Source organism: Hypomesus transpacificus, unplaced genomic scaffold (genome assembly GCF_021917145.1).
Source record: "Hypomesus transpacificus isolate Combined female unplaced genomic scaffold, fHypTra1 scaffold_30, whole genome shotgun sequence".
NCBI lineage: Eukaryota > Metazoa > Chordata > Actinopteri > Osmeriformes > Osmeridae > Hypomesus > Hypomesus transpacificus.
The window spans coordinates 824,502-968,680 of NW_025813826.1; the positions used below are offsets into that span (position 1 = coordinate 824,502).

At 42.4% G+C, this 144,179-nt stretch overlaps 3 protein-coding genes across 11 annotated transcripts in view; 1 reads left to right on the plus strand and 2 right to left on the minus strand.

The window, feature by feature from the left end:
- The first annotated feature begins 5,917 nt into the window (after positions 1-5,917).
- Positions 5,918-33,187, plus strand: LOC124463562 (izumo sperm-egg fusion protein 1). The gene is made up of 9 exons (XM_047015311.1): positions 5,918-6,137; positions 21,598-21,672; positions 21,807-21,890; positions 22,003-22,023; positions 22,215-22,304; positions 22,478-22,605; positions 22,741-22,891; positions 32,905-33,071; positions 33,176-33,187. Exons 1-9 carry the CDS (start codon positions 5,918-5,920, stop codon positions 33,185-33,187), a joined length of 948 nt encoding a protein of 315 aa, XP_046871267.1.
- A 3,154-nt stretch (positions 33,188-36,341) lies between these two features.
- Positions 36,342-95,122, minus strand: rassf2a (Ras association domain family member 2a). Of its 5 annotated transcripts, XR_006955582.1 has the most exons (11): positions 94,778-95,120; positions 71,470-71,543; positions 71,205-71,280; positions 49,855-50,006; positions 49,243-49,370; positions 48,884-49,026; positions 48,549-48,702; positions 46,851-46,972; positions 46,548-46,645; positions 37,922-38,949; positions 36,342-36,933 (listed from the first exon to the last, which is right to left on the minus strand). XR_006955582.1 is itself a non-coding variant. In XM_047015393.1 (10 exons), exons 2-10 carry the CDS (start codon positions 71,520-71,522, stop codon positions 38,880-38,882), a joined length of 996 nt encoding a protein of 331 aa, XP_046871349.1. In that variant the 5' UTR covers positions 71,523-71,543; positions 94,778-95,122; the 3' UTR covers positions 37,174-38,879. The 5 variants fall into 5 exon arrangements, 4 of the variants coding, with proteins under 4 accessions (XP_046871350.1, XP_046871349.1, XP_046871348.1 ...); XM_047015393.1 differs by lacking the exon at positions 36,342-36,933 and having other exon boundaries at positions 37,174-38,949; positions 94,778-95,122; XM_047015394.1 differs by lacking the exons at positions 36,342-36,933; positions 71,470-71,543; positions 94,778-95,120 and adding an exon at positions 58,832-60,808 and having other exon boundaries at positions 37,172-38,949; positions 71,205-71,286.
- Positions 95,123-98,758: 3,636 nt separating this feature from the next.
- slc23a2 (solute carrier family 23 member 2) overlaps positions 98,759-144,179 on the minus strand; it is a 68,963-nt gene continuing 23,542 nt past the window's right edge. For all 5 annotated transcript variants that reach the window (XM_047015380.1, XM_047015378.1, XM_047015376.1 and 2 more), the window contains 11 exons: positions 144,023-144,179; positions 126,182-126,270; positions 125,904-125,971; positions 124,790-124,971; positions 123,995-124,115; positions 117,004-117,160; positions 115,817-115,964; positions 102,757-102,862; positions 102,385-102,652; positions 101,956-102,051; positions 98,759-101,653 (listed from right to left, as the gene is read on the minus strand). The exon at positions 144,023-144,179 is cut by the window's right edge and continues 1 nt beyond it. In XM_047015380.1, the coding sequence (XP_046871336.1) occupies positions 101,367-101,653; positions 101,956-102,051; positions 102,385-102,652; positions 102,757-102,862; positions 115,817-115,964; positions 117,004-117,160; positions 123,995-124,115; positions 124,790-124,971; positions 125,904-125,971; positions 126,182-126,270; positions 144,023-144,179 (1,679 nt within the window). In that variant the 3' untranslated portion in view covers positions 98,759-101,366. The remainder of the gene's footprint in view (positions 101,654-101,955; positions 102,052-102,384; positions 102,653-102,756; positions 102,863-115,816; positions 115,965-117,003; positions 117,161-123,994; positions 124,116-124,789; positions 124,972-125,903; positions 125,972-126,181; positions 126,271-144,022) is intronic.

Genomic DNA, 144,179 nt, shown 5'->3' on the forward strand with positions numbered 1-144,179 from the left:
ATCTCAAAGCCAGCTGGTAAAAAATCTGGGAGTCACAATGGACCCAGACCTTTCGTTTGAGTACCATATTAAGCAAATCACCAGAACAGCATTTTTCATCTACGTAATATTGCCAAAATACGAAAATTCCTCTCAAAGGATGATGCTGAAAAACTAATACATGCTTTTGTTACGTCCCGATTGGACTACTGCAATGTGTTGTTCTCTGGCCTCCCAATTACCTACCTAAAAAACTTACAGCGGGTGCAAAATGCTGCTGCTAGACTATTGACTAAAACTAGAAAGTTTGATCATATAACATCGACTCTTATCTCTTTACACTGGCTCCCTATCCAAGCCAGAGCTGATTTCAAAGTTCTACTACTAACTTACAAATCTCTGCATGGATTGGCACCACTGTACCTCTCCGGTCTCCTTGCACCCTATTGCCCTGCAAGAACTCTAAGATCTCAAAATGCCGGCTATCTGGTAATACCCAAAGTTAAGAAAAAAACTGCTGGAGGTAGGGCGTTCTCATATAGAGCACCTCTTCTTTGGAACAAATTACCCATCTCAATTAAGGAAGCTGATACTGTCTCGACATTTAAAACTAGATTAAAAACGTTCTTGTTTAGTCAATTCTATGATTGTTAAAGGGAAGTATGTGTGTACTTTCTATGTAAACCTGGGGTGTGTGCTTGCCTATGTGTGTATCACATGTAACTTTTAAATTTTAATTATAGCTTATGTTCACATTGCCCAGCTAGATGTTACAAATAAAGTAAACCTGTTACTGTATATTGTTAGTATTATTATTATTATAGTTCCGTTGCTGTATATTGTTACTGTTATAGTTGTTATTACTAGTTGGAGACAACGGGGGACTGGTTGTTTTCATCCTTATTCGTATAAGTATAACCTACTTTAGAGTTCTTTCCCCTGGAACAGATTTCATGTTCCAACTGAGGGGGGCTGTCGTTGTTTTGGTGTGTGGGGCTGCATCAAATACCCTTTTTGCTCTGTTAAATTGCTGCACTAGTCCACACTTGACCGGTGGGGATCTCATTCTATTATGACTGTAACTGTTAGCTGCTCCTGGCATTCTCTAATCCCTGCTCTCCTCTCTGTCCCCCCCCACACATTCCCTGTGGTGTGGGGGGTTTGAGCTGTCAGGACCTGCTTGGTCGTCGGTCTGCCAACGCTGAACCAGGTCGTCACCTGGAATCCAGTCTCCAAGACGGCCAACAGCGAGTTTCCCGGTCCCATCCAACGTCTATAAAGCCGAACAATGGATTTTGGTGTTTCAAAACCCATTGACACTGTATGACTATGTTTAGCTTGTGTTCTGCTCCTCTCTCTTACCAACCGTCTCTGGAGGAGGGGATTCCTCTCTGAATTGCTCCTCCCAAGGTTTCTTCCATTTTTTCTCCCGGTGGGAGTTTTTCTGGGAGTTTTTCCTTGTCTTCCTTGAGGGTTTAGGTTGGTTGAGGGGCAGTTCTATGGGCGCATGTGAAGCCCTCTGTGACATGCTTGCGTGTAAAAAGGGCTATACAAATACATTTGATTTGATTTGATTTGAAGGAAATTAGGGAGGAATGGGAGGGTGACATGTTTTACAATAATGGGGCAATCAACGCAAGGGGTGACGATTTTAATTTAAAAGGATGGAGTGGAAGAGGCCAGGGAGGTGTACAGGGATGGGACAGGGCGGATTTTGGTCATAGAGTTCAGATATAGGGATGTAAAATTTAGATTCATAAATGTCTATGTGCCAAGCATGGAGGTAGATAAGAGGTCTACTATGGGAGTTAGAGGGGTTGGTGACTGAGAGGTGCATTATAGTGGGGGATTTCAATATTGAATGTAGTAGATTAGACGTAGGGAAGGGGGTCGAATTTAGATGGGAAATGTCAGGGGGATTTTGCTTAATATGATAAGGGACAAAGGATTGATTGATGTGTGGAGAAATGAGCATCCAGACATGAGGGGGTTCACGAGGAGGCAGATGGCGTTTTGAAACTAAGTTGTTCCTCAGACCCGTTACTGAACTGGTCCTTCTTGTTACACCTGAAGACTATAAAAGCAAGTAGTAGTTTTCAAGTTTCTAAGTAATGGTATTTATTTATACCAGGGGCCTGTTCCATAAAGGCCACTCACTTAAAGTCCCAAACCAGACTTGAATTAGCTTAACATGTCAAGCGGGGCTAAAGCGGTTCCATAAAGGCCAATTTCTGCTCACGCGGTCCTACTAATTCAAGTCAGATTTAAGTAGTCAAGCTAATTGCGCATGCACCCTATTCTTAAGCAGCCCGAGAGGTAAAACATGGATCATACGATCCACTACGCAGGGGCGGTTTTAGGCACGGGCAGACCGGGCAGCCGCCCGGGGGGGAATTTTTTCATGTCACGTGGGGGGTGCACGAGCATTAAAAAAATGAAATATCTGCGCGGTTTTCTCTTATCGATCATTACAGTTAGTGGGGAAATGGCATATTTGCGCCCAATTCAGGCAGCTGCAGGCATCCTGCTTGCCGTGGAGGAGTTTCGTTTTCGTCGGGGGGGGGGGGGGGGGGGGGGGGGGTGCAACTGATAAACTCGCCCTGGGCGCACAATGTGCCAGAACCGCCAGTGCCACTACGGCAAAAGCAATGCACACGGCCACGTGACTTCCTCCAGAAAGAACGTTCCCTTTAAGCCTTGTACTATGACAGCTCCCTCACCCACTGCTTCATCAAAATGAAACGACACGCCATGATTGACGTGAACGATAGGCTACGTAGGTCGAGGTCCTTTTTTAGACCTTTAGTTACTTTGTTGACTAAAAAACAGACACCCTCTAAACCCCTTTCAAATTTACTTTTTTGACATTGTTTTAAATAAATAGCCTACTATTAATCAATACATAACCTAGTAGTCTAACTTTTTAACATGGTTGTGTCGGGGAAAATGGAGGATGTAGCCTATGGATTTAGGTTTGTTTTGCAATTGTAGACTACTGTTAACAACTATATAGCTATGATAATTATAATTGGATAATTTAGATTGAGATAGGCCTATGCCTGATGCCTAATGCCTAAACATTTAAAATCACAAACTAGGCTACGTAACGTTATCAAATCATGGTTCATCATCGTTTAATGCATTAGGCTAGATGTTGTAGCCTATGTAGGCTATTTAAGTTGATTTTCTATCAATGCTGAACATGAAAATGAGAATATCAGTGGTAAATCATCGTTTTCCTGTTGGGTCAGTGTTACAGGAAGGTCTGGTTAAGCACTAAGTCACGCTAAGCCTGAGAGTTAGCCTGCCCCGGACCAGACTAGTTTTGCGGCCTAAGTAGCCAAAGTAACCGAGTTCGACCTACGTTGAGCTAGCTTTATGGAACCGAATGAACTAGAAATGAGTCTGACTAACTGACATAAGTCTGGCTTATTCGGTAAACTCGCTTTATGGAACAGGCCTCAGGCGGGGAGTGTTGTGTTTTGGGTTTCCATTGGTTTGCTGCTGACGGTCTTTGTGTGGGTGGCGTGGTGACGTCATTGCCCGCATGTGTTCCACATCTTGTTACATTAGGTGCGTTCGACATGGACCTACTTCATGCAGCGCTGCAGCCGGCTGGAGGCGGCTGACTTGAAACAGTGAATTCTGGTTAGACTTTTTGTCCGACTTGAGATGGCACCGAGGATACGTCACTGTGACGTCGCCATCAAAGTACCGTGAGATCGATTCGAGAACGGCCGGCTGTGTAGCCGAGTGCATTTTCTCAAGAGCAAGTGCACGGGTTCTAGTGACGACACAACTATTTCATGATTGGCCAGACTCACAAACGACAACTTTGACGCGTTGTAATTATTCTGACACCTTCAGTTTCGCCAAAGCTCAAATCCGGACCAAACTGTTTAATTGAATTAACAAATTATTGAAGAAAGGGTTTTACTCCGCCTCTTCACTAACGGAAAGACTACATTTAACTATAAATAAAGTAAAGTAAGCAAACAGCTCTTAATCGGCCGTGACTGACGTCAACGCAGCAAACCACGAGAAGCTGAAATGTCCGACTTCACAGAGCCGTTTTTAACTCCTCCCCGACTGCAAGCGGCTACTATCGCCGGTCGTTTCATGCAGCCGCAGTCCATGTCGAACGCACCTAATAGAGTAGCTGCTTTCCGTTAGTGAAGAGGCGGACTAAAACCCTTCAACACATTTTTTATTCAATTAAACTCTTTGGTCTGGATTTGACCATTGGCGAAACTAAAGGTGTCAGAATAATTACAAAACATGACTCAAAGTGAGTCTGGCCAATCATGAAATAGCTGTGTCGTTATTAGAACCCGTGCAGTTGCTCTTGAGAAAATGCGCTCGCTACACAGCCGGCAGTTCTCGAATCGATCTCACGGTACTTTGATGGCTACGTCACAGTGACCTAGCCTCGGCACCGTCTCAAGACGGACAAAAAGTCCAACCAAAATTCACTGTTTCAAGTCAGCCGCCTGCAGCCAGCTGCAGCGCAGCATGAAGTCAGTCTATGTCGAATGTACCTACTGTTTCATGTTTCAGTTGACGCAGCTTCAAGATTACAACCTGCCTACGTAGCTTGTGGTTCATCAATTGTTTTTGGCCCCTTTGATAGCATCTTTGGTAAGATATTGTGGTTTTGAAATGTTTAGGTTTCACGCAAGACAAATATCTGAACAAAAAATGGTGCTTGTGTGTGTTAGCGAAGCTCCCTGTGTCCGTTTTGACCCGGTTGCCAGTTACCAGGTAAATGTTATTTCTTTAGGCAAAACAGAGCTTTATCATGTTTTTAAATGTACAAATTTACTTAAATTCATAATTAGAAAATGTATACAGTATGCTGTCTGTAATATCTTCATTTTGTTCAGAAACAATGCTTGATTTTACTTAGTATCGCTTGGATCACCTAGACTAGTTAGTATGTATCTTAATATCAACATTCTACTCCGTACTGGATAGCCCAGCTCGTAGTTTCATAATGTCTTTGTTTTATGAGCCAATCTGTACATTAACATGCTTCTGTATTTATTTTGGAACATGTCATTGATACATTGTTATGTATTCTCTCCAGTTTTACCTTCTCACACTTTCAATAAACCAATGATGTTGGAGGAACATGTCTCCGGTGGATTGTTTGTTGGAAGAGTTTAGCTGCCTGACAAACTATACTCGGCACAGTATAGGAAGGACAGAACAGAATAATTTATTCTGCTGCTTCTTTTTCAATTGTAAGTTAAATGTAAAGCCTAGGGAAGTAAAATGTTTGTGCTTTTGCACATTATAAAAAAATTTTTTAGAATGTGTAATTTCAATTGAGTGCAGCCTGCCCTGCAATGGTCCAGGTTTGGGCATTGTATCCAGTACATATAAGGGAGTATGGGTTGCTTTTTAGCATGGACACTCATCTCTAGCTTGCCCCCATGTCTTTCTCAATAAAACAAGACCAAATGTTTCTTTATTAACTAGACAATGAAACCTGAAGGAAATTAGGCCTATATATTTAGCCTAATGTTAACTGGAATACAGGATGCAGTTTATTGTAATTATTTAATGGTAAACAATCAAAATAATATACATATGTTTATGAAGGAACTCACTTAGAGGAGTGGAGCTAGACTTGGCCAAGCTCCACATATTGGCTATGCTGTGAGCAGCGTCATCAAATTGTATGTTCATTGTGACATCATTGTGACATCATGAAATGTATTCCATTTCTATGGCGAGCACAGTTACAGAACTCTGTGAATGCTTTTGTGATTGTGAGTATCACAGACAGGAAACCAAGGACACCATAAACCTGCATCCTCAAACACACAGAGGCCATAACCTGGCCTGATGTAGCTGTACTGTGACATAAGGAGTCCAGGTACCAAAGACTAAGTGTCTCACTTAGACTCAGGGGTCTCTGAGTCTAGTGGTAGCTATGGGCAAAATTGTTTCTCTATGGCTGGTGCTGCTCCTGATGTGCTGCCTGCCTTCAGGGAGACCTTGTTTGCATTGTGACAACAGGATCCATCGACTGCACAAGGACTTCCTATTGTCTGTGTCTGCAAGTGTTGAGGAGCAGATAGAGTTAAAAAATATCATGGACAATGGTTATGCCTCCTACAAGGAGACCAGTGAAAAACTAAGGGGAGTCATAGGTAAGGTACTCTCTACTGTTACATTTTCTGTGAGTCAGTAGTTGTTGGAAGACAATCCCGGAACCACTTGTTACGGGAGTACACCAGCACTTAAGAAATATTAGTTGGATCAGATGTTAGCTTACTTCCTCCAGGAACACAATGACAAATATAGCTGCAAGCAACGATGCGGGTTCCTCCGCAAAATGTCAAAATATTATAAACATGTACACAGTAGAAGATTGAGAGTTGGACAACAAGAGAGCAAAACTACTTCATGTTTGGCCAACAACAGGCTGAATGGAAATTTGAACTCATGAGCATAAAGTTACAAGTTAGTCTCTCTCTATCCTCTCTGCTACACATCAATTAAGATTGTATGAATAGCAAGGGCAGAGTATTAGCTTTGGGACAAAGATTAAGAAACGGTTGACATTTCAAAAATAAATTGCATGAAATTGTGCATGGTATAATATCATCCTGTTTAACTAAACAGATAATTAAAATTACGACAGGCCAAAAGATAATGGCTGGATTCCAACCTACTACCTTATACTTTACAGGTCACCATTCCAGCCCATTGAGCTATTCTCAGTGTCAAATATTGTCAGCAACACACACAATAAAAATTACAATAGGAAATCCAAAGCCAACAATGCCATCGGACCTCTGAGCAATTACACACATTTAGTCAATGTTCTTAAACTCAACCGATTGTCATTTTACTATACTGTTCATTTTTAACAGACATCAGTGTGTTTATTTGGAAAGATAACTGTATATTTCCACTTTTGATTTGCATTTCCATTGTAAGTTTGGTCTTAAATTTCATTTAGAAGTGGTATTAAAAGGTCTTAAAAAGTCTTAAATTTAACTTAAATGTGTCTACTATACCTGTAAACACCCTGCAGAATGATGTCATCCTGTTTAACTAAATAGATAATCAAAATTATGTCAGGCCAAAATATTACGGCTGGATCCGAACCTACGACCTTACACTTAACAGGTCACCATTCCAGCCCATTGAGCTATTCTCAGTGTCGAATATTGTCAGGTTCAATTATAAGGAGCTAGAAAGCTGACAAAATAATCTGAATTTGAATATGAAAGATCTGAAATATTTGTGTGTCGAATTTCATAAAACCGAAATATTTTGCTGTTGAATATATCATATCTGAATTATTTGTGTGCACAATTTAATAAAACTGAATAATTTTGATCAAAAAATACACATTTCTAAAATTCAAATTGCAGGAATTCAGATTCTTGAAATTCAGATTGCGGATATTCAGATTTTGTCTGAACTAGGCAAAGGGGAAACAGCTTGCTTTCACAGGATAAAGTAGACGATTTCAGAACGACCAAACTTTACCTCAGAACAAACTGAATTGCTAGTTGGAGGAAGACTCAGATCACACATACGTATCTGGGATAGCACACATATGTCCCGATGTGTAGAAGATACGTCGGCAAGATCTAGTATGGAGATCGTTGGCATTTGATCGAAACTGACTTCCAGACGATGTGTGGACGATGAATCAAATCACACCTGGCCGCACTACAGATATATCCTGTTAACCATAGATAACTCCTTATATCTATGCTGTTAAAAGCCAGAAATGCTGCGCCCCCCTCCCTCAGTGAGAACGCAATTATTTCAAAAAATATGTTTTTTAGACTGCTACACATATGATACCTCGTTGGAAAGCTACGATTCTTGTGCTTCCATTGAAATAAACCAATTCAAGCTCAACTCGCAACAGAAAGTACCGTCAACGTCTGTGTCTTTTTCTAACTGGCTTCGACTGGCTCTGAAATGAGCTAGTTATCCTTGTAGCTTAGCGCTAGCTGTAAATGGCGATACCCCATATGCCAGGTTTTGTGGAGCCTTCAAAATAAAAGTCGATTGCGCAATATGTCAGTGTTCTTTGTGTGCCAATCCTGGGAATCAGATAAAGCACTCCAATGTGTTCATGCTTCAGTTTTTGTGTTTCAGTAATACTAATGAGGGATTTAGCTGTTATATATGATAGTTCTAAGTACCACCTTTCATTAGAGATAACAATTATACCTTTTTATCCTAAGAATTTGACCTTGGTGAAAAGGGTCATTCAGTCTCCAAAAGGCCCTTTTAGAAAACGCCTGGATGTACTCTTATAAAAATATATGTGTCAAATATGAATATATTGTGGTATTATGTTTGACTTTTGATCTGAATTGGGTAAGGCTTCAACCTGTGGTCCAATTCTGTCTTCCAGCTAATACTTACCACCTCTAGGCCTCTTCAGGCCTCTGTTTTCAAAACAAAATCTAGGCGGATATAGAAACTTTCACTTTCCTTGTGTTCAAGCTTCTATTTCTCAACACCAGTAGGACTGACAGGGGTCCTGACAACAAGGAACATAACTTCAGAGTGTCAGCTTTCAAAATAGTCAATTTACATGCATCTACTCCAAATGGTTCAAGAACAGCAGTCAATTTACTTTGGGTATGCTGTTTAGGTGTTTTTAGGCACATTTAACAGGTTTTTAAATACTATGTCCGATTTCTCAGACAGCAAATATTTCACTATTCATAATCGATCTGAAATGTCACTTGGCAAATGAACATTGACTTTGATAGGAATAAGGAGACAATGAAAAATATGCTTGACCATCCAAAATTGGCTATTAGCAATACAGTAGCTAGCTAGCGTGACTTGATTCAACCTGGATTTTCTGTGTGGGGATTATAATTAAGAGACACAATTGAAGTTCATGATTTTATATCAGGCTAGATGTTGATGCCATCAAGCTCTTAAAATAACTCCAACACAGAAAAGAGAACAACGGAACATAAATATATAGGCTATAGCTTTGACAGTTGTTCCGCGTCTTCCATCGGTCTCCGCCGCCCTCCGACTCTGTCTCGACTCACTTGGTAACAGTAACTGCCGATTTGGCAGAGGAGAAGACACAAGTTTTTACAAGTTTCATAAGCACTTGCTCCATACTCTTCCTCCAACGAGCAACTCTTAGCTTTTGTTTTGAGGTAAAATTCGGTCAGAGAATGTCTAGATTCGGTCGTTCTGAAATCGTCTACTTTTCCTGTGAAAGCAAGCTGTTTCACCTTTGGCCTAGTTCAGACAAAATCCGAATTTCCGCAATCTGAATTTCAGCAATCTGAATTTCAAGAATCTGATTTCACGCAATCTGAATTTTTTTTTTCTGGATCAAATAATTCAGTTTTGTTAAATTCGGCGTACAAATAATTCAGATATTATATCTTCGACAGTAAAATATTTCAGTTTTATGAAATTCGACATACAAATATTTCAGATCTTTCACATTCAAATTCAGATACTTTTGTCAGCTTTTTAGCTCCATACAGTTACTGTATAAAAAAAGGAAGCTGTTTCTCCTTTGGTAAGCGTTGTTAGCCAAAGTTGAAACTGCTTGTATATTTCCTATAAAAACGGGACAATGGGATGACTGGATTTCGTCTGTAAAGCATAACTTTCTCATAGTTTTTTTAAAAGGTTGTTTGGAGTGCCATAACTTGTCATGGAAGGGAATTTTAAATCATGCCTAGCATCAGTGGGGATGTGTCATGGCTTAGGTTACTGAAATGAATTAGTGCAACAAGCAAGGGATCCACCTGAACAATCAATTTACTTCATTAGAGATAAACATTAGAGTTATCTCTACCATGCGTAGACTACAAGTAGCTAGCTACTGTGGTGAACCTGGCTTGTTTTGCAGTGGTTTACACAGTCTCGCAAAACAGATGATCGAAGTGTTGTGATGGGCTCAAATAAACACGCATTCCTATGTTTTACAACTGGAGGATTGATCGGAAAATTGAAAACTTTTTGTCAGAATAAAAAAATTAAAACTATGCCTCTGACTGGTTTTGAACCTACAACCCTTTGCTTTTTGAACCTACAACCCTTTGCTTACCAGCACAACATCTCAGCCAAATGAGCCATTCTTAGGCATAGATTACACGAAATTTAGTAACTGCATAATAAAAAAGCTGTTTCTCCAATGGCGAGCATTGTCAGATTTGGTCCAAGCTCAAACAGCTGTAATTGGGTGTGCTTTGCCTTCGGCAAGGGCACAAACCATTGTTATCGCACATATATATTATTATTAATATTATTATTTTTTGCCCCCTAAAACTTTGTTAATATTTGGACTACATAGACAACCTAGGTGTCAAACATTTCGTCTTGGTAGCCATTGAGTTGCTTGTATTGGGATTTACGTTCCGTAGCACAGTTTAAGTAGAAATTACGTTTTTCTGGCGAAAAGTGAAGCTAACGGTGGCTTTGCCAGCCACAGTCACTGACGCCACTAACGTCACTAACGTCACGAAAACTCGCGTGACTATCTCTAGCAGAACATTAGTTTAGCAGCTCGTTAACTTTTGGGAGATGGCTAGGCTAACTGCTTTACTGCAAGGCAGCTGCAGAAACGCCACAAGCAAAGAGGCCTGGGTGATAACTATTTGCTCATTTTACTTTGTGATATGACACACACAGGGCTCTCAAGTGTCACGCATTGAGAGTGACAGTCACTCATTTCGGTCTTTAGTCACACCCTCCCGCCACACATTGTATTTCTCACGCCGAAAAAAAATTACTTATAATATATTTAATATGCCGCAGCACCCACCAAAATTCCTCTGGCCGCCCCACTCTCACTATGGAACCGGCAGTCAAGCGCGTCTCCCCTGGAGTTCTTAGGCCCCATCCACACTAGCCCGGGTAAATACTAATACGCGTATTCGAATTGAAAACGATCTCCGACCACACTAGCTTTTTCACATCGTTTTCCAAATGTTTACCGTCCACACTAACACGGATACATGACAATCGTTGTCATGGTTATGCCACTTCTGTCCCTCCTTCCCGCCACGCTGCTCTGTTTACATGCACGCAATCAGCTGAGACTGACACTTGTTTTGAGGTTTGTCATACAAAAAACAGTTACACTAACTTATAAATAAGTTATAAAGACGGAGCAGCATATTTCTTTCACTTTCCATCTTGATGTTATAACCTCTAGAGTGCAAGCTACCCCAGTGCCATGGCAACTGAGCGTCATCGTATCTGAAAAGCTCCGGGGACCCCGTCCACACTACTACGCGTACCCGGCGTTTAAAAGCTCCGTTTTCAGTATCCGAACACGCCGTATTAGTGTTGACGGGAGGTGCAAACACAGACATATGTATGCGTTTCTAAATTTACCCGGGCTAGTGTGGACGGGGCCTTAGTCGAGCCTGCCACTTATCAGCCAATCAAAAAAAAGAAAGGGTCTATACAATAGCCAATCGGAAAATAGCACCATTCTATCTGGGTAAGATTTAATGCAACAACCAATGGAAAAAAAGCACATCCTGTCATTTTTCGGGATTCTGCTACGTCTTCCGAAAGTTTTGTTCACCTACAAAGCAAACCGCTGGAGCTCGAGCATCACTTTGAGCACAGTCATGATCTCCTGTTTTAATGTTACAACAAATTCACAACTTGTTTGACACAAACAATGACAACTTGACTGCTGTTAAAAAATGTTTCCCAGATAATTAGCATCAGTTTTTCACGAGTCTCTTAACCAACAGTTTTACAGCCTGTTCACCTGTTCTGCTCAGAACAAGTAGTTTATATATGTAGCTGGTGTGTATCGGTGAAACTCACTCGTCAGGTAAGTCACAGACCACCCGCAGTAACGGTTATCTAGCTTTCTGTTGGCGTAGTTGGTAGTGGCGGCGGGAGGTAAATAGGCCCGATTCGTTTGACTTTTAAAATAATGTCATATTTTATTATTATATCCTGGCCATGGATGCATTAATCATTGCTGCCTTTCAAAGATATCAGGTAAAAAGCAATAAATTAAATTTGACCCCCTGATGGGGGGGGGGGGGGGGATGTCACTCTTGCCTGTCTTCAAAACTAGAGAGCCCTGCACACAATTGTAATGTGTATTGTACAATATAAGCTAATATCATTAAGGAAGTACATCTACTTTCGGAAACAGTAGTCTACTATTTCACTGAAGCATTAGCATCATGACATTAGCCTCTGTTGCCCGGGCAACACATACTACAGCAGTCTATGATGCATCTGTTTTCAATCGTTAAAATAAACATTCCTCACAAATACATTTTCGTTGTAGGATTTATTATGACATTAGATTACAAGTAAACAATTTGTGGGTGAAATGATCATTACCTGTGGTTTTAAACCAGTGTAGCTCACTGCATTGCTGTAACCTAGTCTAGTAGCTAACAAAAACATCTCAGCTGTTTACAGTACTAGTAGGAAGGCACTACCCTTACTTAAATAAAAAGTATTTCAATAGGTGAAACTATCTGTTCATGAAAATAATTCAACCTACGCAATCGCTACCAAGACAGTCTAGTAGTAGTAGTAGCCAGCAATTTACCGGGGCAGCTTCTCCACACAGCAGGGCTATATCGCATTTTGCCTTGTTACTGACAATGATCGCTACCACTGACATTTTGATGAATGAGTGATTTCCCCCCCAAAAAATGTCAAGCTTATTTACGTTTTTGGGGGCATATTCTCAGTTAGCCTATGGTATTATTTAAATCGCAATTCCATCTGAGATAGCTACTGCTGGTAACGTCGTTGTTAAAATAAACTTCAAAGGGGGTTCTTTATTCATGAATGAATGCAATATGAGTAAGCTGAATGCCTGAAAATATCACGAGAAGGGAAAGACTTACAATGACGTTTAAGTCATAGAGATTAGGTCAATTTCTACACCGGTCTGCCCAATGTATTCGTTTTGATTCAACTATGAAGTTGCTGATCAACATTCCCCCTTGCAGGGGAAATGAGAAGACAACTATTTCATTCTACTCTTCACTCTTAGTATTTTGAGTTGTAAATGAGCAGAAAAAAATATGCTTTTAAATATATGTAATCTTTGTAAATGAGTAGGCTATGCATTTTTATATAAAATATACAGAAATATCATTTGTAAAATGTAATTTAAATACCCCTGCAACCAACGCAAGCAAGCACACCCTACAATTTCCCCAGAAATTGTACCCTCTCTAGTTCAGTCATATTTTCACATATCATGGTGAAACCTTGCAGGGTATTTCAGGGGGGTGTCACCTTAAAGCCTATAAGGTTTGAAAATTATAATAATTCAAAAATATATTTGATTTAGTGACACAAACATATTGAGGCAATGTAGAGATTTAAATAAATACACCCCTTTCAACCATTTTGTATTTGATTCAATTGTTTTAAGTAACGTTTTTAAATACATCAATGATACATATCTGTACAAAATCTCAAGTCAATTGGACCTTTGGTTCAAGAGAAGAGGAATTTTGAAGGTTTTCCCTAATTATCAATGTAAAGGAAAATCCATCATGGCTGACCTTATCGGTCCTTGAGGCTTTTTTTTCGATGTGGGTTCCTCCGCAAAATGGCAAAATATTATAAACATGTACACTGTAAAAGATCGAGACTTGGACAACAAGAGAGCAAAACGACTTCATGTTTGGCTATCAACAATACGCTGAACGGGGATTTGAACTCATGAGCATAAGGTAACAAGTCAGTCCCTCTAGCCTCTCTGCTATACACCAACTGCTGAGACTGTATAATTAGGAAGGGCTGAGTATTAACTTTTTAAAGGATATTGAAACTCTTCTTGAGTTGATCTCTTTCCAGACTCTCTCAGTCAATGCACAACTAATAATAGTCATATGGGCAACTGGGCTAGGGCAGCGCTCATGTTCAGCTCCTTGCAAGAATAGTCTGTGACTGTATAGCAGCCAATTTTCTGGTCCGATTAAACTACACAACATACTCAATCAGGGTGACCAACAAGATTATTATAACTAACCAACAATAACATTACAAACATCCAACTGAACGAACACAACAACTGAAATCCCTCGCACGGCTTTTGTAACCAAACTATTTTCCACAAGTCTTTGCTTTTTTGACATGCCGCACTTGCATGCTGGGTACCCAAGGGTGCTGACGCCGATTATCTAGCTGTGCTCCGACTGCGTGGTATCAGTATTAGTTTTTTGTTAGCTTTGGGACAAAGGTTAAGAAACGGTTGACATTTCAAAGTGAAATTGCATGACATTGCGCATTGTATTTCAGGACGATGTCTGCCTGTTTAACTAAACAAGTAATCAAAATTATGACAGGCCAAAAGACTGTGCTTGGATTCGAACCTGTGACCTTGCACTTTGCAGGATAACGTTTCAACCCATTGAGCTACCCGCAAGACTGAGAAATGTTGATCAGTTTCTGTCATCAACAAAAAAAGCCGTATCTCCTGTAGCATGGCTTGTTCGATTCGGCCAAAGTTTAAACAGCTGTAATTCAATGATCTTTTGACATATCAAGGTGAAATTACGCATGGTACTTCAGAACAATGTCATCCCGTTTAACTAAACATATATTCAAATTTAAGACAGACTCAGTGTGGCTGGATTCAAACCTACGACCTTATACTTTGCAGGTCACCGTTCCAGCTCGATGAGCTATTCTCAGTGTTGAGTATTGTCATGTTCAGTTACTGTACAAAAAAGTAAGCTGTTTCTCCTGTGGTAAGCGTTGTTAGATTCAGCCAAGGTTGAAACAGCTCTAATTCAAACATATTAACATACCAAGGTGAAATTGTTTATGGTACTTCAGAGAGATGTCATCTTGTACAATATTACGTTTGAAAAACTATCAGTCAAAATGATATTTGATTTATTGACACAAAGAAATTGAGGCAATGTGTACATTTACATAAATACACCTCTTTCAGCCATTTTGTATTTGATTCAATTGCCAATTGAACCATTCCCAGGCATGGAATACACAAAGTTCAGTAACTGGATAAGAAAAAAAGCTGTTTCTCCAATGGCGAGCATTGTCAGATTTGGTCCAAGTTCAAACAGCTGTAATTCAGTCATATTTTGACATATCAAGGTGAAATTGTTTATGGTACTTCAGGGGCGTGTCACCTTAAAGCTTATTAGGTTGAAAACCCATAATTCAAAATGACATTTGATTTAGTGAAACAAACAAATTGAGGCAATGTGTACATTTACATAAATACACCCCTTTCAGCCATTTTGTATTTTATTCAATTGCTATAAGTAACATTTTTCAATGATACATGTCTGTACAAAATTTCAAGTTAGACCTTTGGTTCAAGAGCAGAGGAATTTTGAATGTTTTCCAAAATTATCACTGTACAGGAAAATCCATCATGGCGGACCCAATGGGTCCTTGAGGCTTTTTTGTTCCTCGTGAAAAATGAAGCTTGCACACCAAGTTTCAGAAGAATTGGAACAATGGGGTGGAAATGCCATCATTTTGAAAATTTGACTTTTGGGCGTGTCCTGTGGCGCCCCCTATGGTCCGATGTGGCCCATATTTGGTGTGGGGGTACCCACTTGGATGTGATATCAATGTGTCAAATTAGAAGATTAATTTTTTTCCTACCGGAGGAAACCTAATAATACCAACAATGGCCGCGTTTCCCAGATTTGTTAAGAAGCTCTTAAGCGCTAAGACCTTCTTAGAAGCGCTCTTAAGAGCGCTGTGAAAGAAGGACGTGTTTTCCCAGAGTCGTTCTTAGCTTAAGAAGATCTTTCACTAAGAAGGAAATGTAAGATCAGCCTGACCCACTCTTAAGAGCCTTCTTAGCGACCAACCGCTCACTGCAGCCGCGTCATGGAAAGTTATATCTGACACAAAGGAATACTAAAACCATGTGTGACGATAAATGTGCGCCCACAGCTGCAGAACACTGACGCAAGAAAAATAATAGCATAAAAATAACGAGATAAAAATAAATAATTGCCCATGTGTTCCTGTAGCTACATAAATAAAACGAATCATTACTATCACTCATTACGTTTTCACAAACATTCGGCATCATGAGTTTACATTAGATATAAAAACATCAACAACCCTGTGGTATTTCACAGATATCAGGGAAACTGACAGGTGTAATTGAACTCGGCTGGAACCTCATCAAGAGATCGAGGCTCCACCTCAGTCTATGGCTGTGTCTACTACCGCGCACTTTGTGAAGTACACTGCAATACAGTGCCCTGCAAAACAGTGCACTTACATATTCAGTGCACTCCGTCGCTGATAAGTGCTGTCTCAAATGGAACACTTACGTTAAACACTTGGTGGAAGTGACGGACGCAAATCTGCTCGCCACACCCGCAAAACCTGCCAAAATGAACGCGCTTCTTCCCTCGAGTGGAAAAAGCTGCCGAAAGGGCTCATCCTTTTCCAGTACGTAGCCAAGATGGCGCCCGTTTAGGGTGAGTAGTGTCCATCGTTGTACACTGCTTTTATGGACCGTTTGCAGTGCGCCATCCGGGTACTTTCAGTGCACTGAATTCTTTTGGTTTCGTGAGTGAAGTGCCCTAAGCACTGAAAGTCAGTGCTCGAAGTGCTCGAAGTGCACAAGTGCGCGGTAGTAGACACAGCTTGTATGTAAATGCGTTGCGGAAGTCCACGCGAGTGAGACACCATGGCTGCAATTCTCACTGCTAATCAACAGCATCGCCGTGCGCGAAGCCAGATAGTTTATATAAATGCCTATGTATGTCTGCACTTCTCCCCACTGAATGTGCTGTCGGACCGGGCTGTCCAGTTCAAGTACCGGCTTCCCTGTATGGAGATCCAACGCCTCGTCACGCTAGTGTCACCACACATCCGGGGGGCAACCCGCTGCAATTCTGCCCTCATCCCGGAGGTGCAGCTCCTGGCCTTGCTGTGTTTATACGCAGTGGGGAGCTTCCTGGATGTGGTGGGGGACGGCACCACCCTCAACAAGGGACCGGTTTCACGGGGTGTGGCAGCCGTGACACCGATCCTCCTGTGCCATGCCCCGACACAACCAAATGCCCACAACACAGGACAAGGTCCGGCAAGTCCACAGTGGATTTCATGCCATGGCTGGGATCCCCCGGGTAATCGGTGTCGTGGATGGCACACTGATCCCAATCCACAATCCCTCCCTGGTGGATCCGTGCTGGATTGGGAGGAAACATTATGCTGCCATCAACACCCAGGTGGCAGTGGACCACGATGGCCTCATCACGGACATCGTTGCCAGGTGGCCAGGAAGCACACACGACAGCTTCATGTGGGCCAAATCAGCTGTGGCTGAGGCTGGCAGAGGAGAGTTCGGCAAGAGCATCTTCCTCAGGGACAGTGGCAACCCTCTCCGGAGTTACCTCGTGACACCGATGATCAACACAGGAGGAGAGGTTCAATGAGGCCCACACCCACACCAGGACCCACATTGAACGTGTATTTGGCAGGTGGAAGGGTCATTTCCGATGTATCCATCGTTTGTCGGGGGGGCTGCGCTTGTCACCTGTAAAATGTTGCCGCATGATTGTTGTCACAGCCATGCTGCACAACAAAGCAGTGCGCGTTGGAGCAGATGAGCCGCCTCCTAAGGATGAAGATGGGGAATCATCGGAAGATGAAGCCCACAACCTCGCCCCCCGCGAATCCCGAGCAGCACTCCACCAAGCTGGTGTCCAGACCAGAGAGGAGCTTGTCAATCTCTTTTGATGTCTATCAGCCCCTTCGCCGTCACCACCAGTCACCACGGATATCAGCACCACCCTACTCCCAACAATAAACCCACTACCACTACCATCACACAACCCATATCAACTATCATGTATAGGGCTCAAGGCCGTAGCCATGGAGTCAACATTGGGGGGTACGAATTAAATTTGTTATGATAATTTCGGACAGCGTGCGTGGTTGCCTGTTGTAGCGTAGCACATTTATATTTTTATATCAATATATTGGGGGGGACATTTTGACCAGATTTGAATATTGGGGGGGATGTGTATTATGATTACGGCCTTGGGACCACACGGTGTTGTGTGTGATTCGTGCGCTGATAAAGTGGTGGGTGATCGATTTTCCTGGCATCGATTGATTTAGTTTCAACACCACGGCGGTGGACAGCTCCCACTAAGAGCTTCTTAAGAAGCTTCTTTGGCGGGATCTTAAGAAGGCAGTTAAGAAGGCGTCTGGGAAACACCCCTATCTTAGCACTCCTTCTTAGCCGAACCCTTCTTAGAGCCTTCTTAAGTCCTTAAGAACGATCGAATCTGGGAAACGTGGCCAATTACAATAGGGTCCTCCCGACGGAGGAACCCTAAATATGACTACAAGCAGCGTTGCGGGTTCCTCCGCAAAATGGCAAAATATTATTAACATGTACACTGTAGAAGATCGAGACTTGGACAACAAGAGAGCAAAACTACTTCATGTTTGGCCAACAACAACAGGCTGAACAGGGATTTGAACCCATGAGCATAAGGTTACAAGTCAGTCTCTCCAGCCTCTCTGCTACACACCAACTGCTGAGACTTTATGATTATTAACTTTTCATGGGATATTGAAACTTTGTTTGATCTCTTTCCAGACTTTCAGTCAATGCACAACCAACAATAGTCATGTATATGAATTTTCATATTAGATCATACACCTTAACTGTTTATACCATATTGAAGAGGAGAAGTAGAGGATTTTTATGATGTGAATAAATATATGATTACTTCGGGCAAATCATATTTTATCAAGGTGGTTTCAGGCAGCCATTTTTTACTAAAACTTCTCCATCCACCATACCTCATCAGACAACTTAATTTTTAACCACTTTAATTAGGAGATGGAGAAAAACTTTGAGTAGGGGGAATATCCCCAAATCTGTGGGCAATGTAGAACAGAAGACTGATTAGTAATATCATATTTTGATTAAAAGTTATGACCATTCTAGTGACTAGTGGAGACACTAGTGGAGGAATTATTCTCCCCCAAAAGTAGCTAGCGCTATGGCTGGATACTCCTCGATATCTAAAAAACTTTCGAGATCTTTTACAATCGACCGAATTGGCCAAACAAGGCATGTACATTTAGCTTACAGTGTACATAATCTAGCTAGTTAATGTTGTTTTTTTATTATTAGGTTTTGGAAACCTAATAATAATAAAACTAACCAAAACCATAGGTTTCGTTAGATGTTTTATTGCTCAACAAATAGGCTAGGCCTATTAGGCTATAGGCTAGGCCTATTTGTTTTTGTATTTTCTTATTTTCACAATTACTCATCTGTGTTGTATGCAGGGATGCCAACTCTCACGCATTTCAACCAGTTCACACGCTCTCACGCCACACATTGTATTTCTCACGCTGAGAATCCAATGCCAACCAAGTAGTCCTGCTAGCTAACTTCTATACTTTTGCTGTGTGGGAATAGAGGAGCTAACCAGTCTAAGGGCATACTAAAATACAGGAGCACACCCCACAATTTTCCCAGATATTGTACCCTCTCTAGTTGTTGCTTGCTTTCATCCAGGTACACTCTAACACATTCAAGGATCATGTTGTTTAATTGGGTGTCCTTTGCCTTTGGCAGGGGCACAACCATTGTTATCTCACATATATATTTATTATTATTATTTGAATTTTTTCCCCCCTAAGGCTCAGTCAATATTTGGACTACATAGACAACAGCTGTGTCAGAATGTTTGTCTTGGTCTCGATTGAGTTACTTGTTTTGGGACTTACGTTCCGTTGCACAGTTTAGGAGGTTACAACGTTTTTGTGGCGAAAAGTGCCTTTAGTCGACGGGTACTCTGTGCTAGCTACATCACAACATCAACACACGTTAGTAACGACGCATGGATACAACGTGATAGAGACGTTCTAGCATGCAAGTTGGAGCTTGGATTATGAGTGAAAAATACCACCCCAAACATTTTTTACTTTGTTGAGAAAGCGATTTCGAGTGGAACTGCAATCTCAGGTTTTTGATTTAGGTCGTGAAAGTCTTTGTAATTTGAGTGAGTGCGGGTCGCCCGTGAGACCGTCTAGTCTTTTAGGCGGCAGCCATGCTAGAAAGCGTTATAGTTGTATTTTCGAAATGTTATAGTTAAATTTTACACAAAAAAACAGAAAGAGGGATATGTTATGACGATATGACTATTGTGAAGACAGCCAGGTGGTGAGATTTGAATGTATGTTGCTGTAAAAACTAAGATTTGTTTGCTACGTTAGAGCCCCGTCCGCCTCCATTGACGATTGCGGCAGCAACAACAGTGTTGACACTCGTCGACAACAGTGTTGTCGATCTGCGTCTGATGAGTATTTTCTTAATTTCGTACCAGGTTCAATTCTACATTCAAATGGAGAGCAGTTTTTTAAAGATATGGCGATTGCGAAGACAGCCAGCATATTTTTGTGATTTGTGTAAAACTTGGAATTTGAGGCCGCGCCTTGTTTTGACGTTAGCCGTCAGACTCGGCTCGCCCACTTGTAGTGTGTAGTAGTAGTAGGCTACTGTACTGCCTTCAATGCCACAGCTATGGCTAAACTTTATTATGTCAAAAGAAACATTCTCATTTCCGGCGCTTTCAAACAATCGGTAAAGTGTGGCTAGCAACAGAAGCCAGATTGCCTCTAGCAAACTTCTTTTGAATTAGCCATGTCCCCCTAAATTAATGTCAAACATATTTACGTTTTGGGGGGCATATTTTCAGTTAACAAGGCTCAAGGCTCAAGACGCACTTGTTCCGGGAGTACAACAGTACTTAGGAATGGTTTGCTTGACCCGATAGTTTCCTCAAGGATCACAATGACTCTTGCTTCGAGACTTGTTGCTCTTGTTACTCCTTAGTGGTAACTGAGTAAAATTCGCTGCGATATATTGTTTTTATTGTTGCTTGGTACACTTGCACTTATAGCGGTCCATGTTGTTTAATTGTAACTTGTTTAACTACATGTTCTTATGGTTCTTCCCTTTGGCACTTATTTTGGTTGTTCACAAAATGTGCTTCATGTTTTGGCTAATCGCAATATTTTTGGGGCTATCTTGTTGTTATTATCAGTGACCTATGCTCTTTGTAAAGCTCTCTCTTGGAAGTCGCTTTGGATAAAAGCATCTGCTAATTGAATAAATGTAAATGTTAACAGACGGTACTGTTTGAATCGCAATTCCATCTGAAATACTGCCAGTGACAACGTTGTTACAGTAGCTTGTTCCAAAGGGGGTTCGCTTGTTTCAAAGGCGGTTCGTTTTTGTTAAAGGGTGTTCTTAATGAATTATGCAATATGAGTAGGCTAAATGCTTGAAAACAGACCCACCTGCAACCGACGCAAGCAAGCACACCCTACAATTTCCCCAGAAATTGTACCCTCTCTAGTTGTAATTTGTTTAACTACATGCTGTTCTGGTTTTACCCATTGGCACTTATTTGCTTTTTCACAATGTATGCTTCATGTTTTGGCTACCCACAACGTTGTGGCTATTTCGTTGTTTAACATCATTGACCTATGCACTTTTTGTAAAGCTCTCTCTTGGAAGTTGCTTTGGATAAAACCGTCTGCTAAATGAATACATGTAAGTGTAAATAGTACACTCAAACGACCCCTACCGCCTTTTCTCTGCTTCAGACCCCACCACCCTCTACAGAGCCAGCACAGAGTTTCAGAGTGAATTTAATCATTTCCAGAACTCTCAGCACAAAGGTGTGTTTGTGAGTGTGTATGAGAAAGAAGTGTGTATATGTGTAATGTGTGCATGTGAGATGTGAATGTGATTTTCATGTCTCACCATCTGTGTGTGTAATGTAAATGTGTTTTTTACATTCTCTCTTTTGTAGATACTCTGAGGTTTGAGACCATCCAGATTATGGAGAAAGGCAGGAAAATTCTGGAGAAACACTTGAAGACATTTGTACGGGATGGTGAGTTCTGAGAGACACAAAGCATGGTGGTCTGTCTAACTAGGGTTAGAGAGGTTTGTGTAACTGAGGTTTGGAAGGTGTCTAATGATTCTTCACCTGTCTGACCCCCCAGGCCTCTGCCCTAACAAGTGTGGTAAGATCAAATCGGCTCTTTCTCCCCATATTGTTGTTAATCACCTCTCTCTACACTGTATATTTACATTAAATGTACTCATTTGTACTCACTTATCCAGAGCGTTTTCTTCTTTCTCTGCACCATGATTGTGCTAATGTGTGTGAGAATGTGTGTGTGCGTGCGTGCGTACTTCTGTATGTTTTCTACAGGGTTGTTGTATCAGAGATTGATGGATTGCAGCTCTTGCCAATACAAGCTTCAAACCTGCCTTTCTCCCACATTCCAGAAAGACTGTGGGGGTGAGAGAGAGTGTATGTTTGAGATTCTGAAAGAGAAACTCTGATACAAAAAGAGATACACCGTTACGATATATCCAGGCTTGAGAGTGAATGTTCAAAATGAGCCCTTCATTTGAGTGTTTTCAAGGAAGTGGGACAAAGTGAATAGACCCATCTCTCTCACTCCACCCCAGTGTTCCTTGTGCAGGCTGAACAGGGGGGCCAGGCAGTTCTGGACTGTTTCCTGCCCTGGCATAGTCTGACTGTGGGGAGGGCAGAGTACCACTACTCCTGGAACCCCCAGATATCAGCTGATGACAATGTACCAGCATACCTACACAGAGAGACTACAAGAAGACATACACACTAACACTCACTAAACAAAACAAACACACGTACGCAAATACACACACAATGTTCTGTTGGCTCACACACCCATGGCTTGTTTCCTCTGCAGATGGCAGAAGGAGACCTCCAGACTCTAGTGGTGACGGAGGACTCTTCTGTGGTTCTGAATCAACTGCACCTCAGTGAGCGGGGGATGTACCACTGCCTCCTGCTGGACAGGAATGGAACTGTCCTCTCTAAAACACGCTTCCTGCTTTCAGGTGCACAGATCTGGTCGCCTCCTCCACAACTTTCCTTCATGTCTCCCTCTTTCCTCACTCCTCTATGCCTCCTTCCTCCATGCCTGCCTCCTCCATGCTTCTTTCCTACTCTTTCCTCACTTCTCCATGCTTCCTTCCTCCATGCTTGTCTCCTCCATGCCTCCGTCCTCCATGCCTCCCTCCTTCTCCTCAATTATCCATGCTTCCTTCCTCCATGCCTGTCTCCTCCATCCCTCCTCTTCTTTCCTCACTCCTCCATGCCTACCTCCTGCATGCCTTCGTCCTCCATGTCTCCCTCACCCCTTCCTCCCACTTCCTTTCTCCATGCTGCCTCCTCCTTCTTCCTTCCTCCATGCCTCCTTCCTCCATGTGTCCTGCGTTCCTGTCACTTCCATGCCTCCTCCCTCCACTCCTCCTTCATCCCTGATCTGCCATGACCACACTAGTAGAAACAGCTATCACGACCTGATCGGTCAGGGGAACTGCAGGGGAAGAGGGGGTGATGGGATGTGTAGTTCAGACCAGGATACTCACTGCTTCACTTTCAATTAGACCTGTACAGTATGCACTGCCAAACATTGTATTTATTAGTTAATTTTGTAAATTTTGATTTCTTTCAGTCACCCCTTCCATGACCTCTACTCAGAGACTGCCTATTACATTGCCCTCCCTCCCCTTTCGCAAATGCTCCCCCCTTTCTCAACCCCCCACCTACTTGCTCCTATCAGTCATCTCCTTGGTTACCACCCTAAGCCTCACAGCAAGCCTAAGCCTTGCAGTCAACTTCGGGTAAGAGAAGAGAGAAGTGTGTGTGAGAGAGAAAGACAAAGAGATGGTGTGCTGATTGTGTCATACTTTTCTATTAAGACTGAACCTGAAGAGGGAGAGTAGAGGAGGAGAACCAAGAAAAACAGAGAGTCGAGAGTCCGACGAGAGTGTGTAATGGTAGGAAGAAATACAAATAAAGGAAAAAACAAAACAGCCATTCTCTTCAATTAGATACTACAAGGAAAGAGGAGGAGGAGAGATGAGAATGAGAGTGACAATAAAGAGGAGAGAGAGAGGTTAAAGGTTTGAAGAGAACACTGTGGTGGAATTTTCTATGATTGAATGTCTGAAGTCAGAAGAATTTGTCTTTATCTGTTTATTCTTGAAATCAAGGAGGAGCAATTCCAAAACAGTATCATAAATGATGTCTGCAGTAGAAGGGCTCTCTAAAGGTGTTATGATCTGAACACTCTTTTATACAGTAATTCCAGACAGTTACATCATTAGTTCAATAGTTCATGTCTATCAAAAGAGGAATCTTCAATAACAGAAAGTTAAAAAGGGAAATAGGTTGCAGAACTGGATACAGATGCTCAATATTAAAAAACAGAGCTTGAGACGACAGAAGCAGAACTTGTCAGCAAAACACCCCTGGAGTATGGGCAAAACAACCAGGGTCAAACAGTCAAATTGTTAGACGTTTGTCAGCAAACGGAAACTTAAGCAATACTGTCTTAGGCTAAAAGGTTATGCCATTTTTACAGAAGTTAAAACCTTAGCAATAATTGTTCTAGGCCAAAGAATATTATAGACATCTTAAAGAATAGTAATTTTCTATTACAATTCCCCCCTTTTGATCAAACGCGTGATCAACATAAAAATCAAATAAAACAAAGAAAATACAACTACATTTTACATATTGTAGGAGACAAGGGAAAATCAGAGCTATCAGGAGACAAAGAAATGTAAGTGTCATCAGAGGATACAGTATGTAATGTAATATCAACATTTTCAAGGGCCAAAATGCAAATATCGTAATTCAGAAGGGTAAAAAGAGCTTGGTTATGTCGGCTGTGTCGTCGTAGTTCATCCAAGCGGGCTTCCTCATAACAGACACAGGAGAGTTTGACGGCAGCAGCGATCTCTGGTAACAGTCCATTCAGAAAAGCAGAACAGATGGGTTTCCCAGGGTGTCATCTGGTCGGTGTTGTTGGGTCGAGCAATGCCGCTGTGGGTGGTGAAAACTTCTGTGAGGCGGTGCAGGTAGTCGTCTGTACCTTCATCAGGTCTCTGTTTACATGCTGCTATTGCTGACATGTTCAGTCGAGTTGGAAAAGCTGTCTTTATGACAGTAGCGATGTCAGTGACTTTTCTCGCATACTCTGCTTTGTCCGCATGTCCATATTCAATGTGAGCAACCTGATGTCATCACCCACACGGATGTTGGAGATCTTTGCAAAGTCTGTTGCCTTAATTTTTGTCCCTAACAGGCGCCTGAGTTCAGTTAAAGTGGGTCTGAACTCCCTACAGAATACAATCAATGCCTCAGCAAAGGCTTCTCCCGAGGTAGTAACGTCTGGGAGGTGTGAACTAGCTTCCCTAACGTCTGACACAGTCCACGGGCGAAAAACCATGGAGGGGCCGTCATGTCCCGGGACCTCCACCATGGGGTAGTTCTGTACTGGAAAGGCACTTAGTTCATCGTCTGAGTCCGGAGGCAGTGGTGTGTTTTCTGCGCGGCGGTTGACAGGCGTGGTGGAGTCGGCTGCCTGGACAGAAGTTTACTTCCCCTGTTCATACATCTGGCCCAATCGGGTGCGGTTAGTTGGAGAAGAGAGTTCCTCTTTCTGTGGCTGAAGAAGGGCCTCTCTCAGCGGTGGGGGTTGTCATTGGTTTTCTGGTCGTGGAGCTGAAGGAGGGCAGGAGGGCAGGAAATCCAGGTCCGAGCGCAGCCTCGTGGCACTCAACTGTGGGTACAAAGCAGAAGACATGTGCGAGTGCGTGTGCGCCGGCATGTATGGTGGACATCTCTTCATCCTGACATTTTTCTAGTTCACTTTTCAATACCTTCTGAAGTCTGGATCTCTCCCTACGGTCAGACTCTTTGTTCCACAACTCAAAACATTTCTTGTGTTTTTCAACCATTTCTAAATCTTTCATATTCACTTTCTTTTTTCCTCTTAAATCACTTTCTTGTTCCATCAATTTCATTCTTAATTGACTCAGCTGGTTTGTACTAAAGGATCCGTTTACAGGAAAACCAAACTTTTCTGACCAGACATGCAAACAGTCCAGGCTCTCTTTACCATATCTCTTCCTCATCTGGTCCACTATAGGACCCTCAACAGGTCCAACCTGTTTACTTTTCTTTCCCATCCTTACTTTGATGGTTAGTGCACTGATCTTTCAATACAGACGTCTCTGTAAGGTCTGGTTCGTTCTTTCCACAACAAGAATAAAGGAATTCTTCCCCGGGAAGAGTCTGGTTCTAATTTTTTCCACAACCAGTAAAGGAAGTGAGGAAAACGCCTACGGTGTCAGGCCTGACTGGTCTGTACCAAATTCCAAATTAAAAAAGTTATGAACAAATCTCACAGTTTAACTTTTGATGATTTTGAAGATGTCATAACAGGTCAAAATTCCAGCGGAGACAATCGGGGGCGCAATGGCCGGTCCTCCCCTCTCTTTGAAAATTTTGAGGTTTTGGAGACCAAACACCTTTGTTTGGGATGATCAGTCCCCGTCCGCGTCGCTCCCGACGATCACTCGTGGAATCTTGTTCGTGACGTCAGGTTTGTGGTGGAATTTTCTATGATTGAATGTCTGAAGTCAGAAGAATTTTTCTTTATCTGTTTATTCTTGAAATCAAGGAGGAGCAATTCCAAAACAGTATCATAAATGATGTCTGCAGTAGAAGGGCTCTCTAAAGGTGTCATGATCTGAACACTCTTTTATACAGTAATTCCAGACAGTTACATCATTAGTTCAATAGTTCATGTCTATCAAAAGAGGAATCTTCAATAACAGAAAGTTAAAAAGGGAAATAGGTTGCAGAACTGGATACAGATGCTCAATATTAAAAAACAGAGCTTGAGACGACAGAAGCAGAACTTGTCAGCAAAACACCCCTGGAGTATGGGCAAAACAACCAGGGTCAAACAGTCAAATTGTTAGACGTTTGTCAGCAAACGGAAACTTAAGCAATACTGTCTTAGGCTAAAAGGTTATGCCATTTTTACAGAAGTTAAAACCTCAGCAATAATTGTTCTAGGCCAAAGAATATTATAGACATCTTAAATAATAGTAATTTTCTATTACAGCACAAGGACATGTTGGAGCTTACGTTGGCTATTTGTTTAAAGCAATAAAAAACGGTCTCAACTGAATCTAATGCCTAAATATTGTCAGTGGAATGTGGATAGGATGAAATACAGCTAATTAGAGTCAGTGTGGAATGTTTAAGGCTGAAATCGAAGCACTGTTATGTAATGTGAACTAGAACAATGAACATGATATTACTCACTAGGAACACACAATATATATACCAAAACACCTTTACCATGTACAAACCACCAAGAGAAACATGTTATCGAGGCCTGCCTCACAGACATCTCTGCCTGGATGACAAAGCACCACCTCCAGCTGAACCTCGCCAAAACAGAACTCCTTATCATCCTGGCCAAACCCTCCATCTCCCACAATCTCTCAATCACCCTGGGTTTGGAGATGATGACCCCTTCATCCTCTGCCAGGAACCTTGGGGATGGTATGGATGACGAGCTCTCCCTCACAGCCCACATTGCTGCGGTCTCCCAGTCGTGTAGATTCACCCTCTACAACATCCGGAAAATCAGGAGATACCTGTCTGAGCACTCCACCCAGCGGCTAGTCCAAGCACTTGTCCTCTCCAAGTTGGACTACTGCAACTCGCTGCTCGCCGGTCTCCCAGCATGCGCAACCCACCCTTTTCAGAGGATTCAGAACGCAGCGGCCCACCTGGTCTACAATCTACCCAGACGCTCCCATATTACCCCGCTCCTGATCTCCCTTCACTGGCTACCCATCACGGCCCGCATCAGATTCAAGACCCTGGTACTGACCTTCCGAGCAGTGAACGGGACTGCACCCGACAACATCAAGTCTCTCCTACAGCCCTACACCCCCAACCGCCACCTACAGTCTTCTTCAGACAACCGCCTGGTGGTCCCACCGCTCAAGACCGCCCGGTCCCAACACATGCTCTTCTCCTGTCTGGCCCCCCAGTTGTGGAATCAACTTCCCATCTCCATCAGAGACACTGACTGTCTCCCCACCTTCAAGAAAAGGCTCAAGACGCACTTGTTCCGGGAGTACAATGGTACTTAGGAATGGTTTGCTGGTCCCAATGTTAGTTTCATCAAGGATCACAATGACTCTTGCTTAAAGACTTGTTGCTCTTGTTGGTTAGTGGTAACTGATTTAAATTGTTGTACTCGCTGTGAAATATTTTTTACTGTTGCTTGCTTTTCCACGGGTACACTTGCACTCATAGCGATTCATGTTGTTTAATTGTAACTTGTTTAACTACATGCTCTTATGGTTCTTCCCTTTGGCACTTATTTTGGTTGTTCACATTATGTGATTCATGTTTTGGCTACCTGCAATGTTTTTGGGGCTAACTTGTTGTTATTATCAGTAACCTATGCACTTTGTAAAGCTCTCTCTTGGAAGTCGCTTTGGATAAAAGTGTCTGCTGAATGAATACATTTAAATGTAATGTAGTATGTAGTGTGGAAGAAATTGGGATTTCCTGTGTGCTTGCATTATTCACTGATCAATAGACCTATTCATTGGATACTAGTTAGTTTGCTCTCATGCAAGCTTGCTACTAATAAGAGTACATTGTGTCTATATGTCAGGGTTAATAGATGTTCGGGATCAGGAGAAAGTACTGGCTAAACGTTCCTTGTCATGATTACAAGGAGAGCTCCACCAATGAACTCTCTAGTCTGAGAGTTGTCATGTGTTGGGAGCAGTGAATCTCTTTCTCTGAGACTGTTGTAACGTCATTACTGCCTGACTGTCACTATCTATGTTTACATTCTTGTACCCAGGCTTGGGGAGTAACGGATTACATGTAACGGCAGTACATAATCAGGATACAAAAAAAAGGTAAATGTATTCCGGTACAGTAAATAAAAAAAAATCGTAATCAGATTACAGATACTTTTAGGAAAAATTGGGATTACATTTACATTTATTCATTTAGCAGACGCTTTTATCCAAAGCGACTTCCAAGAGAGAGCTTACAAAAGAGCATAGGTCACTGATCATAACAACGAGATAGTCCCAAACATTGCAAGTAGCCAAAACATGAAGCATACATTGTGAAAAGCTAAACAAGTGCCAAAGGGAAGACCCATAAGAGCATGCAGTTATACAAGTTACAAATCAAACAACATGAACCACAAAAGTGCAGGCCTGTACCTGTAGAAGAACAATCAACAGTAAAATATTTCACAGCGAGTACAAGTCTTAACTTCGTTATATCTAACCTAAAAGAGCAACAAGTCACTCAATAAGAGTCATTGTGATCCTGGAGGAAACTAACTAACAAGTCCAGCCAAGCATTCTTAAGTGCCGTTGTACTCCCGGAACAAGTGCGTCTTGAGCCTTTTCTTGAAGGTGGGGAAACAGTCAGTGTCCCTGATGGAGGTGGGGAGCTGGTTCCACCATTGGGGGGCCAGGCAGGAGAAGAGCTTGTGTTGGGACTGGGCAGTCTTGAGCGGTGGGACCACCAGGCTGTTGTCTGAAGAAGACCGTAAGTGACGGGTGGGGGTGTAAGGTTGCAGGAGAGACTTGATGTAGACGGGTGCAGTCCCGTTCACTGCTCGGAAGGTCAGTACCAGGGTCTTGAATCTGATGCGGGCGTTGATGGGTAGCCAGTGGAGAGAGATGAGGAGCGGGGTAACGTGGGAGCGTCTGGGTATATTGTAGACCAGGCGGGCCGCTGCGTTCTGTATCCTCTGAAGAGGGCGGGTTGCACATGCTGGGAGACCAGCGAGCAGCGAGTTGCAGTAGTCCAACTTGGAGAGGACCAGTGCTTGGACTAGCAGCTGGGTGGAGTGCTCAGACAGGTATCTCCTGATCTTCCGGATGTTGTAGAGGGTGAATCTACAAGACCGGGAGACTGCGGCGATGTGGGCCGTGAGGGAAAGCTTGTCATCCATGGTAACCCCAAGGTTCCTGGCAGAGGATGAGGGGGTCACCGTCGCAGATCCCAGGGTGATTGAGAGGTCGTGGGAGATGGAGGGTTTGGCTGGGATGATGAGAAGTTCTGTTTTGGCAAGGTTCAGCTGGAGGTGGTGCTCGGTCATCCAGGCAGAGATGTCTGCGAGGCAGGCCTCAAATCTAGCTGAGATCCCCGGATCGGTCGGGGGGAACGACAGGTACAGCTGCGTGTCGTCAGCGTAGCAGTGGTAGGAGAAGCCATGGGAGGCGATGATTGGTCCAAGTGAGGTGGTGTACAGAGAGAAGAGGAGGGGTCCAAAGACGGAGCCCTGTGGGACACCAGTGGAGAGCTGGCGAGGGTCTGACAGTTTGCCTCCCCAGGAGACCTGGTAGGATCTTCCCGACCGGTAGGATGAGATCCACTGGAGTGTTCAAGTTCCACTGGAGTGTTCAAGTTCAAGTATTTTATTTGTCAGGTACACAGAACAACACAAGGTTAGACTGGGCACTGAAATTTTTAAGACAAGACAATGCAAGCACCTGGCATAACATAACATATAAGTATACGGAACATCATTTACATCTATGCTGAGCTTAAATAAGTGAAATTTCCTAAATATACAGATAGTAATAAATAATCAACTCTGCTAACCCTAATACTAAAACTTCCTAAATTACAGATAACAATAAATAGTACACTATACTAACCCTAATACACAAAAAAAACCTGTTACAACCCTATAACCTAATCTAACCTAAGTGGAGTACAGTGCAGTAGTGCAAATTTGCAGATCAGTGACTATGTCAATGACCAAACAGGAGCCTGGTGGCGAGGTACAGTGAGGTACAGTAGTGCAATGTTACTGAAAGAGCAACCAGTAGCTGAAAGTGACAGTGTATAAGTGACTAGTGTGCAGTAAAAATGTCCATATCAGTGTCCATTGAGAAGCCTGATGACCCTTGGGTAGAAACTGTTGTCCAGTCTGCGTGTGCGCGACCAGATGCTGCGGTAACGCCTGCCAGAAGGCAACGGGGTAAAGAGACTGAAGGATGGGTGGGAACAGTCTCTTAGAATCCTGCTGGCTTTCCTTAGGCAACGTGTTTGGTAGGTGTCCTGTAGGGCTGGGAGCTTCCTGCCGATGATGAACTCAGCAGAACGGACCACACTTCGTAGGGCCTTGCGGTCCCTGTCTGTGCAACTCCCATACCACACTGTAATACAACCAGTCAGAATGCTCTCTATAGTGCATCTGTAAATGTTAGTAAGGATGACTGAGTCCATACCAAACTTCTTCAGTCTCCTCAGGAAGAAGAGGCGCTTACGGGCTGCTTTGACCACCTTGTCCGAGTGAACAGACCAGGTGAGGTCATTGCTGATGTTCACCCCGAGGAACTTGAAGCAGCTGACCTTCTTCACTTTCGATCCATTGATGAATAGGGGTGCATGCTCCTCCTCCTGCCGCCTCCTATAGTCCACAATCATCTCCTTGGTCTTGCTGATGTTAAGAGAGAGGTTGTTGTCCTGACACCATGATGTCAGGGTGTCAACCTCCTCTCTGTAGGCTGACTCGTCACTGTCAGAGATGAGGCCCACGATGGTTGTGTCGTCAGCAAACTTAACAAGGAGATTGGAGCTGTGTGTTGCCGCACAGTCGTGAGTGAACAAGGAGAACAGGAGAGGGCTGAGCACACAGCCCTGGGGGGTGCCTGTGTTGGTGATCAGTACGGATGAGGTGCGGTCACCGATTCTCACCACCTGTGGCCTCCCTGTCAGGAAGTGGAAGATCCACTTGCAGAGGGAGGTGCTTAGTCCCAGGTCCACAAGCTTGGAGACCAGTCTGGAGGGGATGATGGTGTTGAATGCAGAGCTGTAGTCAATGAACAGCATCCTCACATATGTATTCCCCTTGTCCAGGTGGGAGAGAGCGGTGTGCATAGTCAGAGCGATGGCATCGTCTGTAGACCTGTTGGACCGGTATACAAACTGCATAGGGTCCAGTGTGGGGGGCAGCGAGGACCAGATGAATGATTTGACTAGCCGCTCGAAGCACTTCATGATGACAGAGGTCAGTGCTATCGGGCGATAGTCGTTCAGACATGTGACCTTGGTGTTCTTGGGCACAGGGATAATGGTGGTCCTCTTGAAGCAGGTGGGGAGTACAGACAGGTTAAGGGAGAGGTTGAAGATGTCACTGAAGACCCCTGCCAGCTGGTCAGCGCAACCCCTGAGGGCCCTACCTGATAAGCCGTCTGGGCCAGGTGCCTTGTGAGGGTTGATCTTCTTAAAGCACAGCCTCACCTTGTTAAAGCTTTCTGTGAATTTGAATCAACTGAGGAGGCAGCAGCAGCAGATGAATTGGATGATGGAATAAGGTTCCTAGATATGGATACAATTCTGGAGATGGAGGGAGATGAGGAGCTTCATTTTTCTCTTCCACCTCATCATAGATGTGCAGCGTACACACTCAACCTGATTGCCACCAATGGGGTGAATAAAGCAGCATCAACAGGGTCATCCCGGAAAATGTACCGAAGCGCAATGGGAAAGTGTGCTTCCATCTGGAATAAGGCACATTGGTCATCAGCAGTTGCAGAAGCAGTGCAAGATATTGCCAATAAGAGGGTTTCTGTTCCATGTGTCACAAGATGGAGCTCTGAATATTTGGCCATTTCTAAACTGATTAGACTTACAGAGGATCAGCTGTGCGACATCTGCGGAAGGCTTGGAGTGCCCAGGTTACACATTCATGAGATTACTTTTCTCAGGGAATATGTATCTGTGTTACAGCCACTTGCTCAAGCGATTGATCTTCTACAGGGGGAGGAAAAGTGCTATCTTGGGTTCCTCATTCCAACCATCTTAAGCCTCAAGTCCAAGCTCTCTGAAAAAATGCCCCATGTTACCTACACAGGAAACATCCCCACTGCAGTCATTGAGGCTCTCGATAATCGCTTTGGTGCCATACCGAGTAGCCATGATGCAAAAATGGCAACAACCACCATGCCAAAATTTCATTTGTGTTGGCTCTCTCCAGAGAATAAAGAGGATATGTGCAAAATAGTGATCCAGGAAGCAGCATCTTTGGAATCCAGAGGACCTCCTGCAGCTGAAATGAACACCATCACTAATAGTGATGAATCAGAAGAGGAGTTCTTTGTGTTTGGGAATAGTATCAGAGATAAAGGGACAGCGGAGGAAGAGGTTCGGCGGTTCCTCGATGATACAGTGAAGACCATGGATTCCCTGTATGCATTTCCCTTGGTTAAGCAGCTGTTCTTAAAATATAACACTACTCTGCCTTCCAGTGCCCCAGTTGAACGTCTGCTCAGTTACGGAGGAAATGTGCTTACCTCATCTCGTAGCAGAATGTCAGATGAACACATGGAGCAAGTCCTCCTCCTTCGTTACAACAGAATGTTTTGCCCAAAGCTACAATTTGATTGACTTTAAGCCTTCAGTATGGAGGCACATGCATCCATACCTCATCTCGTAGCAGAATGTCAGATGAACACATGGAGTAAGTCCTCCTTATTCGTTACAACAGAATGTTTTACCCAAAGCTACAATTTGATTGACTTTATGCCTTCAGTATGGAGGCACATGCCTTTGGCCCTTTTGAGTAAAAAAAAATACAGTGGATGTTCTACATTTTCTTTCATGTAAAATACGCTTGAAAAAAAACACACAAAAACACTGAGCAGAGGGCACGTTTTGATTCTTAAAACTTGGTTTACTCGTCTTTCTTTTCTAAGATTACATTGTGCTGTTGATTTACAGAATACACGTAAATTAAAGCCATTTTATTGATGTCTCTTTTCTGTGTTTTTCATTTTCACCTGTGGCATTGAAGTAATCCAAGTAATCAGATTACATTACTTTAATATTGTGATACTTGGATTAGGTTACTGATTACAATTTTTTACAGGTAATCTGTAATTGTATCGGATTAAATTTTTTACGTAATCCTCCCAACCCTGCTTGTACCCTATAAAAGATGGTCCTCCCGCCTTCAGAGGGGAGAGACATGATTGAGACCTAAGCCTGGTGTTGTGTTGTCATTTTATTGTCAGAGATCTGGTTTTCTCTTCCAATCTGCAGATTGATAAATACTTATATAAATCCAGAACTCAACTGAATTTAGTCACTCCGTTTATGAAGAGACGGACAAAACATTTTCTTCAAACACTACCCTTTTCCCATGTATAAAACTCCAAGATGAACATGATAGAATAGTCAGTGATGGGAAACCATTCACCAAGACGTTTTATACAAAACATGATTCTGAAGCCAAAATCTTGTCATTAGTATGTGGTTTGGAAGAAATACAGTTGATTTGAGTCAGTTTTACCTGTTTTAAACAGAAAAATAAGCACTGTCATGTAATATGTGGCACTGAAGTAAACACTCTCAAGTCACCCAGACTTCACGTCTCCTAGTTTGGTGTCATAAAACTGCAGATGGCATCTCTGCCAAATGGAGTTGAATCAACATTCATTGTATCAAGCTTGACCAAAATCCTTTCTGCCAACCGTAAACTTATTTTAAAACGCATTCATTGTACATAAGCCCAACATTTATATCAGAGGGTCACAATGACCCAGAGACAGCACGAGGGTGGCGGTGTCATAATAGACACTGCTGTGGGTCACAACGGCCCGAAGACTGCATGAGGGTGGCTGTGCAATGTCAATGCAGACAATGTAGACACGGCGGTGGGTCACAACGACCCAAAGACTGCGCGAAGGTGGTGGTACAATGTCAATGCAGACAATGTAGACATGGTGGTGGGTCACGACGACCCGAAGACAGCGCGAAGGTTCCTCCTAGTGGTAACTAGTGATATAACCTGATTCTAAAAACAAATCCCACAGGTGTGTGCGATGTGTTTCGAGAAGGTACCAGGGTTATAGCCAGCGTAAATTGTGAATATTGGATTTAAACCACCCCCTCCTCCCCCCTTCACATTCCCTCCCCTACGCATCGTCGTTTTTGTATTTTGCACCGACACGGCGGGGGGTCACAATGACCCCGAGACATTGCAAGGGTGGCGTAATGCACAACGCAGACACGGGGGGTTAAAGTTGTACCCCCCTCTTAATTTGTTTGTATATGTGAGCAGCCACAGAATTGTTTAGACAACGTACTTGTTTATAGTTAACAGGCTTGGCTTTGCTATCGGTATTACCCTTTATTCCTTCAATCGTTGCATTTGAAAGTAATTGAGTGGCACCACTGGCGAGAAAAATCTCACCTTCACTTTTCAACAATATCAAACGGATTAACAGTTCTATTGGCAGTAATGTATTTGGGTGATTGTATAGGCCAAAAGGCTTCTGAGTAAACTGTGAATGTGAAACTTTGTGCTTGAGGCAGAATTTATTGTAATATAATGTAAACGTCTTTATTCATTTAGATTCATGGTGTGTATAACAAATTCATTTTTATTCAAATTAACATACTGCATAAAGTATATATTATTACTTAAAATAAATGTTTTTTGACTGACATGACCATTTCATGAATGTTTAAACAATGATTTATAAAAGAGTGATTTGAAATATGTTACACACCCACCCGTGTGTAACATATTTGGTGTTACCAAATATATTTATAGATGTTTAAAGCCCACACATTATTCTAATTATTCACACACCACAGTAAATTCCATATTAATATATTGATAGACGTTTAAAGCTCAAACTAATCAATTAAAACTTCCTAAACGGCATAAATATATACAGACATTTTTGAACCCAACTCACAAGACTATACACACTAAATTGTATACAGAAACATTTGTATATAGAGCAACATTTTCAAGAACGTATTTAATATAAATTTAAAACCACACTAAAATCAATATATACATACTAAATGCCATGGCAATATATACATTTATGTTTAATCCCCAATCAAAGAGTAATTTAGTGTATATCGTTTTTTATGTGTTCTAACTGTATATGAATACCTCACATTTTTTGAGAAAGAATACAATTCATAGACCCCACAATTTAAACCCCACTCAAATCAATATACACACAATTGCATAATATGCAATTGCATAATTTATGCAATTGTGTTGTAATACAAGATAATTAAACCCCATTACAATCTTAGAGGTTTATAGCCCACACAAACACACACTAAATTACATCTATTTACAGGCATGTTTAGGCATGTCTTCAAAAAGTCTTCGGACCCCGTCACATTTTACTATGTTGTAATTGTAAATTGATTTAATTGCAATTGTTTCCCATTAATCTATACTCAATCACCCATAATGACAAAAACATGTTTTTATAAAGGTTTTCCAAATTCATGAAAAATCAAAAGCTGAAATCTTAGTGTTAGTGTTACAGTAGCGGCAAACACTAATATAAATTATACATAGACGTATGTGTTCAATGTTACCTTGTAAACATTCAGTTCTTTGAAAAAGTATCTGCATCTCCCCTCTTCTCCTCCATCCCTAAATCACCATCATCCAGTAGCCCATGACGAGGGCCATCAGAGAGCCGATGATGACAATGATGCTGTTATAGATGGGTCCACTGGATGCCCCTGCATAGTACTCTACATCTCCAGAGCCCTCTGGCCCCTCATAGCCAGGCCTGGGGCCATATCCACCCCCATAACGGGGATACCCCCCATAGCCATAACCCCCATACCCCATGCCTCCGTAACCCATGCCCCCATAGCCCATTCCTCCATACCCTGGTCGGCTGAGGGCTGAGCCAAGTACCGCTCCTCCCAGGGCCCCTGCTGCTGCTGCTCCGGCCACCTTCCCCGCACTGGCACCTCCACTCTGGGATGGGGCCATGGGGCGGTATGCCTGCCCCCCCTGGGGGTAACTGCCCCCTCGAGGGTAACTGCTACCTTGGGGGTAACTCCCCCCTCGAGGATAACTAGAGACACCAAAGCCCCGCCCACCACGACCAAAGCCCCCACCCCCATGCCCAAAGCTTCCTCCCCTTCTTGCCTCAGATATAGGGCTGAGGGTTGCCAGGAACAACAGGCAGGCTAAGGCAGTAAGGAGTTTGCGTTGGCGAGTCATAACTGTATCCTGGAATGAGAAAACATGAAATTAGTAATGGATTTCCCTGAGCCAAGCACTGCTCCCCCTTAATGCAATGTTGACATATTATGTAGATTAGATAACTACTTCCCGATGTTCTTATTCAGTTTTTTGAGTGTCTCATCATGGTTTGGGTTAGGATTAGACAGTATGATTCACAGTTTGAATTATCACTAATGCTTGACACTAATTTAAATGATTAGAAATTCTTCTCTACTGTGTTACAGAAAAACTTTTCACTCTATATCAGTTCATTATGAAGTAGTTTATTAAAACAAAACAGGTGCTGGACTGCAACCGTGGATAATAACAATACTTTCTTGTATTCTAAAAACCAACCCTCATAGTCAACAAAAAACTCAGAAGATTTTTGATTTTACTATTGATGACAATGGCAGGACTGAAGCTATAAGAAATTTTAACTGGTGAAGACAATTATAATGATGGTACTGCTAATCAATCAGTATTTTTTCTCACAGTCTATTCTCGTCCACATTAAGACAGCCTGTAATTAACCTCTGGGTCAAGACGCAGGTTTGGAGATAATCCCACTAGAGTGTTCCCAGATTGGAGGTTGTGGTTATGTGCAATGCAGCTCACACTCAATCACTGCAAAAGCCGGAGTTTTAGTATGTATATCTGAGTTAGGGCTGACATTAGGTGACTTTAACGGAATAGCCACATTTATAAAGGTATACAAATCTTGACACTTAAAGATTATTCAAACATGATGTATTATATATACACCTTAACAAATCTTGACACCTAAAGATTATTCAAACATTATGTATTACATGTACACTACTAAACAAATCTTGACACCTAAAGATTATTCAAACATTAAGTATTATATATACACTACTAAACTAATCTTGACATCTAAAGATTATTCAAACATGATGTATTATATATACACTACTAAACACAACATGTATTGAGGTTATTAAAAGCAACAAACACGGTAGAGCTGGCTCACCTGTTGAGTGGCTGAAGAAAGTTCAAATGATCAAGTGATTCAAATGCTGTTTCTCACTTTCCCTTGGTTCTTGTTTTGCTGTGAGGCAGGAGGCAAGTACAAAAGTGTGTGTGTATAGGCGTGTGATTGTTGGTCATGTCAATAACTGTCTGATAGTGTGCGTCAGCCAGTTATATAAATCTCCAGAGTCCAGTCTTGTTCAGACAGGTGGAGGGCATCTCTCTGTCCTTCCTCCACATTGGCTACATAGAGTCAACAGTGTTCCTTGATCCTCGTAACAGTATAAGCCTCATCCGAACAAGACATTAGTGTGTGTTTCTGTTCTATATAAGTCTGAGAATACCATAAGCCCTCCATAACAAGACTTAGAATACCTTTGAGTTACATAAATTTGCTCTGAGTGATTGCAAACTGTGATGTGTATGAAAGTGCAATACATAAAACACATAAAACAATGATTATAACACAATAAAATTAAATATTTTTATCAAGGGCATACTTCTCCTTCAATAACTTGAGATGAATAGATTCAATATTTATTTTAAACATAACATATCTTTTATTAAAAATGTTTTAAACTAATGGCATCGCAGGAGGGATTTTCAGTCAGGTAGTCTCAATGTAACATTACCAAAACATTACAAAATCAGGAAATACACAAAGGTCTTGAAAAAGAACCCTCCCCGACTTCATAAAATACATACAATACACAAAGGTCTTGAAAAAGAACCCTCCCCCGACTTCATAAAATACATACAGACCTTTCACAGCATTAATTGAGACCGTGTTTTTGTGCTTGTGTTTTGGATTGAATTTAAACAGTAAAATGTAACTTCCATCCAGACATTTTAGCATTCCATGACAACGTGACGTATCTGGTTTCAGTGTGGTTGGGTAGGTGGGTGGTAGTGGAGACCCTCGGTTTCTGGAGAAGTTGGACATCTGGTCCTTGGGAAACTCACATGCATGTGGTCCCCTCTGGGGTACAGCACAGCTGTTTCTCAATAACACAACGTAAATAGGTGTACCTAGAGAGGAAGAAGGGATAGAATGAGGTAGAAAGAAAGGGAGTATCAAGATAGAACAGTGGTTCCCAAACTGGGGTGCGCGCACCCTTAGTGGTGCACAGACTGACCACCGGGGGTGCGCGAGAGAATGTTTGTAATGGCGGGGGAAAGAAAATGGTCTCTATTTTTTTTACGTATTTAACAGAAGTAAACTTCACATGCCAAAGTTGTATTGAGAAATACAATTTCACGTTACAAGATGTAAATTACTCATGATTTAACTTCATTTTACAAGCATGTCTGTGTCACAATAGCCCCGCCTTGTTCATTATAGGCGCCAAGACGGCTAAGTGATAATTCATTCATTTATTCTTTGCTTACTACGTTCATCAAAATGGAGACCTGGTTAAAAACAGGCACTTTGAAGAAATCAAGGCACAGTAGGAGTGAGCCATCTACGTCCTCGGCATTTTCTGTGAAGATGTGCACCGACCACGGCGCTGAATATATGGAGAAACCCGACCAAACAGACTCAGGGGATCATGGACGGGGTGAGGAGGCGGGAACAGAGAAACCTAACAGATGTGCTGAACAGAGAAACCTACCAGATGTTCTGGTCAATAAAAATAGGCCTACATTCAAGAGTGAGAAAATGTCAAGTAAGAAACGCAAATACAGTGACAGTTACATTGGTTTCAGGTTTACATCAATTGGTGATGCAGAAAGTCCAAACCCGCAATGTGTTGTCTGTGGTTAAGTTTTAGCTAATAGCAGTCTCAAGCCCTCATATATGGTCCGGCACATACAAACAAGACATAGTCAATTACAAGACATGCCTGCAAGTTTTGGTAACACTTTAGATGAACTCACCAAATTCATAATTTATGAACCAATTTGTTACTTATTAGTTAATGGTTTGTTCACCATTAGTTATTTGTTGTTCATACAAAATGTATCATTAGTAAAGCATTAGTAAAGCTAAACCCTAACCAAAACTTAAACCCTAAACCTAAACCCTAGCCCTAAACCTAACCCTAACTGTGTGAACAAATGCTTTACTAATGATACATTTTGTATAAAAAATAAATAACTAATGGTGAACAAACCGTTAACTAATAGGTAACAAATTGGTTAATAAATTATGAATTTGGTGAGCTCATCTAAAGTGTTACCCAAGTTCTTTGTTACTCCAAATTGGAGGAACTGCCGAAGAAGAAAAAAAGTATCCACTCCCATTCAGGCTTAGGGACTTCAAAAAATGCACAGAAAGCTTCATATCTGGTGAGCTACCGCATAGCTAAAAAAGGTATACCCCACACAATTGGAGAAAATCTGTGCTTACCCGTTGCCAAACACATGGTAAACTGTGTGCTCGGGGAGAAAACAGCAAAGACGTTGGACAAAATCCCTCTCTCTGACAATACTGTGGCTCATTGCATTGATTCGATATCTACTGACATCCTCAGCCAGCTAATAAGCAGAATAAAAAACTGTGAATTCTTCTCACTGCAAGTCGATGAGTCTACTTACATAGCGAACCTATCTAATCTTCTGGTGTATGTCTGTATTTATTTGAGAACACAGTTCATGAAGATGTGTTGTTTTGCTGTCCCCTTGTCACACATTCAACAGGGGAAAATATTTTTTTATTTTATGGATAGCTTTTTCAGAGCACACGTAATTGACTGGATGCGCTGCGTTGGAGTTTGTACAGACGGGGAGACACAGAGGCCCATTCATCCACAAGGCCCTAGCAACAAAAAACATGCCAGGTGAACTTTTGTCTGTACTTCATGACGTTGTGAAATCGTCAACTTCATCAAGGCTCGTCCATTAAATTCACGGATTTTTCGCACTATATGCAACAAAATGGGCACACAGCCAATTTACAGATTGTAAATTATGGCTACTTATATATATTTTTATTTTTTTTATTCCCCTTAGTATTAGCTAGACCCCCCTTAGTGTAAGCTAGACTTTGCTCCTTTTGTATAGTTAGTCCACATATTTAAATTTCAATATTCCTATATGTTTAATGTATATACCTCCCTGCCAAAGTAAATTCCTTTTTGTGCAAACACTCATGGCGAATAAAATCCCTTCTGATTCAATTTCAAGTCTTTTATTTGTCAGGTGCACAGAGCAACACAAGGTTAGACTGGGCACTGAAATTCTTAAGACAAGACAACGCAAGCACCTGGCATAACATAACATATACAGTGCCCTCCAAAAGTATTGGAACAGTGAGGCCAATTCCTTTATTTTTGCTGTAGACTGAAAACATTTGGGCTTGACATCAAATAATGAACGTGAGACCAGAGATCAACGTTTCAGCTTTTATTTCCAGGTATTTACATCAGGATCTGATGCACAACTAAGAAAATATCACATTTTGTTTGAATCCACCCATTTGTCATGTGAGCAAAAGTATTGGAACAGATATACTTAAAACATATTTAAGTGAATAAGACTTAATATTTAGTTGCAAATCCTTTGCTTTCAATAACTGCAGCAAGTCTGTGACCCATTGACGTCACCAAACTTTTGCATTCTTCCTTTTTGATGCTTTCCCAGGCTTTCACTGCAGCCTCTTTCAGTTGTTGTTTGTTTTGTGGGGTTCCTCCCTTCAGTCTCCTCTTAAGCAGGTAAAATGCATGCTCTATAGGGTTTAAGTCTGGAGATTGACTTGGCCAGTCTAATACCTTCCATTTCTTGCCCCTGATAAACTCCTTTGTTGTTTTGGCAGTGTGTTTTGGGTCGTTATCTTGCTGCATGATGAAGGCACTGCCAATCAGTTTGGTTGCATCTTTCCTTAAATTGGCAGACAAAATGTTTCTTTAGACTTCCGAGTTCATTTTGCTGCTGCCATCATGTGTTACATCCTCAATGAAGATTAATGAGCCCGTCCTAGAAGAAGCCATGCAAGCCCAAGCCATGACATTACCTCCACCGTGTTTCACAGATGAGCTTGTGTGTTTGGGATCATGAGCAGTTCCTTTCTTTCTCCAAACTTTAGCCTTTCCATCACTTTGGTAAAAGTTAATCTTTGTCTCATCAGTCCATAAAACTTTGTCCCAGAATTGTTGAGGTTCATCTCTGTACTTTTTGGCAAATTCCAGCCTGGCCTTCCTATTCTTCTTGCTAATGAGTGGTTTGCATCTTCTGGTGTAGCCCTTGTACTTTTGTTCATGAAGTCTTCTGCGAACAGTAGATAGTGATACCTTCACTCCTGCCATCTGGAGGTTGTTGCTGATCTCACTAACAGTTGTTTTAGGGTCTTTCTTTACAGCTCTCACAATGTTTCTGTCATCAACTGCTGATGTTTTCCTTGGTCTACCTGTTCGACGTCTGTTACTTAGTACACCAGTAGTTTTCTTCTTCTTCAGGACATTCCAAATGGTTGTACTGGCTATGGCCAATGTTTCTGCAATGGCTCTGATTGATTTTCCATCTTCTCTAAGACTCACAATTGCTTGTTTTTCACCCAAAGACAGCGCTCCGGTTTTCATGTTGTTTTCACCTCTGAATACAGTCTGCATAGACAAAACCTATCTTACCCAATCTGAACCTGAGTGTAGACATTCAGTGGTATTTATTGATTGAATAATGTATGTAATAGGACACACCTGGGCAACAAAACACACCTGTCAGTCATATGTTCCAATACTTTTGCTCACGTGACAAATGGGTGGGTTCGAACAAAAAGGTGATATTTTCTAATTTGTGCATCAGATCCTGATGTAAATACCTGGAAATAAAAGCTGAAACGTTGATCTCTGGTTTCACATTCATCGTTTGATGTCAAGCCCAAATGTTTTCAGTGTACAGCAAAAATAAAGGAATTGGCCTCACTGTTCCAATACTTTTGGAGGGCACTGTAAGTACACAGAACAAATTTACATCTATGCTGAGCTTAGATAAGTGAACTTCCTAAATATACAGATAGCAATAAATAAACGACTATACTAACCCTAACACTAAAACCCTAATACACAAAAAAAACCTGTTACAACCCTATAACCTAATCTAACCTAAGTGGAGTACAGTGCAGTAGTGCAAATTTGCAGATCAGTGACTATGTCAATGACCAAACAGGAGCCTGGTGGCGAGGTACAGTGAGGTACAGTAGTGCAATGTTACTGAAAGAGCAACCAGTAGCTGAAAGTGACAGTGTATAAGTGACTAGTGTGCAGTAAAAATGTCCATATCAGTGTCCATTGAGAAGCCTGATGACCCTTGGGTAGAAACTGTTGTCCAGTCTGCGTGTGCGCGACCGGATGCTGCGGTAACGCCTGCCAGAAGGCAACGGGGTAAAGAGACTGAAGGATGGGTGGGAACAGTCTCTTAGAATCCTGCTGGCTTTCCTTAGGCAACGTGTGTGGTAGGTGTCCTGTAGGGCTGGGAGCTTCCTGCCGATGATGAACTCAGCAGAACGGACCACACTTCGTAGGGCCTTGCGGTCCCGGTCTGTGCAGCTCCCATACCACACTGTGATACAACCAGTCAGAATGCTCTCTATAATGCATCTGTAAAAGTTAGTAAGGATGACTGAGTCCATACCAAACTTCTTCAGTCTCCTCAGGAAGAAGAGGCGCTTACGGGCCGCTTTGACCACCTTGTCCGTGTGAACAGACCAGGTGAGGTCATTGCTGATGTTCACCCCGAGGAACTTGAAGCAGCTGACCTTCTCCACTTCCGATCCATTGATGAATAGGGGTGCATGCTCCTCCTCCTGCCGCCTCCTAAAGTCCACAATCATCTCCTTGGTCTTGCTGATGTTAAGAGAGAGGTTGTTGTCCTGACACCATGATGTCAGGGTGTCAACCTCCTCTCTGTAGGCTGACTCGTCACTGTCAGAGATGAGGCCCACGATGGTTGTGTCGTCAGCAAACTTAACAAGGAGATTGGAGCTGTGTGTTGCCGCACAGTCGTGAGTGAACAAGGAGAACAGGAGAGGGCTGAGCACACAGCCCTGGGGGGTGCCTGTGTTGGTGATCAGTACGGATGAGGTGCGGTCACCGATTCTCACCACCTGTGGCCTCCCTGTCAGGAAGTGGAAGATCCACTTGCAGAGGGAGGTGCTTAGTCCCAGGTCCACAAGCTTGGAGACCAGTCTGGAGGGGATGATGGTGTTGAATGCAGAGCTGTAGTCAATGAACAGCATCCTCACATATGTATTCCCCTTGTCCAGGTGGGAGAGAGCGGTGTGCATAGTCAGAGCGATGGCATCGTCTGTAGACCTATTGGACCGGTATGCAAACTGCATAGGGTCCAGTGTGGGGGGCAGCGAGGAGCAGATGAATGATTTGACTAGCCGCTCGAAGCACTTCATGATGATAGAGGTCAGTGCTATTGGGCGATAGTCGTTCAGACATGTGACCTTGGTGTTCTTGGGCACAGGGATGATGGTGGTCCTCTTGAAGCAGGTGGGGAGTACAGACAGGTTAAGGGAGAGGTTGAAGATGTCACTGAAGACCCCTGCCAGCTGGTCAGTGCAGCCCCTAAGGGCCCTACCTGATATGCCGTCTGGGCCAGGTGCCTTGCGAGGGTTGATCTTCTTAAAGCATAGCCTCACCTCGGCTACAGTTAGTGTAGGCACACCACTGGCTTGGCCTTCAGGTAGCTCCACTGCAGGGGGGTCACTGTCCCTCTCAAAGCTAGCGTAGAAGGAGTTCAGCTCGTCTGGCAGTAGGACAGAGGACTGGGTCTCATTGTAGCCTCTCCCTTTGTAGTCTGTAATGGCTTTAAGTCCACTCCACATGCGCCTGGGGTCAGAGCCATGGTAGCTGGACTCCACCTTGGTCCTGTAGGCCCTTTTCGCTGCTTTGATGGCCTTCAGAAGGTCGTATCTGGCCTTCCTGTACTCTTCAGGGTCCCCAGAATTAAAGGCGACAGTACGGGCTCTCAGCTTGGCCCAGACCGCGGCATCAACCCAGGGCTTCTGATTTGGGAAAGACCGGATAACCTTCTTGGGGACAACGTCATCAATGCAGTGCTGGATGTAGCTGGAGACAGTGTCTGAGTATTCGTTAATGTCCCCATCTGCTGCGTCCCTGAACATCAGCCAGTCAGTGGTGTCAAAGCAGTCCTGGAGGGTCGCCACACACTCGTCACTCCATAGGTGAACTGACCTCTCAACCGGTCTGACCTGTTTGAGCTTTTGTTCATATGCGGGGAGGAGAAGAATGGAGGTGTGATCAGCCTTCCCTAAGGCAGGGCGGGGGAGGGGTTTGTAACTGCCCTTGAATGTTGTATAACAATGGTCAAGGATCTGGTCTCCACGTGTGAAGAAGTCAATGTGCTGATAGTATTTGGGCAGGACTTTCTTCATGTTAGCTCTGTTGAAATCACCAACAACAATGAAGGCTGCCTCTGGGTGCACATTTTCCAGACCATTGATAATCCCATACAGTTCATCCAAAGCAGCGGCCTTGTCTACCTGGGGGGGGATGTAGACTGCACTCATGACGACCGCAGTGAATTCCCGAGGTAGATAGAAGGGTCTGATTTTTACAGTTAGCAGCTCAAGGACCGGAGAGCAGTGAGATGCTAATACCGCTACATCCGTAGCCCAGAGAGAGTTAACCATAACACAGACCCCTCCGCCCCTGCACTTCCCTGAGTCAGCTGTTCTGTCCTGGCGGTATATGGTGAATCCCAACGGGGTAACCGCTGCGTCGGAGATCTCCAAAGACAGCCAGGTCTCAACGAACGCCAGTACACAGCAGTTCCTGATGTCCCGTTGGAATTTGACACGAGCGTTAAGTTCATCCATTTTGTTGTCGATGGACTGAACGTTAGCTAGTAAGATGGTTGGAAGAGCAGGTTTGAAGCACCGTTGCCGAGTTCGAACAAGGACTCCAGCACGCCGGCCACGTTTCTTCTTTCTCCGTCTAGCGGGTAAACAGAACGGCGAAACAGCAAAGGGCCAGCTGCAGTCCGAGCTCGCACTCCGATAAGTGGAATTAAAGTTCGTAAAATGATCCTTGCCAAGTGACAACTTAATGTTCAGAAGTGTCTGCCGGTCGTACTGAATAAACGACAATATAACATTGACAAAACAAGTAACGAACACTAAAAAGACAAACAAAAAGCTGGGTTTTTGCGGAGCTCTTGTTGACGCAGCCATCTCGTAGGCGCGCCGGAACCCTGGTCCTGATTCTGATTACCCCGAATTTTGATGATCTGTGTGCTAAACATGCAGGCCCATCCATCTCACAAAAAAAACGTAATGGTAATTTTTTGTATTTATAGCTGAGTTTTCTAATCTACAGTGAATATATTATATTATATAAACAGTATTTAGTTATTGCAATAACAAATTTTGAAGTTTAACCAGAGTAAGGTGTTGGGGGGTGCTTGACAGCACTAGAAAAGGGGTGCGTGCAGCAAAAGGTTTTGGAACCACTGACATAGAACAACTTGAGCAAGTTGAGAGAATAATTTATATATCAGTCAAGGGTATGAAGGTGGATGTTTAATTAATGAATAGATGCAAGTAATATAATATAGAATTCTGAAATTACAGATACAGTATAACATTGCAGATATAAAAATATATATAAATGTGTTTGTAGATATAGAAATATATATAAATGTTATAGCATATGCTAGTGTACCTTCTTCTGAGCTTCTGCACTTCTCTGTCTTCCTCTTCCTTCAGCTTGGTGATAAAACTCTGCAGTACCGGCATCTCAAACTTGATATACTGCGCCACCTTGTGGTAGAAGAGGAGAATGCAGTCAGCAAACTAACTTTCTATACCTCATTCTCACTAAATCACACATTGATGTTTACCTGAGGGGGGAACCATGGGTTTACACTATTATCCTAAAATTACAGAAAACAGAAGGTTGTGACAGATATGGTGGGGTTACACAGTAGAGAAGGACCCCATCCAATTGGCTGTTGCAGTGTCTTACGTCATAAGTGACCTCCTCTCCTAGGTCCTGCTCCATCAGGAAAATCCTGCAAACCTGCTCACATGGACCATGCAGTACTCTGACAACCAGGGGGTAGTCACAACGCTGCAGCTTCATTCGCTCTACAACAAACAGACAATTTGGTTTGAGACACAAAACTTTTCTCATACCCCTTTTCCACCAGCATGAACCAGGTGCTTGTTCAGAGCTGGTGCTAGTGCCGGTTCGGAGTTGGTTCAACTGGCAAGCCTTCCAAAAAACAGTTTGATTTTCCATGGGCTAGAGAGCCTCCACAGAGCCAGGTCACACATTACTGAATTTGTCTCTCATCTTTCCCAGCGCCAGGCACAAGATTAACAATTATTGATAAGAGTATATTTTGTCTATTTGTCAGGTTGAACAGATGTTCAGGGTCAGGAGAAAGTACTAGGTTAAACTTCCCTTGTGATGACTACGGGGAGAGCTTCACCTATGATCTCTCTCTGCCCTGAGAGTGGTCATGGGCTAGGAGCTGTGAATCTTTCTCTGTGACTGTTACTGTCTGACTGTCACTATCTATGTTTACTTTCTTGTGCCCTATAAAAGATAGTCCCCTGGCCTTAAGAGCTGAGAGAGACATGACGCAGACCTAAGCCTGGTGTTGTGTCATTTATTGTCAGAGGTCTGGTTTTCTCTCCCAATCTGCAAATTGATGACACTTATAAAAATCCGGAACTCAAATGACCTCTGTCACTCCATTAATGAAGAGACGGACAAAACACTTTCTTCATCACTGGTTACATAGAATCTGCGTATGTATTAAATGTCTGTGGTTTGTATATCTCGAAAACAGTTCATCCAATAAACTTCAAACTTGGCAGGTGGGTCAAGCAGTGGCGATTTTAGACTCTTTTTAGCGGTGCTCAATCACCCCTAAATTTAATCTCAGCACCCCAAACAAAAACAAAAAACAAAAAAAGATTATTGTTTATTATCATTTGATGCTGGTAGTTTATGAAGAAAGGGACATCCTTAGTTTTTTCATTCATTCATTCAATATTTTACATAATAATAAATAAATGAATTAATTGTTATCCAGTGAACTTAGGGATTTATTAGCAAGGGGGTTTAGCACTTTTGCAAGGCACTGTACTGTATTCATGTCACATTCTCATTGGGGGCTGAGCACCCCTAAAAGACTGATCCTAGAACCCCCCCTGGTGTCAAGTGAGAAGTTTGGATGAAACGAAATGAATTGAATTTAGAATGAGAATGAAATTGAAATGAAATTTCATTACCTAACATCGCCGAAAATGTCGGAACACATTTTACATGAGAATCTATCTTGTTTATTCAACCACCTATTTAAAGTTTCAACAACCAATTTGTTGATAAAAACATCTTAAAACAACATCCCGTGACACAATAGCAGAAGTATTTTTACATGATAACTGGCTACAGTTGAGAGTTTTCTCCTAAGCATTGGACTTGCTGGTTACGATAACGGTACCTGTCCCCCGCCTCTGATATAAGTGGTTCTAGAGTGGTACCAGAAACTATTTGGGGCCAAGTTGGAACCATTTTCCTGGTTCAGAGCCAGTTGAAACACAAAGATGTGGTTCAAGATTGGGCACTGGCTCCGAACCAGAACTCAAACTGCCTTTGTGGAAAAGGGGTATGAGGGACTGTTTCTGTGCAGATGCAGTCTCACATAGTCACCTCCACTGGTGTGTACGAGGTAGAGCGCGAAGTCGTCTGGGCTGTTCTCAATTTTGAACTTGTTGAGGAGAACTCTGAGCACCTGAGGTGTGGTCATACAGCTGTTGATACGGACATTGGTCACTGACCCGTATGCAGGGGTGAAAACTGCAGTCTGAGAAAGAAAAACCAAGGGCAAGAGGTGTAAAAGTGGGGGAGAGAGGGAGAAAAGGAAGAGCGAGAGGAAGAGTAGGATGAGAAGGGAAGCGAAAAGGAAGAGAGAGGAAAAATATAGGGGCAATGAGGTTTATTCAAATACAACCTGGTAGTTGAAATTTACAGTGTGTAAAGCCTGCCTTGTGGTTGTAGAAGTGCCCATTGATGGAAAAGCGGTGTCGTCGTATCCTTCTCTGGTCGCTAGATGACCGTCTCTGGCCTCCCCTCAAAACCCCAGCATCACTCTTTGTCCTCAAAAGCTGAGTGGAGCTCTCGTACTCTTCTGTTCAATCACAACAGAGGGAACAGAAGATCAGAGCATGCTCTGAAATGTATTCTGACTTCACATGCTGCAAGAAAGCCAATATGTGTAACATATTAATCATCAATATAACCTTACTGATGCACCATCAATAGAACTGTACTGACTGCTCAATAAGTTTAACCCTGTACTGACTGCTCCATCAATATATCCCTGTACTGACTGTTTAGGCCCCACCTTCCCCCTGGTCCTCCTGCACATCGTTGTCTTCTGGTTGGCTCTCTGGGGCTGTCACCTCCACAGTGGGCAGGGCCTGCTGTGTTGCCTCCACAATGGGCGGAACTTGCTGTGAAGTCTCTGTGTTGCTAGGTATAAAGTGTGTTTTTTTAACTTGTTGTTTAGAAAAGAGTAAAGTTTTCAGGAAAGAAGTGTTATGGTTACAAAAGACAGAAAAACAGAGAGGCTAAAACACAAAAACACAGCGACTAAATAGACTAAAGTAACAAGCTGACAAACATGTCACACATTCAATAACCACTCCCTTCCTCTCCATCACACTCATATTCCATAATGGGTTCGGGCTAAACATCCTCTCATAGTGGTTTAGGGTTATCCATCTTTATAAAGGGTTTAAAGGAACTCCACTGAACGTCTGATGAATTACTCACAATGGTGTGCATCTGGATAACAACAGAGATGGACAAGCAGACAACACAGTGGCAACAGAGATGGACAAGCAGACTAGACAGAGACAACAGAACAAAAATACCAAACTGAGATAGAGAGGAGAGCACACAGCCCAAGGTTATAAAGACTGCGAACGCGAGAAAGAGGGCAAGAGACACATACCTCTGGGTGTCCAAGGCACAGCCAGAGTGCCAGGATGTTGAGGAGGGAGGAGGTCTGATTCTCTCGTGGTCATCCTGCATCTGAAGTCTGATTGGTCGACGTAAACCCCAGGCGATATTGAGCAACCCCTCAACGATGAGCTCACCCTCTTCCTGTTAACAGAGAAGCAAAGATCACACACACAGCTACGGTTGCAACAAACGTTTATTTTGATAATTGACTATTTGATAAACGATTATTAGAACGATTAATGGACTAATCGTCGAGAGACATTGTCATTCACCATTTAATTAACAAGTAACTGACTGACAGATGCACCATTCTGCCTAGTATGTACTTTTGTATGTCATTTGAATGTGGAACAAAAAAAGTTTTATTTTGGGATCAACTATAGTTAGTTACGTTATTGCAGGCAATTAAAATAGGTCTTGTCAGATCAAATGACTTGTCGACAACAGAAATATTTGTTGACAATTGAAAAAATAAAATAATAATAATTCAGCCCTACACACAGAAATGATAGGAGCTGACTAATTATTACAACTGATTTTCAGCCTTTATTTTCAATATATATTTACCGTATTTTCCGGACCATAAGTCACACTTTTTTTCATAGTTTGGCTGGTCCTGCAACTTATAGTCAGGTGCGACTTATGTAGCAAAAAATATATATAATTTACATTTACATTTATTCATTTAGCAGACGCTTTTATCCAAAGCGACTTCCAAGAGAGAGCTTTACAAAATGCATAGGTCACTGATAATAACAACAAGATAGCCCCAAAGCTATACATTGTGAACAACCAAAAAATAAGTGCCAAAGGGAAAATACAGAGAGCATACAGTTAAGCAAGTTACAATTCAAACAACATGAATCTGTAAGTGCAAGTGTACCTGTAGAAAAACAAGCAACTGAAAAATAAAATATAAGATTATAAGATTATAATATAAGATTAAAAAATATAAGATTGACAAAAATAGAATACAACAGTTTAAATCAGCTACCACTAACCAACAAGAGGAAGAAGACCATAGGTGGCGGGTGGAGGTGTAAGGCTCCAACCTCCTCGTTAAGTTTGCTGACGACACAACCATCGTGGGCCTCATCTCTGACAGTGACGAGTCAGCCTACAGAGAGGAGGTTGACACCCTGACATCATGGTGTCAGGACAACAACCTCTCTCTTAACATCAGCAAGACCAAGGAGATGATTGTGGACTTTAGGAGGCGGCAGGAGGAGGAGCATGCACCCCTATTCATCAATGGATCGGAAGTGGAGAAGGTCAGCTGCTTCAAGTTCCTCGGGGTGAACATCAGCAATGACCTCACCTGGTCTGTTCACACGGACAAGGTGGTCAAAACGGCCCGTAAGCGCCTCTTCTTCCTGAGGAGACTGAAGAAGTTTGGTATGGACTCAGTCATCCTTACTAACTTTTACAGATGCACTATAGAAAGCATTCTGACTGGTTGTATCACAGTGTGGTATGGGAGCTGCACAGACCGGGACCGCAAGGCCCTACGAAGTGTGGTCCGTTCTGCTGAGTTCATCATCGGCAGGAAGCTCCCAGCCCTACAGGACACCTACCACACACGTTGCCTTAGGAAAGCCAGCAGGATTCTAAGAGACTGTTCCCACCCATCCTTCAGTCTCTTTACCCCGTTGCCTTCTGGCAGGCGTTACCGCAGCATCCGGTCGCGCACACGCAGACTGGACAAAGTTTCTACCCAAGGGTCATCAGGCTTCTCAATGGACACTGATATGGACATTTTTACTGCACACTAGTCACTTATACACTGTCACTTTCAGCTACTGGTTGCTCTTTCAGTAACATTGCACTACTGTACCTCGCCACCAGGCTCCTGTTTGGTCATTGACAAAGTCACTGATCTGTAAATTTGCACTACTGCACTGTACTCCATTTAGGTTAGATTAGTTTATAGGGTTGTAACAGGTTTTTTTTTTTTTTTTTTTTTTGTGTATTAGGGTTAGTATAGCGTACTATTTATTGTTATCTGTAATTTAGGAAGTTTTAGTGTTAGGGTTAGTATAGTCGTTTATTTATTGCTATCTGTATATTTAGGAAGTTCACTTATCTAAGCTCAGCATAGATGTAAATTTGTTCTGTGTACTTATATGTTATGTTATGCCAAGTGCTTGCGTTGTCTTGTCTTAAGAATTTCAGTGCCCAGTCTAACCTTGTGTTGCTCTGTGCACCTGACAAATAAAAGACTTGAACTTGAAGGCTGCAGGAGAGACTTGATGTAGTTTGGTGCAGTCCCGTTCACTGCTCGGAAGGTCAGTACCAGGGTCTTGAATCTGATGCGGGCCGTGATGGGTCGCCAGTGGAGGAAGATGAGGAGCGGGGTAACGTGGGAGCGTCTGGGTAGATTGTAGACCCGGCGGGCCGCTGCCTTCTGAATCCTCTGAAAAGGGCGGGTTGCGCATGCTGGGAGACCGGCGAGCAGTGACTTGCAGTAGTCCAACTTGGAGAGGACAAGTGCTTGGACAAGTCGCTGGGTGGAGTGCTCAGACAGATATTTCCTGATCTTCCGGATGTTGTAGAGGGTGAATCTACACGACCGGGAGACTGAAATTTAACATGTTTTTAAATGTTAATTCATACTGACTGACATGAACCAACGAGTTCAACGGATTCAGTGATGTGGAATGAGATCGGGAGCTTGGTGAACTAGCTTACTTGGATTTTATGAAATACATTTCTAAATAAATGTGTCTTATAGTGCAGTGCGACTTATATATGTTTTTTTCCTCACATGACAAATTTTTTGACTGATGCGACTTATACTCCGAAGCGACTTATAGTCCGAAAAATATGGTAGAGTAAAAATATGTTTTTTGTCTTTTTACGGCTTTATTTATTCACAGGACAACAGCTTTGGTGAGCGAGAGAGCTATGTTTCGAAGGTAACTGCACACACAGCAGTTGCTGTGTTAGCTGTTGCTTGCAGCCAGCTTGTGAACATTGCTAACGTAGTTTAGAGGAAGTACGCATTTAGCAGACGCTTTTATCAAAAGCAACTTCCAAAAGTGCATAGGTCACTGATCATAACAACGAGATAGCCCCAAACATTGCGGGTAGCCAAAACAATAAACATACATTAAATGTGTTAGTTAAGGTGTTAGGGTTTGCTGTGGGGGGGGGGAGTCTAGTCTAATGTGTTCTGTGGGGGGGGGGGGGGGCGTTTATACGATAGACTAATGCATTTTGCAGAGAAGGGACAGTTTGGAATGAAAGGGAGCAAACAGCAGTATTTTCTCTAGGATTTTTTTTTGCAGTGGGGGCAGGTCTGTTCGAAACCCCTTGATCTGTCACATCAAAATTTGTATTTGGGACAGCCTTGAAATTTGAGTGAGAATGTCGCCCAGTAAACTGCATAGTATTAGGCGGCAGCAATGTCTTCACGTCATGTCACAAACTTAATCATTTTTACAGTTTTACAGTTCAAATCTACAGCCAAAAAATATGATATGGGAATTCTGCTTTTTGCACCTAAAATACAAACGTGAGCAAAGGCAGCAATCGTTATCGATTCAACAGACGTGCAATTTACTGTAGCTAGCAGGGGAAGAATACAAACAACAAAAATCACCAGTTAACTTAATTTAAATTAGCAAGAACAATAGACTAATACAATAACAGGCTTAAATGAACTGACAACATAAGTTATAAGATTTACGCTACAGTTCTCAAGGACGCATGCACTCTAACAATCACTGCTGATAGACGGCCTAAAATGTTGTACAGCCCTATTTCTGATACCGTCCGTCCGTCATCTGCCGCTTGTCCGGGGATCGGGCAATCTGCCGCTTGTCGCGGGGGCAGCGACCTAAGCAGGGAGGCCCAGACTTCCCTCCCCCCGGCCACTTCCGCCAGCTCTTCCTGGGGGACCCCGAGGCGTTCCCAGGCCAGCCGAGAGACATAGTCCCTCCAGCGTGTCCTGGGTCTTCCCCGGGGCCTCTTCCCAGTGGGACGTGCCCGGAACACCTCACCAGGGAGGCGTCCAGGAGGCATCCTAATCAGATGCCCGAGCCACCTCAGCTGGCTCCTCTCGACGCGGAGGAGCAGCGGTTCTACTCCGAGCCCCTCCCGGATGTCCGAGTTTCTCACCCTATCTCCAAGGGAGAGCCCGGACACCCTGCGGAGAAAGCTCATTTCGGCCGCTTGTATTTGCGATCTCGTTCTTTCGGTCACTACCCATAGTTCGTGACCATAGGTGAGGGTAGGAACGTAGATCGACTGGTAAATAGAGAGCTTCGCCTTTCGACTCAGCTCCTTCTTCACCACGACGGACCGATGCAGAGCCCGCATCACTGCGGACGCCGCACCGATCCGCCTGTCGACCTCGCGCTCCATTCTTCCCTCACTCGTGAACAAGACCCCGAGATACTTGAACTCCTCCGCTTGGTTCAGGATCTCCTCCCCGACCCGGAGATGGCACTCCACCCTTTTCCGGTCGATAACCATGGCCTCAGATTTGGAGGTGCTGATTCGCATCCCAGCCGCTTCACATTCGGTTGCGAACCGCTCCAGTGAGAGCTAAAGGTCACGGCCCGATGAAGCCAACAGGACCACATCATCCGCAAAAAGCAGCGACCCGATCCTGAGGTCACCAAACCGGACCCCCTCAACACCCTGGCTGCGCCTAGAAATTCTGTCCATATAGGTAATGAACAGAATCGGTGACATAGGGCAGCCCTGGCGGAGTCCAACCCTCACCGGAAACAAGTTTGACTTACTACCGGCAATGCGGACCAAACTCTGGCACCGGTCGTACAGGGACCGGACAGCCCCGATCAGGAAATCCGGTACCCCGTACTCTCGGAGCACCCCCCACATGAGCCCCCGAGGGACACGGTCGAACGCCTTTTCCAAATCCACAAAACATGTGTAGACTGGTTGGGCGAACTCCCATGTACCCTCCAGGACTCCGCGGAGGGTATAAAGCTGGTCTACTGTTCCACGGCCAGGACGAAAACCACATTGCTCCTCCTGAATCCGAGGTTCGACAATCCGACGGACCCTCCTCTCCAGGACCCCTGAATAGACTTTCCCAGGGAGGCTGAGGAGTGTGATCCCCCTAAAGTTGGAGCACACCCTCCGGTCCCCCTTTTTAAAGAGGGGAACCACCACCCCGGTCTGCCAGTCCAGAGGCACTGTCCCCGATGTCCACGCGATGTTGCAGAGTCGTGTCAACCAAGACAGCCCTACAACATCCAGAGCCTTAAGGAACTCCGGGCGGACCTCATCCACCCCAGGGGCCTTGCCACCGCGGAGCTTTTCAACCACCTCGGCGACCTCAGCCCCAGAAATAGAAGGGCCCCCCCCGATGTCCCCAGACTCTGCCTCCACGTCGGAAAGCGTGTTGGTGGAATTAAGGAGGTCTTCGAAGTATTCCTTCCACCGATCCAGGACGTCCCCCGTCGAGGTCAGCAGCGCACCATCCCCACCGTATACAGTGTTGACAGAGCACTGCTTCCCCCTCCTGAGCCGCCGGATGGTGGTCCAGAACCTTTTTGAAGCCGTTCGGAAGTCATTCTCCATGGCCTCGCCGAACTCCTCCCATGCCCGGGTTTTTGCCTCCGCGACCGCCAAAGCCGCGTTCCGCTTGGCCTGCCAGTACACATCAGCTGCCTCTGGAGTCCTACCAGCCAATAAAGTCCGATAGGCCTCCTTCTTCAGCTTGACGGCATCCCTCACCTCCGGAGTCCACCACCGGGTCCGAGGGTTACTGCCGCGACATGCACCGACCGCCCTGCGGCCGCAGCTCCGGTCAGCCGCTTCAACAATGGAGGCCCGGAACATGGCCCATTCGGACTCAATGTCCCTGGCCCCCCCCGAGACATGATCGAAGCTCTCCCGGAGGTGGAAGTTGAAGCTCCTTCTGACAAAGGGTTCCGCCAGACGTTCCCAGCAGACCCTCACATTACGTTTGGGCTTGCCAGGCCTGACCGGCGTCCTCCCCCACCATCGAAGCCAACTCACCACCAGGTGGTGATCAGTTGACAGCTCCGCCCCTCTCCTCACCCGAGTGTCCAAGACATGCGGCCCCAAGTCCGATGACACGACTACAAAGTCGATCATCGAACTGAGACCTCGGGTGTCCTGGTGCCAGGTGCACATATGGACACCCTTATGCTTGAACATGGTGTTCCTTATGGACAAACTGTGTCTAGCACAGAAGTCCAACAACAAAACACCACTCGGGTTCAGATCGGGGGGGCCGTTCCTCCCAATCACGCCCCTCCAGGTCTCACTGTCATTGCCCACATGAGCATTGAAGTCCCCCAGGAGGACGAGGGAATCCCCGGGAAGAGCGCTTTCCAGCACCCCCCCCAGAGACTCCAAAAAGGGTGGGTACTCTGAGCTGCCGTTTGGTGCATAAGCACAAACGACAGTGAGGACCCGTCCCCCCACCCGAAGGCGGAGGGAGGCTACCCTCTCGTCCACCGGGGTGAACCCCAATGTACAGGCGCCGAACCGAGGGGAAACCAGTATTCCCACCCCAGCTCGACGCCTCTCACCGAGGGCAACTCCAGAGTGGAAGAGAGTCCAGCCCCTCTCAAGGAGACTGGTTCCGGAGCCTATGCTGTGCGTCGAGGCGAGGCCGACTATATCTAGCCGGAAACTCTCTACCTCGCGCACCAGCTCAGGCTCCTTTCCCGCCAGCGATGTGACGTTCCACGTCCCTAAAGCTAGCTTTTGCAGCCGAGGATCGGACCGCCAAGAACCCCGCCTTCGGCCGCCGCCCGACTCACACTGCACCCGACCCCCACGTTGTCTCTTCGGGCTGTGCCCGACCAGGCCCCATGGGAAAAGGCCCGGCCACCAGGCGCTCGCCATCGAGCCCCACCCCCGGGCCTGGCTCCAGGGGGGGGCCCCGGTGACCCGCCTCCGGGCAGGGGCAACTGAGAGCCATTGTTGTGTTTCTTCATGGTTGGTTTTTTGAGCCACGGTTTGTCTGGTCTTTCACCTGGAACCTGTTTGCCTTGGGTGACCCTACCAGGGGCATGAAGCCCCCGACAACATAGCTTCCAGGATCACTAGGACACGCAAACCCCTCCACCGCGGTAAGGTCGTGACTCAAGGAGGGATTTCTGATACCGTGGCAGCAGAAATTCAACATAGAGGAAACACTGAACAGGACAGAGTAACATGGCATTAATAAAAAAAAAAAATGGACAACGTAGTTAAGGCAGCAGGCGTGTGTTGCTCAGGCGGCCGCCTTAACTGGAAAGTGCTGCCGGAAACCCTGATGAAAACTAAGTCCCAAAGAGAAGACCCATAACAGGCATTTAGTTGAACAAGTTACAATTAAACAATTTAACAACATGAACCTCAAAAAGTGCAAGGGTGTACCTGTGGAAAAAAGCAAGCAACAAAAATGTATTACACAGCAAGTACATTAGTTTTAAGTCAGTTACAATTAACCAACAAGAGCAACAAGTCTCTCAATAAGTCATTGTGATCCTGGAGGAAACATCAGGTCCAGCCAATCATTCGTAAGTACCGTTGTACTCCTAGAGGTGATGATACACGGGGCAACTTTTTGAGCAATGTTGCCGGGCGATGTTGCCGGGCGATGTTGCTTGGGCACTTTCGCATTGAGAATGGGCAACATATTTTTATCAGGATACTTTAGATCGGTCGTGGGCAACTTTTTGAGATCCTCCAATCAGAATGCTAGCCGCCGATCACGTGACCGGCTTGGAGATTTCAGAAAATTTTCTAACAAGATGGCGGCCTCTCAGCGGCAGTGGAGCGAAGAAAAGGAGCGTCAACTAATATATTTTTATGCTGGTAAGATGTCATGTGTAAACCCATCACAGAAAATGTGCTTAATTTAATGCTTAAAATAGCAATAGACGTCAAATTTAATGTGTCCAGGCTGTAATTCATACATTGAATATATAACGTTAGTTTTGATAACTGCCGTTAGCCACCGCTCCATAGACCTTCTATGGGATATATTTAATGAATTGAGAAAAGGCTCAAGACGCACTTGTTCCGGGAGTACAACGGCACTTAAGAATGCTTGGCTGGACTTGTTAGTTTCCTCCAGGATCACAATGACTCTTATTGAGTGACTTGTTGGTCTTTTAGGTTAGATACAACGAAGTTAAGTCTTGTACTCGCTGTGAAATATTTTACTGTTGATTGTTCTTCTACAGGTACAGTCCTGCACTTTTGTGGTTCATGTTGTTTAATTTGTAACTTGTATAACTGCATGCTCTTATGGGTCTTCCCTTTGGCACTTGTTTAGCTTTTCACAATGTATGCTTCATGTTTTGGCTACTTGCAATGTTTGGGACTATCTCGTTGTTATGATCAGTGACCTATGCTCTTTTGTAAGCTCTCTCTTGGAAGTCGCTTTGGATAAAAGCATCTGCTAAATGAATAAATGTAAATGTAAATATAGCTAGCTAGCTAACTTGAGGTGAATTTGCTACATAACATAGTTAGCCTACCTGAAAGTTAATTACAGTAGCTAGATACCCTGACTTGTGTTTCGGCAAGTCACTTTTAACAGTGGTTCTCAAATTGAGGCGACGGAGAAGGTACGCGAACAAAATTGGCCGTTTATTTAATTCTACCCCATACTATACATTTTTAGCAGGTTAAATGCCGTAAATACATGACATCCAATTAAAACTTAGTCAAAAGCAAACGAAAATTGCACACATTATATTACTGCTGTTCTTGACAATGTACATTTGTAAAAGTGGAGATTTAGCACTTACTAGCATGAAGAACAAGTATAAACACAGACCGTGCAGTGTATGAGAGGGGGTATGCAGAATGATGTTAAATGCCTCGGGGGTACGCCACTCTAAAACGTTTGAGAACCACTGACTTGTAATAAATGAAGGGCCGCTCATCGATAGTTTTTTTGTTTTGTTTTTAAGTTGGAGCAGTGTTTGTCTAACATCACCGTCTCTTATTGTATCCTTGTATACCTTCGCACTGTGTTTTCGCGGGAGCATGGCCTGGTTCTGAAGAGCAGTAAATCGGGGGCCGGCGCTGAAGAGGTTTACCTCCCCAAGTGGAAGTATTATTACATCCTGTCTTTTCTCCGTGATCCCTGCACCCCTGAAGAAAGTTGTGACAATTTGTCAACAGTTTTGGCTGCTCCCTCAGCATCCCAGTTCAAACAGTTCAGTTCAGCCCAAAAAGAAAAAAATGGATAAAGCTACAGAGGCCATGCAGTATGGGTGTTCTGAAAAGAAAGGCCTCCTCACATCACACTGGCTTTTTACAGTACTTAGAAAGTTGCCTAGAAAGTCTGCCAGACAACAAGGCGAAGAAGCTGAAAAGACAGATAATCGAGTTGGCTCACTCTGTCCAAGATGAGGAGTAGTATGTATAGTGATTTGATTCAACAGTAATTTAACTTATTTGCTTATTTTATATTTTGCATTTGCCAGGGTAGCTGAATTGAAAATGAAAAACAAAACATGTATTTGATTGTAAATTTGTATTTATTATCTTTTTGTATTCTGAATTTTAAACAAATGGAGCATGTATATTAGTATGTATAGTAATCTGTAATTTAACTTATTTAATAGTAATTTAACTTCTTTAATTGTGTATTTTATATTTTGCATTTGCCAGGGTGGCTGAACTGAAAATAAAAACAAACAAAATGTATTTGTTGCATTTCATTCATTATCGTCTTTTTGTATCCTGCATACTGCATTAATGAAACAGATGGGTAGAGGTTATGGAAGTGTGGAGGAAGAATAAGTATTCAAGACAAAGCGTTCTCTTGCCAGCTTACTGCTCCGTTTGTGTTGAAGTAGCTGCAGTACTGCTCTCTCACTTGTTTTGCCTGCAAAGATGAATTTCTGTCTGAGGAAGCTGCAATAGGGCGCATACATTCTGGTTCTTCCCTCCAAGCTCCTTGAATAAGTCGACCTGTTTCTGTGTCCTCCTGATCCACCAGACTGGAAGGTGTGTAGGTGTAACGGGTGAGGGATTCTGTTCTTAGGTAATTGTGAAGAACACATGCTGCCTTTGTTATTATTACAGCCTTGGAAGGCTCCAGTGCATTTGCTTGGCGAAAAACTCTGAATCTGTTTGCCAAGATTCCAAAAACATTCTCAACACAACGACGTGCACGAGAGAGCCTGTAGTTAAAGTTTCGCTTGTTGTTATCCAGTTGTGTCCTTGGGTATGGTCTCATCATCCATGGCTTCAAACCAAAAGCCTCATCCGCCACGACAACATAAGGGATAGGGGTTTGACGGCCAGGCAGGTCTTCTGGTGGTGGTATGTTCAGTGTGTTGTCTTCAAATGCCCAGCTCAGCCCACACTTGGCCCAAACTCCCCTGTCGCTAACTCTGCCATTTGTCCCTACATCAATATAAATAAATTTCAGGTCTGCATCTACTAGAGCCATGAGAACTATTGAATTAAAACCTTTGTAGTTATTGTAATGAGACCCTGAATTAGGTGGCGGAAGGATGTTGACATGCTTGCCATCTAAGGCCCCAATGCAATGCCGAAAGTTCCACCTCTCCTCAAATCTGGTAGAAATATGTTTCCACTCCTCTTCTGTGGATGGCACTTTGAGGTAATCCTGTTGTAATGCCTTGTAAAGAGTCTCACAGGTCTCGACTACTATCCTGGAAATGCTGTGCCTACTAACCCGGAATGTGTATTCCAGAGAGGAGAAGGTCTGCCCTGTGGCCAAGTACCTCAATGTTATTGCCAGTCTCTCCCCAACAGGTATTGCTTCCCTCATCACTGTGTCTTTCCTTCTTAATGATGGTTCCACCAGGCTCACCAGACTATTAAATGTGTTTGGCGCCATTCTTAACCAGTTTCTGTAACCAGGAGCATCTTCGTCAGTCAGCTCCCTCAGTAGTTGGCTGTAACACCCCCTCTTCCTCCTGAGCAGCCATCTTCTGGTCCATGTCCTTTTTTCTGTTTTGCTGAGAGGAATTAAATTGAAAGGTTACCCGATATATGCTATATATACACACACACGACATTTAAGCAAAAGAAAAGAAGAAAAGATGGTATGTATGTATTTGTAATATGAATTAATTTATGTAATAAAATGGCAAAAGTTTTGTGTTATAAGTGATGCTTACTTAAGTAAAATTATTGTTGAAGAAGCCAAGACAACAGTGACAGCTGCAAAAGTTTCAGCATCCATCTTTGTGGTGTGTCTCCATGGCAATAGATTTGCTCCTCTGATTGGCTGCTGCCAACTGTCAGTTGCCCTAATGAGTTGCCCTGTGTCTCATCTGGTTGCCCGTTGACGGCAACATTGCGCGGCAACATTGCTCAAAAAGTTCCCCCGTGTATAATCACCTTAAATGTCCGAAGTCCAAACGCGGTTGCATTGCAATGAGTATGTAGTATTGGAATATCTTGGTGAATAGTCCTGATAACGCTTGTACTCCTTTCTGTTGTTTGAGGAAACTGAGGTTAGCAGTGTCTTCTTGTTGCCGGTGATCACCGGCTGGTATTCATCTTCCTTTTGTTTTCCCTCGTTTTTTTCCCTAGTTTTTCCAGAGTCAGTAGAATTGTCTCTTTAGTGTCCTAAGTTTGTATAACTGACCTTAACTGCCTACTGTCTGTAACCTGTTTGTGTGTTTTTGACCATTACACAGGTGCATGTTCATTAACTGTTTATGGTTTACAAACAGAGGTCTCAACCTCCAATTGATCAACCTTTATCAAAAGTAGCTATGGCTAACACTCTTTTCTCCCCGTAACATTGGCATGAAATTTGTATATGATTTGTAGGAAATAATCATAAACTGAATTTAGATTCCTGACAAGAATGAATTCTGTTATCTCAACCCAAGCCTATTTCTGCGTCTCTTTAAGTTGGACATTTACATTTAGTCGCTCTAATCCAGAGCGATTTACAGTAAGTACAGGGACATTCTCCCCGAGGCAAGTAGGGTGAAGTGCCTTGCCCAAGGACACAACTTCCTTTGGCACGGCCGGGAATCAAACCAACAACCTTCTGATTAATAGCCCGACTCCCTAACCGCTCAGCCATCTAACCCACTCCAAATTTCATTATGTTCATTGAAACCAAACCATCTCATTAGGGCTGTCCCCACTTAGTGGACTAGTCGTGCTGCCGGTGTTATCTTTTTCCCCTTTGTTAATCTGCGTATTGTTAAGTTTTTTGCACACGACACATGAGCACAATTGTAGCTGTTAGCCTAAACTTTACCATACTTTGTCTACAATTGGTGTTATTAGGTAGCCTGGCTGCCAGCCCAACTTCTCCCCGCCCACAAAAAAATTACAGAACTACAGAAAACCAGAATCGGGACGGACCAATGAAATTGCCAGGGCGGGCTTTATATGATGATGGACAGATGATCAACAGTAACGTAATCAACAACGTCACAAAAGAGCGCTTGGGTTGAATTCGTTTTCAACAAACAACATATTACGTTGCTCTGATTGGTTGTAGGTCTATCCAATTGAGCGAAGAGGCATTTGTTTTACGAGTTCGGTTGAAACACGCCCCGTAGTCACAGCCCAACGGAGAGTTTTCAGACTCATATTCTGACTAGAATTATGAGTATGACAATGTCAGGCTAGTTATTAGGAAAAATGGCAAAGAAATCTGTGGTATGGAAGCATTTTATCAAAGTACCAGGTGACTCAAAACATATTGAATGCACACTCGGCCCAACGGTTTATATTCCATAGTTCGATGTCAAATAGCCTACCACGTGAAAAATGTAAATTGGCCATCGGATCATTATTTAACAGTGTGTAGCATATAGGCTAGGCATAGGATTTTTATGTTTTGAAAACAAAAGGCTATGTCTGCTTATGCTGTGCTACTGTAGGTTTAACCATCTGCATTTTATTTTGAACAGCCTAGTTTTCGATTTGAGGGACCGCATGCTTTAAACAATTATGTCGGCTTTGGATGTGCCAAGTTGTTAGATTCTTGCTACTAATCAAATAGCTAATTCTGTATATACGTGTGTATAATCAAAGACATGAAGCAAGATTGCAGGTTTATTTCCTAAATTGACGTTTACAATTTGAATAATCTAGGTTAAAGATATCGCATCCAAATCAAATGACTTTTTCTTCTCCAACAAAAAAATATTTATCTGTTGCACCGTTCCCCACCCGTCTTCTACGTAAATTTGCATGCTGCATTTTCTGGCAGTGATCAGTGCGCTCTGATGATTTGCATGTTAAACAAACCATTTTTTTTATATGTAGTACATTGTAAGAGATAATAAATAATAACCAATCAGGCATTTTTTATTTTATTGGCATTCGGTAACAACAGGACTGGTGACACAAGGCTTATTATTAGTAGCCTAACAGCAAATTTGATAGCAGCTGAATCTGGAATGTCCAGCAGCTACTCCCTTCTTACGTATGTATTTCTTTCAGATTATCTTTTAAAACAGTGAGGTAAAACATCACAAAAAATGGTTAGATGAAAAACATTGTGACATTTATAGAAAAAATCGATTAATTGATTTCTCCCCGCCCACAAAAAGTGTTTAGTCGAGTCTTGGTCGACCAAAGAAAATCTTAGTCGGGGACAACTCATATGAAATTCATAATTAAACTGGTTCATACTATTCTAGGATGACCAGAAATCCTCTTTTACCCGGACATGTTCTCTTTTCGAGACCTAAAAAATGCGTCCGTCAGGGATTCCAAAATTGTCCGGGATTTTGCCTTGTCGGATATTTGTGTTTCTCTGGGTCTTTCACAAACAATTACGCCTTTACAAGTTTTGGAAAGGGTATCTCCCTTACGTTCTACCTTCTTGCTAGAGCTCTTACTGTAGAGAGAACTGTCATTTTGCTCAGATAGTGCGGCATGCAATACACAACCAGCACCCCCCCCCCCGCCCCCCTTACTTCACTTTGTGGCAAAGAAAGAAAGTGCTGCCACTGGCCAACCAGCACCATGATTGTGGCACAGCCGCTTAAAAGGACTAGTCGTTGCTTTTGTTGTGTTTGTAGTAGACATTGGGCCTCATTCTCGAACGCAGTTAAGAAGAATTTAAGAAGGAATTTCTTCTAAATTGGATTTAGGAAAAAATTTGGCATTCATGAAAGTTCTCTCATCTGGGATTTGATCTGAACTTCAGAAGACTTTCCGAACTCGAAATAGCAGTCGTAAATCGGCCAGAGATGTCTCAAATGCGATTCCTTAAAAAAAACACAGGGATCAAAGGAATCGCATTTAAGAAAACTCTCTGTGTTTGAAGTGTTAATTAAGTTATGAAAAATCGTTGGTGATTGCGTTCACATCAACTCTACAGAATATGGCAAACTGTTTTATCATTTAACCAATGAATTCTTGATATCAAGAATTGCATTTTGGATATCAAAAATTCGAATTTTGGATATAAAGAATTACATTCTGGATATCAACAATTCGAATTCTAGATATCAAGAATTCGAATTCTAGATATCAACAATTAATTGGTTAAATTATAACACGGCTTGTTATACTTATAAAAAAGCTTAGAATTGTATTTTTGATATTAATAATTCGAATTTTGGATATCAATAATTCATTGGTTAAATGATAAAACGGCTTGCCATAACAGACGTCCTCGGATTTAAATAATTATAATAATTAACCTTCCTTAGTGTGCATACTGTTGGATCCAGTGGAGAACAATTCCACTGCTCATCTTCTTACTGGTATGTTGCACCGATGCACCTGTGCACTGGTTGCTTTTCGCTTGGACATAACTTGCGTTCCTGTTGCTGTCCTAATTGTGTCGATTCTGACTGCACACGTCACTGCTGTTGCGTGCCGTTATAAGGAGCTGTCGGGGAGTGTATGTATGCAAATTCAGGAGCACGAGGACGCGCTTTCAACTTAAGACAACTCTTCCCGGGGAGCACAGCTCAGAAAACTTCTGCTGCGTAGGAACACATTTTCAAGCGTTCGTGAATTTGGCGGATGTCTTTCTCTTACGTTGTTTTTACGGAGCCCGTAAGAAACAATTCAAAGAAACTTAAGAAAATGTTCAAGAATGAGGCATTTGAGGCATGAAGACATTTTTGGGGGGAGCGCCACATAAAAGACATTCAGCATCAGCACAAAATATGCACATTTCTTTTCCAATTAACAATGTTAATTGTGTTCAACAATAAATCTGATTGTGTGAAGTCACTTAGTATAGTCTTTTCATTAAATTCTTTATTACTCTTACTCAAGTAATTATTTGGATGACTACTTTTACTCCTACTTGAGTCATTATTATTTTAAAGTAACAATACTTTTACTTGAGTACAGTTTTTGGCTACTCTGCCCACATCAGGAGTTTGTATACCTACCTTATGGCTAATGGAGAACAAAAACGTCTCAAGAACCCATAATGTCTGCATGAAAATACATAAAATAACCTAAAATCTGCCATTCATCCAATTACTTTTAAATGTTGCATACATTTTTCTATCATGTCAATGTTCAAATGGTCCGCATACTTGAGGAATAATCCACCATTTCTGCTTGCTGCAATTTTTATTAATACTATGCATCTTCTGCCATTGGAGTCTATGGCCTCCCTTAGAACCATATGGTAATATTGGCCGTGAGACACACGCATTTCAAACAATTCACACGCTCTCACGCCAAACCTTGTATTTCTCAGGCAAAGCCAAACCAAGTAGTCCAGCTAACGTTGTTAACAGTAATGGACGAGGCGCAGGCACACGGAGTGAAGCAACATAGACGCGCGAACACCCATGAAAGCTTGTCTCGGGGCTATTTATCTTATTTTAGATACAGTATAAGTTTAGCTTGCAAATACTGATAGCGATGATAGCTAACATTAGTTTGCTAGCTGTACACCATTTCACTGGGTCTTGCAGCGCTGCTTGATTTACTAAAATTATTATGAAATGTTATGTTCTACTAGCCATTTGCCTACTTGAGCAAGTCACAGTATTTCAAAGCCTTGATAGTGTAACTAAAACGACACAGTAAATAATTCTTTTTTCAAGTAATAAGCCCCCGTTCAAGTGTTGAGCATTAAATTAGCTGCAAGGTCTGTAGAGATCTTGGAACGAAGACACTTTTGTGTTTTGCTAATGCAGAATTCTGCCAAATATAATCGGTAAAATATAAGTGTGAAATAACATGGCATTTTATTTTGTTTGAGTTTTAACTTGTCCAGTGGGGCACGTACATTTCTCTTCCACTTGCCCAACAAATAAATCCACTTGTCCCGGACAAGCAGACAAGCCTTAATGTTGAGCCCTGTGTACCCTTTTAACCATATGCCTGATTTTCAAAATTGAGGTACCATTGGATTCCCTGGATTCCCAAGTTCAATGAACTTCATGTTGTTGATTTCTGGTTATATAGCCAAAATTGGCACAGATCATCAAGCTGAACAAAAGTTGATTGAAATAATTTCGATTTGCACAACCATTTGTCCGTTACAGCCAATAAAATACGGTGGCGAAGCCATCAAACAGACAGTGAGGTAATTTCTCAGCAAATCTTTGAGAGATTAACACCAACCTTGGTATTTCGACTTGTAACCTTGTTCTTTTCCTTCAAAACAAACCAAACAACTACGGGCATGTTGGCTCAACAGATCAATCCGTTTATTTTCTTTTGTTTTTATCAGGGTAACCACATGGTTTTATATATAGTGAATATTGTACGTAGGCCTTCAAAGTAATATTACAAAAATAACTAGAGAGGGTACAATTTCTGGGGAAATTGTAGGGTGTGCTTGCTTGCTTCAGTTGCAGGTGGGTCCATTTTCCCTTCTAGTGATATTTCAACCATTTAGCCTACTCATATTGCATAATTCATTGAGAACACCCTTTGAAACAAGGAACCCCCTTTGAAACAAGGTACTGTAACGGTGCATTCACACTGCAGCGGGGCGGGCAGAGCGGGGCGTCGTCTTCCAATTCATTTTCAATGAAACCAGGCGTTGACGCTCGCGAATGGCATTGTGGGAAGGCGAGCGGGGCGTTGACGCTCGCGTAGGGCATTGTGGGAAGGCGAGCGGGGCGTCGAAAGTTGGATTTTCTCAACTTTATGTAAAAGAGGAGCATGAAAACGCTGGCGTTGGCCAATCGGGTTGGTTTCTTGTTTCTTGTAACGTAGCAACTGTTGGTAATGGTAAACATTTCTAGGTTTAACAATTTCAAGATGGAAGAGCAACTTATCGTATGTGTCTTCATACCCAGTATTGTATGATACGTCTATGTTCGATTACAGAGACTTAAACAAAACAAAAAATGATGCCTGGCGCAGGGTTGCTGAGGTTGTCGGCGTCAATGTTGTGTATTTTGTACTTTAATTCAGTTTTGTCGCATTACGTAACTTTCTTCTGTGCTAGCTGCATAGTCTAGCTAGCTCACCAGGCACACGATTGACATCCAACGTTGAAATGCTGGCTGGCAGCCACTCGCTATCCATGCAGTGAATGTGTAGTGGCAAGTCATAATCTAGCGATTGATTTGCAGAGATTTCGAGTAATATAATAAAAGGGTACACATGTCAACGTTTATGTCTGATGTATCTTTTTTGTAGATAAGATCATGTCAGATCTAGGAAGCGTATCGGATTTTTGCTTAATGTGTTTAAAAGTTGTATTTTGTCTGCACATTTGCCATGACATTATACGAACTACAACAGTGATTTAAGAGAACTACAGCTCTAAATTAATCTGTCTGACACGCCCCCGAGCGTGGTGCACTGTGGGAAGGCCAGCGGTGCAGAGCGGTAAAAAACGCTGCAGTCTGAACGCACCGTTACAACGTTGTCACTGGCAGTATTTCAGATGGAATTGTGATTCAAAGAGTACCGTCTGCTAACAAAAAAAAAAGTCCCCCAAAACGTAAATAAGTTCAATATAAATTTAGGGGCACATGGCTAATTCTAAAAGCAGTTTGCTAGAGGCAAGCTAGCTGCCGTTGCCATCCACACTCCACTGATTGTTTGAAAGCGCAGGAAATTAGAACATTTCTTTGTTAAGGGATAATTAACCAATAAGCCCCAAGAGGCCGTGGTTTGCGCTGATTTTAGAACAGGTAAAGGGAGTTGTTTGGCACGACACGAAGCGGAGTTTTCGCCAGTTTTGTTTCGCCATGAAGGGGCTTATTTCCCCGATAATGACCGGCGTTCTATACATTATCCCGCTTATTACACGGCTACTTGCCAACAAAAATAACTTAACACAGTGTGTCTTTTTACAATGTATTTGTTACCATTCGTAATGTTGATCAGCAGAGAAATAGTTCGCCAAAGAGTTGAACTTCATAGACTTTGAGCATTTTTAGGCTTCAAATCAGCTGACGTCGCTAAGCAACAGAGTACGCTGGGGTTGAAAAGTTACCAGACTACTTGCGGAGTGCTACGAAAGACGTGAATCCGAGGCAAAAAGGCCACTTCCCTTGACAGCGGTCAAATATGCATAGCAACAGTCAAATATGAGAAAATTGTTCACCGCAGACCGTTGGGAAGCCCCATTCAAGTGAATGGAGCATTCTACAGCATTAAAGAACAGCCGTGTAATTAGACATAATAAAGTTTAGCCATAGCTGTGGCATTGGAGACAGTACTGTAGCCATGGGCGTCAGCAGCATTTTGAGAGTGGGGGGGACACATTATGCGGGGGGTCTGGGGGTTTCTCCCCTAGAATTTTTTTAAAGATGTAGATGCAATTTCCCGCATTCTGGTGCATTTACCACAACTATTTACCATAGTTGTTATACATATACTGAGGGGCTGGACATAAAAATATTTTGAAAACTAAACTTCACAATAAGCAATGGGACATCTTCAACTACCTGTCACCTTTCAGCACTCACCTCAGCAACAGAGCTGTCTCCACTGCCCCTGCATGCTGCCCCTGCCTCTGACTCACTCTCAATGTCTACCACCTATATCAGGAGACATGGAGATGCATTGAGCATTCTTTCATATTGATAATAATAAGCTTAATGTAGATTTTTCATATGAAGATTTCTGAGATGTAAATCGTATTATCAGCATATAAAATTCAGAATTGGTATAGGTTTAGTAGCCTAATAATTATGTAGGCTACATTTTAAAAAACATCTCCCTAAAGCATGACTGGACAGTTCAGAAATGATCAAATTTGTGTTCAGACCTGTAGTCTTTTCCACAGATCACATCCTGAGGATGTAAGCTTTCAGAAAATGCATGGTATAGGTGGTTGAATCAGTTTCCCTAAATGGCACAGCCCAAAAAAGTATCAGCCATATAGCCTACTCCATTTACCAATACCAAATTTATTATGCATGGGCAGCATACTAATATGGAGAGATGGACGTGTCTCTTGTCTCATTAGATAACATCCTGAGGGTATAAGCTTTCAGAGGATATATGGTTTTAATGGTTGAATCAGTTTTGCCTTACAGACTAACATGTAGCAATACAATTCTGCGAATTGCCAAAATTACAAGTTGAGCAACCTTATTTAAATTGGAAGACAATGTTAGACAAACTAGACAAACTAGCATGTTAGCTAAGGTTAACTCCAGATTAGCTCAGAGTTGTTATGGCAATAAAAAAAACACCAGCAATTTCTTTTGTAGCTACTTGGAAAAAACATCCTTGTCATCTCTTTCTGCCTGAAACAGACGCCTAAATCTGAACACGGCCAAAAGCACAACATATTTCAGACCCAGATTAAGAAATCAACAAATGCTGTTCCACTTGTAAAGGGTAAATAAAGTATGGTATTGCCTAGTGCTAGATGTAGGTAAAAAGCTTGCTTATCTAGCTAGCTATAATCATAATGTTTGCAAAGGGATCTTTGTGACTTAACTAATGCTATTATAGTCAGAGAATGTCTTATAAGGGTGCTTTGGCCACTGAAGGGAAAACTGGGCAACTTTGACTTACTTTCCTCTTCCTCAAAACAACCCTCCTTATGTCCATCTCGTCTGTGGAACAGTCATGTCTTAAGTGCTACTAGCTACAAGCGCAATGCGTCGATCAAAGTGTGTGGGAGTTGAATCTTGATGCTTTTTTTCTAGAAAACGTGGAGTGGAATTATATTGCTATGAGTATTCTCCCTACTTATAAAGTGGAACGGATTTGATTGTGAAGCAATGGAAAGATCGCTGGACTAGAAGACCAGTCATGCACTAATATTTTGATTGCAAATGTGGGGGGATCCAGACAACAAGTTACATTGCCGCGACGCCCATGACTGTAGCCTACTACTACACACTGCCAGTGGGCGAGCCAGTCTGTGACTCAGAGGCTAACGTTAAAACAAGACGCAGTCTCACTCAAATTCCAAGTTTTACAAAAATCACAAAAATATGCTGACCCGCTAGCTGTCTTCACAATCGCCATATCTTTAAAACACTGCTCTCCATTTGGATGTAGAATTGACCCAGGTACGTAATTAAGAAAATACTCATTAGACGCAGATCGACAACACTGTTGTCCACGACACGAGTGTCATCATTCATTGACAACACTGTTGTTGATGCCGCAATCGTCAATGGAGGCTGACGGGGCTCTCACGTAGGAAACAAATCAAAGTTTTTACAGCAACCTACATTAAAATCTCACCACCTGGCTGTCTTCACAATAGTCATATTGTCATAAAATGTCCCTCTTTCTGTTTTTTCGTGTAAAATTGAACTATAAAATTAGCTACTAAAAATACTATTATGACGCTTCCTAGCATGGCTGCCGCCTAAAAGACTAGGCGGTCTCACGGGCGACCCGCACTCGCTCAAATTACAAAGACTTTGACGACCTAAATCAAACATCCGAGATTGCAGTTCCACTTGAAATCGCTTTCTCAACAAAGCCAAATGGTTGGGATTTTTTTGGGTGGTATTTTTCACTCGTAATCCAAGCTCCATTTTGCGTGCTAGAACGTCTCTATCACGTTGTATCCATGCGTCGTTGCTAACGTGTGTTGACGTGGTGACGTAGCTAGCACAGATTACCCTTCGTCGACTAAAGGCACTTTTGACTCCACAAAAACGTTGTAACCTCCTAAACTGTGCAACGGAACGTAAATCCAAATACAAGCAACTCAATCGCGACCAAGACAAACATTTTGACACAGGCATTGTGTATGTAGTCCAAATATTGACAAAGTTTTAGGGGAGCAAAAAGAATAATAATAATAATATATATGTGAGATAACAATGGTTGTGCTTGCCGAAGGCAAAGCACACCCAATAATAATAAGAATACTAACAAAAACAATAGGTTTCCTCCTACCGGAGGAACCCTAATAAGAATACTAACAAAAACAATAGGTTCCCTCCTGACGGAGGAATCCTAATAAGGAGACTGCAGTTAAGACAGCACCTCTCACACACACACACACACCTCTCTGTGTCTCAGTTGCAAATTCTGGCCTTCGTAGTAGAGGTTGTAAGTTTTGAGATGGGTGAGAAGAGTTGCCCTGGTGACAAAAAAGGGAAAAAGTTATATTTACGGATATATCTGGTCTTGCTAACCTTAACCCTGCTTCAACAATGCGTTACCAAGATTAGATCAATGCAGTTACTCATTTAATTTCATGCACACAAATGCAGATAATAGGGGAATAATTTTGTATTCCAGTGTCTGTGTGGTTGTGTACAGTCCTTACTTGCTGATGAACTTGTTCTCTCCCACCCGAACCCCGTTTTGTGTGTCATCCATCCTTAGTTAGCATGAGTAAAGCTGAAAGACAAAGACAGAAAGAAAGAGGAGTCATTGGGTGTGCTTTGCCTTCGGCACAGGCACAGCCATTGTTATCTCACATATGTATTTATTAGGGTTCCTCCGGTAAGAGGGAACCTATTGTTTTTGTTAGTATTCCTATTATTATTATATTTCTCCGCTAAATGGCCCAACAGCTCAAAAAGTCCTGGCCCTGATTTTTTCCAATTTGGCCCAATGATACAACAGGTAACTCATTACTCCCAGACGGCTAGTGACCCATGTGCGCCCATAGGTGGCGCTATAAAACACGCCCAAAGTCTACGTGATTTCCCCAGCGCCCCGTTACTCCAAAATGCCTGAAAATTGTTATACATGCCTTATTTCTCATGGGAAACAAAAAAGCCTCAAGGACCCATAAAGTCCGCCATGATAGATTTTGCTGTACTGTCCAAATTTGGTACAACCTTCAAAACCCTTCTACTCATAAACCATAGACCCAATCGACTTGAAATTTGTTCCAGATGTGTAGAATACATGTCTTTACATAGGGTGACATGGAATAAGAAATGCAATACAAAATGGCTGAAAGAAGTGTATTTATGTAAATGTCCACATTGCCTCAATATCTTTGTGTTAATAAATCAATATAATTTTGACTGATTGTTAGGGTAATAGGGTTCAAGACGACATCACTCTGAAGTACCATAAACAATTTCACCTTGGTATGTCAATATATGATTGAATTCAAGTGAATTGCTCCACAGCGTGCGCGCTCCAAATTCTCACAGACTCATCCTGCCCCTTGAAAATAATTTATATTCGTAACGGCTAGCTGCGATTGGAAGCAAAATGAAACAGGAGCTAAAGACCAAGGGTGGGGGCTTGGTCAGCACACCATTTCCAGAAAGGATGTGTGTGCGTCTCGCCAAGCTCGCGCGTGTCTCAAGTAGGGTGACCACCTGTCCCGCTTTGCGTTGTGTCGCACAGCATTTTCACCCCTTGTTCCGCACGTCATATATTGAAAATGCTGTGCTATACAGCGCAAAGAGGAACAGGTGGTCAACCTACTGACACACGCGCGAGCTTGGCGAGACGCACACACATCCTTTCTGGAAATGGTGTGCTGAACAAGCCCCACCCTCACCCTCATTTCGCTTCCAATTGCAGCTCGCCGTTACAAATATAAATTCTTTTTCGGCGGCCATTGTTGTTTTCAAGTGGAATTGCCTTATAGCCATGCTGGAGGCAGCCACGTTCGGTAAGTCCTATTTTTACACATTTTAAGCTAGAATCAATGATTGGGTTCGTGAAAGTACACTACTCTTGAATTATGGTGATGGTTTGAGCACTTTGAGACCTTTAGATCGTGAGTTTGAAGTGACGGAAAACCGAACTCGAAAAGTAGCTAGCTTTTCTCTTTGTGTAATTAGTGATTCATGTAGCATCTCGGCGAATTCCTCAAAAAGGTAGAGGATGGCAGCTTTTAGGAGAACAAGCGATTCCCCACAGACCTGTCGGCTCAGAATTTTGATTTGGGTCGAGAAAGTCTTTGTAATAAGTCTATGCGCCAGGGAGACCGCATAGGCTCAGGCGGCAGCCATGTTTTGGTCGCGTCATGTTCGTAAGTTCACCATTTCACAGTTCGGTCGACACCAAAAACGTGTTTGTTACCAAACCTTGAGAAGGGAAGCCTTTAGGAGATGTAGGAATTGTGCTTTTAGCCAGATGCTCCGATTATTTTTGCGATTTGTGGAAAACTTGCAAGTGGAGTGAGACTGCGTCCCGGGGGTACATTGTTTTGACAAAGCCTCAGTGACAGACTCGGCTCGCTCACTCACTGGCAGTGTGTAAACGATATCGTAATTCACTAAATTCTAGTCCTAAAACGTCAGGGAGGGCTGCTTTTTGTAGACAAGAGTCTACTGAAGATAGCCAGTATATAGGATCTTTCAAAACAAGCCTATTTTATTTGTCATTTTCCTGAGACCTACGTTAGCCAGGCTAGCTGGTCTTTGGTCAGATGTGTATATTGACCAGTTTAGAGCTAAATACTCTTGCCAGAGCCTGGAATCGAGCCAAATGTTTTGAGTGACTTTGCAAGGCCGGGTCTCCATCAGTTCAACACATTTGGATTTAAGTTCAAGTAATGCCATTGCATTTCACAGTCAAAACTGTAGTTTATTTCAAGTGTCGATGTAAAAAGCTTCATTTTTCACAACTGACATGGATCTTTTCTTCACTTTTACAGGTCTGGAGGGTCATGCAGAGGCCTGCTCAACAAAAAATACGGAGTTTAACAGAGGATGCCCCGCAGCCTTCACCCCCACCAGTTTGCCTACAGAGCGAACAGATCCACAGGAGACGCAGTGGCGGCAGCACTCCATGCCGCTCTGTCACACCTGGAGCAGCAGGGGAGCTATGTGCGAATGCTCTTTGTGGATTACAGCTCTGCTTTCAACACCATCCTCCCACACAAGCTAGTGATTAAGCTGGAGGACCTCGGGCTCCCTTATACCACATGCAGGTGGATCAGCGGCTTCCTCTCTGGCCGCAGACAGTCAGAGTGGGCCATCACACATCCACAGCCCTTAGCCTCAGCACTGGCTCCCCCCGGGGCTGTGTGCTCAGTCCCCTGCTCTACTTCCTCTACACACACGACTGCACCACTGTCCATCACAGTAACACCATTTTAAAGTTTGCAGATGACACCACAGTGTCGGGGTTTATCTCTGGGGGGGATGAGCCCACCTACAGAGAAGAAGTGGAGCGGCTGTCGAATTGGAGCACGGCCAACAACCTTCTCCTTAACACTGCAAAGACATCATAACTCATAATAGACTACAGGAGAAAGAAGACTGAGATCACACCATTGACCATCAGCCGGATCAGTGTGGAGAGGGTGGCAGACTTTCGCTTCCTGGGGGTCCACATACAGGACAGCCTATCCTGGAGTGTGGACACCTCTGAGCTGCTGAAAAAGGCCCAGCAGAGACTGTCCTTCCTGAGAATACTCAGGAATTGAGGAGTAACATCACACAAAGACTGCTGGTGTTCTTTTACCAAGCCTCCATTGAAAGTATACTCACATACTGCATAGGCATTTGGTATACCAGCTGTACAGTGGCTCAGAGGAAAATGCTCCAGAGGGTCATCAACACCGCTCAAAAGATTGTTGGCTGCCCTCTCCCCGCACTGGGAGACCTACACAGATCCCGTTGTCTCAAAAGAGCCCAGAACATCATAAGACACTTCACATCCTGGGCACTCCCTGTTTGAAATGTTGCCGTCGGGCAGCTGGTACAGATCAATCAAGGTAAGGACAAACAGACTCAAACACAGTTTTTATCCAACTGCAATAACCACTGTCAATGCTGCCAAAAAATAATGTGCACAATGTCATGTTTTATGTGATGACTGTGGATGAATGACATGGGTGTGTTGTTTATGGTACTGTCTCAGGTATATTTATTCTGATTTATTAGTTATTGTTGTTTATTTTAGTAATTTTAGTAAATTTAGTAATTTTATCCTTTTATTGATTTTTAGGCCAATGAATGTTGCACTGACTGGAAGCACTTTAATTTCGTTGTACCTGTGACAATGACAGATCTATCTATCAGGATGCAACAGAGGATGCTGTGAGCAACACAGACCCCTTGCTGGACTACCCCTCTCTAGCTGGACAGCTTCTCTTCAGCCCTGACCCCAGGATGGCTTCATCCAGCTGGACTGCTCTGCCTGCCTGCAGGCTCTGCTTGCCACTGCCTGCCAGCCCTCCTGAGACAGACAGTACAATACAAAATGGCTGAAAGGGGTGTATTTATGTAAATGTCCACATTGCCTCAAATCTTTGTGATACTGATTATTTATTTAGTTAAACAGGTGTCCAGGTACTCCACAGTATGACTAGCTGTATAGTCAAAATAGTAACGGTAATGTTTCATTCTGATGGGATTCCTACACAATAGCTAAATCTGGTTCTTTTTTCATTTAACTGGCAAGTTATCCTTTTACATGGTAGTTGCTATGGCTCAGGGGTATTGACAATTGCGGTGGACATTTGAGAATGAATACACCCAAAGCTGCTAGAATGTAGTAAGTATTTATTGAATATAGCTTTTTGCAGAAAGGACCTGACACACACAGCGTACATTGGGTAGTCTGTCGGCATCTGATGAAACATTCTCCAGAGACAGGCTTTTTATACATGGAGATACAGCTGTAGCCACCTGCACACATCAGTGTCTTGTTCATATTATTAGCACAAAGTTTCAAAACACAAGGCTACAGTTTTCTCAGAAACCTTCTAGAAAGTCACTAAATTATATATATTCACTACAACAGCTTGATTGATGGAAAGATTAACATTTCTTGTTTAGAACAGACAATAAGTCAGTCTTTTAAAAGGTATGCAATTTACTTAAATGTTTAGTTTAATTGTTTATTTTATAGTTAATATAAAGGTGAATTGCCTTTCGTAATTAACAACTATAAAAGTCATGATTTGCTTGCTCTATAGAAAGTCAACACAATTGATCGTTGGTTTCACTTGTTGCTTGTCTACCCTTTTGGTTTGCCATTTACTATGTAGGGTACTGTTGGTATTATAGGCTTGTGTGCTGTCAGTTATGTGTTTACTGCCTTTTTTCTTACTGTGCTGCCAAATGCCAAAGAAAAATGTAATGTATGCATTTGATGAATATAACGTTTTGTTGTTTTACTATGTCTGGCCATTAAATCCAAAGACATAATAAAGAATGTCTATGATTAAATCATTAAGTGACCTAAAAACAGGTGTGAAGCCTGGTCATTTCCGGTTATTTTCTGCCACGAGGTACGAAGGCAAACAAGCATCTAAGAGAAGCAACTACTAAATCAAAGTAAGTCATCACAAATTATGCATACAACTTAAATATATTATATATATATATATATATAGTTAACTGTGAATGAGTTTGTTAGGCTACTAGCGTAAAGTTAAGTTTGGTAATAATTTCAGTAGACCCTAACCGTTGTTTGGCCAAACGAGAACTGAACGTTAAGAGCTAGCCTAGCCTAGCTGTTGTTAGGTTCAGTTTTCCGCAAGATGATACAATCTCAACGTTTCATATGTTAAAGATATAATTGAAAGAGGCACATAGTAGTACTATACAAATTTATTCGAAGGGTAGTGAGTTAGGTAGTCTGCGTTAGTCATTAAACTGAGTAGGATACCTGTTTAGTAGGCTTTGAATACACATGTGCCATCGAAACCCAGAAACCACAGAGCCCCCCGATATATCAAACCCCAATTTACCCCCTGATTGTAACTTGTCTCATAGAGTTATTTCCGTGATTCAGACTGTAGCCTGTTGCAACATTTCTTAAACGGTCTTAACAGCAGAGGTATTGTAGTCGAAAGGGAATGGGTCTCAATTGTTTCGTTACCCGGGCTTGCATGATTAAGTTAATGACTCGTGTATAGCGTTAGCTAGCTTGTAGCCGTGGAGTGCATTTCATTAACACAGTGAATGAACTAGTTAGTACTCTTTAACCAACACGGTTGAATATAGTAGGTTTAGTTTGATTTGTTGCCAACGTGGGACAACTGCACAAGACTTCTCAGACATCACTCATGGTTCCCAACAGTTGGTGTGTAGCAGAGGGGATAGAGAGACTGACTAACGCTCATGAGTTCAAATCCCCATTCAGCCTATTGTTGTTGGCCAAACATGAAATTGTTTTGCTTCTACATTTTTATAATATTTTGCCATTTTGAGGAGGAACCCGCATCGCTGCTTGCAGCTATATTAATTGTTTATTTTTGCGCCCCTAAGGCTCAGTCAATATTTGGACTACATAGGCAACGTCGATGTCAAAAGGTTCGTCTTGGTCACGATTGCGTTGGTTCCATTGGGATTTATGTTCCGTTGCATGGTTTAGGTTTTAATTAAGTTTTTGTGGCAAAAGTGAAGCTAATGGTGGATAATTTGCTAGCCACAGTCACTGACGCTACTGACGTCACTAATGCAGACATCCCAACTGGCAGAGACTCATTTCCGGGAGGTGCAATCCGCACGCATGATGTACTCCCTCAACCAACTCGTACACCACCCCCCCCCCCCCCCCCCCCCCCCCCCGGGACGCGCGATATGCACTTGTCTCGCGCTCGCTCTAAATACAAAATCCCCGAAATCCGGGAGATTGTATAGCATTTGCGGGTGTCCAGGAGCCGCTATTGAAATGCGGGAGACTTCCGGAACTTCCGGGAGACTTGGAATATCTGCTAATGTCACGAAATATTGCGTGGCTACCTTTAGCAGAACATTAGTTAAGCAGCTCGTTAACTTCTGGGAGATAGCTAGGCTAACTGTTTTACTGCAAGGCAGCTGCAGAAACGCCACAAGCAAAGAGGCCAGGGGGATAACTATTTACTCATTTTACTTTGTGAAATGAAACACAATTGTGAAGTGTAATGTACAATATAGGGCTGCACGATTAATCGAATTTTAATCACGATTTCGGCTTCCCACGATCAAATTCATGTGATCGAGCGATATAAAAAATGCGTCATTCCGTTAATAGAACGCTCCGTATCAAAGGTATTTTTTGCAAAGCCAATCTAGCGCTCCGTTAACCAATAGGTGCGTTCGACATCGGCTGCGGCTGCATGAAATGACCAGCAAGAGTTGCCACTTGCAATCGGGGAGGAGTTATAAACGGCACTGCAAAGTCTAAAATGTTTTCATTTTATGTATTGGGCTATGATAAACTCTTTCTCCAATCTGCAGGCTGCAGCCGGCTGCGGCGCTGCATGGAGTCGAATACACCTAATGTCTGATCACGAGATGTTCCTTGCACCACGCAGCTTAGTTTCTAGATGTAGACCAGAGGTCGCCAACCTGTCGATCGCGATCGACGTGTCGACCTCGGAGACTTTCCCTGTCGATCTCCAAAATAATTTCAGAAATACTGATCTCCGACTAATTCATGAACGCGGAGGATTCTTGAACTGAACGCGCGTTCTCTTGTACCTGGATTTGCATATTGGCCTGTGCGTGTTGCAAAGCAATTCACCGACAGAATAAATGGGCGTTTTTTCCCGAAGACGACCTTTGAGAGACCTGCTATCCCAGGATACCTGTGGGCGTGGTTGCCGTTGGTTTGTTTATTTACCCGGCCGTGTTGTCCACATAGTGTTAGCAAGCATGGCAGAGGCACCACGAAAGAGGGCGAAAAACTACAGTTTCCATCATGAATGGGAGGAGGAATTCATCTTTACCTTGGTAAAAGACAAGAGTGTGTGTATGTTGTGCCACCAGCCACAGGCACTGTCTAAGCGAGGGAATTTGGAGCGGCACCACAACACTAACCATCCGAAATTCAAAGACTGCTATCCACCAAAGAGCGCAATCCGCGCCAAAAAAGTTCAGGAGCTGAAAGTGGAGTTGAAGGCTCAACAGTCGCTTTTCTCACAACCTACGTCTCAAAGTAAGGCTGCAACTGAGGCGTCATTTCGTATTAGCCACATTTTGGCTAAACACAAGAGACCTTTTACAGATGGGGATTTGTTTAAGGAACTATTGACCGTCACCGCAGAGACTGTTTGCAGCACCTTCAAAAACAAAGAGGACATAAAAGCTGCATTCCGTGCTGTGCCTCTTGGTCCTACAACAGTGACACGAAGGATCGAGTTACTGTCGGATAACGTTGGTCAACAGGTGTTGGAGGACTTGTCACTCTGTGAATATTTTTCACTGCAGTTTGATGTATCGCTGGATGTAATGGACACGGCTCAGCTTGTTGTATTTGTCAGAATGGCTTTCCAGGACTTTACAACAAAGGAGGACTTCCTCACTCTTCTCCAATTAAAAGAGAGAACGAGAGGTGAGGACATTTACAACGTTTTTAAAAGCTATGTCCGTGAAAAGAACATCCCCATTCAGAAACTGGTGGCAATCACTACCGATGGGGCACCGGCAATGTGCGGTGTGCACGCTGGTTTTATAGCACTGTGCCGTAATGATCCGGATTTCCCCGACTTCATGAAGTATCACTGTGTGATTCATCAGCAAGCCTTGGCTGGGAAAGTTGTGGACTTTTCTCATGTCATGTCACTGGTGGTCAAAGTGGTAAACTCGATTTGAGCAAAAGCGCTTCAGCATCGCTTATTCAAGGCGTTATTGGATGAGCTCGATTCGGCGTATGGAGACCTGCTTCTGCATGCTGATGTCAGGTGGTTGAGTCGCGGAAAAGTGCTGCAGCGATTTGTTGACTTGCTGCCTGAGATTAAGACGTTTCTGTCGAAAAGGAACGAGGAGCACGAGGAACTTTCAACGGATGCGTGGCTACTGGACCTGGGGTTTCTGACGGACCTAACCGGAAAACTGAACTCGCTCAACCACGAACTCCAGGGAAAAGACCGGCACCTCCTCCACATGATCAGCGCAGTGAATGCGTTCAAGGCCAAACTCTGTGTCTGGACCACGAATCTGAGGAAAGGGACGCTGACACACTTTACAAACCTGGAAAAAATGTCACAGTCCATCAAAGACTCTTCTGACTTTCACCCTGAGCAGTACTGTGTGCACCTGGACAAACTGGCAGCGGAGTTCAGTCGACGTTTTGGTGAGTTAGAAATCATGAAGGATATTGCTGCATTTCTTTCAAACCCATTCCTGCCTATTAATACAGAGGAGGTTGCAGACCAATTCGAGAAAGCATTTGCTTTGCCAAGTGGAGTGGACATGGAGATGCTTGATTTGCAAAATGACATTGAGCTGAAAGCCAGGTCAAGGGACAGTGACTTTTGGGGACTTGTCAGCCGAGAGAAGTTTCCTCTCCTCAGTGCATGTGCACTAAAAGTGAGTGCCTACTTTGGATCGACCTACCTCTGTGAAATGGCATTTTCACAGATGAAAATCACCAAATCCAAGTACAGGAGCCGGCTTACTGACAGACACCTCACAGACTGCCTCAGACTGGCTGTCTCTGCTTATGAGCCAAACTACAAGGCACTCACAGACAGTGTTCAGTCACAGCCATCACACTGACTTGTCACATGAGAAATTTGTCAGTGTTGTGTTGTAACTTCAGTTTATAAATAAAACCGTTCATATCCAGCCTGCTCATTGCAAAAGTGTTTTTTCTTGTTCATATTGTTCACAAAGTGTTTGATTTCATTCAATTACAATAAGGCCAAATATAAAGTTAAGTTGTAAGTTCAGTCTGGAGTCTGTTCTGTCTCTCAACGCCTCAATAGGTAGATCTTCGGGTCACCAAGGCAAAGGTCGGTGATCTTTGGCCTAAAAAGGTTGGTGACCACTGATGTAGACGGTTACAGAGGACAGAGGCCCCGTCCACACCAGCCAGAGTACATTTAGAAACGCATACACATGTACTCTGAAAACTGAGCTTTTCAAATTTGCACCCCTAGCCAGAGACATTTGAAAACGCCGGGTTCGCATAGTAGTGTGGACGGGGTCCACGGAGCTTTTCAGATACGATGACGTTCAGTTGCCATGGCATTGGGGGTAGCTTTCGCTCTATAGCTATAATGTCAAGATGAACATGGAAGGTGAAATAAATATGCTGCTCCATCTCTATAATTTATTTACCAGTTTAGTTAGTGTACTTCAGGTACAAGTATTATCACTTAATAGGCTAGATACGCGTTACTCCTACGCAGAAGTACTCGGTGTGCCTGAATGATAGGGGGACAAGGCAGAGAAGACGGTTTAAACCAAACATAGAGCGGCGATTGTGGGTGAGACCTGGCTGAACAGCTAGCTGGTGGGAACATTTTAAAACACCAAATAGTATTGCCAGAGGAGTATGTAAACAGGACACCGTGGCAAGAGGGAGGGGCAGGAGTGGCGTGACCATGACAACGATTGTCATGTACCCGTGTTAGTGTGGACGGCAAACATTTGGAAAACGATATGAAAACGCTAGTGTGGACGGAGATCGTTTTCAATTCGAATACTCGTAGTAAAACTTTCCAAAAACCTGTAAAATAGTATTTTCTGCATAGTTCTGGAATGTTCTCATTTGGTTAAATTCTGTTATGGAATATTAGTTTTTTATTAATTGTATATTTTCAGTTTTATTCACATCCATTCTGCAGATACAATGCATTGTGACAATAAAATTTGATTAGGTTAAAATCAACAAATAATCGTGATAATTAATCGTGATCTCAATATTGATCAAAATAATCGTGATTATCATTTTGGCCATAATACTGCAGCCCTAGTACAATATAAGCTGATATAAGGAAGTAGTTACATCTACTTTCGGGAACAGTAGTCTACTATTTCACTGAAGCATTAGCATCATGACATTAACCTATGTTGCCCGGGCAACACATACTACAGCAGTCTTTGATGCATCTGTAGTACTGTACAAGTAAACGATTTGTTGGTGAAATTATCATTACTTGTGGTTTCAAACCAGTGCCAGTGTAACTCACTGCAACGCTGTACTGTAGCCTAGTCTAGCAGCTAAAAAAAACATCTCCACAGCTGTTTAAAGTACGTAGGAAGTCAAACGGCGACACATGTTCGTTACTATCCTTACTTAAATCAAGTCTTTCAATAGGTGAAACTATCTGACTAGTGACTACTAACCTGAACTCCATTGCCACAGTCTAAACTTTGTCAATCTGTTCATGAAAATAATTCATTTCTGCCTAGACCATACAACGGAAGTAACGTTAAAACGAATTCAACCAACGCAATTGCTACCAAGACAGTCTAGTAGTAGTAGTAGCAGAGCCTGTTTAAGGAGAGCCTTGCCACTCCCTATTAAGCCCCACCAAATTTTGTTGCAGTTCCACCAGAGTTCCACTGGTCGAGTGCAAAATGAATGGGAGTCTATGGAGCTAAACGGCTAAATTTGTCTCTTTCGCCTGATTGTCGTTGAGAAATCTCAGATTTGATTGTAGTTATTATTATTTTTACAATCAAATCTCAGATTTGATTGTAAAAATAGCCCCTGGTAGGGTCACCCAAGGCAAACAGGTTCCAGGCGAAGGACCAGACAAAGCGTGGTTCAAAAACCTACCATAAAGAAAAAATAACAATGGTTCTCAGATGCCCCTGCCCGGAGGCGGGTCAACGGGCCCCCCCCCTGGAGCCAGGCCCGGGGGTGGGGCTCAATGGCGAGCGCCTGGTGGCCGGGCCTTTTCCCATGGGGCCCGAAGAGACAACGTGGGACCCTCTTCCAGTGGGCTCACCATCCGCAGGAGGGGTCATAGGAGTCGGGTGCAGTGTGAGACGGGCGGGGCCTTGGCGGTCCGATCCTCGGCTGCAGAAGCTAGCTCTAGGGACGTGGAACGTCACCTCGCTGGCGGGAAAGGAGCCTGAGCTGGTGCGCGAGGTAGAGAGATTCCGGCTAGATATAGCGATACCTTGGGAGACAGATGGCTGAGCGGTGAGGGAGTCGGTCTAGTAATCCGAAGGTTGCCGGATCGATTCCCCGCCATGCCAAATGACGTTGTGTCCTTGGGCAAGGCACTTCACCCTACTTGCCTCGGGGGAATGTCCCTGTACTTACTGTAAGTCGCTCTGGATAAGAGCGTCTGCTAAATGACTAAATGTAAAATGTAAATGTATAGTCGGCCTCGCCTCGACGCACAGCATAGGCTCCGGAACCAGTCTCCTTGAGAGGGGCTGGACTCTCTTCCACTCTGGAGTTGCCCTTGGTGAGAGGCGTCGAGCGGGGGTGGGAATACTTGTTTCCCCTCGGTTCGGCGCCTGTACATTGGGGTTTACCCCGGAGGACGAGAGGGTAGCCTCCCTCCGCCTTCGGCTGGGGGAGACGGGTCTTCACTGTTGTTTGTGCTTACGCACCAAACGGCAGCTCAGAGTACCCACCCTTTTTGGAGTCTCTGGGGGGGTTGCTGGAAAGTGCCCAGGGATTCCTTCGTCCTCCTGGGGGACTTCAATGACAGTGAGACCTGGAGGGGCGTGATTGGGAGGAACGGCCCCCCCGATCTGAACCCGAGCGGTGTTTTGTTGTTGGACTTCTGTGCTAGACACGGCTTGTCCACAGTGTTTCCCACACATAGACTAATTTGTGGCGGTGCGCCACAGAATCAACACCGGCCGCCACACATTGCGTTTCGTAAACATTTTTTTTTATCGCTATTTAGGTAAAAACACGCAGCGTATTCGTTCAGCTGCATTTCCTTTCCCTGCTCTCCCTCCGTCTCTTTCACGCACGCGTCTTTCTCACATACACACACAGTCACTACGTCAGCACACGTTAGCAACGATGCATACGCCGTTCTAGTGAGACCGACAGCTACATCAGCGAGCCTTCAGCATTAGTGCCGTAGCTAAAGGTCTAGGAAAGTTGAGGCTACTTTTCGCTAGGTACCGACGGACATGTCTTAATCGAAGGTTCCCCTTCATTCTTTTGGTGAGAAGTTTCAAGAGCTAGCTACTTACCCGGCGTCATGGAGCCGACCAGTTAAATAGTTATTTAGCACCCTGTATGCAGCGTCGCTACCTGCATATGCAGAAATTATTTGTTTGTTGTTGTTGATTTTGTGAATTATTTTGACCCCCCCCCCCCCCCCCCCCCCCCCCCCCCCCCCCGGTCTGACATGAAACAACACCCCCCCCCCCCCCCCGCCACATATAGCTTTCTAATCTGTGGGAAACACTGGTCCATAACGAACACTATGTTCAAGCTTAAGGGTGTCCATATGTGCACCTGGCACCAGGACACCCAAGGTCTTAGTTCGATGATGATCTACTTTGTAGTCGTGTCGTTGGACTTGGGGCCGCATGTCTTGGACACCCGGGTGAGGAGAGGGGCGGAGTTGTCAACTGATCACCACCTGGTGGTGAGTTGGCTTCGACGGTGAGGGAGGACGCCGGTCAGGTCTGGCAGGCCCAAACGTAATGTGAGGGTCTGCTGGGAACGGCTGGCAGAACCCTTTGTCAGAAGGAGCTTCAACTCCCACCTCCGGGAGAGCTTCGATCATGTCTCGGGGGGGGGGGGGCGGCGACATCGAGTCTGAATGGGCCATGTTACGGGCCTCCATTGTTGAAGCGGCTGACCAGAGCTGCGGCCGCAAGGTGCATGTCGTGGCGGTAACCCTCGAACCCGGTGGTGGACTCCGGATGTGAGGGATGCCGTCAAGCTGAAGAAGGAGGCCTATCTTTATTGGCTGGTAGGACTCCAGAGGCAGCTGATGTGTACCGGCAGGCCAAACGGAACGCAGCTTTGGAACGCAGCTTTTGGCGGTCGCGGTGGCAAAAACCCGGGCATGGGAGGAGTTCGGCGAGGCTATGGAGAATGACTTCCGAACGGCTTCAAAAAGGTTCTGGACCACCATCCGGCGACTCAGGAGGGGGAAGCAGTGCTCTGTCAACACTGTATACGGTGGGGATGGTGCGCTGCTGACCTCGACGGGGGACGTCCTGGATCGATGGAAGGAATACTTCGAAGACCTCCTTAATTCCACCAACACACTTTCCGATGTGGAGTCTGGGGACATCGGGGGGGGGCCTTCTATCTCTGGGGCTGAGGTCGCCGAGGTGGTTGAAAAGCTCCGCGGTGGTAGGGCCCTGGGGTGGATGAGGTCTGTCCGGAGTTCCTTAAGGCTCTGGATGTTGTAAGGCTGTCTTAGTTGACACGACTCTGCAACATCGCGTTGACATCGGGGACAGTGCCTCTGGACTGGCAGACCGGGGTGGTGGTTCCCCTCTTTAAAAAGGGGACCGGAGGGTGTGCTCCAACTTTAGGGGATCACACTCCTCAGCCTCCCTGGGAAAGTCTATTCAGGGGTCCTGGAGAGGAGGGTCCGTCGGATTGTCGAACCTCGGATTCAGGAGGAGCAATGTGGTTTTCGTCCTGGCCGTGGAACAGTGGACCAGCTCTATACCCTCCGCAGAGTCCTGGAGGGTACATGGGAGTTCGCCCCCCCCCAGTCTACACATGTTTTGTGGATTTGGAAAAGGCGTTCGACCGTGTCCCTCGGGGACTCATGTGGGGGGTGCTCCGAGAGTACGGGGTACTGGATTCCCTGATCGGGGCTGTCCAGTCCCTGAACGACCGGTGCCAGAGTTTGGTCCGAATTGCCGGTAATAAGTAGAACTTGTTTCCGGTGAGGGTTGGACTCCGCCAGGGCTGCCCTTTGTCACCGATTCTGTTCATTACTTATATGGACAGAATTTCTAGGCGCATCCAGGGCGTTAAGGGGGTCCGGTTTGGTGACCTCAGGATCGGGTGGCTGCTTTTTGCAGATGATGTGGTCCTGTTTGCTTCATCGGGCCGCGACCTTCAGCTCTCACTGGAGCGGTTTGCAACCGAATGTGAAGCGGCTGGGATGCGAATCAGCACCTCCAAATCTGAGGCTATGGTTATCGACCGGAAAAAGTGGAGTGCCATCTCCGGGTCGGGGAGGAGATCTTGACCCAAGCGGAGGAGTTCAAGTATCTCTGGGTCTTGTTCACGAGTGAGGTAAGAATGGAGCGCGAGATCGACAGGCGGATCGACCGCCTGTGCGGCGTCCGCAGTGATACAGGATCTGCATCGGTCCGTTGTGGTGAAGAAGGAGCTGAGTTGAAAGGCGAAGCTCTCTATTTACCAGTCGATCTACGTTCCTACCCTCACCTATGGTCACAAACTATGGGTAGTGACCGAAAGAACAAGATCACGAATACAAGCGGCCGAAATTAGCTTTCTCCGCAGGGTGTCCGGGCTCTCCCTTAGAGATAGGGTCAGAAGCTTGGTCATCCGGGAGGGGCTGACCGAGTGAAAATTGCTGCTCCTCCACGTCGAGAGGAGCCAGCTGAGGTGGCTCAGGCATCTGATTAGGATGCCTCCTGGATGCCTTCCTGGTGAGGTGTTCTGGGCATGTCCCATAGGAGTGGGCGATATACCGGTTTGATAGTAAAAACCGGTATTGTGCCGCGCTATGATATGGATTTTGCATCAATATTTTTTGTTCCAAATTTCAACTGAGTAATAGTACTAAGTAGCTACATCTTTTTATTTATTTTAATCCAACCTTCCTTGGTTCTTATGAATAAAAGAATGTATGTTAATATGTTGACCTATTATTATGAGCGCACGTCGCATGCACTTGTTGCGCGCATGTAGTGCTAGCAACAAAGAAGCGTGCAGGCAGCTGCAGTTAGGAGGCAGGTTTACTAGGCCCTATTGGGGAAAACATTAACAATCCAGGATGAGCGAAAACACAGGAATTGATGTTGCTCAAGAGCAGGAGGATGAATTGGTTAAGAAGAAAGGGGACACCTCTGTTGTTTGGAACTGGTTTGGCTTTAAAATCTCCGACCCTGACCAAAAAAACTGCCTTATGCAAGTTGTGTCATCGTGTTGCGAAGTGCCCCCTCTGAGAGGGCATTCAGGGAAATGTTGTGACATGTCACAGGGCAGCACTAAAGCCAGAAATAGTCAACATGCTGGTATTCCTGGCACGGAATTTGTGAAGAAAGTTCTGTGAAGATTTGTATATATTGTTGATAATTGATGGTTGAGGCTTGAAATGTTTGCTTTCAAAAGGTTACAGTTTTTTACATATCTACGGACCGTAGCCAAAACAAACAAACAAACAAACACACATATTCGAATTTGTAATTACCTTATTTTCTTTATCTCCTGTGTTCTTTTTAATTTAATTTAACATTTATATTTAATTTATATATATAGGCCTACCTACCTCATGTTCCATGTTTATGGAGTGCATGTTTGCACAATACAAATACAAACTTTTCAGGTCCATACGGTCTAATGCCTCACTCTTTCTGGTTATATAAGGTTCAAATACATATTTTGCCTTAACTAATATAATTTAACCAAGAAGGGCTATTAAAATGTGATTCTGATTTGTTTTCGTCATATATCGTGATATCATATCGACATCGTCTGGACAGTGGAAAATATTGTGATATGAATTTCCCACAGTCCCACTGGGAAGAGGCCCCGGGGAAGACCAAGGACACGCTGGAGGGACTATGTCTCTCGGCTGGCCTGGGAACGCCTCGGGGTCCCCCAGGAAGAGCTGGTGGAAGTGGCCGGGAAGAGGGAAGTCTGGGCCTCCCTGCTTAGGTTGCTGCCCCCGCGACCACCCGGACAAGCGGTAGCTAACGACGACGACGACGATTGTAGTTTTTGCATGTTCAACATGGATTACAGGTCAAAAGTTTTTTTTACATCAGGTCTCTGCTATTAGCCATAAACTGCAAATGTATGAGTGACAAATTGTGCTGTAATAATAAATAGTAACAACTTTTTCATCAAGGGGCTTTGGTACAAGCTATATGCAACGTGTTAAAACTTACACGATATGTATCTTCCCTCCTATCTAATGGCAATTAGAAAGACGCATCTATGAAATAATTTGATTGCTGCGTTGTTTCAAAAGCTTTACATTAAATTTAGATAAACTGCAGCAGTTGTTTTGCTCACAGCCTTGCCCATACATTTGGTTATAATCTTGTATGTACTTATATCATGAATTGAGAACACTAAAACATACTCAAATATAACTAGATTATCTCTTATTACACCCTGTAGCAACCGATAATGTAATAACGGCCAATAATGTAATAACGGCCAATAACGTAATAATGTAAATGTAATACAACCAATAACGTAATAAATTGCCAATAATGTAATAAAGTTGTTGAACCAATAACGTAATAACTTTTTGCCTATAATGTAATAACTCGTTACTTTATTGGCTGGTTATTAGGTTATTGGCCTTGCGTTAGAAAATAACTTTGAACATGTAATAACAGAGCCAATAATGTAATAACTGAGGTATCACTTTATTTTATCTTCAATTTCTGGAAATAAAGTGTCACTCTTAGCCTTAATATTGCATCTTGCAACACATGTTTAAATATCTGACCTTACAGATGCCCCTCCACCCTCAAACCCTCCTCCACAGGATGCCTTAAAGGAGCAATTAAGAGTCCATTTGGATTTATATCTCACTTTTAGGGTTCCATTATAGTCATCCGTGTATCCAACTCTTTGACCATGCAAGCACTTTGATGGAGTCGTGAGTCTTTCTAAGTTCTGCATTGCAGTTTTCAGTATGGTTTTGCAATTCACCGCCGGAACGCTAGGGGCTGCGGGAATGAGTCGTTATCTGACCAATGACAGCCCCGCGGTCTCCATTGGTCTCAGTCGCCTCAACTGGTAACATTTTTTGGAGGCACACGTCGGGCTACCATAAGCAAAGCTTTACTTTTACTCTGGGATTCTTGAATCGGCCAAAACAGTGTTAGGGCCAGTCTGATCTACAAAGCAACATTCAATTGCTTGCAGATTTGGCTGAAAATGAAATAACTGAGCCGATAATGTGTAATATGTAAATATGACTGCAGCCCCCTCATTCAATAATATCATATCATACTACTTTAATCACCAATATTTGAAAACTAAATGTTTGTCTGATGCACATAATCTAGATGCTGCTCCTAAACTGATTTAATGCACTCATTCATCCACATATGCAAAACCATGCCGTACCGGGAAGAAATTACGACACACGCACAGGCCCGTCGCAACAAGGCAAGCAAAACAAGCAATTGCTTGGGGCGCCGAGCTGGCTTGGGGCAACCAGTCGTTGCCCCAAGACAACGACTGGTTAAGAATAAAATGCAACAACAAAATGTGTGAGCCCCTTTGGTAGTCAATGCAGTAAAGTGCAATGACATTCCTCCCAATGGGCCCCTCTCATTTACATTTACATTTAGTCATTTAGCAGAGCGACTTACAGTAAGAGTCCCCCGAGGCAAGTAGGGTGAAGTGTCTTGCCCAAGGACACAACGTCATGTGCACCGGCCGGGAATCGAACTGGCAACCTTCAGATTACTAGCCGATGCTCTAACTGCTCAGCCACCTGACTCCCCTATCTCATGATCTGTGCTGCTGGCAAAATACAAAACCTCGTCGGTCTGCAGTCATCATGAAGCGGAATTATCAAAAACAGATACAGGTGGGTTAAAGAGTGATACTAGAGTGATATGAAGTCCTAGTGAATGCTTGATAAGTGGACTATAATACAGTAAATAAACAAATAAATAAATAATAAATAATTAGGCTAAGTGAAATTTTAGGCGCGCGCTGTGCGCACGCATTAAACCGGTATCATAGTACCACCAAGAAATAAAAACTACTTTCGCCCCTGATGTAAAGACACAGTTATGTTTCACAGTTATGTTTTACAACTTTGAACACAGGATAATATAACTTGTGGGGTATACTACAAAGAGAGATTAGTGGGTTAGCGAAGTATGTTGTGCTCAAAGTAAGGGTATGTGGTGACACAAAAGTGGCTTTTTAACCTGGCTTTCATTTTTTATGCTGCAAACTTAACCAGGAACAGGTTATGTCTGAGGTTAGAGCGCAAAACATGTAAAAGCACGGCCTACTGACCAATCTTGAAGTTACTTCATGTGAGAAATGTATGAGGGGAGTTCCTCCTATCCACACATTTAATGTACCTAGATGTGTAGAGTGCTAACATGTGCAGATATGAATGCCTGCTGTGTTTGGCCCTTGAGGGCCTCAAAATGGGAGAAAAAATGTGTTTGATCAAACATTCAGGCAACAATCTCATACTCATTTTAAATGAACCAGTATATTACACATAGTTCTGAATGGCCAATATCATCGCAATACAGCCTCAACATGAGAACACGCACAGAGTCTGAGCTAAAAGCCTGGTTTGACAGGTAAATATACTATGAACTCAAACCTTCAGGGTTTGCAGAGCTTACTCAAAGATTTCCAAGTGTCACTTTCTTCGTAATATACCCCACTGGCATATATAACTGAGAATTTTAAATTAATTGCAATACACAGTCAATATTATATTGCAAAACATGCTGAAAAACTCAGTAGGTTAGTTCATATTATTCTCTAAGCAATTATTTTGTCATTAAGTTTAATTTTCATATCAGGCTTAGCTAACACAATAAAATTCCTTAATCTACACAGTCATCTAATGGATAAAACTGAAATAAAACTAGCCTACTTGGGTATAAACCTAACAGCTGTCTTATTACAACAGATGTTTCTGCACAGCAATAGATAACAAATGATATCTATTTATCTATTTATTTATTACAACAAGTATGTAAACTATGCTAGCAATTTTACAGTTTTACAGTTAGATTAGACTTTATGAGTTCAGGTACATGCGTGCTGTTAAGTTATTTGAGTATTTAAGTGTCTTTTATACACATTGATGAGGCGACTGTGACCAATAGGGACCGCGGGGCTGTCATTGGTCAGATAACGACTCATTCCCGCAGCCCCTAGCGTTCCGGCGGTGAATTGCAAAACCATACCGAAAACTGCAATGCAGAACTTAGAAAGACTCAAGACTCCATCAAAGCGCCTGCATGGTCAAAGAGTTGGATCCTCGGCGTAACATAAGGGAACCCTAAGAGTGAGGTATAAATCCAAATTGACTTAATTGCTCCTTTAAGGCCTCCTGTGGAGGGGGGTTCAAGGGTGGAGGGGTATCTGTAAAGTCAGATATTTAATCCGACCTAATAATTATCTGTTGCAAGATGCAATATTAAGGCTAAGAGTGACACTTTCTCTCCAGAAATTGAAGATAAAATAAAGTGATACCTCAGTTATTACATGATTAGCTCGGTTATTACATTTTCAAAGTTTTTTTTCAATGCAAGGCCAATAACGTAATAACCAGCCAATAATGTAATAAGTTATTACATTACTGGCAAAACGTTATTACATTATTGGCTCAACAACTTTATTACATTATTGGCAATTTATTACGTTATTGGTTTTATTAAATTTAAATTATTATGTTATTGGCCGTTATTACATTATTGGCCGTTATTACATTATCGGTTGCTACACACCCTTTATTGATACGAGTAGACAAAAGGAAACTTCTGTGTTTTTTTTTACTCAGCGCTTTCAGCCAGGGACGCAGATCCTCAACTTTGGTTGGAGGTCGATGCAAAGTATGTCGGCCCACAACACTCGAACCTCTTCTTTCCATGGTCAAAACAATGATAATACAGGGTCTGATTCTGTTTTCTCCACCTGTTATGGCAGCCACAAACTACAGTTGACGCTGGGCATCTCTATTAGCCATAAATTAGTACCAGAGCCTGTTTAAGACACTCTCTTTTAGCACCATTATAAAGTGGAAAGTATCTAAACCGGAAATGAGAATACGCGGATGGCCGCACCAATCGTGACTTCCGGAATAAGGTCAATATATAAACACTAGATGTCTCGTCCGCGTTGCCGGCCAACGGAGTCGAACGTCCGCACATGGTGGCCATCTCACTGCATACTTCTATTTTATTTTTTATTTTTATTACATCATTATTCATAAGTATGCAGTGGCATATACATCTCTGACGTTGATAACAAACCAAACCATTTAAAGATCGGTTGAAAAGTGAGCAAGTCATGGTTATTTAAAAAGTACATGTAGCACCAACCCAATGTTATGGGTGAGCAAGTTCACTGTAGCAAGATGGCCGCCATGTGCGGACGTTCTAGACTCCGCCCTAAGACATCTAGTATATATATGGTTCTCCCTATATAATACATTCTCTGGTAGTAACCTACAATTTACCGGGGCAGCTTCTCCACACAGCAGGGCTATATCGCATTTTGCCTTGTTACTGACAATGATCGCTACCACTGACATTTTTATGAATTAGTGAATTTTCCCTAAAACATTTCAAGCTTATTTACATTTTGGGGGGCATACTTTCAGTTAGCAGATGGTACTATTTGAATCGCGATTCCATCTGAGATAGCTACTGCTGGTAACGTTGTTGTTAAAATAAGCTTCAAAGGGGGGTCTTTATTAATGAATGAATGCAATATGAGTAGGCTAAATGCCTGAAAATATCACGAGAAGGAAAAAACTTACAATGATGTTTAAGTCATAGAGATTAGGTCAATTTTTACACCGGTCTGCCAAATGTATTCGTTTTGATTCAACTATGAGGTTGCTGATTACCATTCCCTCTTGCAGGGGAAATGAGAAGACAACCATTTCATTCTACTCTTCACTCTTAGTATTTTGAGTTGTAAAGGAGCATCACAAATTATGCTTTAAAATCTATGTAATCTTTATAAATACTAAGTAGGCTATGCATTTTTATATAAAATATACAGATATATCAGTTGTAAAATGTAATATAAATACGGACCCCTGCAACCAACGCAAGCAAGCACACCCTACAATTTCTCAAGAAATTGTACCCTCTTTAGTTTGTTTTATTAGAACATAGGGTTCTGTTAAAGTGTCTCATGTATCCTCATGACCAGCAAGTAGCAGTGTGTTGCCTCAAGCATAACTGCAGAAATCAGGAGATTTGAGGAGAATCAGGAGACTTATTTGAGGCAGAGGACAGGAGTCATTGAAATAGACAGCTCTATCTACGTCATCTTTTCTCTATAGCACATTACACAACTGTATACATCCTCTTTCATTCTCTCTTACTGGAACATATCCCCAAGCACAAAACAAGTTGTAAGATGTAGCAAGACAGCTGCACACCATACTCTTTCTCTTCCTCTTTCTACTTTTCTCTTCTTCCTCATCCTGTCTCTATACATCATACACACAGAATTGTGTGTATGACAGAACAGCATAAAAGGCATTCTGCCATCTCCTGGGGAGATGTCCTTCCTGAAGAGTGCATGTAGGGGCAACACAGAAGGTTCTGGAACTAAAGTAGAACACATGCAAGCCATGCTGGATGCACACGGGCCACCACTTGCCCGCTGCAAAAACAATCATGCAACTGTGTTATAAGACAATTGTCTTGATAGTTCTGAACAGCTCAGAAAGAACACAAGTCCATCATGCTCAGCTATATGCACTCTATTAGTACACAAATACAGTACCTTTTGGATGTGATTGTTCATGGAGGCTGATCAGGTAAATGGGGGTACAACATAGCTTTAAGCTTTACCAGCAGCATGTCCAAATACACTGACAGAACTATTGTGTGTGGTAGTTTTTGTCTTGTACGTGTGGCAGGAGTTACAGATGGAGAGAGTAGAGAAGTTAAGAGGATAAGCTCTTTTTCCTGTTTCGGAAGCTGTGTCACACAGGAAACTGACACTACGGTGAACACTTCCTCAATTCAAACGACACAAGATAAAATATTAGAAAGATAAACAGACACACAATCATTCTGATATCATATAGATGTGAAGTCAGTGACATCGACAGAAAAAAACAGTCATAAACCCTTAATACTCTTAACCATGCAACAGCAGTGTTATGATTAAACCTAACTATAGTGTTGCCATTTCTATAGTAACTCCAAATCTGAGCTCAGTCATACAGCACCTAGGTTCCTGTGGTGTGGGTGTGTGCTTCCCTTCATCTGTGTATTCACATGTGGACTTATTTAGCCATTTTTGTGGGGACCAGAAGTCCCTTTTAAGAAACAAGCAAAAAATTGGGGAGCAGGAAATTTGGGGAGACAAGAGGGGTAGAATTTTTTCAAATCCATGAATTAATGTCAGAATTGCATTACGGGTTAAGGTTAGGAGTAGTTTTAGGGTTTGGTTTCTGTTTAAGTTTTAGTGTTAAGGTTGGGGAAATCAGGATTTGAGTCCCCACAAGATTAGCACTACCAACTTGTGAATGTGTTTTCATTTTCAGCTGTTTTCGGAATCGTGTCAGTACTCTGTGTCAATACTATTTTATTCGGTAACATTACACACCCATCAAAGATACAACAAAGCACTTTCATTGTAAATCTGGCTATCCAGTTAACTTGCGGCTTGGTAAAAGGTCTACAGCACAGAAGCCAGCCTGGGTGTGTGTGTCGAGTACCTTCGCTTGTTATGTAACTGAAAAAGAGTAGAATAAACACACAACTGTCTGCTTCTTCACTTCCTGCAACGTGCAATGGATGCATCGGTACTGTAAAAAAAAGCCTATGCTGTTGTCAAGGTGTTTGAGAAGCATGGAGTGTATTGTGCGAGGTAAACAACAGAGAGGTTTATCAAAGAATGACACCGATCCCTTATCGACAACCTTCATTGCTTTTATCTAACATCTAGTTTCGACGACTTTATCATCTACTCTTGTTTATCATATCCCGGATGCTGTAAACAAATATAGTTGTTGACATATAGCTAACGTGTACATCCCATCAAGCTTTCCTTCCGGCAAAACATTTAACACTGGCAAAGGAAAAAGTGCAACCGTGATAAGCATATTTAGGAATCGCCGTATTTGGCCTAGATAGACTACTTACAATGCAGTGCTGGCCTACTGGTTCCTGGTCGCAGAGCAAGTTTGTATAATATTTGTAAAGTAAGCTTCTTCTTGCACGGTCTCCAACTGCGTCCAAGGATCCGTTAAACGCACTCCAGCTGCTCGTTCCCTTTTCTCACGTCGAAACAATCGGTAAATGGTGTGCGTACTGTGACTTGCAAGCATGCCGTGCGCTCGATGAGAACACCATCTGTTGTAGAAATCTCTTGGCACCGTCCCGACAACCAATCAGCACTCGAACTGACGCCCCTTTGTTCGCGCTAGATGAATGGGTGGCTACGACTGGAATCCCGAGAGCCCTTATACATACACGTGGAGAATTTACAATCAGGAGTAGGCCAACCTAGAAGAAAATCACGACAACGCACTTTACAATTCTACAACCATAAATTACAAAATGCGAAAGTGAACCACACAATTACGCCACATTAATAAATTAGTCATAAATAACTGTAAATCACATAATACGTTGTCCTTAAATTACAATCACCTCCACACGTTAAAATCATCCCTAAAATGGTAGAAGAGGCGGAACCAGTGTGCAAATTTCAGGGGGGGTGGGGGTGGGGGTGGACCCCATAATTAAGACTTGGGCACCCCCAAAAGAGGTAAAAACAACAGGTCGGGGGGTCGATACATTTATATATCGTTCTTACCTGTAATGGTAAATATTACTTTAAGCCCTGATGAAGTTGAGCCCCCCGTTGTTTTTTGACCCCCCCATTGTCATTGTTCGCTCTCTGGGCGGTAAAATGTAGGTCTCATTCCGAGGCCTTTACTTCAAATGTATATGCAGTCAAGGATGATAAATATAATTCATAATACATTTTAATTTTTTTCTGGATAATCTCAGCCAGGTAAACAGATAATTAAGACAATATACTGGTATAATTCTGTAACATCTTATTAAATAGTTTTAGGAACAAATAATTGTACATGTGTGTATAGTATTAGTATAGACAATGGTTGTCTGGTCCATACGTTTTCAGCATTAAGTATGGTGCATTAAGTATGATGGAACCCCCCTGATAGTCCTTGGGGACTTCAACATCCACCTCCAAGGAACGCAGGCCGTCGACTTCTTGTCTCTCCTGACTTCCTTCGACCTGACGCTGCTGAGCACACCGGCGACCCACAAGGCAGGCAAACAGCTAGACCTCGTCCTGACACGTAACTTTATCACTGACTTAACCTCTGTAACCCCACTACACACTTCTGATCACTACTTTATCCAATTCTCTGTCTCTCTCCCTCCAACCCCTCCTACGTCCCCTCCCCTTGTAACTTTCCGCCGCAACCTCCGCTCCCTATCCCCCTCCCATTTCTCCTCTATTGTAACATCCTCCCTCCCTCCCATTGACAAGTTCTCGTCCCACCCCACTAACACTGCCACTGACTCCTTGTTAACCAATCTAACTGCATCTCTTGACTCTCTCTGTCCCCTGTCAACCAGGCCTGCGCAATCTTCTCCCTCCTGCCCGTGGCTTACGGATGTTATTCGTGAAGAGCGGTCCACCCTTAGGGCAGCTGAGAGGAGATGGCGCAAGTCCAAACACGGTCTGGACCTTGATAAGTTTCACTCCCTCCTTAAATCTTTCTGTTCTCACATAACTGGTGCTAAAACCATCTACTTTCTGAATAAAATTAACTCTGCTTCAAACCCCCACAAGCTTTTTTCTACCTTCTCCACCCTTCTTAACCCACCTCCCCCACCCCCTCCCTCCACCCTGACAGCAGACGACTTCTCCTCCTTCTTTGAGAAAAAAGTCGCAGACATTAGCTGTCGGTTCCCTAAACCCACCTTTCCTACCCTCTCACCCTCCACGACTGACCCAACTAAATGTCTAAACTCTTTCTCTCCTCTGTCCGAGGCAGAGATCTCTGACTTCATTCTCTCTCATCGCCCCACCTCCTGTCCCCTTGATCCTATCCCCTCCCCTATCTTTCAAACCATCTCCCCCTCCATCATAACTTTTCTTCTCCATGTCCTAAACTCCTCCCTTACCTCCGGCACCTTTCCCTCTGCCTTCAAACAGGCCAGAGTCACCCCTCTACTCAAAAAACCCTCCCTTAACCCTGCCGTCCTCCAGAACTACAGACCGGTATCACTGCTACCCTTCTTCTCAAAAACAATTGAACGTGCTGTATCTAACCAACTGTCTAACTTTCTCTCTCAGAAAAACCTGCTTGACCCCAACCAATCGGGCTTTAAGACTGGCCACTCCACAGAGACTGCCCTTCTTTCAGTCACCACTGCCCTCCAGTCTGCCAGAGCGGCTTCCAGGTCATCCGTCATCATTCTGCTGGACCTTTCTGCAGCGTTTGACACGGTTAACCACCAGATCCTGCTCTACAGACTTTCTGAGATGGGCATCACTGGCACTGCACTCCAGTGGATCTTATCCTACCTGTCGGGAAGATCCTACCAGGTCTCCTGGGGAGGCGAACTGTCAGGCCCTCGCCAGCTCTCCACTGGTGTCCCACAGGGCTCCGTCCTTGGCCCCCTCCTCTTCTCTCTGTACACCACCTCACTTGGACCAATCATCACCTCCCATGGCTTCTCCTACCACTGCTACGCTGACGACACGCAGCTGTACCTATCATTCCCCCCGACTGATCCGGGGATCTCAGCTAGGATTGAGGCCTGCCTCGCAGACATCTCTGCCTGGATGACCGAGCACCACCTCCAGCTGAACCTCGCCAAAACAGAACTTCTCATCATCCCGGCTAAACCCTCCATCTCCCACGATCTGTCAATCACCCTGGGATCTGCGACGGTGACCCCTTCATCCTCTGCCAGGAACCTTGGGGTTACCATGGATGACGAGCTCTCCCTCACGGCCCACATTGCCGCAGTCTCCCGGTCTTGTAGATTCACCCTCTACAACATCCGGAAGATCAGGAGATACCTGTCTGAGCACTCCACCCAGCTGCTAGTCCAAGCAATGGTCCTCTCCAAGGTGGACTACTGCAACTCGCTGCTCGCTGGTCTCCCAGCATGTGCAACCCGCCCTCTTCAGAGGATTCAGAACGCAGCGGCCCGCCTGGTCTACAATCTACCCAGACGCTCTCATGTTACCCCGCTCCTCATCTCTCTCCACTGGCTACCCATCAACGCCCGTATCAGATTCAAGACCCTGGTACTGACCTTCCGAGCAGTGAACGGGACTGCACCCGACTACATCAAGTCTCTCCTGCAACCTTACACCACCACCCGTCACCTACGGTCTTCCTCAGACAACCGCCTGGTGGTCCCACCGCTCAAGACTGCCAGGTCCCAACACAAGCTCTTCTCCTGCCTGGCCCCCCAATGGTGGAACCAGCTCCCCACCTCCATCAGGGACACCGACTGTCTCCCCACCTTCAAGAAAAGGCTCAAGACGCACTTGTTCCGAGAGTACAAAGGCACTTAGGAATGCTTGGCCAAACCTGTTGTTAGTTTCCTCCAGGATCACAATGACTCTTATTGAGTGACTTGTTGCTCTTGTAGGTTAGTTATAACAAAGTTAAGTCTTGTACTCGCTGTGAAATATTTTTACTATTGATTGTTCTTCCACAGGTACAGTCCTGCACTTTTTGTGGTTCATGTTGTTTTAATTTGTATACTTGTATAACTGCATGCTCATATGGGTCTTCCCTTTTGGCACTTGTTTAGTTTTTTCACAATGTATGCTTCATGTTTTGGCTGCTTGCAATGTTTGGGACTACCTCGTCGTTATGATCAGCGACCTATGCTCTTTTGTAAAGCTCTCTCTTGGAAGTCGCTTTGGATAAAAGCGTCTGCTAAATGCATAAATGTAAATGTAAGTATTCAGTTGAGTTTACATGTATATATTGATATTTCTGTTTAAAGTTTCAGCTCTCGATTTCTACTAATGCTGTAAGTAACAAACAGAATGCAATGTTAGAAAAATACAATATGAAAAAATCCTACCAAAGCAAAGTATTCACAAACTACAGATTTGAAATAGAAACAACATTTTATTTTATTACCTTTTGAAATCTTAAATAATAATGTAACAAAAAAATGTGCATCGTAGCATAATGTTTTAAGATTAATACCCATTATTTATTTATTACAAACATTTGTCTGTAAAGACATTAAAAATAATGTATAAAAACAAAACAAAATTGAAAACATAGAACTTGCAATAGACAAATGTATATTCTTTAGGTAGCTTCCCCTTCAAAATAACTGAAAGGGATTGGTTTATTTCTGTAAAACACCATATAGCCATGTTCTCAAGGCCTGTCTTTTAGGGTTACGGGCTAATTTACAGACCATGCCGAGACATGGATCAAATTTATTTTCTCGGATTCAGATAAAACACTAGTGCAGGATCCACATCCCAGTGAGGATCACCATCTTGATGTAAACTTCATTCAACTTGCCACCGAAATACAGGGTCTGAAATAGGTAGCCAACCAGTACCTGTTCATCCAAGATTTCTATAGATACACCAGAACAATCAGCAGCAGACACCTATCTTTACTGCATGAGTGAAGGAGAGAGGAAGAGAGTGGGGTAGGAAGTATTTAGTGGAAAAAGATTTGCTTGTTGCATTACCAAGGATGACGTCAAACAAATGGCAGAGTTAATAAGTATGTTTACAAAAGGACTTCAGCTCAAGAAGTACCCTCCTACACATGTCTAAGTTCTGTCGCTAGTCTGCTGTCTGCCTCTCTCTCGTTGGTCTATCCGTCAGGAGGGAAATGGGCAAGTAAACCGTGTAGATGTGCACTCTAGTATGAGACAAAGACCACATTAGACCCTGCACCATCTGAAATTACTCTGCTGTACTACCCTACATCATACATAATGATGCAGGAGGAGGGGGAACAAAGGGGAGAAGAGGGAGGTGAAGGTTCAGGAGGAGATGTCAACATCTACACACAGTTGTTTAATAAGTAAATATTGGCAACAATATGAACAAAGACATCAGTCACAATTATAAAAGATGTTTTTCAATGTTACCAAAGCAACTATTTGATCAGCAGAACAAGAACTTGTACAGTATGTGTAGCTCTGCTATATTCGTCATATGGAGACGAGCATAGACTAACAAAGACCTCACATGTCGACCTAAAATAGACCTGACATATAGGCTAAGGGCTGCATCCCAACAGAAATTCTGGGGAGTGAGCAGACCAATGTGGGAGTAGTGTCCCTGGGGATAGTGTTGCAGGTGTACGTTGGGAGCACAAGCTTTGGAACAGAGCTAGAACCAGTAGATAAAGCTGACAGCATCATCAGAGTGCAACAGGCAGTATGGGACAGAGAGTACAGAAACCTATAGTTTGTAATTCCATGGGTTGGACCATGACAGGACCTTTAAAATTCACTCCTCTATTTACCTCTTGCCCTATATTTCTCTGTCTCTCTCCTTGCATCTCTTTATCTCTCACTTTCTCTGGTTGTCTCTTTCATTTAGACATCTAGGTGCAAAATATTTCAAAGCATCCACAGTTGGGGTGCTGGTCCAAGTCAGGTATTCCTAGTAGTTATACTGCACATTCAACTTATATATGCCTACAGAATCACTTTGAAGCACAAATCAACGTGATCTGAACACTCCAGGTTCTTAGAATATAATTTAAAATAACTCAGTTGCATATTAAGCAAAACAAGTGTATGTCTAAAGCGATGCTGGCTCTCCATCAGGACAATGAGGCATGTCTGATGGAGTTAGAGATGAAAGTTAAGTGGAGGAATTAAGGTTCATTATCATTGATGATAACATTTGTTAATGTGCCATGTCTCCAGGTGTGTGATATGGTAAGGGTAGTGTATCAAGATGATTATCTGTCTTCAACACACATCCTTTGTTGGATCTATGGAAACAATCTAGTTATCTGCTTCTGTAGTTTGACTGGATTTATAAAATACAAAACTAATATAAATCTATATCACTGGCTGATACCATGTTAATTAGAATAATCTCCGTCTTGAGGATTTAAGGGACACTATCAGCCTTCTCTCTGTGCCCAAGTGGTTTTGATGAAGATAATCTGTTGGTCTAGTTATAAAATAATTTGTGTAGTTTTGTAGTTGAACTGAGAACCATGTTTTGGGGCAACATCTATGTGTGACTAACTTTGACAAAAGAAACATCACTTTGCATGACCAAGGTTTACCCAAGAGCAAATAACATTTTCTGTAGCTACTTGATGAAGCCAGTTCACTTCTATTTGCACATTTACCAGTGTCTGGAACTATGTGTGTGCGTAACAGAGACATGTTTGCATTCAAATATGATTATATGTGAAGACTGCCGATATTGACAAATCAACCAATAAAGTGAGGTTTTGCAAAATCATAAAAAATACCAAACACCAAATAAATCCAATAAAGCCCATGACACAGCTAGGATAGGAAAGATAGCGAACTGACTGGCAATGTCTGATATTGAGCATTTTCATAATTTGGCTTTGAACCTTTTGCGGAATTAAATTGTTTCAATTAATCTGTGTCTGTCCTGCAGGCAACTAACAACTGTGTGCATCCCCTCCTCTACCCCTGCCTTTCTCTTCCAATCCTTTATAGATCTGCCCATCTTTAACCTGTAATGCTACACCCCACTTTCCCCAGATGCTAGGCCTACGTCACCCCCTATCTCTCCCGCCTTGCCTGCCTCCCCCCGCCCACCCCGGTCCCCCTGGCCTTGACAGGTTCCCTGCGGTATCCCCCAGCGATAGCCAGTAAAGGTGGGGCTAATGGGCAGGTACTGGAAGATGGTGTGACGGCGGAGGAAGTCCATGCCGAATGGGAGGTCATAGGATCTCATGCCCTCCAGCTCTGCAGCACTGGGCCGTGACCCTTGCTTCAGCTTCCTTATGCCTCGCTCCTCCAGAGTACCTAGGGTAGGGGAGAGTAGGAAGTTGGGAAAACGAGAAGCGGAGTGAGTGGGGGGATGAGGGTGGGGATGGAAAGGAAAGATGCCAAGAAAGAATATATAGCAGACAGTCAAGTATCGTACCACTAGAAGACAGTCAAGTATTGTGGCATTAGCAGACAGTCTAGTATAGTAGCACTAGCAGACATGCATGTATCAAAACAATAGCAGAAATGTATTTTTATCTACTCTGGATATGATCTTGAAGAAAAAAAAATGAGAAAAAGGATAAAGGCTGTATTATTGAGAAGGATGGTGGATTTACCAGGGATGGTGTTGTCCAGCACAAATGCCACAGATCCACCCACAAACATGGCTGTGGTCAGGAGAACATTCAGCACCTGGTCCACCTCCACAATGCCTGGGACAGAGGTAAAGATAGGGTTAGGGGTAAAGATACAGTTAGAGGGAAGATACATGGTTAGTGCTCTTCAGAGCAGGGATTGTACAGATATGGTGTTATAGAGAGAGGGAAGTATAGACAGGGTTAGGGGTAAAGAAAGGGTAGGGTCATACAGAAATAGTGGTACAAGTAAAATACAGAGATGGTGGTATTGATGTGGTATAGTGTTATACAAAAATGGCCTTACAAAGAGATTATGGATATACAGTGATGATGGTTATAGATGTAAAGATAGGGGGTATAGATAAAGCAATGTGTGTGCTTATATGTGTGTGTCTGCTCCTCACTCACCAGTGACCAAAGGGTTCTGTTTGAGGTAGCTAGGTAGCACCAGACCAAAAAAGATGGAGAAGCCCAGAACAAACAGGTTCCTAGAGGAGTTGAGGTCCACAAACTGCAGGTTGGACAGCCCCACAGCAGTGATCATGCCAAACAGGGTGCAAAATAGTGCCCCAAGTATAGGGTCAGGCAGCGAAGCGAAGAGTGCGCTGAATTTACCCACAAGCCCCAGCAGCAGCATCATAGCTGCTCCGTACTGAATCACCCTTCGGCTTCCCACCTGGACAGCCAATCAGACACAGACAGGGAAGAGGGAGGACAACTATTCAGAGAATTTTCAAGAAGTAAAGACAATTTGTGCTGTTTAATGAAGCAATATGTTACCTTGGTGATGCCGAGCACACCTATATTTGGACTGGAAGAGGTGGAGCCATTTCCTGTTCCAAACAGTCCATCTAGCACACAGGACACACCTTCAACAAATATACCCCTAGAAAAAAAAGTGAAGTCAATTTTGAATCATAAAAAATGTTGTTTAAAGGGGTCATTGACTGTTTTTTTGTTTTTTTTTCACACTGTTCCTTAAGGTCTCCAAATAGGGTATGTAACATTGGTTGGGCTGAAAATGGCCCGGATGCTGTTCTATGCCCCCTGACACTTCCTGTGAAATTGTCCCGGGAAAAAACGCTAGGTTTTCTCCTTTTATGGTATGCTCATGAATAGGGCTGTCCCCACTAAGTCGACTAGTCGATTTTCTGGTCGATATGCTCTTGGTCGACCAAGATTCTTTTAGTCGAGCTGCCATATGGCAGTGTGAGATCTGATTCCCGCTTGTGTCATCATTGCTGAATTAACGAAATGTTCAACAGAAATTGTAGATTATATTATTTAAGACAAATTAAACCAACTCTAAAAATATATAATTTAAAGATAAGGTGTTACTGTTTTCCCTTTCGTTAATCTGCGCTTTGTTTTGGTTTGGTATTTTGCACACGGCACAAGCACAATTGGCTGCAGAACTACAAACTCTGCCATAGCCTGCTTTGTTGGTGTTATTGGTCAAAATGGCTTTAGAAATCTGTGGTATGGCAGTATTTTATTAAAGTACATTTACATTTACAAAGTACCGGGTGACTCGAAAAACATTGAATGCAAACTCTGCCAACAACGGTTTATTTTTCATAGTTCGACGTGGAATATGATGTAGCCTACCACCTGAACAACGTAAGTTGGTCTAGCCCAATACAACCCAACGCGCTGGGTTGAAAAATGAATATGCCTATATAAGAATCACATCCAAATCGAATGACATTATCTTCTCCGGCCAAGACAATAAAATCTTTCTCTGTTGCAATGTTCCCCACTTAGCTTCTTACTACGTACGTTCGCATGCTGCAAGTTTTCAGGCAGTGATAAGCGCGCTCTGATGATTTGCATGTTAAACAAACAATATTTTTTTATTTGTAGTACATTGTAAGATAAGTAAATACCATCGGCATTCGGTTACAACAGGACTGGTGATACGAGTCTTATTATTAGTAGGCGAATCTGCAATGTCCAGCAGCCATTGAGTCAGATCGCGAAAATGTATGTACGTTTTTTTTGTTTTCTTTTTTAAGCGTTTCCAAGTTTGATTAGTCGATTTTCCGACGTTTTAGACATGTTTTGGGACAGCCCTACTCATGAATATATAGATGAGCTGCGCGCTGATTGGTTGGTTTACAACAAGTGAAGCTGCGGAGCAAAGACGCAACACGGCTAACAGCACTCACTGAAACGACTGAAACCAGTAGCTGAAGTGACAGTGTTTAAAGTGACTAGTATGAAGTGAATCAATGTCTATATTAGGAGTGCACCGATCCGATACTAAGATCGGATATCGGCCCCGATATTGACAAAATAGCTGGATCGGGGATCGGAAAATGTAGCCGATCCACTGGCCGATCCATGCAACCTTTAGATGGGTGAGTTCTAAATATTTCCGATGGTGCCCACAGCAAGCATAATACTCGAAGCAATGCTACTAGGCATGCTAGTGTTACCTGTTAGCCTTCTCATTAGTACATGTTGAAGCCATACAGCGTTTGTCGCCTAGTTTTTGTCTATCGGTAGGGAGGACAAACCCGTTTGAGTGTATTTCCTGAAATACGTTTTTATTAGTTATTCCTGGTGAAATTATGGAATTAAATTACATATTTACGATATTAAAATACGTGTGCACAATATCAACAATATTTGCTAAATGTAGACGTTTTTAAAGGTTTTGAATTTTACCTTGAAGCTACTTCCGTTAATCAGCAGTTTGTGAAAAGGAGGCTAGTTTTACAACAGCGACTTTGGATGTAAACTACTTTAACATGTTAGCTGATTAGCCAATATGAGTGAGACATGTATACAGTTACATTAACAAACCTCTTGCTTGTGAAGTATTTCGTCTTAAATACGAAGGGAACACATCACATTAACAATTCTAAAATGCTTGACACGCCAAATGTTGTCTTTTTTTGTCAAGCGTCCCTGAAGCTCAGATTCCGAGTCGAGTTCCATGAAGCGTTGCAGTGAATGGTTGCAGGCACTCATCGGACTTAAACTCAAATATCTCAAATGTCCCAACTGGAAAATTTTAGCGGTTTCACAGTCCTGTAGAGGACATTTTTCTGAACAGATTGACATCAAGTTAAGGTTGTGGCATTAAAGTTCAGGTTAGTAGCCAAGGGTGTAAAGACCACTCGGCTAATTACAGACGTCTTAAACTGTTAAAACGCCAGTGGCACATTCGGGACGGTATTCACACAGGCATTGGATCAATCCTAGTTTTCGGGCCTACTAGCTCGAATGTTTTTAGATGTTTATCTGCTACAAATGAATGAGTTGTCTAAAAAATGAGTTGGAACAAAATACCACTATTAAGTGTGCCCTTTGCGCCCCTCCCCCCACCTGTCTGGGCCAGGCTGCTGCTGTAAGTTGCTAGCCAACCTTTACTGAGGGGACTGTTTGAACGCGCTGGAATTAAAAAATGTTCATCTTTATGTATATTTGAGACCACAGATTCGTAGATGTAGGTTTCCACTATATGTTAACCGATTTTAAGGGCGATCGGATTAAATGAGCGAAAACAAGGCACATCTGTCCATATTTTGTTAGTGAAGCAGGGAGAGGAATGCTCGTGGCAAGCTAACTGGCTGGGTAGAGCGATGGGGAGTTTGTTAGCACTCAAAATGTAGCTCTTAAACAGGGGCACTCCTAGGACATAAGCTCGATTATAAAAAATCCCCCAGCTGGGAAATGTTCGCGGTTTTCACAGTCCTGTAGAGGAGACCTTCATGAACACAATGACATCAAATTGAGGCTGTGGCATTGAAGTTCAGGTTAGTAGGCAATGGCTCAAAGTGCTCTCAGCCATTTACAGACCTCTGAAAATGGGAAAACCTCTGTGCCACATACGGGATGGTATTCACACAGGGATTGGCTCTAATTTGAGTGACAGGTTGATTCACCAATTGAAAAACTCATCTGGGAATTTTGATTTTTGTAAGGGGAGTGCCGAGATTTTACTGTCGCCGTTTGGCTTCCTAAACAGCAGTAGAATTCCAAGTTTTTCTAAACCGCGTCGCGTACAGCATTACAGTGAGCTACACTGGTTTAAAACTACAGGTATATAAGGACAATTGTACCCATGAATTGTTTACTAGTAATATGATGTCATAATAAATCATAAAAGGTTCATCGATATGTGAGGCATGTTTATTAATTTAACGATTGAAAACGGATGTATCACAGACGGCTATCGTATATGTTGTTAAACAGAGGCTAATTACGCTAACGACTCAGTCATCAAACGAAAATTGACTACTGTTTTCGAAAGTAAATGTACTGATAATATCAGCGTACATCGTACTGTACATTAAATATCATAATTGTGTTTTTTTATCACAATGTTAAATGAGCAATAAGTTCAGTTTGGCATTTGTTGACGCTTGGAACTCTCCGTTGTGATTACATTGAGAGCAGAACGTTTGTCCTCCCTATTAACGGAAAATATTCAGTTAGAATTTTCGAAATCGCATATGCAACGTTACGCTATGAGACCCGCATTCGAACAATCACTTATGTGCAACGCTACTCGTTCTACACTGTAGATTCTACAATAGTAGAGTCGTTGAGCTGTAGGAAATTGGCGTGCTCCTAGCATTGTGCTTTTGGATGTGCTTGATTAAATTGGTATTATTGTACAATCACACATGTGCAACGCTACTCGTTCTACACTGTAGATTCTACAATAGTAGAGTCGTTCAGCTGTAGGAAATTGGCGTGCTCCTAGCATTGTTTTGGATGTGCTCGATTAAATTGGTATTATCGGGTGTGCTTTGCCTTCGACAAGGGCACAACCATTGTTATCTCATGTATATTTATTATTTATTATGATTTTTGTTTATTTTCGCGCCCCTAAAGCTCAATTAATATTTGGAGTACATAGACAACAATGGTGTCAAAAGTTTTGTCTTGGTAGCGATTGCGTTGCTTCTATTCGGATTTACGTTCCGTTGCACAGTTTAGGAGGTTACAACGTTTTTGTGGCGACAAAGTGCCTTTCGTCGAGGAAGGGTAATCTGTGCTAGCTACGTAACCACGTCAACACACGCTAGCAACGACGCATGGATACAACGTCATAGAGACGTTCTAGCACACAAATTGGAACTTGGATTACGAGTGAAAAATACCACCCCAAAAAATCCCAACCATTTGGCTTTGTTGAGAAAGCGATTTCGAGTGGAACTGAAATCTCAGATGTTTGATTTAGGTCGTCAAAGTCTTTGTAATTTGAGCGAGTTCGGGTCGCCCGTGAGACCGCCTAGTCTTTTAGGCGGCAGCCATGCTAGAAAGCGTCATAGTAGTATTTTCGTAGCTAATTTTATGGTTCAATTTTACACGAAAAAACAGAAAGAGGGAAATGTTATGACGATATGACTATTGTGAAGACAGCCAGGTGGTGAGATTTTAATGTAGGTTGCTGTAAAAACTTTGATGTGTTTGCTACGGGAGAGACCCGTCAGCCTCCATTGACGATTGCGGCAGGAACAACAGTGTTTTCAACGAGTGTTAACAGTGTTGTCGATCTGCGTCTGATGAGTATTTTCTTAATTTCGTACCAGGGTCAATTCTACATCCAAATGAGAGCTGTGTTTTAAAGATATGGCGATTGTGAAGACAGCCAGCGGGTCAGCATATTTTTGTTATTTGTTTAAAACTTGGAATTTGAGTGAGACCGCGTCTTGTTTTGACGTTAGCCTCAGAGTCACAGACTGGGCTCGCCCTTTGGCAGTGTGTAGTAAGTAGTAGGCTACAGTCATGGGCGTCGCCGTTTGGACCCCTCCACTTTTGCAATGAAAATATTAGTGCATGACTGGTCTACTAGTCCAGCGATCTTTCCATTGCTTCACAATCAAATCCGTTCCACTTTATCAGTAGGGAGAATACCCATAGCAATAGAATTCCACTCCACGTTTTCTAGAAAAACAGCATCACGCACCCAGATTCAACTCCCATACTCTTTGATCAACGCATCGCGCTTGTAGCTAGCACTTCAGACATGACTGTTCCACAGACGAGATGGACATAAGGAGGGTTTTTTCGAGGAAGAGGAAAGTAAGTCAAAGTTGCCCAGTTTTCCCTTCAGTGGCCAAAGCACCCTTATGAGACATTCTTTGACTATAATAGCATTAGTTAAGTCACAAAGATCCTTCTGCAAACATTATGATTATTGCTAGCTAGATAAGCAAGCTTTTTACCTACATCTAGCACTATACTATACTTTATTTACCCATTACAAGTGGAACAGCATTTGTTGATTTCTTAATCTGGGTCTGAAATATGTTGTGCTTTTGGCCGTGTTCAGACCTAGGCGTCTGTTTCAGGCAGAAAGAGATGACAAGGATGTTTTTTCCAAGTACCTACAAAAGAAATTGCTGGTGTTTTTTTATTGCCATAACAACCGTGAGCTAATCTGGAGTTAACCTTAGCTAACATGCTAGTTTTTCTAACAACTGAAAAAAGAAGAAAAAAACCTTTATTTCTGAATTGTCTTCCAATTTAAATAAGGTTGCTCAACTTGTAATTTTGGGTATTCGCAGAATTTTATTGCTACATGTTAGTCTGTAACATGAAGCCAAAACTGATTCAACCATTAAAGCTAGATATCCTCTGAAAGCTTACATCCTCAGGATGTTATCTAATGAGACAAGAGACACGTCCATCTCTCCATATTAGTATGCTGCCCATGCATAATAAATTCGGTATTGGTAAATGGAGTAGGCTATATGGCTGATACTTTTTTGGGCTGTGCCATTTAGGGAAACTGATTCAACCACCTAAACCATGTATTTTCTGAAAGCTTACATCCTAAGGATGTGGGTTGTGGAAAAGACTACAGGTTTGACCACAAATTTGATCATTTCTGAACTGTCCAATCATGCTTTAGGGAGATGCTATTTGTTTTTTTTATCCTACATAATTATTAGGCTACTAAACCTATACCAATTGTGCATTGTATATGCTGATAACATGATTTACATCTCAGAAATCTTCATATGAAAAATCTACATTAAGCTTATTATTATCAATATGAAAGAATGCTCAATGCATCTCCATGTCTCCTGATATAGGTGGTAGACATTGAGAGTGAGTCAGAGGCAGGGGCAGCATGCAGGGGCAGTGGAGACAGCTCTGTTGCTGAGGTGAGTGCTGAAAGGTGACAGGTAGTTGAAGATGTCCCATTGCTTATTGTGAAGTTTAGTTTTCAAAATATTTTTATGTCCAGCCCCGGGGGGCTAGACATAAAAAGCCCCCCGGGGCTAGCACTATACTATACTTTATTTACCCATTACAAGTGGAACAGCATTTGTTGATTTCTTAATCTGGGTCTGAAATATGTTGTGCTTTTGGCCGTGTTCAGACCTAGGCGTCTGTTTCAGGCAGAAAGAGATGACAAGGATGTTTTTTCCAAGTACCTACAAAAGAAATTGCTGGTGTTTTTTTATTGCCATAACAACCGTGAGCTAATCTGGAGTTAACCTTAGCTAACATGTTAGTTTTTCTAACAACTGAAAAAAGAAGAAAAAAACCTTTATTTCTGAATTGTCTTCCAATTTAAATAAGGTTGCTCAACTTGTAATTTTGGGTATTCGCAGAATTTTATTGCTACATGTTAGTCTGTAACATGAAGCCAAAACTGATTCAACCATTAAAGCTAGATATCCTCTGAAAGCTTACATCCTCAGGATGTTATCTAATGAGACAAGAGACACGTCCATCTCTCCATATTAGTATGCTGCCCATGCATAATAAATTCGGTATTGGTAAATGGAGTAGGCTATATGGCTGATACTTTTTTGGGCTGTGCCATTTAGGGAAACTGATTCAACCACCTAAACCATGTATTTTCTGAAAGCTTACATCCTAAGGATGTGGGTTGTGGAAAAGACTACAGGTTTGACCACAAATTTGATCATTTCTGAACTGTCCAATCATGCTTTAGGGAGATGCTATTTGTTTTTTTTATCCTACATAATTATTAGGCTACTAAACCTATACCAATTGTGCATTGTATATGCTGATAACATGATTTACATCTCAGAAATCTTCATATGAAAAATCTACATTAAGCTTATTATTATCAATATGAAAGAATGCTCAATGCATCTCCATGTCTCCTGATATAGGTGGTAGACATTGAGAGTGAGTCAGAGGCAGGGGCAGCATGCAGGGGCAGTGGAGACAGCTCTGTTGCTGAGGTGAGTGCTGAAAGGTGACAGGTAGTTGAAGATGTCCCATTGCTTATTGTGAAGTTTAGTTTTCAAAATATTTTTATGTCCAGCCCCGGGGGGCTAGACATAAAAAGCCCCCCGGGGGCTAGCCCCGGGGGGCTTCCCAACGGTCTGCGGTGAACAATTTTCTCATATTTGACTGTTGCTATGCATATTTGACCGCTGTCAAGGGAAGTGGCCTTTTTGCCTCGGATTCACGTCTTTCGTAGCACTCCGCAAGTAGTCTGGTAACTTTTCAACCCCAGCGTACTCTGTTGCTTAGCGACGTCAGCTGATTTGAAGCCTAAATAATGCTCAAAGTCTATGAAGTTCAACTCTTTGGCGAACTATTTCTCTGCTGATCAACATTACGAATGGTAACAAATACATTGTAAAAAGACACACTGTGTTAAGTTATTTTTGTTGGCAAGTAGCCGTGTAATAAGCGGGATAATGTATAGAACGCCGGTCATTATCGGGGAAATAAGCCCCTTCATGGCGAAACATAACTGGCGAAAACTCCGCTTCGCGTCGTGCCAAACAACTCCCCTTACCTGTTCTAAAATCAGCGCAAACCACGGCCTCTTGGGGCTTATTGGTTAATTATCCCTTAACAAAGAAATGTTCTAATTTCCTGCGCTTTCAAACAATCAGTGGAGTGTGGATGGCAACGGCAGCTAGCTTGCCTCTAGCAAACTGCTTTTAGAATTAGCCATGTCTCCCTAAATTTATATTGAACTTATTTACGTTTTGGGGGACTTTTTTTTTTTGTTAGCAGACGGTACTCTTTGAATCACAATTCCATCTGAAATACTGCCAGTGACAACGTTGTAACGGTGCGTTCAGACTGCAGCGTTTTTTACCGCTCTGCACCGCTGGCCTTCCCACAGTGCACCACGCTCGGGGGCGTGTCAGACAGATTAATTTAGAGCTGTAGTTCTCTTAAATCACTGTTGTAGTTCGTATAATGTCATGGCAAATGTGTAGACAAAATACAACTTTTACACACATTAAGCAAAAATCCGATACGCTTTCTAGATCTGACATGATCTTATCTACAAAAAAGATACATCAGACATAAACGTTGACATGTGTACCCTTTTATTATATTACTGGAAATCTCTGCAAATCAATCGCTAGATTATGACTTGCCACTACACATTCACTGCATGGATGCCAGCCAGAATTTCTACGTTGGATGTCAATCGTGTGCCTGGTGAGCTAGCTAGACTATGCAGCTAGCACAGAAGAAAGTTACATAATGCGACAAAACTGAATTAAGGTACAAAATACACACCATTGACGCCGACAACCTCAGCAACCCTGCGCCAGGCATCATTTTTGTTTTGTTTAAGTCTCTGTAAGTATAAACAATATATATAGTATATTATAATATAATATATATAGTATATACAATACTGGGTATGAAGACACATACGATAAAAGTTGCTCTTCCATCTTGAAATTGTTAAACCTAGAAATGTTTACCATTACCAACAGTTGCTACGTTACAAGAAACAAGAAACCAACCCGATTGGCCAACGCCAGCGTTTTCACGCTCCTCATTTACATAAAGTTGAGAAAATCCAACTTACGACGCCCCGCTCGCCTTCCCACAATGCCCTACGCGAGCGTCAACGCCTGGTTTCATTGAAAATGAATTGGAAGACGACGCCCCGCTCTGCCCGCCCCGCTGCAGTGTGAACGCACCGTTACAGTAGCTTGTTTCAAAGGGGGTTCCTTGTTTCAAAAGGTGTTCTTAATTAATTATGCAATATGAGTAGGCTAAATGCTTGAACTATCACGAGAAGGGTAAACGGACCCACCTTTAACTGAAGCAAGCAAGCACACCCTACAATTTCCCCAGAAATTGTACCCTCTCTAGTTGTACTTGTACTACTACCACCACCCCTCAAAACATTTACTTTGCAGACATTGCAAACAGCTGACGAACTAGTTGGCGTTGCAAGCGTGAAATATCTCCACACAGCCAACTCTTTGGCTCACTTCATGTTGCTTTTAAGTTTTTGTCCACTGGTTGGACATGAGCTGTACACTGCACGGTGCAATGCTTTAAGCTAAAAACTTCCATGGTTTACACACCAGCGACTACAAATAAATAAGAATTCAAATGTTTGGTTGCTGTTTGATTACTATTGTATGTTTGACCAATACACTATTTTGTTTCTACTGCTACATTTTATTTAGGCCCTACGTTTGATTACATTCTATTTTTGCATTTTGAATGCACAATCGTTTTTTAAATAACAAATAAATAAGAATGCAGTAGATTACACCTGTTATTTTGTCTTAGTTAGGAAAGTTTGGTGCCTTTTGTCTTTTCCACATGGTGGAAGGAAGGTATAAGGTGGGAGGTATACAGTATTATTAATTCAACAACGGTATCGGATCGGTTTCGGGTATCGACAGATACACAAAGCCCAGGCATCCGTATCGGGACTGAAAAAGTCGGATTGGTGCATCCCTAGTCTATATCAATGTCCATTCAGAAGCCTGATGGCCCTTGGATAGAAACTGTTGTCCAGTCTGCGTGTGCGTGACCGAATGCTGCGGTAACGCCTGCCAGAAGGCAACGGGTAAAGCGACTGAAGTATGGGTGGTAACAGTCTCTTAGAATCCTGTCAGCTTTCCTGAGGCAACGTGTGTGGCAGGTGTCCTGTAGTGCTGGGAGCTTCCTGCCGATGATGAACTCAGCAGAACGGACCACACTACATAGGGCCTTGCAGTCCCTGTCTGTGCAGCTCCCATACCACACTGTGATGCAATCGGTCAGAATGCTCTCTATAGTGTATCTGTAAAAGTTAGTGAGGATGACTGAGTCCATGCCGAACTTCTTCAGTTGCCTCAGGAAGAAGAGGCGTTTACGGGCCGCTTTGACCACCTTGTCTGAGTGAACAGACCTCACCTGGTCTGTTCACTCAGACAAGGTGATCATTTGAAGGTGATCGTTAAAGATCAAAGATCATTAACGATGTTCACCCTGAGAAACTTGAATCAGCTGACCTTCTCCACTTTGGATCCGTTGATGTGTAGGGGTGCATGCTCCTCCTCCTGCCGCCTCCTATAGTCCATAATCATCTCCTTGGTCTTGCTGACGTTGAGAGAGAGGTTATTGTCCTGACACCATGATGAACTACTTTGCTAATATGTGTGCCACCTGTATGGCCACTCATCTGCCAAAACCGTGAACGATCCAAGATACAAAGCATTCTGCATGGCATTGTCAGCTTTGCCAGAACTATCCATGCCTCTGACAAGTGACGCACTGTATCAACACTGCAAAAGGTCAAACTATCAAGCAGCCATAATGAGACATTCTCTGACGGGTATAATGTGTGCCCCTTCACCAATTGGCAATGGATGGCACCTTGAGGATGGGGAGTTAGCAGTCACCTGGAGGACTCAAGAAAGCTGGCAGGATTCTAAGAGATTGTTACCACCCATCATTCAGTCTTTTTACTCTGTTGCCTTCTGGCAAGCGATACCGTAGCATTTGGTCTCACACACTCAGACTGGACAATAGTTTCTTTCCAAGGGCCATCAGGCTTCTGAAAGAACATTGATATGGACACGAATACACTTCTCACTAGTCACTTTACACACTGCCACTTTCAGCTACTGGTTGCACTATCAGCAATATTGCACTATTGTACTTCACTTGTCTTAAGTTAGTTTAGGTTTATAAGGTTACTATAGGTTATTATGTGTATTGTGTATTTAGAGGTTTACTATACTGTATTGAATATTATATATTAGGAGGTTTATCATATTTTTCTTATCATAGATGTAATCTATGTTCTGTGTACTTATATGTTATGCCAGGTTGCTTTGCGTTGTCTTGTCCTAAGAATTTTTCAGTGACCAGTCTGACTTTGTGTTGTTCTGTGCATCTGACAATAAAAGACTTGAACTTGACTAAAAATCCCAGCTACGATTGCCCCTGTGTGTTGCAGGTAGTCCACTGCAGTTGCAAGCAAGGCAAATGTGAGTCTGGAAGATGTTCCTGTATGTCTGCAAGACTTTCTTGTACTGATTTGTCAGTGCCAAAATTGTGCAAATGTTACCCAGGAAACAGAGGAAAGGGCTACATGGGATGACGGCTCTGTCTATAGTGATATGGATGATACTGATGCTTAAGGATGATACTTATGATTAGGGATGATACTGATGAGGAAAGATGATACTGATGAGTAGGGATGATACTGATGAGTAAAGATGTTACTGATGATTAGGGATGATACTGATGAGTAAAGATGTTACTGATAATTAGTGATGATACTGATGAGTAAAGATGTTACTGATGATTAGGGATGATACCGATGTTTAGGGATGATACTGATGAGTAGGGATGATACTGATGAGTAGGGATGATACTGATGAGGAAAGATGATACTGATGAGTAGGGATGATACTGATGAGTAAAGATGTTACTGATGATTAGGGATGATACTGATGAGTAAAGATGTTACTGATAATTAGTGATGCTACTGATGAGTAAAGATGTTACTGATGATTAGGGATGATACCGATGTTTAGGGATGATACTGATGAGTAGGGATGATACTGATGAGTAGGGATGATTCTGATGAGTAAAGATGATTCAGATAAGATGATTCAGATAAGATGATTCTGATGAGTATGTTACTGATGAGTAGGGATAATACTGATGAGTAAAGATGCGCTGTGTTGTATTTTAGGTTGATTTTGAGCTGCAATTAATCTATTGTAGAATTGTCAAATGTTTTGCATTATTCAGAATTAAGGGGGACGGGGTAGCATTTTGAGTCATTTCAGCCAACTTGGGCCAATGTGCTTCTTTTCTTTTTATCTTTCTGTGATTACACTGTGCCTACTGAACATTTTGATGTATAAAACATCACAGTCTTGCTAAATTTACAATGTGTATGTTTAATGATTTTAAAAAGTAGTGCCTAGGTGTGGGAACAAAAATCACTTTCTAGCCACTTTTTCCTAGTTCACCTTATGGCCTATCAGAACAGCACCTCTTTTCAGCAACAGCTTCATAGTTAATCCTGCTTTACATTGTCCCAGGTTTTCAAAACTATTCTCTGTGAAATGGTTCGAGCAAATGTGTAATTGAGGGTCGAACTGTACAGGGATCTTCTCATAGACAAACATCACAGCCCGTCGAGTGTTTGGTTCCTTGGGAAGACTGAAAAGTGTCAGCATTCCCTGTACGGGCTGGAACACTGCATTTACGAATGAAGTCCATTTTCAATATCCCTGAAAACGTTCTTCTTTGTAATTCCGTGGAACTACACAGAGCAGCGCGCAGCAAATTTTGGGGCGTTACAAAGGTACAGACCAGAGCCAAAAAAGGCGGCGCCACCGAACTAACGTCAGTTTGGTGGCTTTTTCAAAACCTACTGTTTTACAGCTAAACATTTTTATTGTGAGATTTGCATAGGAAAGAAGTGTCAATGGACTTGGTTCACTGTATGTCCATTTTACCCACTGAACTGTCATTATTCAACTGTGACAAGGTAAATTTGGTTCTGCAGACTATGACCCCTTTAAGAAGAAAGAACAGAATAATGAAAGTGTGAATGTAAGATTAAAAAACAAGAGAAAGAATGAGAGCAAGATAGAAGGAGACATACCTGTTGATGGCGTGAATAGGGGGCGGAGGAGCACAGGAGAGGCGAGCACAAGCATAGTAGTCGCCAATGGACTCGATGATGCTGGCAACCACGGCACTTAGCATCCCAATCACGCCTGCTGCAGTCACTGTGGGAACACCCCACTGGACTGGTAGTCCACACCACAACACACATTAGGTAACAATGTGGTTACACACACACTAGGGGTGTCACGATACCAAATATTCAGTAGTCGGTGCCGATACCAGTAAAATAACACGATTCTCGATGCCAATTTCGAAACCATGGTAAAAAAAAAGGATTTTCTAAGATTCCATGTACTTGAATTTGAAACATGAACTTATTTATAAAAATATTTGGAAAAATAGCAAAATGTCATAAGACATACAAAACATGTGCAACAGAGCATAGCACAACATAATACAGTGCAATAAAGCCATTCAGCTAACAAGATGAACATGAGTTTACCTTCTAACCAAGGTAGGCTATACGCTAAGTTAAAACTACAGCATAGCTAACCTAAATTATGCACATAACATAAGCCATTGTAACTGTAGTGCCCACCATCTCAAACATTGTGTAACGTGTATGACAGATTAAAAAACAGAGAGTGCATTCTTTGGATGTATTCAGAACTTTGCCGCGACCACAACGAACATTGATTTATTTGGTATAATGCCAGTTGTTAGCATCGGTGCTGCGCCTCTTCTGGAACGGCTCACCTTGAATTCTTTAAACAAATCCGGATGATGATCTTTCAGTTGCTTAGCTAAATTAGAAGCATTACCTCCCTTGATCTTAAAAACACGGTAGCATCTCCTGCATAGTGGCTTCTGCGGCTTAATTATAATGCCACGGTCATCTGCCTCAAACGCAAAGTACGCTATTTCCAACCACTACTTTTTGTGCCTATGTTGTAAACAAGTCGAGATGGGGCGATCGCTGCAGCTGCAGTTGCCATCTTGGTTTTCTGAATGTAAACGTCGACTGGAACACTCCTGAATACTGCCCCCATCAGTTCCAGAAGAGGCGCAGCACCGATGCTAACATCTGGCATCGGCGCTCACGGTGCTTCAAAAAAATGGGCATCGTCAGTGTTTTGTTATTTTAGCATCGAAAGGTATTGTAAGTATCGGTTCTCGTGACATCCCTAACACACACACACATTCCTTTTCTCCATGACTCACAGGGATAGGGGATCTTGAACCAGGGAGCTGCAGCCAAAATGCCCTGGCGGGCATCGGTCCGGGCGTAGAAGCCATACTGGTCCTTCTCTGGAGGAAACACATCCGTCACCGTGAAGATGAAGCAGATCAGCCACGACACCAGGATGGCCATGATGATCTAACAGAGAGAAAAAGAGTGAGAGATGGAGAAAAATGGTGTGTTAAAATGATGTCGTTTTTTTTCTCTCTAATAATGCCAGGAATCTCTGTGTGTGTGTCTGAATTTCCAACGGTTATCTCAAGAACCGGGCACTCTGCAAAGTTTTTAACTATGCAGGTGTCCTTTTTATAATCCAACAGAGTGCAGTTCGAATCAGCATTGACTGAAAAAAACAATCCCCATCTTTCATGTGCCTCCACGGGCATCATGGGTACTCATCATACCTGTCAACACTCCCGTTTTCCCCGGGAGTCTCCCGTATTTCACACCCATCTCCCGCCCCCTCCCGTTTTGACATTTCTCCCGTGAAACTCCCGTAATTTGTATGGCCAAACCTCGTTATATAAATATTCACATCAATATATTATTTCAATTTTGTCCAGTTGCCAGTCTTGTATGAAACGCATCCTACTCACATAACACATAGGCTATTATAAAATGTTCAACCCATTTGTGACCGCAACCAGAGCACGTCTGTATTACCTACATTCTCTGCCGCAACCTGCAACCCAGTTGCGCTGTTGATATCTCCGCAGGTAGGCAGGAGAATTTGAAAAATACCCGGTTGATTTTTGATACAGAATCACTTGTAGAAATTGCAAAAGTCTCAGGTGGTGCTACGGCAAAATCAATTATGTACAGCTGAAAATTAACAGTAGGCTACACAGTAGCGGACTGGCCATCGGGAGCATCTGGAGAATTCTCGATGGGCCGAAGCACTTCTGGTTGCCTTATAATTCACTTGCCTTATATTTTTTTTACTACTATTAAAATTTCGGCAGAAGATTGAGCGACACGGTTGGCCAGCAACACGGTTGGCCGGTCCCCCTTTCCCCAGGACGGTTGGTCTATTCCACATGAACGTCTATGCACACAACAGTGACACTGACAGATCGAAAGTTAGCTAGTAGAGACTATAAAGATGGAAAACCAGGACAAGAAAGGTAAACGTAATTACCTTCACTGGACAATGTTTTACCAATTGAAAAGGCGGCTATGTTTGTTTGTTTTACATAAAGCCTCAAAAACTTTTTTGCTCAAATCAGCCACAAAAAATTCGCTCGCACGCTGTGCGCGCGCTCGCATTAAGCGTGGAAGTCTTTAAAACTAGCATCACATCAGGCACAGAAGTTGCATGCATGAATAAGTCCCATTATAATAAGTCTCCCCCCCCAAAAAAAAGAATCTCCCGGATTTTGGTACTCCAATGTTGACAGGTATGGTACTCATCCCAGCCCCTTCACCCTGGTTGGTCCCAGCCCCTTCACTGTAATTGTTCCTCTGGTAATCCCTCTCACCATACGCTTTACTAGCGTGTGCATTAGGAGGCTGTATCGGAGGATGTATGATAACTTCAGTGAATTTTGTATTGTAAGGAACTAATGCATTTAACAAAGGCATTCACAATTAAATGACACAAAGTGTTTAACGCACCATAGTTCGTAGTAACGATAACAGGGAAATTCTGTTACATTATTTAGAGGTGATAATCAGCTGCTTTCAAAGGGGTTTGGTGGCTAGCTAACAGAACGACAATATAAAGTTGATATACTTTAGAATAGATCAGTGAATTTTGAAAAACTGCACATTGCAAATGTACATGCAAGCGCTACGATGAATTAGGCCTTTAATATGACAACTGGCTCAATGCATGTAATGACATTTGTTATGAACTAAATGTTTAGATGTTTGTGGTGGTAAGACAATTAACAGAGAACCAAATTAGTACATTTAGATCAACATAAGATAAACAATTTATTACGTAGGAAACAGCAGACCAATGAAGGCTACATAATCATTTTTATGAATGAAAGCTACCAAAGCATTAGCAATTTGACGAGAATAAATAATGTTGAGGTTGAAGTACTTAAAAGAGAATTTCAATTGTGATCTGAGAAATATAGTTGCCAAAACCACTGAGAAGAACTGTCATCATCAGCTGCATCACAGGCACTGCATGTCTATAATTCCAGACATCTGTGTGTGTCACCGACATAATCACAGGCATTGTGCCCTAACTATATCTATACTTTCAGGAATCTGTGCGTGTGCCACCAATTTTATCATGGGGCACTCTGCACTATCTATAGTTAAAATAATCTGTATGTGTGTTTCACTAACATCTTAATCATCGACTTCATCACAGGTACTATGCACCAGTGAAAACAAATATTTGGCCTATTGTGGCATTTTTAATGGGTTGCAGCAGGGATTATATGTCTAGGGGTTCAAAACTGGGAAAAATAATGTGTTACTTAAATTTTTTTAAACTTTTTTGCCTTCAAAACACACTAAAATGTGCAGCTATTAAATTAGGTTATAATTGTCTCAAATTCCAAGAGCACCTTGCATAATCATTACAGCTATCGAGTTAATACATTTGTATCCAATAAAAAAAAATCTTCATTTGTACTGAGTTTTCCCTCTCTGGCGTTAAATGTACACATTGTTGTAGTGGTAAGGGAAGGTGACGTTTCCTCAACCCTTGTGTGATGTTCATATTTTTGTTGCTAACCCACTGTTTCTGGGTCTAATGGTGTACACATTAGGTTTTACACTACAGCCATACATTTCTGTAAATTAACTCCAAATTGCAATTTGTTAGGGTAGAGTGAGGGAAATGGTGGCATGTTTGCAAAAAAATTGAAAGTGTAAAAAAAAAATTGCATTGTAATAACATTGTGCAGGTTACTGCAAGCCATTTTGTAGATTCACACACTATAATGGGCAAAGAGTGTGACAGAAGCAAAAGACAATCAGACAGGCAGATGCACAGACAGGTTCTTTGTTGAAATGACACCTGTCCAGACAACAGTAAACCTCTTTTTTTTTTATTTTTTACACACATTTATTACACCCAAGTCCAGTGGTCACTTATACTGCACAGTATGAATTTAATGGAAATGTGTACATTTGACACATTTACAAGAGAGACAAAGCCAATGACTATCAGGTTGAACAATGATTGTATAATTGTTCTTATAGCAACAATAAAAATGCAAGAGAACTCTTTGAATTTGAGTCAAACCCCTAGTGGTATGTCACTGGCGTGAATTGAACTTTGATTTGGAAGGTATGGCAATGCGCAACAGCTTTTCAATTTACTGTAGATTTTTTGCAAAAGTACATACAATGCAAAACATCTACAATATGTGCAATTTAGCCATGTAATCAAACATGTTTAGAAATACAGACATGCTCAAATTTGTTTGTACCCCTCCACAAAAAAGAAGAATGCACAATATCCTCTGAAATAAATGACAAACGTAATTTCCATCTGTAATATAATTTTTGGCTGAATATAAAATTAATCTGGTTTTAGTGTAGTGTGGTTTGTAAGCTTCCATGTTCTTTGATGAAGTAACACATGTTGAGACAGTTTCTTACAGGAATGTAAAGGGGGATGATTTTAGTTGAGTTCAAGAGTTGCAAAGTGTTAAAAGATGTTGGGGGATTGTTTATGGTAGAACAGATGGCTATCTGTTCAACTACTTCTTGGGTAAATGACCATTAGGAATAGTTGCTCCTGAAGGTTTTATGGTGTGGTTTTAAAGATAATTTTGGAGGGAGGATGAGTGAGCTGAGGATGGTTAGAAACAGAAAGACAGGTGCATTTCTGTTCTTTAAGAAGGGCTCCATTGTGGAGAAGTTTGTAAATTATGTCTTCATTGATTGATTATTGTGCACAACAAACAAAACGGGGCTGAAAATGTGCGTACGTCCTCGTTATCAGTCCAAACTTTAATACTGTTCATACAAAACCGGCATGAAGAATAATTCGGTTTGTCGGGCCTCCACCTCGTCTACAAGTATTTCAATGTCTGAGAAGTTGCACTTTTTCGTTCTTTGTCCATCTGTCGCCATGATTTACCGTAACGAAAGAACATCGCATGCCAGGGTCATTAATATACTGGAACAGCACTCATGAGGTGCTTTTTATTGACTATTTATGGTAAAAAAATGGGCGTGATCGGGACGGGATAAGATGCTGATTCAAGTACACACACTTGGGTAATCTGTGATTTATAAAGGGAACATTGCTTACACGTATGTGTACGCACGGTTTTGAAGTCAGATTTATTTTTTATTTTTTTTACAAATGGACCCGTGCACCGCAGGGGTTCGCAGATTCACGAACCATTTTTCATGGTTCACTGACCATTAAAACATAACTTTGACTTATTAAAACTTACATCAGGCACAGTTCAATATGTTGATGACCTGCTTGTAGCTAGTTAGATGAAGGAGCAGAGTGAAAAGGACACATGCGGGCCGCCTCTCCAAAACAATGGTAGGGGAAACCCTGAATAACTTTCTTTGTTGTACATACAACTTGGTTCACTCAGTTCAAGCGATTTCGGTGAATGCAGAGAATGCATGCGTGATGCAGGTACAGAGTACCAGCTAGGTACTGGTAGCTCAACCAATAGGATAAAATGGATGTCATATTGTAAAAATATTGGCATAACTCTACGATACATATTGGAACATTTTTGCATCGCAATATATTGTGCCATAATATATGTGACACACTCTGGTGAAAAGGGGCCATTGTTGGCATTCAGTATTTTCTGCTAGGAGTTAATTTTTATTTTTACAGTTATCCTTTTTTGCATATGACAAAAGTTAGTGTTGAAGAAGTCACAACATATTTAGGATCACTAAAAACTATATACACAATTTACGGTGAAATTACAAATAAAGAGAACCGGAATTTGTGCGTGCCAACTAGGCCATTGCCATTGGTTGTCTCTAGCAAATCACCGGCTGATTTAACAATACAATTACTTTAAATACATTAAAACCCTACTGTTAAATTGATTAATTACAGAAATCATAGATGTCCTCATCAAAAAGTTAACACCTTGACAAGTTACACAGTAAAACCCAAAATAAAACAAACCCTTTCAGGAAAACTATTGCCTTAAACCATGAGTTGGAAAGGAATGTGCAATAAGGGTTGTTTAAGTTACCTACGTTTATGTAACTCACTCAGATCAATTATTGGTTGTGGGGGAGTGGGTGGCTACCAGATAGGTAGTAGTTTAACAATTTAGTAATACTCACAAAGCAAAACCATCACGTTCTAATCACTAGGAGTTAAGTAAATATCCCTTTCTGTAAATATCAAGAAAAATTCACTTGGTGTTGGGGTTTACAGTGTAGCTTTTTGCCTTGCTGCTTAGAATTGAATAAGAGAAGGTTAACCTTTTAAGAATCCTGTTAAATTTGCCTGAAAACACCTAAACAGCATACCCAAAGTAAATTGAAAGCTGTTCTTGAACCATTTGGAGTACATGCATGAAAATGGTATCTTTTGAAAGGTGACACTGAAGTTATTTCCCCTGTTGTCAGGTACCCTGTAAGTATTACTGGTGTTGAGTAATAGAAGCTTGAACACAAGGAAACTGAAAGTTTCTATCTCCTCCTAGATTTTGTTTTGAAAACAGAGGCCTAAAGAGGCCTAGAGGTGGTAGGTATTAGCTGGAAGACAGAATTGGACCACAGCTTGAAGCCTTACCCAATTCAAGTCAAAAGTCAAACATAATACCACAATATATTCATATTTGACCGATTTTGATAAAAGTACATCCAGGCGTTTTCTAAAAGGGCATTTTGGAGACTCCAAAATGACCCTTTGTAACCAAGGTCAAATATTTGGGATAACAATTAAAATGTTTTCATAATTGTTATCTCTAATGAAAGGTGGTACTTATAACTATCATATTTAATAGCTAAATCCCCCATTAGTAATGCTGAAACACAAAAACTGAAGCATGAACACATTGGAGTGCTTTATCCGATTCCCAGGATTGACGCACAAGAAACAGCTTGTGTCCATCTATATTACGCTCGGGACTTTCATTTTGAAGGCTCCACAGATACTTACATCTCTTGGCGTACGCGCCTATGTGTCTGTGTGCGTGCCTACGTGTTTGTGTGTGTGTGCGTGCAGGTGTATAGAAGGAAGTTTTAACATTTGGTTTTCCATGTTGCTTTTATTTAAAAACCTCAAACAAATCTAGATATATCTACTTAAAAACCTCAAAGAATATACATACAATCTGAACAACTGAAATATGTATATGTGAGATTCTGAACACTAATAAAAAATAAATGAAATTAAAAATAAGATCTAGAAAAATCTGTTTGCGAATTTATATACGTTTTTAAATCAGTGGTGGACTGATCAACATAGGTTCGTGTCGCGGACCCCCTGCAATACTGCCACGGACCACCAGGGGGCCGCGGACGCCCGGTTGAAAACCTGTTTTAGGGTGAGTACAACTTTTTTCTTTGGCTTTGTTTTTATAGTGGTCACCGGACAAAGATGTTGACTATACTTGCTGTTGCGACTTGATCTTAAATGGTTTATTGCAATGGAAGCACAAGACTCGTAGATTTCCAATGATGTACAACATGTGTAGCAGTCTAAAAAGTATTAAAATATATAAAATATACATTTTGTGCGTAATAACTGGGGGAGGAGGGGGCAGCGACCGAAATCAGGTTAATGCTTTTTAACCCACATGCAATAAAAGCATTTAAAAGGCTCATCATTATTTAAGAATTGTAATGGTTGGAGCCTTCCAAAAACCACATGACAATTGTACCCCCCAATTTTCCAATGCGAACATGAATGCTGCTTTACTCCCTCTGAAATTTAAAGGTGCACTAATGCCCAAGCCAAAAATACTTTTACAATGTGTTGTGGTACAGTAAGTTGCATTATGGTAAATGTAAAAGATGTAAGATTAAATGTGTATGTGTGTGAATAGGCGTAAATCTTACGGGGAACATCTTGAACAGCTGCAGCCTATAGGAGGTCCAGCCTTTCTTAGCCTTATACACAGGCACAGGGAACTGCACATTCCTGGCATATTGGGAGAACAGTAGCACCAAGAAGATGGTCCTGGGGAGATGAAAAGAGTCAATAAGAAATAATTATATTGACAGATTTTTTTGCTCTCTAAATAAATGTACTTCAAATGAAGGCTGGATTGTTCAAATTCAAAAATCAACGTCACATTTTTTTTAAACACTTAACTCATATTTGTCAGGGCTGCCAATAATTCCAGAGTTGAAAGTAAGTGAGGTTACAGTGTGTTTATGAGTGTGTGCACGTGTGCAGTCTGTGCATGTGATGTACGTGACAGGTGTGTGTGTGTGTACAGTCGTGGCCATAAGTTTTGACAATGACAAATGTTGTGTTTTGCACAGTTTGCTGGTTCAGTATTTGAGGAAAAAGTTATCACATGTTTCTATAGAATACATTAAAGCACATTTCATATTTCTTTAAGCTTTTGGGGGGCAAACATTTTCAATATATGCAAATAGTCCCCTCTTTTATAGCAGTCAATCTGCTCTTAAAATCCAATCAGAATGATAGTGATTTCACCTCGCTAGAACTAGTTCACACTTTCCCCTGTACTGATATGACTTACTGAAATTATGTTAGCAGTCATTTTATGCCAAGGCCCAGCAAGCTTTGCAAACACAAAATGTATGTCGCTCCCAATACTTTTGGCCACGGCTGTATATGTGCATATATGTGTGTGTGTATGTGTGTGGTGTGTGCATGCGTACATCATTGCGATGCCCCAGTGCTTGCCGGCGCGCTCCCCTGCAGGCTGGAAGCCAGAGAGCCCGATGAGGGCCACGGTGGGAGTGATGGTCAGGGGCCCGATGTACTGTAGCAGCAACCCTGGGAGCCCCAGTGCGCCTATGCATACCTCTATCAGGGAGGACACAATGATGGCCCCCTGGATCTGGGAGGAGGGCGGGGCAGTTAATGTTTTTGTTTGCATTTTCTTTCCTCTCCCACTCTTCCACCTTGCCCTCCTCTCTCCATCTCCTTCACTCTCTTTTGCCCCCCTCCTCTCTCGCTCCTCCCTTTTTAGCCCTCCCTCTTCCTCATAAGGCTGGGCGATATATATAAAAAAATTATATCTCAATATTGTCAAAACATTTACGATATTCAATATATATCTCGACATGTTTGCATTTGCATTTAAATAATAAAAAAACATGATTTTCTTTTGCCTCCTTTAGAAAACAACAACTATTTAGATAGAACAGCTATTGTTACAAAGTACAAAATGTAAGCAGTTGCCATAACATGATACTTGACAAAATGAACCTCACATGGAACACTTCAGCAGAGGTCCTTATGTGACAGGACAAAAAGAGAGCAAAAGAGTGCCTGTGCAAGTGCAATTTTCAGTTTGTGTGTGTCTGTGTGTCTGTGAGTCTGTGAACACAGAAGAGCCAGACGCTGATCTTAAAACACAAGCAACACAAGGACCAAAAAAAAAAAAAAAAGGTTTTCTATTAGATATTCACAAAATGTTTAACCCTACTTGCCTCGGGGTGAATGTCCCTGTACTTACTGTAAGTTGCTCTGGATAAGAGCGTCTGCTAAATGACGAAATCTAAAATTATTGTGATATTATCGCTAATATTCGATATATCGCCCAGCCCTTCTTCATCCTATTATTCAATGATGTCCTGCTCTCAAATTATATGCATGATGATTCAGTTTAATTCTGACATAATTCACAAACTTAGTTTCTCTACCCAATTTGAAAGCTAATGGGCATTTGTCACATTTCACACACACACAAGCCAAAGTCCTTTCTTCCCCATTGAGCCCCCTCCCGTTCTGCCTCCTCCCTGTCCGTGCCTTCCTTATTCTACTCACCTCTCGTATCCGGGGGTGCCAGATTTCTTCGGTGTTTAGAAGCTCTGTGCTGTTCAGCATGGGGACCACTGTACAGAAGCAGACACATGGAGGCATTACACACACCCACATACTGGCACCAAACTTGATAACCACATTCATAACCGGGTAAATACATTTTGAAGCTGAGAAAATGTTAGCTCATTTCACCAGGAGACCAAAAATATTCCCCAGAAATTTCAGCTGTCAAATATCTTCCCTATTTGTGTGTGTGTATGCGTATGTAGGCGTGTGTATACCTGTAGTGTTGCACTTCCACTTCTCCAGAGACAGAATGGCTTTGGCTGGGGCGAGAAAAGCAAACGCACTGGCCTGGAACAGGGGCAACCTAAAAAACACATAAAGAAATGAATATTAACACACACCAGCACATACACACATTATCAGAATAAACACATCAGTATATTTGCATAAACACCTTAGTACACACATGGGAACACAAGAGTATTATCAGCATGTTTATCACAAGTTTATCACAGAGGTTATATCTCTTCACTCATCCCTAGGCAGCAGCATCTATAGTATAATTCTAAGAATCTGTGTGTGTGTGCGCGCGTGCATGTTTTATAGTGTTTTTTTATTATTATTTTTTTATGAAGGAAGTGTGGTGCCACGTTTCAGGTTGTTTGGATGAGCGCTTCTCGTTTCCAAAATGGCATGATGGGTACTTAATGTGAAAATAAGGAGGATACTTATTGTAGTGGTTCTCAAAGTGGGGTCCGCAAACCATAGCCAGGGGGTCCGCAAAATAATTTGCCATCAATTGTGCTCTATCATTAAAAAGTGAAAAAAATATATAATAGACCGTTTTGTCAGAATAAAAAATAAAAAACTATGCCTCTGACTAGTTTTGAAGCTCCAACCCTTTGCTTACCACCACAACATCTCAGCCAATTGAGCCATTCCCAGGTGTGGAATACACAAAGTTCAGTAACTGGATAATAAAAATAAAAGCTGTTTCTCCAATGGCGAGCTTTGTCAGATTAGGTCGAAGTTCAAACAGCTGTAATTCAGTCATATTTTGACATACCAAGGTTTATGGTACTTCAGGGGCATGTTACATCAGAGCCTATTAGGTTTTAAAAACCATCAGTCAAAATTATATTTGATTTATTGACACAAAGAAAATGAGGCAATGTGTACATTTACATAAATACACCCAGGTTAACAACTTGTTCTGGTTATTAAAAGTCAGGTTTGTAACTTCACCGGAAGTTCTAGACCTGGCCTATTTTTGCCCAGAAATACGTATCACTGTCGTGTGCATATAAGGTGTATGGCTGTAGTTACTCAGGTTACCTCTCTTTACAATGTGTCCTTACTGTGGCGCTGATGATTGTCTTCTATGATTGCTCAAAAACATTATGCCGTGAAAGCAAACTGTTTGGATCCCGTGATAAGTGCAAATTAAGTGAACGGATGTGTTGGGGGGGGGGGGGGGGGGGGGGGGGGGGGGGGGGGGGGGGGGGGGGGGGGGGGGGGGGGGGGGGGGGGCGCAAAAGTATTTGAGCTATGCAAGTGGGCCGCAAAGTGGAAAAAGTTGGGAATGGCTGGTATAGACAATTGCACTCTTTTATATCATGTTGTGCACTTTTCTTCCAAAAGGTAATTTTGCACTGTTTCAAGAATGGAATGAATGGACTCCAGTTTAACCATTTTACCATTGTGCATTTTCCTGATTGACAAGAGAATTTTTGAACAATATGTATGCTCAGCTTGAGTTAAGAGCACAACTCCATTAACTCCATGAAAGCCTCCCATTTATGAGTCAATGAGTTCCATGGCTGTAACGTTTTGTAGGATAAGTTTATACTACACTAAAAGCGCCGATGCTACAGCATCCAAAGTTTCTGTGCAAAGCTTATTTATATCAATGTTAATTATGTTAAACAGTTGTGACCCTTTGTTACTTTTAAAAACTTTAATGTGTTATGGACGCCAAAATGTACATTTTCACAATACACTGTTCACAACACATATGTAATTGTTCTCAAATATAACAGCAAAGCTGACAACTTATGCTGCAAAACTAACCTGGTTCAAGGCAGGCCAATTGTTAGGCTTAGCCTGTGTTGTTGCTAAACCAGACGTTCCTGTTACACTGACCCGATGAGAAAGCGATGATTATGTTAGCGGTGATGTTTACCTGGAAAGATAACTGTATATTTCCACTTTTGATTTGTATTTCCATCGTAAGTTTGGTCTTTAATTTCATTTGGAAGTGGTATTAAAAGGACTTAAATTTAACTTGTTTATACCTACAGACACCCTGTGAAGCCCCCAACCCCAAATCCAGAGACAGTTGGTGACAGAGAGGTGCAGACATTAAGGTAAACATAGTCATGCCTTAAGAGTAGAGTAAAAAATTTAGATTAAATGTGTAAATTAATGTTGAAACTCATTTCTGTGAGTTGGTGCATGTCAGTTTAATTCAGATTTGATTGGAACTCTCTCTTTTGTACATTTATAGTTGGATTTGACATTTAACAGACATTTAATTCATTTAGCAAGTTGTAACTCAAACAACAATAACACAGTACATATGGTATACAAGGCTGCAGTCAGATTTGGCAAAATTGTTATCTTGGATGTTTTCTTTTGTTGATTTCTGTTGCTATGAAAACCAGTTTAGCCAAGCTAACTAACATTGTTTTAGCTAGCTTGCATAACCATTAATTCGCTAACAAAACATTAGTAAGAAATAGCTTGATAATCGGGCAAAACTTGTTAATGCAGCATCACTCGCATGCAGTTGAACGTGGGCTGTGCACTAGCCCAGTTGCCAACGAGGCTGTTCTTTATTGTAGATTGACTGAGGTCCTGGAAAGAAATTTACTCAGGGAGAGTCAATATTTACGGTTTTCAAGCCATCTTTGAGAATTTCTGTAAGCTGTGTTGCGGTTAATGTTTTGATTGTTGGAGGCAATTTTTGGAAGACATGTAAACCTCATGCGGCCGCTACAGCATTTCTGCTTTGGCGTGACTTGCGCTGGGAGAGAGGGAAACAGCATGGATGGGGATAGTGTGCGGGCAGATGTGTCTTTATATAGGGTGAAATGGAATGATAAATGCAATACAAAATGTCTGAAAGGGGTGTATTGATGTAAATGTCCATATTGCTTCACTATCTTTTTGTCAATAAATCTAATATAATTTTGACTGTTTTTTCAAACTTTATTGGCTTCAAGGGGACATGATTCTGATGTACCATGCACAATTTCATGCAATTTTACCTTGATATGTCAACTGTTTCTTAACCTTTGTCCCAAAACTGACCATAGCTAATACTATTCATAAAATCTCAACAGTTGGTGTGTAGCAGAGAGGATAAAGAGTAGTGGTGGGCATAGATTTTTTTTTTAAATCTAGATTAATCTCACTGTAATCTTGGTGTTAATCTAGATTAATCTAGATTAAAATGGCTCATTTGAATTCCACCGAAGGCATTCAGAATGTGCGCTACCCAAATAATGACTAAAAGTAAGTCTTTGAGAACGGGTTTCTCAAGCCAGGTGAGCGAGGAGATTAGTTAGCTTGGCTGATAGAGCTGTGCTGACGGGCTTGCCTCGGTTGCACTCAAACAGTTTGACGACGACTCTTCCCCTGCGCTACATCAGTGCCTGACCCAGCATCTTACGCATTAGTTAAGAGATGCTTTGCGTTTAGGTGGTATTTGAGACTGGAAGACCTCCTACAGAAAATTTGTTCTCGCCCTCTACAGTGCAATTCGGCTAGGTATACATCCGCGCTAAAATATCAAGGTGAAAGTTATCATAGCTTCTGTAGTATAGACCCAGCTCTAAACCTAACTTTGAGAATAGATTAACAGCGATTTTATTTTATCGGCGATAAGAGTCTCACGTTAACTCAGCGCGTTAACGCCGATAACGGCCCACCACTAATAAAGAGACTGACTTGTTACCTTATGCTTATGAGTTCAAATCCCCATTCAGTCTATTGTTGTTGGCCAAACATGAAGTAGTTTTGCTCTCGTTGTCCAACTCTCGATCTTCTACAATGTACATTTTTACAATATTTTCCCATCTTGCGGAGGAACCCGCATCGCTGCTTGCAGTTATTTTATTTATTATTATTTATTTTAAATAATTTGTCTAAATTTTTGCACTATATAGACAATGCCCAAAGTTTCGTATTGGTCATGATTGCGTTGCTTGATCTGCGCTGAATTGTTGATAAATGGAACTAGAGTTGGGGTTAAATTAAGCTAAAAAACACACTATTTGCTAATAAGACAACAATTTCAATATTGTATTCTTCCAATAGATATAGCAGGGTTTCTGCAGGTTTCAGTAAGTCAAATGTAAGACTTTTGAGACATTTTAAGACCATAAAGATTGAAATTTAAGACCAACACAACGCATATACCAACAATATACTAACAATATATTCACAGCAAAGAAATTCTGAAAAAAATCCATATATTTCAATGAATTCAGTCTTTGAAAAAGCATGAATTTAATTTACAGATGAAACAATCACATTAGTAACCTTCCACACACACAACGTGCCAAATACCCAAAACCTTACCCCCAAAATGAAAATAGGCTAAAACAAACTTTCCCTCAAATAGAGAGAGAGAGAAAAGTGAGTGTGTGTAGCTTGTGTTTCTCCACTCTGGCATGTGACTCGAGCGCTTTCACACCCAGAGTCCCTAATTTAATATATTTTGGGCAAAGTTTGCAGCGAGCTTCATACCTGGAGCTGGTTACCGCTTGTAACCAACAGCGGAAAACGCTGTGATCTAGCTATGTCTCGTTGAAAGTACACTTTCCCATTTTCCGCACTTTAACAAACTGAGGAGACGATGACATATTTCGCGGGCAGGTGTTGCATTTACACAGGATTTGTAGATTTATCACCGCACGCGTACCAACACCAATATCCCCTAGAAAGAACTACAACACACCGAACCAACGTTCTGAAGGCAGCGTTCTGATGGTTTTTTTTTGCAAAGCCTCTAGAGCGCCGCTTTGTAGGCTACAACTCAATACTTTTTTGCTACTTTGTAATAACTTTCTGGAAATGAATGAGGGTAAAACCTTTTTTAGACCTGACTAAATGACATTTAAGACCTCGGATAAAAATCTGGCCGTTATTAAGTTCGTTAAATTCGAAGTTCAGAATTTTAGACTTTTTAAGACCCACGGAAACCCTGTATAGGTTATCAGGTTTGAATGTATCGATCCTTTGCTGTTAAGTTTTGCAGTTTTGTCAGCCACACTTTTTGCGAATTTTCTTATTTGACCCAAAATGCAAAGCGCAACAGGCTATCTAAGTCAGTCTTGTTAGTCACACATAGTAAAGCTTTATGCAACAGGTAAATTGAAGTGTCTATGGCAAGTCGGACTTTAAGTTACATTTAAAGGGGGCATTGACTGTTTTTTGGGGGGTATTTCACACTGTTCCTTAATGTCTCCAAAAAGGGTATGTAACATTGGTTGGGCTGAAAACGGCCAGGGAGCCGTTTTTGACCCCTGGTGCTTCCTGTGAAATTGTCCCGGGAAAAAACGCTAGGTTTTCTCCTTTTATGGTATGCCCATGAATATATAAATGAGCTGCTCGTTGATTGGTTGGTTTTTACCGAGTGAAGCTGTGGCGCAAAAACGCAACACGGCCAACAGCACTCACTGAAACATGAAGGTGGACACTTAAAATAAAAAATGCAAATACATCTATTGTGTCTAAACAACACTATTTTCAACAGACTGACTACATATAATTTATCAACCAAGCTATATCGTGATTCAACTCAGCTTCAGTTAGCTAGATATCTTGCAACAACAAAAATGATTTACATGAAAACACAGGTTATTTATTTGAATGAAATCAAAAATTAAAAATAAATAAATGTGTTGAGCGCTATTAAATATGTAGTCCTGAAAGATTAGTGATCAGGCGATTTACATATGTGCACTTGCGCAACCTCACCGACAGGAGAGTTAGCTGTTGGTTAGCCTTCGAAAACGAAAAACGAAAGGATGATACAGAATGTAGAGTTTTTAACAAGACATGGACTTCTAAGTATATGTTTACTGAGGTCAAAGCTGTGTCCTTAGTTCGCTAAAGTCGCTGTGGTGAAGGATTATAATTTGAATCGGCACTAAGGGACTAAAGAAAATAACTAACGCAGACATAATAAGAACTTGACTGATTCAGTGGGCGCGGGCTGATGGTTTGCTTGTTAAATTGCAGACCCGGATCATCACCTGTCAGCTGTCCTTCGAATATCCACCTCAGACATTCAGACAGATTTCGATGCACTTGTTCAAACCCACTGGATTTCTCTCACAGAACAAAATGAACTGGAAAAAAAGTATTGCTTTTTGTATAAAGTTGATCAATTGCATATCTTTAACATACTGCAAAACAACTTTTCAGTGTTTGTGAAGATTAACTATTTACAAATAAAATGAAACACTGATGTTATGATTATTTTCATTTTTACTGTTACTTCGATATTCTTTTCCTAGTTGACCAACATGTAAAATATTTATATAACTATTTACAGAATATCCTTATTCTTCTGATAACCAGTAGCAGCTAATCAAAATATATACTTTACTGCTTTTTACAATAGGGGAAAATGAATAGTGAGCAGAATTAAACTCAAGTTATTGTTGATGCGGCCCTCCAACACATTTCAAGTTTCTCATGTGGCACCTTGTCAAAATTAATTGTCCATCTCTGAGTTACGGAGATGGGCCATGGAGCTAACCCATGGAGCTAGGATTTTGATGGTAGGGAAGAGTGTGGCAAGCTGGTTTAGCCAAGGCCAAAGGGCAAGAAAGCCAAATTACAGGTGTTGGCCATCTGAAGGTTATGCTACAGCAAGGGGGGGACCCGCTATAAGACTTTGAGCCATGAAATGTTAGGTCAGTAGCACTTTCTATTTTGAAATGTTTTATTTTGTTTGCAATGTTTTAGTTCGGCAGCTCAGTGAAGCACTTAAGTTTTTATTTTAATTGTGCTTCAAATAAAATAAAAAAATTACCTACAATTTATTCTTGTTTACGATCATTTACATAATATATATATATGAATGTATATGGAGCGTGATAAAAAGGTGACCTTGAAATTGTGGCGACGCAAGGAAAAATTTGGGTGCACCTAAATGAAAAAATAAAAATTAAAAAAACAGTTAGGCGCACCAGTGCAAGGGAAAAAGTTAGTCTGGAGCCCTGGCTATGAGGCTGTTGCAGAAAAGAGGTGCGTTACGACCTTATGTTCATCACAACCGCAAGCTGTAGTATGATTTCGTCGGTAACAGTTATTAGCAATGCTAACGTATCCGGTATTTAGCACCTGCCTCTATCCAGTTCTTTCAAATAGATAATCTAGACAGGCGTTAGCAATAGGCCAGACTGCTATTCGTTTTCTGGCAATTTTTTCGGAAGCTTCCCTTCTAATGCCGACTACAGCTAGTCTAGCTAAAGTCATTTGCTAAGTAAGTTATGTTGATGTGTATTTAGCATTATACCTATGGTAGACACAAGAGATGTTAGCATTGCTAATAGGCTAACTGTTAGCGACAAAACATGCTTACAGCTTGCGTTTGTGATGAGCATACGGTTGGAAAATCACCTCGTTTCAGCAACAACGGCTTAGCAAATCTTTCTTTAAATTGTCAAAGGTTTTCATTCAAAACTGTCTTTATTGACAAGTACAGCCTGGAACACTGCATTTACAATGGTCCATTTTCAATATACTTTAAAAACGTTGTCCTTTTTTGTTTGCGTGGAAGTACACAGACCAGCGCACAGCTAAACCAGTGTCTGAGATCCTGGGCCAAAACACCAGAGGGCTGGTCTGTATGTAAATGTTGGGGAGTGACAAATTCCGCTTTTTCAAAACCGATTGTTTTACAGCTGCAGTTTAAAGTTGTGAGATTTAGATAAGAAAGAGGTGTCAATGGACTTTGAGGTTCACTGTATGTCCATTTTACCCACCGAACTGTCATTATTCAACTATGACAAGTTAAAATCGGTTTTGCAATCAATGACTCCTTTAAGTCCAAGACTAGGTCTATTTTTATGCAAGTTGCCCAAGCTGTGAACATTTTCCAGATATTTGAGTTTATGTCCGACAAGTGCCCCTGTTTTAGAGCTAGGCCTACATTCTGAGAGTTACAAACGGGCATTTCTCTTTGCACAAAATAAATAAGAACAGATGAGGGAAAATCGTGCCTAGTTTTTTTTCATTTAATCCGATCGATCTCATGATCCGTTTCCATATAGTTGAAATGTAGGCTACATCTAGGAATGTGTGGTCTCAAATATATTTTCAATTCCGGCGCATTCAAACAATCCCCTCAGTGAAGGTTGGCTAGCAACAGCAGCAGTGACTGACCTTCAATGACAAGTGGGGGAAGGTGCACACAGGACAGACTTAATAGTGGTATCTTAACTTACTTAGCAAATGACTTTAGCTAGACTAGCTGTAGTCGGCATTAGATGTAAAAAAGAAAAGATGCTACAACTGCTCCGGTAATTTCCCCCACTGTGAGGGAATGGTGTGTCCGGCACGGGGGAAATCATGCAATGCTTGTGGAAAACAAGGACATTTTGCCAAATGTTGTCGCTCTAAACGGTCACAAAACAGCATCAGAGACAGACATGAAGTGCATTATGTACACACCAGTGGAAGCAGCAGCACTACACCTCAGGCAACAGAAACGGAGTCTTCTGAAGAGTATGTATACACAGTTACCAGACCAAAAACGAATCTCCCACATGCAAATATAAAGGTCAGTGACTGTAATATACAAGTGATGCTTGATTCTGGGGCAACTGTAAACATAATTGATGAAGCAACGTATCTGAGACTGAGACATAAGCCCTCACTCACTAAATGCACAGTTCCCATCTTTCCCTACGGTTCAAACACCCCCCTGCCTACCCTGGGAAAATTCACCTCCCTGGTGGAATCCAAATCAAGACTCACAAACGCAACTTTCCAAGTACTTCAAGGCAGCAACGGCAGCTTACTTGGCTATGACACTGCCAGTCAATTGGGATTAATCAAAGTGGCTAATACGCTTCACACATCTTCAGAGCAGCCGGTGCAGCCTATAATGACCTCAAACCAAGCGGGGATGAATGGAACGGGTGATCTCCTCACTGAATATGCTGACCTCTTTCATGGGATAGGAAAATTAAAGGACTTTCAAGTCAAGCTGCACATAAAGAAAGACGTTCCTCCGGTCATGCAACCTCACAGAAGAGTATCGTTTCATGTAAGGAAGCAAATTGAAACTGAACTACAACGTTTAAAGGAACTTGATATCATAGAGAAGGTGGACTGGCCCACTCCATGGGTCTCTCCAATTGTTCCTGTTCCGAAGCCAAAAGACCCAGAAGCAGTGCGTATCTGTGTGGATATGAGGATACCTAACCAAGCCATTGAACGAGAAAGACATCTCACACCATCATATCATACAAGCACTCAATGGGGCCAGGTCAAAACTAGATTTAAACTGTGGATATCATCAACTGGAACTGGAGCCATCATCACGATATATCACAACATTCTCCACTCATGTAGGACTGCGACGCTACAAAAGACTGAGTTTTGGAGTTTCTTCGGCAGCAGAGGTATTTCAAAATACCATTCAGCAAGCCCTAGATGGTATCCCAGGAGTCATTAACCTTAGTGATGACATTCTGGGGTCTCATTTATAAAGCTTGCGTACGCACAAAACGGGGCTGAAAATGTGCGTACGCCACTTTCCACGCAAAGGTTGTGATTTATAAAAAACAAACTTGACGGGAGAATGTGCGGTCCTCCAACAAACTCTGACCCTCCCGTAGGCCTACGCACATTTTGGAAACTGTTGGAATTGGCGACGCAGATGACCGTACTGTAGTCTGACTGCAGAAAGTAAATTTGGGAACAACGATTACTCGTAATATTTATATATTTTGTTTTCCTCACACACGTTTTTTTCCACTCGATTTCATCATTATCATGAAGATTTAATCCAGCAGTATTATTTTAACTTGTACTGATTGATAATTGTTCCATAAGCATCTTAATATCAACTCAACTATAAAAAACTATTTTCTTTGTATTCAGCGCTGTCTCTCCATCATATTGTCCACTATACCGGAGTGCAGGAGGGGGAAATGCCCGACCGCATGGAATGCAGATAACATCACATATCCTACCTTTAAATAACTGCAGAATACAGTGTATAACTAAATATATTTCTTTAATACTGTGCATATATCATCATATGTCAAAAACTGGAAATACAGTCGTTAAGCTCCCGTGCAATCGCTACACTCTACGTCCTCGTTATCAGTCCAGACTTAAATAGATTACTGTTCATAACAAAACGCTTTTGTTTTCAAATTGTATCTCCACTCGCGGTATCACTTGCACAGTTGACGCCACTCGCACATTTTTTTTTAATTGAGTTTTCGGGTTCCACCAATAGGCTAACAGTGTCTGAGAAGTTGTCATGCGCTATGATTCACCATAAAGAACAATTGCATGCTAGGGTCATGATGAGATACTAGATTAGCATTCATGAGGTGCTTTGCATTGACTATTTATGGTTAAAAATGGGCGTGTTCAGGGCGGGGTACAATGCTGATTCACGTACGCACACTTGTGGGTAATCTGTGATTTATAAAGGGAATATTGCGTACAGGTGTGCGTACGCACGGTTTTATAAATCTTAATTTTTGTGTGCGTACGCCATTTTAGGCTTTTGGGCGTACGTACACTTTTAGTAAGAATATGCACAGTTTTATAAATGAGACCCCTGGTGTTTGGCCGAACAAAAGCTAGCCATGATCACACTTTAAGGGCAACATTTCAGCGACTTAAGGAGAAGAAACTGACTCTTAACAAGGCCAAATGCTCCTACGCACAAACCACTCTGGACTTTTTCGGTTATACATTCTCAGATGGTGGTTTCTCTCCTGATCCCAAGAAGTTTCAGGCGCTGCATGATGCTGCTGCCCCAACTAATGCCAGCGAGGTCCGCAGTCTTCTCGGCATGGCGAATTACAGCGCCCGCTTCATCAAAGATTTTGCCAGTATGACTCAACCTTTGAGGGAACTTACAAAAAAAAATGTTCACGGGACTTGGACAGAGGACACCAGACGTCCCTTGACAAAATGAAACAAAGTCTGACAAGTGATGCTGTCATGACCTACTTTGACCCATGCAAACACACTGAACTGGTGGTTGATGCAAGTCCTGTGGGTCTTGGGGCCGTGTTGGCACAGAGGAGTAGCCCACATGAACCAGCCAGAGTGATAAGCCATGCAAGCAGAGCCTTGTCTCCCATCGAACAAAAATATTCGCAAACAGAACGTGAGGCTCTCGCCATTGTGTGGGGCTGCGAACATTTTTACATGTATCTTTATGAGGCACCATTTATCCTCATCAGTGACCACAAACCCTTGGAATGGATTTTCAATAACCCCAAATCCAAGCCGCCTGCTCGCATAGAACGCTGGAGTCTACGCCTTCAGCCTTACAACTACACAGTCCGTTATAAGGCTGGCAAGGACAACCCAGCGGACTACATGTCACGCCACCCTGCCCATGTTCCACATGTCGTTTAGGAGATTTCAAACATCGAACAACAAGCGGAAGAATATGTGAACTTTGTCACTGCAAACGCCGTCCCCAAGGCTATGACACTAACAGACATTCAGAATGCAACCACAGCTGACCCCACTCTCTGCAAAGTCATTCAGTTCATCAAAGGAGGCACATGGGGGTCGCTGTCTGAGAAACAGGACTTTGCTGACAGAGTTGATGTTGCTGCGCTAAAATCATTCCACAGAATCGAAAATGAACTGACGGTGACCGCCACCGATGACACTGTACTACGAGGCTCGAAGATTGTCATCCCCAATTCCTTGCAAGTCAGAGCAATATCACTTGCACACGAAGGCCACCAGGGGCTGGTCAAAACAAAGAAACTGATTAGGGAAAAAGTCTGGTTCCCTGGCATTGACAGACAGGTAGAGGCCATGATAGCTGGCTGCATCGAATGTCAGGCTGTTGTGCCCGATCACACGCAAGAACCTCTCCACATGTCTGAGCTGCCAACATCACCATGGTAAAAGGTCGGTGTAGACTTCTGTGGTCCATTCCCCTCTGGTGACTACCTCTTGGTTATTATCGATGAATACTCCAGATATCCAGAGGTGGAGATTCTGTAGTCCACGTCAGCCAGAGCCACAATTACTAAACTTGACAAAATATTCTCTACACTGGGGATTCCGTTGGAGGTCAAAAAAGATAATGGCCCACCCTTTCAAAGCTCAGAATTAGCAGATTTCGCAACATATCTGGGTTTCAGACACAGGAAGATTACTCCACTCTGGCCTCAGGCCAATGCTGAGGCTGAACGTTTTATGCGCACCCTGGGAAAAGCTATATGTGCTGCACATGTTGAAGGGCACCCATGGAAACAGACTCTGTACGCATTCCTCCGCAACTACTGTGCCACGCCTCACTGCTCAACTGGAATGGCTCCTGCTGATGTGCTGTTCGGGAGGCCCCTTCGAATCAAGCTACCTGGATCTCCTCTTTCCTTCCAGTCTCTGACTGATGCGCCACTATGACAGACAGATGCCCTGGCAAAGGACAGGATGAAACAAAATGCTGACAGGACGCGCCGGGTTGCTCCTTCGGCTCTGAAAGTTGGCGACATAGTCCTGTGTCGTCAAAAGAAGGAAGGGAAGCTCTGCCCTGCCTAAAACCCCCACCCATACAAGGTTGTTGCTGTCAAAGGTTCCATGGTGACAGCCAAACGCAACAACCATGTCATCACCAGAAACTCATCCCACTTCAAGACCATACCATCACATGACCATCACCCCTCTCAGTCATGTGATTTGAAAGGCATGAGTAGACAAGAGATCATAAACTGGACTGAAATTCTTCCCGGACAAATCCCAGAACACCTAGTCCCTGACCCCCCTGGGTCACAGTCGCCTGTTCGCAGATACCCAGTCAGGATCAACAGAGGACCCCCACCAACCTCACTGACTTTGAATAATGTGGACAGTAAAGAAAAAAAGAAGTACAAATAAGGAGGGTTGTAATTTTTATGATTCATAACATGTGAGGTGATATTTGTTATAATATTTCCACATGTGACGTCTCTCAGTTTGTAAAGAGACATTGTTTTATTTTGTCCATGAGAGGGCGCTTTAGTTTGGTTTGTGGTGTTGAGACTGCAGAAGCAGCGGGAGAATATAAATAATAATGGCGGTGTTAGCATGAGACGCAAATGATTGTAACCATTCTGTATAAGTTTACTAAAGGATCTACAAGCAACTTTACTGTGCCCGAGATTTATTAAAACATTACAAAATACAATTCACAACAGAGCAGGCTATCTGTTGATATGATAAGTTAACGTTAAATGCCAAACTGTAGATAAGTGTAAACTGTAGCTGGTTCTTTAGTCAGAGAAAGCTTGCTAGCTAACCATTGCAAAATTGTATAGTAAACAAAACAGACATGTAACAAACATGTAACAAACAAACAAACAAACAATACGAGTCCAATGTAATGTTTATGTTACAAAAAACTTTTTAAAAATTATTTTGCACTCAAATGCCAAACTAAATTCTAAAGTGGTCAGATGGCTGAGCGATTAGGGAGTCGGGCAGTTAATCAGAAGGTTTCCGGTTCAATTCCTGACCGTGCAAAATGACGTTGTGTCCTCACTTCACCCTACTTGCCTCGGGGAGAATGTCCCTGTACTTACTGTAAGTTGCTCTGGATAAGAGAGTCTGCTAAATGACTGTAAATGTAAATGCAAAGTAGGCATGGGCCAATGTGTGATTTTGGTGGTCGCGTTTAGACTTAACATTTGGCCGTTTTAGGATGATAGAAATTGCAATCCAAACTCAGCCTTTTCAAAGATCTTAAAATGTTTGGACAATCTATGCTTCCAAATTGGCTGGCGTCTTACCTTTGCATATTCCATAGATGTGTCTCTTAGTACATGCATACACACTCACACATTTACATTTATTCATTTAGCAGACGCTTTTATCCAAAGCGACTTCCAAGAGAGATCTTTACAAAGTGCATAGGTCAATGATACTTACAACAAGATAGCCCCAAAGCATTGCGGGTAGCCAAAACAAGCACACATTGTGAACAACCAAAAAATAAGTGCCAAAGGGAAAAACCATAAGAGCATGTAGTGCTCTTCCCGCCCAGAGAATCTGGCCCGCCAATGAGAAAATGAACTACGACCGTGCGGGTGTGATATCGTTTTTTCCTCAAGAGATATCATGGCTTGCTAATGATGCCAGCATGGCAGTTAGCCCCCCTCTCTCTTCCTCATGGCATTTAAAGCTACAGACACAGAAATGGCACTTACTAAGGAAAGTTCATTGTGGGACTGCTCGTAGTGGCTGTAATTCTGGACCAAGGCTGAATTTCGGGAAAGAGACTTCAGATACAGTATTAGGGGGCCGCTAAGGCCTATATAAAAGCATCCAAAAACAGCATGTCATGGGACCTTTAAGTGTCCCACAGGGAGACTTCAAGCTTTTCAATAATGAATGTTGATTATATTACATTGCCTTCATGGCAAAAAATTATGTACAAAGTAATATTAGTGAGTGTCCCACTTGACCAATATTCATCCTCGACAACAGGGATTTGATAAAATGTATTAAAGAATCATCAAATGTGGACTTACTTGGACAGCCTTTCGCAATTAGCAATTCACAAATACGTTTTGTGCGGCCATGCTCCGTTTCATGTTCAGTGTAGTTCCCTGTTTTCCTTGCCTTAGAGTTACCCTAGTTTGTCAATTGTCTTCACCTGTGTTTTGTTGAATGTCTTTCAGTGTTCTCGTAAGTGTTATTGCTTTCACATGTATTTTCCGTTTTGGTATTGGTAAGTCCCTGTTGTCAGTGACTATAGTTACAAGAATCTCTGTGTGTGTGCCACCAAAGCAACTACAACAAGAACAATTGTGATCTGAGAAATAGATACCAAAACCCCTGAGAGAAACTATCACCAGATGCATCACAGGCACTGCACTATCTATAATTCCATAAATCTGTATGTCAATGGTATCTTACTCATTGATGGCATCACAGGCACTGTGACCTATCTGTAATTCCAGGAATCAATGTGTGTGTGTCTGTCACCTACTTCTTCACGGGCATTGTACATTATATAGGAATATAGCAGGAATCTGTGTGTGTATCTCACCGACATCTTAGTTTTTCTCTATTGCTATGGCTCATTTTTGGAAACAGTCTTAACATATACTCTAAACTATAAGCGCAATTGTCATAACTGTTTAATGAGACATCACAACTCTTTCATGTCTGTAAAAGGTAGTTTTTCTATGGAGTTAGATTAGTTCTATAATTCAAACAAACAAACGCAACACGATTCAAACAAACTTAACACGATCCAAACAAACGTAACACGATTCATACAAACATAACACGATTCAAACAAACGTTATTACATTCGTTTGCAACCTGACAAACACAAGTTACAAATCCCTGCATTCGTTGGTGTGAATCCCTGCATTCGTTGGTGTGGATTTTTGGAACTTTCCTGACGCGCTTAGATTCACAAATGCATTTTTTCTAAAAGATATCCTCTGCAGCCTATCAGATCGTCTCTTCCAAGTTTAGCCAATCACATTAACATGTCTATATGGTCTTCAACAACCTGCCATAATGACGGACATCGTCTCCTTCAGATCACGAGCAATGTCGTCTGGTAGCATGTAGGTGAAATGTTGCTTGTTAATCTTATTAAACTGATGATCATACGTGATTGAATATTGTTGAGAATGGCAGGATTCATGTTTAGTCATTTTCAGTGTTTCCTAGACTAACGCAGAGCCCGTCTACCCATATTAGACATTCTCCGGTGATTGGCTAAAATTGGAGACATCTGATAGGCTGCAGAGGATATCTTTTAGAAAAAATGCATTTGTGAATCTAAGCGCGTCAGGAAAGTTCCAAAAATCGACACCAACGAATGCAGGGATTCACACCAACGAATGCAGGGATTTGTAACTTGTGTTTGTCAGGTTGCAAACGAATGTAGGGTCATTTATTTGTTAATCGCGTTACATTTGTGAATTACGAAATACATTTGTGAATCGTGTTACGTTTGTTTGAATCGTGTTACGTTTGTTTGTTTGAATCGTGTTATGTTTGTATGAATCATGTTACGTTTGTTTGAATCGTGTTGCGTTTGAATTATGAAACTAATCTAACTCCATATTTTTCACCCAAAACATTTAATTCATGCTGCAAAACCTAATTATTGGGTCAGTGAATGTCACCAGAATGTTTTTTTTTTTTTTAAGAATGTCAGTTTATCTAGCTGAACGCTATTTGTATTACAGTGAGCTTTTTAAGATACCAATTTTAACTGTAGCTACAAGTTTACTGGGAAAAGTCAATATTGTAGTACACAGAACATTTTATGTATTTATGTGTCTAGTAACATTGTTTCGAAGCAATGTGTTACAAACAGAAAAATCACATTTGCATGCAAATTAATAATTTTGCATGTGATGGCTCACACGATGAAAGAATGTAAATAAGTTGTGACGAGCATGACAATGTCACTGAGAATCAGGCCCGGATTGGCTAATCGGGGGCACCGGGAGAGTTAGGAGCAGTGCAAGATGAGCACCGGGAGAGTTAGGAGCAGTGCAAGATGCTAGCGACCGTGCAAAACAACGTTCTGCAAACCACCGTTCATGTATCAAACGTTTTCTTGTAGCTATTCAGCAACAGCTGCCTCTAGTCCTGTTTGCTGCTAACAGTGAAGAGCCAGGCACAGGCCGAGTACAGTTACATTACCAAGCTCCAGTCATGAGCCCAACACAACAGATTGGGCAGGTAGGATAGTCATTGAGTAAATATGAGAATTATAAGAACTAATAGTAATGAAGAGCATGGTGTGTACACCTGCTCAATGAAAAATGCCCTGAGATAATTAATGATACCTGATGATTCAAAAATACATTAATGAAACTGACTTGACTTGAAAGCTTTGTAAAAAGGGGAGATTTGTGGTGAGAAATAAATGTTTACAATTGTTTACAAGGCTGCAGAGAACTGTGCACTATTGCAGACTTGTATTCTACGGTTTTAATTACATTATTTTAAGATAGTCAGTTGTGAACTAAAGTGGGCCGTTTTAAGGCATGAAACTCCAGGACTGAAAATGAATCCCGCTCAAGCCCTGCTGAGAATCAACTTATCAGTTTTGATCAGCATTCATGTGCATGTAGTTATTGTGCCCAATTGTTGACAATTGTACTTACTCTTTTGCACACATGCCAAAACACAAGTTAATTGCTTAAATTAATAAGAAAGTCAAATCTGGTGTGAACAATAAACTAATTGTTCAGAGATTTTAACTTATTGTTTTTCAAATAAAACAACAGGGGGAATGCGTTTGCGGCTCAGATGTCGAGACAGTGTGTCCGTTGGGTGCAGCAGGGAACCGCTGCGAGCAGAACCATCATGACAAAACATAAATTGTATTGTGTCTTAATAAAGTATCAAGTAATCACTACTGAGTCCTCCTTCCTGAACTAAAAGTTGGCACATGGGTGACATGCTAGCTAACTTCTAGAGAGCAATGTTCACTTTGTTGAATTTTCCCATCCCTCTCAACTCCAAGGCAGCCACAAGTCTCACAACGTTAACCCACTGAACTTAACAAGAATCGCAGACCCAGAAAGCTTCATGCTGAGTTGTCAGTCAATTTGCAACGGCAGTACTAATTGATTAGCTGCGTAAACGCTTGTCATCCACTTTACTTGGTAGGACTGACAAAATGTGGTCAATGACGATTAAACTATTTTGTCAAAATCCAACCCTATTGGTGTGACCTATGCACTTTGTAAAGCTCTCTCTTGGAAGTCGCTTTGGATAAAAGCGTCTGCTAAATGAATAAATGTAAATGTAATGTAAATGTATAACATAAATAGCAAAGTGTATAGGTGACAAACTGTAAATCTACACTGTCCATAGCTGTGGACAGTGTGTGTTTGTGTGTGCGCGCATGCATATACCTGCAGCCCAGTGTGGTCTGCAGCAGAGTGGTGATTCCTACGCAGAAGAAGATGGTCCCTATGAGTTGGCTGGTGGCCCACTGATCGAAGCCCACACACATGGCCTCAGCCAGCAGGAAGGGCACAGCTATGGTCCCACTGAAACACGTTAGGTAGT

Excerpts from the sequence above, each read along its gene's own strand:
- LOC124463562 (XM_047015311.1), top strand. The coding sequence starts at position 5,918 with ATGGGCAAAATTGTTTCTCTATGGCTGGTGCTGCTCCTGATGTGCTGC. Across the intron at positions 22,305-22,477 it reads ATTCCAGAAAGACTGTGGGG|TGTTCCTTGTGCAGGCTGAA; the intron begins GTGAGAGAGAGT and ends ACTCCACCCCAG. Across the intron at positions 22,606-22,740 it reads AGATATCAGCTGATGACAAT|ATGGCAGAAGGAGACCTCCA; the intron begins GTACCAGCATAC and ends TTTCCTCTGCAG.
- rassf2a (XM_047015391.1), bottom strand. The coding sequence starts at position 61,225 with ATGCAACCGCGTTTGGACTTCGGACATTTAAG. Across the intron at positions 60,809-61,193 it reads TTGGACTTCGGACATTTAAG|CAAAACAGAAAAAAGGACAT; the intron begins GTGATTATACAC and ends AATTCCTCTCAG.